The 121,896-nt window shown below is 45.6% G+C and overlaps 1 protein-coding gene across 2 annotated transcripts; it reads right to left on the bottom strand.

Annotated features, from left to right (window-relative positions):
- Window positions 1-373: 373 nt before the first annotated feature.
- MEDAG (mesenteric estrogen dependent adipogenesis) lies at window positions 374-60,272 on the bottom strand. 2 transcript variants are annotated; one of them, XM_074021816.1, is made up of 6 exons: window positions 60,174-60,272; window positions 48,779-48,871; window positions 8,412-8,521; window positions 4,784-4,896; window positions 4,064-4,349; window positions 374-1,617 (listed from the first exon to the last, which is right to left on the bottom strand). In XM_074021816.1, exons 3-6 carry the CDS (start codon window positions 8,455-8,457, stop codon window positions 1,493-1,495), a joined length of 570 nt encoding a protein of 189 aa, XP_073877917.1. In that variant the 5' UTR covers window positions 8,458-8,521; window positions 48,779-48,871; window positions 60,174-60,272; the 3' UTR covers window positions 374-1,492. The 2 variants fall into 2 exon arrangements, with proteins under 2 accessions (XP_073877917.1, XP_005585646.3); XM_005585589.5 differs by lacking the exons at window positions 48,779-48,871; window positions 60,174-60,272 and adding an exon at window positions 19,104-19,624.
- Between the last annotated feature and the right edge of the window lie 61,624 nt (window positions 60,273-121,896).

Raw genomic sequence — 121,896 nt, 5'->3', positions numbered from 1 at the left:
TTTTGTGAATAGAGTTTCTGTTTCCTTTGGGAAGCATTTCATATTTGATATTCACGTAAGGTTTGTTTGCACTGGTTAACTTAGTTTATTGTTAATACTCTTCATTTTTTTACTGAGTGTAATAATAAATGTTTAACCTCTTCTGTTACTAAGTAGCATTCCCCTTCTCTTTTCTGAAAGATCAGTATCGAATTTTATTTCCTTTCTTCAAATACTTCATAGCCCTGTTCTTCAAAAGGTTCTTCCTGAGAAAGTGGCTATGAAAACCCACAATTCTTATTGTAACTCACTAAGTTACAAGGCAAATACACCACCCACAAACCACAATGGAAAGCTCACATGAAGCCTCAGTCATAAATTTAATCAATTCTAGTTTGAATGCTAAGAAAAGTTTTAATTGTGAAAATGCAGTACATAATATTTAAAATATAAATGGAAGGATCATCAGTAGTGTTATCAAAATGCATAACACAGAAACTTTTTAAGAAAAGATAAAAAAATTACACTCAGGACCCATAACTCTTCCTCATTATAAGCATATGTAGTGATTCATTCATGCAGGTTTTTATATGTAGATAGGATTTTTTTCCTTTTCAAGAATTCCATTGTAGCCATGAGATGAAAAATGTATTATGGTGATGGTATAGCTTTCTTCCATTTTGCTTTTAGTGTTAGGATTGCTAAAAGCTTATTTAAAATTCCCAACTGACATAATGTGTTTTCAATAAGGAGGACACTGCCGTGTCCAATACCCTTCCCCTCTCATTGTTCCGTACTGTATCTCCTGGCTTCATTCCACATGGGTCACCTAGTTAAGAGGGAGGCCAAGGGAGTTCCAGTTTCAGGCAGTGTGTGGCAGGGTTACTGTCCTAGCAACCTGGCTACTCCTCCAGTGAATCTCACCGTGAACGTTTCTCATAGGTGTCATATGGCAGGATGAAAAACACATTTGCCTTCCGGTGAAAGATGGCACAGGCTTTTGCCCAGCCAGGGTGGCAAGAGAACAGAACTCTTATCCCCTTGCGCAATAGGTCTGAGTTCAAGGGGTTGGATGCCCCAAGCAGAGGGCCAAATCCTGATTTATGAAGCATGCTGGGTCAACAGCCAGGCAGACCACTCCCACACAGGCTGCCAGGAAAACTCCCAGGGAACTGAGAAAAATGCTCAAGGTGGCAGAACTCTGTGGCCCTTCTGCCTCTTTGGAGAAGAGTTCAAAGTAGAGAATATCCCCCAGCCCCACCCAATGCCATAGGACCAAGGCCTTTCCATCCTGGTAATCATAATCTTTAGGGGAACCAGCTGCCCTGGGAATCGCCTGCCAGGGCATCACATCCACAGAGGCAGAAGAGAGCAGCCCTCCGTAGAAGCCACGGAGGAGCCGGAGATTGACACGCAGGTGGAAGTTCCTGCCTCCCACCTTCTACCCTCCCCCAAGCCCGTAGTCTAGCACAAGCCTGGAGTGTAGGAGCAACTGCTAGAATGTTCAGTCCAATCAGATAAATTGGTCGGGTGTCTCTTCAGATTCCAGAACACTTGGAAATGGTAATTCTGCCAAAAGAGGCTCTGTCAGAGACGATCTGGGTGACAGATTGCAGTTAAAAACGTCATCTATTGAACCTAAAAAACAGTAAACAAGGCTTGCATTATTACTATCACTGAAAGAAAAAAAACCAAAAGCCAACAGTGCCTTTCAAATTCATGCAACATAACTATTTCAATAATTAATAGAGAATCCTGGCTTCCTCAGAAAAATTCAAAAGGCTAAACAGAAATGTGTTGCTTTTTCTTTATTAGTAGGACAAGATTGTCACTTGCTTTCTTGTGGGCTGGAGTAAACTTTCAATGAGCTTAATATACTCGTTCACACTTGAGGGCCAAAGGCTTACATTTTGGGAACAGTTACTGAGGACAGAGGCCAGTTTTTGCAGGGGATGGAGCCAGGTTAGCGCCCTGGTGGCCCTGTGCTCTGCCTGTTGTGATGCCAGGTTTGGACTGCGTGACAAGCAGGAGGTGTGACTTGGCTGTGCTGTCTGCAGTGCATGATGACAGCTTCCAGGAAGGTCCCTGCCACACTCCTCTCAAGTTGAAGTGGCCCCGGGGCCGGCTTAGAGTAAACTTTTAAGGAAGCTCTGCCTAACTTCAAACGTTCCTCAGTGTCCCAGAGATGGGGTGGACACTCCAGGCAGCCCACAGGACAGAGGGTGAGCCATGTTGAAACCGGAAAATTCTGGGGCTGATAGGTGAACTGAGGGGTGTCAGAGAAAGGCCCAGGCACATATGGCACTGCAGCAAAAGGGCCAGTTAATCATCCCCTCCAAAAGGATCAGAGTATAATCCTCCACATGATTGCAATGGAGCAGAACACAAAGGCATCGTTGTGAGGAACTCCCAGGCAGAGAAAGCTGAAACAACATGGGAAGAATAGAAAGACAGAGAGACAGAGAAAGAGAGGGGAAAGAGAGAGAAACAGAGACAGAAATGGAGATGGAAGAGATGGAGACTGAAATGAAGACAGAGATGGAGAAAGAGCAGGAGAGAAAAACACACAGAGAGAAAGAGAAAGAGATGGAGAGAGAGAGCAGGAAGGAGGGAAGGAGAGAGGAAGAGAGAAAGAGAGAGACCACGTCTAGGATAAGAAATGGCTAGTAGCAAGCATTTTTGTTGTAAACATTTGAAGAAAGAAACACAAGCTGTGGCCAGGCATGGTGGCTCACACCTGTAATTCCAGCACTTTGGGAGGCTGAGGCAGTTGGATCACTTGAGGTCAGGAGTTCGAGACCAGCCTGGCCAACAAGGTGAAAAACCATCTCTACTAAAAACACAAAATTATCTGGGTATGGTAGCACACACCTGTAGTCCCAGCTACTTGGGAGCCTGAGACACGAGAATTGCTTATGCCCAGGAGAAGGAGGTTGCAGTGAGCCGAGATGGCGCCACTGCGCTCCAACCTGGGTGACAGAGTGAGACTCCATCTCAAAAAATGAAACACACACACACACAAAAGCAAAAAACACAGGCTGTAAATACAATGAATGAGGACTCTATATTTTGCAGGTGAACTCTGAGAACACCACAGCTTCACAGAGACTGCTGGTTTTCTGCAATTAGCAGCAAGAGTCCTGGCTCAGGGAAGTTGCTCTACAGTCCAGGCTAGCAAAAGACAGACAGAACGGGCTCTGCAGAAGACACATCCAGACAAGCCGTGATTCATGCCACCTGCAGCCACAAAGGTGTCAATACCAAGAACTTGCCATATGTCAACAAGAGTGTGTTAAATGAAACCTCAAGAGTTATTCTTTTGTGCTCTGTCCAAATCTGGAGAACCCTTCCAAATACAGTGAAAGACTGATATCTTGGCCGGGCACGGTGGCTCACGTCTGTAATCCCAGCACTTTGGGAGGCTGAGGCGGGCAGATCACAAGGTCAGGAGTTCCAGACCAGCCTGGCCAACATGGTGAAACCCCATCTCTACTAAAAATACAAAAATTAGCCAGGCGTGGTGGCAGGTGCCTGGAATCCCAGCTACTCGGGAGGCTGAGGTAGGAGAAGCTGAGGCTTAAACCCAGAAGGCGGAGGTTGCAGAGAGCCAAGATCTTGCCACTGAATTCCAGCCTGGGCAACAAGAGTGAAACTCTGTTTCAAAAAAAAAGATTGATATCTTGACCACGTAGACCCCTCCCAACTCACCATTTTTGTTCACATTCTGTTGTACAGAATGTGAACAATTGGAAGGCAGTGTTCTTTCTTAATATTTAAATAATTGCCAATAATATTTAAATGATCATTAATACTCATTTAAATTAATAATAATCTTTAAAGTTATTTTGGATTATACCACATAATATAATCCTGATGTCAGAAAACTTAAAGGGGCCCAAAAGGAAAAGTCACTACATTTGTTTTTGGTAATAAACATGTCCCACTTCTTACTTTCTGAATTTTGTGATCTGTTTCCCTTTTATTAATAGGTCTTGCCTTTTGAATCAATTGACTCTCTTCCATTATTTTATTCTACCCTTTTATTTAACTACTTTCCACATGTCCTTGGGAATTTTTAACATACCTCTGGAAGTTACACTGAACTTTCGGTCAGAGAAACTGCTCCTTCGGATTAAAGGCTCACTCATTTTTTCCAGAAATAACTTAATCGTCTCCTTCTTTTCTGGACTTGTACTTGACAAATTCAGAACTTTTCCATTTACTTTTACAACGGAATTACTGAGCCCAAACCAATAGAAGAAATCAAATAATGCGTCAGCTTTGAATTCATATGCAAAGCTTAAGTTTTCTCCATGAACCACTTCATTTCCTGGGGGGAAGAAATTCTTCACTGCCTCTTGAAAATCAAACTGAAAGAGAGAGGAACATTGCATTGACTTCCTGGACATAAGTATCCTGTTGACATTGTAGAACTAACAACCGCCCAAATATCCAAACATCATACCTCTTATTTCCCTTTCACTCTCACAGATATTTTTAAACTGTTGTCTTTATTTTTTCTAACAAAACTTTGCATTTGCATCGTATTCCATCTAAAAATTCTGAACTGCTTGGCCAAAATTACATGTATTTTTACCCCATTTCTAATAGGTCGCTAAGAACTAAACTCACTTCATTGGTAGCAATAATGCTACCTTCGAGAACAAAGTGTCCGGATGCACTTTGTTTTCTAAGGGCCATTCTCTTGGCCTAAGTCAGGGCAATAGGGCTTCAGTTCCTGCATGAAATGCATGAGCTCCTTCCAAGTAGTTGACATTCCTGGATTCAGACAGGCTAGGCTTACCTGAAGCCGGTAACTTTCTCCAATCACTGAGGAGATGACCATGTCCATCCCTTGCTCTATCTGTCTTCTTATCTTGGGGTGCCTTGTGTTCACAAGAAACGCGTATGTCCTTTCTAGAAATTAGCAAGCAGAATTCAGAAACAAGTATGTCCATGTGACATAAGCATGCTTCTTAGAATTTGCTATAGCAGTGGTTCCCGCCTCCTTTGGAGATTTTATTCATTTATAACCTTCCTCTCTGCTCCCTCACATCCTTACTACAAAGCCTCGCCAGATTTCTAGAAGTGTTTCTGAGAATTTTGCAAATTTGAAGGAGGTTCTGGGCCGCTATAAAGGCAGGCTAGACAATCAGCTCCCACAAGGCTGCAGTTTGTCACTGGAGTCTCAGAAATCAAAAATTCCACTCTGTAATTATCACAGATGAGAAGTGTGCCTCCACGGCATGTATCCAGTGTGGGGAAGGAAAGTGAAAGATCGAGATAGCCAGTTTTCATGTTCCTGCCGTGCTGGATTTTTTCTTCTTCTTTTTCTTTTTTTTTTTTTTTAGATAGAGTCTCTGTCACCCAGGCTGGAGTACAGTGATGCAATCACGGCTCACTGCAGCCTCAACCTCCTGGGCTCAAGTGATCCTCCTGCCTCAGCCTTCCGAGTTGCTGGGACCGCAGGCATTCACACCACGCCTGGCTAATTTTTGTATTTTTTTGCAGAGACAGGGTTTCATCATGTTGCCCAGGCTGGTTTTGAACTCCTGAACTCATGCAATCTGCCAGCCATGGCCTCCCAAAGTGCTGGGATTATAGGCATGAGTCACCATGACTTGCTAGGTATTCAAATCACAACTTGGCTCTTACAGAAACTTTCTTCTTTGAAAAAGAAAATTTGCAAAGATCAGGAAATGGGGCTGCTCCATGCTTTCCACCTCCACCCCAACCCCCACCCCATGCCCTGCTCTCCCCATTCTCTCCAGGGACCAGACATGCTTCTGACAAATGGCTAGTCTAGGGTTCTATGGACCAAGACAACTGGAGGTTGATTCTTCTCCCTGCCGCTACCTCTAACACAATCCCAAGTGGGAAAACATCTCCCTCTCATTGTTTAAATAATACCATGTGTCTGTCCTGGCAGACAGATTTTTTTTGTTGTTGATTGATTAGTTTGGTTTTGTAACCCCTCTTGTCCAATTCTACATGATTTAAGCCAAAAGAAGGTTGTTTACTCATTAGGAAATATAAAATATTAAATATTAGTAACCAGCAACCTCTTAACTTTTCCACTCCCCAGCATCAAGCTCCGTGGCCTTAATTACTCAGTCCTTGGTCTAAGGAGACACATAGATATCTGTGTTCTCCTCCATTTAACAGCCAGGGACCAGCCACTGTGTGAGTTTTAGAACTCAATGTTTTATACTGGCTTTGAGATATCTCAGAGACAAACCTTTGGTCCACCAACAGCAAGTGTTTACGTCCTCGAGGAAGGCATTTTAAACTAACCTTATTTATCTTGTTTTTCTTACCCATGTTTTACTTTCTCCCAAATTATTTTTTGGGCGCTTTAGATATAAGCTGCCTTATATCCTCTTTAACACAATAGACAGACATAGTAAGCAAACTGCTTGATACCTTGAATTAAATCTCACGTAAACCAAACCAGCACCTCTGGGCTCGTTATACACTCATGGCCACCACACTTCATGGTTGTGCTGATGGGGGAGGTTGTACACTGCCTAACTCTAGAGGCTGTCATTCACATTTAAAGACATTATTTGTATATTATGACAAACTTGTGGGAAGCATTAGTAATCATCTTGAGGAAATGGTAGCCTTTTCTGATTTGCACAAAAGTGCAGTTTAAAATAACAGCAAGACTGGACATATTGCCTTAACCACAATTTTGCAATTCAAAATTGATCATCTTAAGCTTTGTGTCATGGAGCCTCTTCATTTTACAGCTTTTATCACAATTAACTAGTACTGGGTTTCTGAATTCCTGCTGTGGCGATTCATTACATTATAGCATGCCTCAGACACCTGCCTCCTTCCATAATAGTTGTTCGACAACTTCATACATTTTGTAGGCTACCTACAAATTCCTCCTTGTACCACTACCTATACTTTCATTAAAATGTTAAAATGAAGAGGGCTCTTACTCCTTTTTTAGATTCCTCCTGAGTGATGGATGCAGGAGGTGTACTTGATACAGCTGTGAATTACATTCCTAAAGAACTATCTGACTTTCTGGTTATAATCAAGTCAAGGAACACGTGGGCTTCAGATGTTCTAATGAGCATTTCTTGCTACTGGGCGTTCTGTTCTTGGCCTCTTCTGCAGAAAGAGCATCGTGACTTTTTATCGTCAAATGAGCAGAGAGAACTCCACAAATCTGAATGAGAGTGAATGTTTGGGAAAATCTATTTGAAATTTGTAGATCATTTCTTAGTCCCTTGGACTCATTTTAAGAATGTTAGTTAGAAGCAAGTTTAAGAAATTCTACTTCTATTACAGAACGTTATGCCCATGACTTCCCCCACATATCATTCTGAGCAGGAGGAGGAAGGCAAAATGGAGACATTTTCATACTGAAATTTGGTTTAATATAGTTGTTACCAGCTAATCTGATTTCTTGGAAGAAACAATAAAGAGATGTGTCTAAACACGACATTCCAACATCATAGCATGAAACAGAAAAGCATCCACAACTGCTATTTATTTTCTTAGTTTCCTCATCTATAAAACGGGAATAGTGTAAGTACCTCCTAGGTGGGATAATTATGCATCCTAGTTTGCCCGGGTCAATTTATATCTTCATCCCAGAATAATTATTGATAGTAATGATGTTCATGTTCATAACGTCCTCAGTTGATAAGCCCTACAAAGTTGTTGTGCTGATCCATTACATTAGAGCACTTCTTAGACATAGTGTTTGATATGTGGTAGAGCATGTTATATATCATCCTCATCACTCTAGTCATTTCTGCAACTCCAAAGTCTCAGAATGTCAGATCACTTCCCGCCTAGGCAGGAAGTAGAAAAGAAACCACCCAGACAGGTAGCTTCTGCCCTAGGATCACTGAGGGGTTTGTTCTGCAGGCCTGTGCTGTGCTTCACGTGGCCTCACACACCAGGCTCCTTGCTGTCCACCTCGTCACAAGCTGATTTCTGCCCTGCTCATCAGCATGCCTCAGTCCACACCCCAGCCCAGTTTGGTCCCAGCAAGGACCAAACCAAAACTATTTAGATACTGATATGGTTTGGATTTGTGTCCCTGCCCAAATCTCACATCGAATTGTAATTCCCAGTGTTGGAGGAGGGGCCTAGTGAGAGGTGACTGGATCATGGGGGCAAATTTTCCCCTTGCTGTTCTCATGATAGTGGGTGAGTTTTTGCTAGATCTGGTTATTTAAGAGTGTGCAACACCTGCCCTTCTGCTCTCTTCCTCTTGCTCCATGTAAGACGTGCCTGCTTTCCCTTCACCTTCCAACATGATTATAAGTTTCCTGAGGCCTCCCCAGAAGCAGAAGCCTGTACAGCCTGCAGAACCGTGAGCCAATTAAACCTCTTTTCTTTATAAATTACCCAGTTTTAGGTATTTCTTTACAGTAGTGTAAGAATGGACTAAAATAGATACTTACCTTTTGAGGTGTCTTTTTTGGTCTGTACATTAATAAAGAACAACATTGGTTTGCTCAGTATAGTTTCCCTGTAGTCTTTATAATCACAGTAGTTGGTCAGTTCCACATACCTATGAAAAAGCAGAGATCATTGCAAATGTAACATACCGTTTCATCTAAGTTAGGAAGGGGATGTACTGGGCAGGTGTCTGCCACAGCCACAGACCTTGGAGGGAAGTTCCCTGAAATGCGTCCTTACAGAGGTCACTATATAAGTGAATCTTTCTGGTTGTGGCTGAATGGCTGAAGGATCAGAGTGCAGCCCACAGGCAGCCATGATCCTGGGGGTGTCCTGGCATCGATGTTTGGCTCTCAGACTGTACCAGATCATCATCAGTATCATCTGTCATTTGGGCTAAAAGGGTTCATTTGAAGCAATAAGAGCTCTAAGTCCCTCTGAATTGAGAATGAATTCAACTTAAGTAGAATTAGCTGAATTTTCTCCAGGGGAGTCATCCTGTCTAACTTGTGGGCCTAGAATTTTCCTTTCCTTCTCCCCACTTCCCCTACTAATCCCAGGATAAACCAGCCCCCTCCATAGATTATAGAATCAACCAATATTCATATGAACTATTACTAATTCACATCTCCCCTATGCTGAGCTTGTGTAATTAAAAAACGAAAACAACTGATGTTGGACTTTTCACTACATCCTTATTAAATTTAGCCTTTTTGGTTTTCATTCATTATTCTCATTTAGGAAGATCTTTCTGAATCCCGACTCTGTCATCCAGCATGTTAGCTTTCTCCCCTGCCCTTCACATCTTCCAAGCAGCCTAGCTATGTCCCTATCTGCATTGTTGATAAAAAAGGTCCAAGTGCAGATTAGCTTCCTTCAAGAAGCTGGCTGATTTTCTAACTAAACCCAAACTCAGATGCCATGTGGATGTAGGCAAGCTGAATGGCCCCCAGCGGGCTGAAGGATGCGTCTGCCGCAGTCTCTCTGAAACCCGGAGCTGGTTCCCCATCGACACAGCTGCGAGCATCTGCACGGAGCGAATGGCTGGCTGAGCTGAGCACGCGGGCTGCCTTTTGCTACACCACAGCATGTTTGTTTCTTATATCTAGTCATCAGCAGAGACAGCTCCAAGCAATTCTTTCTGGCTGGTTGTCTTTCCAGTGCCTGACATGAAAATCACAGCCTTGGCGAGAAAACAGCCGCTGCAGGGAGTGGTGGCCACAGTACTCTCAGCATCCCTCCCCTGCGTCCCTTCCCAACGCCCCTTGGAGGGGCCAGCACACAAGACAGTGACCAGGGCATGTGTCAAGAGCACGCGAGAGAATATCTACCCTGAGGCAGGAAAACACAGCTTCCACTCGGCTGTCTCCCAGCTTGGTTTCTTAGAAATCTGTGTCATTATCTTTCTGCTGGGATTGTCAGACCTGATTTTGAGAGTATTTAAAACCTGACCCCTGATGGAGCCTCTAAAATGCTTCCTGCCTTCTATTTCAGCAAGATTTTAAAGCAGTCTCCACCTCCCGCCACATCTGTAGTGGTGGCTGCTTGGGGGCTGTTCCTGGGGTGGGGAGGGAACATGGGGCTGCAGTGCTCCAGAGAAGAAAAAGACCGGTGTGGAAGTTGACGCTCACAGAGCGGGTGAGGATGGCAGGAGTAGAGGAGAGGATGATGGGAATGGAGGAGGGGCGCTGGGAGGAGGAGCTGGGGTGTTTCAAGGGAATGGACGGCCAGGTAAGAGAATGCAGACCCACACAGGGCATTGGTAATGGTTCTTCCTTCACCGCTCCCCTGCCCTCATCCTCACCGGAGCAGACCAGGAGAAAGGGGCTGAGATGGGGGAACCTCAGCAGACTGAGGGGAGTGGTGCTGATGTTGCACATCAGCTGGGAGAGAATTTTCCTGCCCTTTTTATCCCAGTTGACCAACTGCCAAAAGTTACTAGAGAAAGAAAGCAAAGGAGAAGGCGGGAAAAAGAAAACCACCATTTGCTGGGCTCATTCATTCATTCACTCAGCAGCTTCATTGAATCCCGCTGATGAGCCGGACACCAGGTGAGCATTTACATGTGTCTCATTGCCTTATCATGCTGGAGGGGCTCAGAGCCCAGGAAGGGGGCAGTGGAAGGAGGCAGTGCAGGGTGCCCCTGTGCTCACCCATCCCTCTTGCCATCCATCTATTCAGCTGCCAAACGCCCGGCACAAATATAGATATTTCAGAATTACTAATGCAAATATTGCTTCTACATATTGAATATTTATCATAGTTGCTGAAGTTATCATTAGGCAGGCAGGCAAGAGTGGCTTGGGAAGCCGGTGAAGAGAAGGTGAAGTCTGTGGTTACACGGTGGGGTGAGGATATAGGTGGAGAAAAGAGAAAGAAAGCCCCTGTAGCAAAAGAGGAAGAAAAGGGCAAGTCTGGTTTACATAAACATAAAAAGATAGCTGGGTGATGCAGGGGCAGGGGCAGGCTCCACCTGTGACCCACTCGAGGCAGGTTCCCCTTTCTCCTACCACCCTGTTTACATGGAGTTCAGTCATGGTCATTTCAGCTCCTTTAGTATATTCCTCAGGGTGATTCCTCTATTCTCTCAATATCTGGAGTCCAATTGTCATTCTTAATGGAAAGCGCATGGCATTTGTGTACAATGCATCCAGAAAATCTGCAGTTTTGATGCCTTTTCTGATGACACAAACGCCAGTACAATATTTCCCTCTGCGTACAAAATTGATTGATAGCTGATGGGTCAGTGGTTCCACAGATAAAAATCTCAATTTACAAATGATCTCTGGTTCAGAGAATAATCAGTTTTCCCTGGAATTTGGTGGAAGGTTTTTTCGAATGCTACTGGGCTCAAAGAGCAGGTATTTGGCATGGTCATAGAAGGAAACTTGCTGGATAGCCACGTGTTGAGTGTAATCTGTGACCTACACATGAGCTATCCATTTTTGAGCCTGAATTTCATAAAACACCTTGGATAATAAAACTACATGCAACATAATTTAATCTGCCTTTGATGATTCAGGGGTACTTGAATTTCAGCTCCTTAACAGGCTGTAAACCTCATCACAGCGCATGCCAGTTATCACTATACCACAGATGTGTGAAAACACTGCTTATAGAAGATCTCTGATGCCAGAACCGACAGACAAGAGATTGTAGCAAGATCCCTACTTAATAAGCTCCTTATCTCTAACCAGACCACAGATAAGGAATACCTCATTAATTCATCCATCCCCAGCCTCCCGGTTATGGTCCAATTTTTAAACACCTTGAAATTCCATTGAAATAAATAAATGTGAGCATTCACTAAAATACAATAAGATCAGAGAATTTAGTTGTTAAGGGGCACAGATATTTAAGTTTCTGACATGTAATCACTGGTTTTAGTTTAAGACTATCCTTACTAGATTATATTAGGGACTAGATATTCGATATTCTTTGTTTGTTTGTGTGTTGTTTGTTTTTTGAGATGGAATCTCACTCTGTCGTCCAGGCTGGAGTGCACTGGCACAATCTTGGCTCACTGAAACCTCTGTCTCCCAGGTTCAAGCAATTCTCCTGCCTCAGCCTCCCAAGTAGCTGGGATTACAGGTGAACACCACCATGCCCAGCTAATTTTTGTATTTTTAATAGAGACAGGGTTTCACCACATCGGCCAGGCTGCTCTCGAACTCCTGACCTCAAATGATCTGCCTGCCTCAGCCTCCCAAAGTGCTGGGATTACAGGCATGAGCCATCACACTGTGCCTTTAATCATAGATATTTCAGAATTACTAATGCAAATATTGCTTCTACATATTGAATATATGTGATGGTTGCTGAAATTATCATTAGGAATGAAAAGCAAACACTTTAAGATAGGCTCTTAAACTCTCATTTCTTCATTGCTTTATCCTGGCCCCAAAATGCTTCTGGGGTGAAAGTTTCTAAGCTTGGCTTCAATCCAAAGATTAAAAGGCAGGACAAGTCCGGGCGTGGTGGCTCACATCTGTAATCCCAGCACTTTGGGAGGTCAAGACAGAGGACTGCTTGAGGCAAGGAGTTATAGACCAGCCTGGGCAACAGTTCCAGACCAGCCTAGGAAAACCTTGCCTCTACAACAAATTTTTAAAATTAGCCAGGTGTGGTGGTGCATGCCTATACTCCTAGCAACTCAGGAGGCTGAGGCGGGAGGATTGCTGGAGTCCAGGAATTCCAGGCTGCAGTGAGCTATGACTGCACCACTGCACTCCAGCCTGGGCGACAGAGCAAGACCCTATCTCAACAAACAAACAAACAACCCAAAGCAAGCAACCAACAAAAAACAAACAAAAAAAACCCCAGCAGGACAATGTAATGGGAAGCACAGTATTTCAAAATAAGATTGAATTCATGTCCTAATTTGCCGGCTATGTGAATTCAATTCCAGAGCCACAACTCACTGTGACCTTCAGGGGCTTCTTAACCTTCTGCACCTGTTCACTCATCTGTGGAAAGGGCATAACAGTATTTTTTTCCCTCATGAGGAGTAAATGCAGTACATGCAATGTAGACATATGAATTTGAACCCATAGTAGATGCTTAATAAACATCATGAGTGTCTCTAATCCTGGCCAACTTGGCAAACCCATAGGATGAAGTTCTATAAACTTCTGACTCCCAACCAGGGCTGTGTTCATTTAAGTTCCCAGGAAATTAGGAAAATTTCAGCATCTGATAAATGAGCAAGAGTTGCTCTTTCCTTGTTCCGATTTCTTTCCTCATTTTTTCAGTTTAGGAGGCTAAAGGGAACAACTTAATGACAGCAACATCTAAAAAGGAGGACTGAAAAAGAGCATTGTGTTTTGCTTCTAGCAAATCAGGAGTCACTGAAAGATGGCCCACCTCTAAGACACCCACCTTTCAAAGCTGCCCCAAATTTCCCTTGGCTCTAACAATTTCTGCTCAATGACAAATAGGAATTCAAATCCTCCATGAACTCCATCGAAGGGTGGAGTGTGTGTGTGTGTGTGTGTGTTCATTAAAAAAATATATGGACAGCTGAGCAGAGACAAAGAGGAACACACACTGCAATAGTCTGTGTAGGAGGCCCAGGAACTGCTTGTCACCTTCATAATTCTTTGCTGTGACACTAAGCAAAAACTTGCAGAGCCATTTTACTCTTGGGGGAAGCAGGATGCCCCTGCCATGACTTTCCAGTGTTAGCTTGATCTCCTTACACAGAGTCTCGCCCTAATCTCTTTTCCCTTCTTCCCTCTGCCTTCTGCCTTAGTTCTAGTGAAACAAAGCAAAATTTTTAGACTTCTCACTCTAATGTCTGTGGCTCACACAGACATGATTCAAGGGTACACATGTTCATGCATTCATTCCTTAAGGAATTGTTGACACTTAGTGTGTGTGAAACTCTGACCGGGGCAGAGGATGATTCATTCATTTATGCATGCAAGGAATGATTACTGAGTACCTACTGTGTGCTGGGCACTGGGGACACAGAGATGAGAAAGGGAATAGCCTTGCTTCTAAGAAGCATACAATCTCCTAGGGAGACAGATGAGAAAACACACGATTTTGGTATGAAATTATGAACGTATAACCTTCTAGCTCAAAGTGTGATCCTTGGACTAATAGCACTGGAATCACCTGGCATAATGAAGAATCTGGGGCCCCCCCGAGAATCAATCAGAATCTGTATTTTAACAAGGTTTCCAGGAGACTTGCATGCTTATTTAAAGTTTGAGAAGCACTGGTCTAAGACATGGTCCCTTCTATTCATAGGCTTGCAAACTGGTAAATCATTCAAACATACTAACGCCAAAGAAATGCATAGTTCTCTGTATTCACGTGTCCAGGCTCCACTGGGTTCTCTCCCTGTCTGTTAAGCCAAAGGGAGCAAGTCAGGAGGGGCAGGGGTTAGAGCCATGTATTGGGGTGAGATGGGTAGTAGGAGAGATTGTCCTGTCAAGCCAAACAACCCACAAGGGTTGGACAAGAGCAGGGGCAGGGGGCACCCCAGGAAGAGTCACAGTCTAGCTCATCCATGGGGACTACAGGATGGCTGCACGCAGGTAGGCAGGCAGGTAGGTGGCAAGGACCAGGGGAGCTGAGAGTAGAAAGGAGACCCAAGTGTGGCTGCAAGTCCAGAGCCTGGCTCTGAAGAAGGCAGGAAGGAGAGAAGACCAGGAGGCACATCGCTGTGGAGTCATCAGATCTGAGTGTGATTTTTGTCTCTGTGACCTCAGCTAGTGTTTTAACCTTGGAGACATTCATTTTCCTCACCTATAGAATCTGGCTAACAAAAGGTACCCCATGAATGGCTAAGAGATTAAATAATGTGTGTAAAGCTCTTGGCTTCTGGTGCTGCTTCAGTGTTACTACTATTACCACTTTATAGTTGAGGAAATGGAGTCCCATGGACAGGAAGTAAATTTCCCAAGGTCATTCAGCTAGTGAAGAGCAGAGCCCTTCCTCTAGACTGACTCTCCTAAAAATCTCACAGCTCAATGCATGCATGGTTACTATTCCACCAACATCACTATGTGTCCTGCTAAGGGGCTGCTGTCCTAAGCAGGTTGCTACATCTAAGACCACATTTTCCAACCTCCCAGCCTCAAGTTGAACTCTCTTCTGAGAACTGGGCCTGAGCTGGCAGACAGAGCCCAGCACTTCCCACTGCGGGATGGAGGTGAGGCTTCCCCCAGTAAACTTCCCAGTGTGTTCCACCCTGCCTGTCCTCATTTTAACCCCATGAGTGCCGCTCCACCTCACCTGCATTCTCTGCCCTGAGTAGGTGTGATTGTCACCCACCCAGAGCAGGTCACAGCTCTGCTTTTAGTGGCTCCTTTAAAATCACTGCACTTACTTCCTTTTGTAGGCTGATTGTACAAGATATGCACTAGCTGACATAATTCCAGTTATTTATTTGTAGATTCAGGAAATGAGTAATAAAGCAAGATTATTTCAGGTTCGAAGTAATTTGCTGAAAGCATAGGTTCTCCTGGTTCTGCTGGTCCTCCCACTTAGCAGCATCTTACCTAGGTAAATGACTTAAGCTCTGAGTCCTAATGCTTACATCTGTAAAAAGGAGCAATAGTGCGAACTTTGTAAACTGTTATGAGATAATAGCTGAGAAATACTTTGCACCATTCAAGTAAATGTTAGTAGCCACCATTACTATTGTATTTATTTTTATTCCCCAAGCAGCTTCTTTCATGCTAGGGGAGCACCAAAAAGAAGGGACTCCAGGTCTTCCTTGCCAAACGTTTGCCATTATACTTCACCAAGAGGCTGCTTTATAGAAAGAAAAGGTGTGTGTGTATGTGTGTGCACGCGTGTGTGTCACAGTTAATGGTAATTTTGACTTTTAAGTATTGAATGAATAGCTCCCTTAATGACCATTACCCACATCTTGTGTCCTGAGCACATTGTGTTTACAACACGGGTGAAAACCCTGATCTTGAAAGAAAAAAAATAAAGATCTTGCCGTAAATCCTACAAAGTAGGACAAATATTTTCAAGTAGGTTCTGGAAGGAGCTTTAGGGCTGGTGGCCATCACTAAACCTTCCCACTATGCTAGATTTCCTTAGTTTACTTAGTAGGTATGTACTTATAAAAATGTTCAAGTATTAGAAAATGAACCTAAGTGGTGCTGCTAAAATCATCCTCTTGCTCTCTTAGCAAGTGAATCATCTGAAAGTCAAGGTTGGTGGCTCTTAGCCTTTCGGGGTTGCTTGGAAAAGGGCCTCATGAAAGCCACAGCACACACATAGGAGGTCCCAGAAAGAAATTCTAATTACACCAGGGGCTTATCCCGTATGCTGAAAATATTTGTTGAGTTAAAAAGAACCAAATAATTAATAGAGCAAGGACTCTTAACCTGGGTCCAAGTATTTCATGAACATCCTGGATGGTCACCAAAAATTGGGTATATATCTACATTTCTGGGGAATGTACATACAATTCTCGAAAGTTCTATGGTCCAAAATGATCAGGAATCATTCTGCCTTTTGGGATCCCTGGCCATCTTGGTGGCTGCCTTTGCTTAGAGGCCATCCCACACCCAAGGCCAGAATATGTTGGCCACAAAGAAGATGAAAAGTCACTGGAGTCCATCCACTCTAGGCTCCAACCCATTAAGAAGGGTGGAAAATACAAGCTGGGGCAAGCCAGCTCTGAAGATGACAGACAAGGCAAAGTGAAACTGGTCATCCCCACCAACTGCCTGGTCTTGAGGAAATCTGAAATACAGCACTAAGCCACATGCTCTCAAAGCTGCCATCTACCACTCCAGCCGTCATAATATTAAATTGGGCACAACAGGTGGAAAATACCATAAGAAGGGCACCCTGGTGTCACTGATCCAGGGGATTCTGAGATTTTTTTTTTTTTTTTTTTTGAGACAGGGTCTCACTCTGTTGCCTAGGCTGGAGTGCAGTGGTACCATCTTGGCTCATTGCAACCTCCACCTCCAAGATTCAAGTCATCCTCCTCCCACCTCAGCCTCCTAAGCAGCTGGGACCACAGGTGCATGTCACCACACCCAGCTAATTTTTGTAGAGAGGAGGTCTCACTATGTTGCCCAAGCTGGCCTCGAAGTCCTGGACTCAAGCAATTCGCCTGCCTCAGCCTCCCAAAGTGCTGGGATTACAGGCATAAGGCACTGCACCTAGCCCTGAGATCTTTAGAAGCACGCCAGAACAGACTGGTGAAAGAAAATCATGTAAATCTTTAATAAAACTGGCCAGAACTTATTTTTCAAAAAAAGGGAGGGAAGGAAGGAAGGGAGGGAGGGAGGGAGGGAGGGAGGGAGGGAGGGATGAAGGTTGTATGCTATCCCTAAAGCCAAGACAACTGGGCAAATTTGGCAGCTCACAGGAGTGAAACTTTAGATATCTCAGTTCTGGCTTCAGCATGCCGCCCACCTCCTGATTCACAAGGGCAGAACCTCTCACTGCTGCCCACAACCCAGTCCTCTCCCTCTGCCTAGAAGGCTGTCTCCATTTAGACCAGATTCCCTCCTGGCCATCCTTCAGGACGGCACACTCAGTTATAAAAGCCTCTTTCCCTGCCTGAGGACAATAGATAGCTCCTTCCATCACCCAAATTATTTTTGGAGGCTCCTTGCTATTTCCCAGGTACAAAAGCCCTCACAGTATTGCTTATACAACGATAGCCTATTATTTGTTGGTTTGTATTTGCACCCTGGTCTGTGTTACCTGGTCATTGTGACCCAGTTGTTTATTCTAGATTCAAAGCTGTCACGGAATCACCGCTGTTTAATTTTCTTTTGTGTAGGAGGTGTTCAAAGCAAAAGTTAGATGACAGACTTCAAAATCATTTCAGATTCTGCAGCACTGTTTGCTACAATTAGGAGAACTGGTTCTGTCAAAAGACTAACCTATGGCTTCAGTTAATTCTGGACATTTTTATTTTTCATACCCTGTTCTCAAATACAATGAGTATCTTCTTTGTAAATCTGCGCACATCTGATTTCTGACTCAGTTCCTCCCACAGTCCTCCGCTTATGGTTTGGGATTGGAATTTTCATTTCACTAAGAGAGGGAGAAATTCTTGCTGGGAAATGGTTCTTCAGGCATTCAGAGCCCTCACTATCTTTGTCTGGAAAAGCAAGCTTTTTTCCCCAGAAGTTTTGGAGACTGCACGTTCAATATCTCATTTGGTTTGCTTGCCTCTCTTGGCTCCCTGCTACCCACAGGGTGCCACAGCACGCTGTCTTTCCCTGTAGCAAAGGCACTGTGTCTCAATACTGGCTATCCTATTCATTTCTGAGTCAAACTCTAGACCATGCTTGCCTCTTCAGGCACTCGGCGCTCTCGGCACAAATATAACAGGGTTTTGCACTCCAGGCCCTTGCCAAGGGTGACCTCTGGAGGCCTGAGGCCATGTGGAATCAGGCCTGAAGTGCCCTCCTTTACCCCGTGGCACCAAAGCCTGCTTCAGATGGCTGGACCACATCCTGCCAGCTTCATGTCTGCCGGGAAGAGCTTGGGGGCACTTTGGCCACAACAGTCAAGCATCCTGGGGGCCTCCTTCCAATGAAGGCCCGTAGGTTTCACACTTACTTCCCCAGAACTTATCTGTGCCTTCCACAGCCCACATGGCCCCAGTCTGGACTTTCAGGGCCTTTGTTCCCTTCTCAGTTCGGTTTCTTTGTTTATGTTTGAAACACGAAGGGAGACCAGAGGTGGGAAACTTTGAGCTTTTGCATGCTTCTCCACTCGGTCTCCTCACTGGAGAGGGCTGGCCGTGCTCAGAATGGTGCATGCTCCCTGTCCCCACCGCCACCCATGCTCCAAAGCCAGGATGTGAGTCTCGCAGCGCTGCAGACAGCCCCTAAAGGGTGTGCCCCCAATTTGAGCTCATCTGACCCAGTTAAGGAGCCAGAATGGGAGAAGCATCCGCCAGTCATGAGCTCTGACTTGGGGCCCCTGCCCTCCCCCTCGCGCCCGGGGCCTGATGCCCTTCTGAGCGGCTTCAAGCAGCAGCTGCAAAATATCAGTGCAAGAAGCAGAAGAACCAGGGCGAACATGCAGGCTCCCGGTGATGGAAGCAGAAGGAAAGTCTAGAAGCACAGGGAGTAGTGGGCCACGCGGGGACGCAGGCGGCGAGGAGAGCCCAGGCTCCCGGAGACCGCAGCCGGATGGAGGCTTCTGCGGGTACCAGGTGACGGGCTGGGGCGCGCGGCGAGGCCACCCACCTCTTGATGTAGCTGCTGAGGCGGTAGAGCTGCCCGTCGAGGCGCACGAGGCCGTCGCCGAAGACGTTGAAGCCCCCCCGCGCCGCCGCCGGCTCCCCGGGCCCGGCCACCACTAGCTGGTCGCCGCGCAGCTGGAAGGCACCCGGCTGCAGGCGCAACAGCTGTGCCAGTGGCAGCAGGGCCAGCTCGCAGTCGCAGGTCCACAGGCTGCGCAGCTCCCCAGACGAGATGGAGGTCAGGCTCGGCCTGGCCACCGGCTCGCAGGCCGCCCCAGCCATGCCTGCGTCGTCGGTCCTCCCACCGCCTGCTTCCGGCCCGTCCCTGCTTCCCCCAGCCAGCACCTGATGGTCCCCAGGAGGGGCAGGGCGCCCTGCCTGCGCCAGCCGCGCGCGGGGTGCGGAGGGGGTCGGTCTGCCCGCCTGGCCGGGACGCGGTGGCCGCTCAGGTGCCAATCCGACCGCCCGGACGGCCCCTGCCAAGCTGCCACTCGCTGGGAGCCCTGCAGGCACCGCGCTGAGAAAGCCGCCCCGGCGCAGCGCGGCTCCTTTTATCCGCCCTCCGGACGCCCGCCTCGCCCCTGCCGGCCCACGGCCACGACCCCAGAGGCTCCGGGCGAGTTATCATCGTCTCATAACTTGGCATGCTCTTGTCTGTTCGCAGCCAAGGCTTAGTCATCCCCCTGGGGTCCGCTACTCAACACCAGGGCTGGCCCCCGCCCTGCCTGGCGGACACTGCCGGAGGCTGGAGGTGGGGAGAGTCCTCCCCGGGTTCCCAGGCCCTGCCTGTGGTGGGCGGCAGGGCGCACAGCACCCACCCTTGCCTAAGACACCACACCCCTGGTGTTGATTGGAGAAGAATGCGAGGGCTCTCGCCCCACCCACTCCACCTGGGACCCAGAGGCTGTCAAAAGGCCAGTGCTAGAACTCCGGTCCCCACCTCAGTACCAGACCTCTTCTCACTCAGCCTCAGTTTTCTGCCATTTTAACTCCATCCAGATCGTACCCTGCATTTCCCTCCTTTCGGCCTTTCCTTCAGTTGGTTCCTGGCCCTGGATCCCTTCCCCCTAGAAATCTCACTGATCACATCACTTCTCCACAAAGCCCTCACGAATCCCACGTGGGTTTCATCGCTGTGCTTCTCCTTTCTACTGCAAGGTGAACCCCAGACTGCAGTGCGCGGTGTAGTGGGGATAGCAGGGTCCTAGCATCCTCCCACCTCCTCCCCAGTAGGTCGTGATCTCCTCGAGCCCCAAAATACGTTCATTTGTTCAGTCTATAAATATGTGAGTGCTAGCTATGGGCTCATTGATCTCCTGAGGTGTGAAAGGAGGACTATATTATTCCATTTAATTGAACACCTATTTCTGCTGCAGAGAAGCCTGGATGGGATGGGAAGTGAACCTAGCCCAGGTTCCAGGCTTTCCATAGTACTGTGATTGAGGATTCTAAGGTACATCCTAAAAGTTGAGTAGAACTTAACAGAATATCTTTAGTTTGTCTTTGTGTGCCCCCACATGAACTCTTGTGTAGGTTTAATCAGATGGAATGAAGAGTCCTCTGGCCATATCTCATTTAAATCTCAGAATGTAAATGAGCCCCACTCTCTTCTCTTCTTCTAGGTGCATACCTATCATTTCTTCAGACATGGATCTTTTACCCATGGGATCATTACCCCCTCTCTGGGCCTCTCTGAACAAATCTAATTCACTGAGCATGAATTGATCACTGTTGACTCAATCTTTTGTGGCACAGGAAGGATGCTCTACCTGTGAAAAAAAAAAAAAAAGCATCCAGAAGATCTTCTTGCAAAGGGAAGTTTGAGGATCCCTGCATACAGAATGGGTCTGGGGGTGGGCTGAGACCATAGACAGGACTCAGAAGCTGGGGCTGTTTTCACAGGGGAGGGATTTGGTGCCAGCAGTTAAATCCGTCATGCCCTATTTAGGACTTCACTCTTGTCCCAAACATTGACAGTGTCATCACTATGCACCAGGGACCATCTTAAGCTCTGAGATCACACACACACACACGCACACACGGACCCAATAAGTGCTACCATAGATGTATGGACTAAGCACTATGAGAAATAAGTGGCTCTGCCCCAAGAAGGGTACTCAAAGGAGGTGACACATGGCTAGACTTCGAATAGAGAGTGGAAGCTCCAAGGGGAAGGAGCAGCAGCAATAAGGAGATGGGAGAGAAGATTCTGTGCCCTTCTATGCAAAGAGAGATGCTAGGTTCCATCTGGGGGAGGGGGGATTTTTTAAAACAGCTAGAGCAGACCATCCTATTTGGGATGAGAGGGGTGAGTTCTATATGAGATGAGACCAGAAAGGGTTGTTGGAGCCAGATTGTGACAGGCCCTCTGAGTTGTCTGGGAATTTGGGTTCTTAAGGCAATGAGGAGCCTTGGCATGTTTTAAAGAAAGGAAGTGGCATAATTATGCCTGAGTTCAGATAGACACCTTTGGTTATGACCATGTAGAAGATGTTTTGAAACAGGAAGATCAGAGGCAGAGAAACTGGTTAGGAGATTGAGGTAATAATCCAGATAAATATGGTGAGAGTCTGGACAAAAGCAGCTGTAGGAATGGAGATAAGGTTTCAACATTTTTGAGTTAGAGTCGGCAGGAAGGATCTCATGAGTAAATAAATGAAAGAGAGCAGGAAGAGAACTTAGTCTCTTGCTTGGGTACCCAGACAGATGGTGACACTGTTAACAAAGCAAGGGTTCACAGGAGGAAGGGTAGGGGTTTGGGGGAGATAGTGATGAGTTCAAGGGGGACATACTGATTTTGAGCTACTTATGGAACATCAAGGTAGAAAAGTCCAGGAGGCAAGGAGTTAGCTGGGTCTGGCGTTTTGGAAAGACAAGGTCAATGATTGAGATTTGAAAGTCTCTAGATCAAAGATGGGTTTGAAGCCAAAGAAGTGGATGGGAGCATCTACCTAATACTTGATAGGGTAGGAATTCGAATCCAAGGCTTTAGTTTACTTCAACATATGTTAATTGAGCACCTGCTATGTTCAGTGCTTTGCTGGAGATACAGAGTTGAATAGAGGATGGCCCCTGTCCTCAAATAACAGGGAGAAATGCAGGAATCAGCATGAACTAGTCTTCCGGCACCATATCCAAACATGTGGCTGAAATCTAGTTATATTTTGCCTATGTCTCCAACCTGCTGGTGGAATACACCCTCAACAACAGTAACAGCTGCAAAAGTTCCTTTCAATTAGTTAGTCAATGAGGGCAGGTCCACTACATAGCCCTCACCAGCCCCTACCCTCCCCATTCCACATAGATCGAACTCAACTACTCACCCTGTGAGCTTCGCATAGATCAAGGTCAACAACTCTTGATTGCCCTTAAACCAACACCACACTGTCTATGAATGATTTGGCTTTCTTGAAGAGTAAAATGTTACATTAGGGTTTTATATCAGAATTATATGCATTTGTTTAAGATAAACATACCAGTCCCTCCCATCAAAATCCATTTCCTGGCCGGACAAGGTGGCTCATGCCTGTAATCCCAGTATTTTGGGAGGCCGAGGTGGGTGGATCGCCTGAGGTCAGGAGTTCCAGACCAGCCTGGACAACATAGTGAAACCCTGTCTCTACTAAAAATACAAAAATTAGCTGGGCATGGTGGTGAATGCCTGTAATCCCAGCTACTTGGGAGGCTGAGGAAGGAGAATCGCTTGAACCTGAGAGGCAGAGGTTGCAGTGAGCCAAGATCACACCATTGCACTCCAGCCTGGGTGACAAGAGCGAAACTCCATCTCAAAAAAAAAAAAAAAAAAAAAAAATTCCATTTCCTTCTCAATAAGGTATCAACACTTAGATCTGAGTAGAAGAATTAAATGAAATTTTTCTTTACCTCTCCACAGTTCTGTGATTTTACAATTTCCTGTATTTTCCAAATAATTGTGTGTTGTTTTATACAGAAAAATGATGTTGAGCATAATAAAAATATTTTAAAGATGCTTTCTTGGTATGTTGTCTAGAGGTTTCATTTGATGCATTTTCAGCAAAATACCTGCATTTCTTTATGGGTAATTTATGCATTACCAAAATGCCAGAGAAAGATATGAAAAAGTGAACAGAAAAAAACAGTAATCAATGTAATGTAAGCCATTGCTAATCAGCGGAGAGCTAGAGAGATCTTTTCTTTTCTTTTCTTTTCTTTTTTTTGAGACGGAGTCTTGCTCTGTCCCCCAGGCTGGAGTGCAGTGGCCGGATCTCAGCTCACTGCAAGCTCCGCCTCCCGGGTTCACGCCATTCTCCTGCCTCAGCCTCCGGAGTAGCTGAGACTACAGGCGCCCGCCACCTCGCCTGGCTAATTTTTTGTATTTTTTAGTAGAGACAGGGTTTCACCCTGTTAGGGCGGATCACGAGGTCAGGAGATCGAGATCTTTTCATGTTTAGTATCTTTTTCATTACCTGAGTACCAACCAGGCAAACAATCACTCCTGGTGAAGACCTTTTCAGTCTTTTTTTTGGGGTTGCTTACATAGTTGTGTTCCTATTGTAAAATTTTTATTCTGCTTTGCATATTTAACATTATATGTATATTATGTTGTGAAAATTGCATTTTCTTTGTGAGTAGTATTTTAAATCGCTATGCTGTTTTCCATTAAGTGTATATTCTACTGTGTGTCTAGACATGTCTTCACTCCTGAACACTCAGATTGTTTCTGGTTTTTCCTTACAAACAATGCTGTAATAAACATCTTCAGACTTTGATTTTGTTTTTCTGTATCCAAGCTCTCAGAGATGGAATTACTGGGACAAATGATATAAGAATGTGTATTGCTCTGGAAACGTGTGCCATTATTTCCCTAAGGGCTTGCACCAATTTGTCTTCTCACCAGCAGTGATTTCTCATGGTTTTAAATCTTTGCAGTTGGGGTAGGGTACCTCATAGCTATTTACACTACAAGTGAGATTAACAGTTTAGCTGTAATGTTACCACTCAAATTTAGAGACTTTATAGCAAGGCAATCACCCACTGGTGAGTCTGTGGCTATGCTCATAGGTATAAGACAAGATAAAGATTTTGCCATCCTCATGTGTCCCCATTAAGGTAACTGTGCTTTGGTGACATCACCAGTTTGCAGGCTCAGTTTCTCAGCTTTGGAGGTCCAAAGTTCATATTTAGAAACTTTGATTCAACCTTACCAAATTCACAAGAGATTAAAAATCAATTAGGCACCACCACTACCACCATTTTTGGATTTTCTGTCAACATACAAACATCTACAGGTTTCTTTTGTCTTAAAAAAAAATAACTTTTTAAACATTTTAACACCTCACTTTCCCTTTTAGTACATTTCCATGTCTCTTCTTCTCTCTATGATCAAATTCCCTGAAAAATATTCTCTAAATTCCTTGCCTGACATTTACTCCTCAAGACTTTATACCTTGACTTCCGCCCATCACACCTCCTGAAACTGACCAAGTCTCCAATGACCCCCTTGTTACTAAACTTCATAAACACTTTCTGTTTTGATCTCACTAGACTACACTTGTCCCTGCAGTTCTCTCTCCCCTTAGCTGGTGAAGAACTTGCACAATGTAGTGAAAGCTGCAAAAGGTTTAGAGTTGAAAATCTAACTCTAACATTTGCTAGCCATGTCATCTTGAGCAAGTTTTCTAAACTCTCTTGTCCTTCACTTTCTCATCTCTACAATTAGGGTAATAGAGGGAGAGGCAGGATAGCAACATGGTTAAGAGCTCAGACTTTGGTGACTTGTCACCTGGGTTGGAGTCTTGAGTCTAGCTCTGCAGTCTTGAACACATTTACTCCTATGTGCTTCAGTTTCCTCATATGTGAAGAGTGACGTTTGTGAGGATTTGATGAGCTATGGCAAAGAATTGTCTGGCACATAGTAAGTGCAATGTAAGTGTTTGCTTGATGCCTACATCAGGGGACTTCTGTAAGAGCACAATGAGGTGATCGCCCACGCACAGCATCTAGCTCAGTGCCTGGTTCTCAAGTAATAGTGCCAGCTCCCTGTCTTCTCCCAGTCTTTGTCCCTCATTTCAGGCCACTCATTTTCCTAAGCTGTAGAGTTCTGTCCTTGTCTACCTTCCCTTTCCCTGGATGACTTTGTCCAAATATTTGGCTCTGATGACCACTTATAAGCTGATGATGTCTGAATCTCTAGCTCCAGGCCAGATTCCTTGTCAGGCTCTCCGACCAATCTACACAACTTCCTGCTAACCTCTCCACGTGATTTCCCCCTGGCACCTGCAACTCATTGTCTTCCTCCTGCCCGATGTGCTGTTTCTCCTGGGTTTCTCTTCCCAGGGAGGCATCACCACCCCTCAGTCCAGCACTGTGAGGGCATCCTAGACTGCACCTTCTCACTTCCTCCCTCCACCCCTACCCTCTTCTGCTGTTCCTCCACCCCAGTCCTCCTAGCCAACTGGCTGCCTCCACCCACTGACTCTGCCTTCTACAAATCTCAGGAATCTCTTGGTTCATTCCCAACCCACTGCCATTGATTTCACTTAGCCTTCTGCCACTTTTTCTTGGGACTATCTCAGTAGCCTTCATACCAGTCTCCTCTCTCCCAATCCCTCCTCCCACGTCCCCCCAGCAATTAATATACTGAAGTCCTAACACCCAGCACCGTGGGATATGACTGTATCAAGATAGTTTAGAGAAGTCATTCAGGTCAAATGAGGTCATAAGGGTGGGACTCTAATCCCATAGGACTGGTGTCCATATAAGAAGAGAAAGGCTCTAGAGTTTGTGGGCACACAGAGGAAAGACCACATGAGGATACGGCCATCGGCAGCCGTCTACAAACCAGGGAGAGAGCCCTCATCAGAAACTGAACTTGCATTTTGCTCTGGTTTGAATGTGTCAAACCAAACCCAAGCAAAGTCCATGGATAGGAGACTTAATCCCCAAGGCAACAGTGTTGGGAGGTGAGGTCTAATAAGAGGTGATTAGGTCCTGAGGGTGCTGCCTCATGCATGGATTCATGTCGTAATCTCAGGAGCCGGTTTGTTATGGAGAGTGGGTTTGTTACAAAAGCGAGTCTGGTTCTCTCTGAGCCTTTCACCTTTTGCCATGGGAGGACATGGGAGGACACATCAAGAAGCCTCTTCCAGAGACTGGCACCTTGATCTTGGACTTCCCAGCCTCTGGATCTGTGAGGCAAATACATTTCTGTTCTTTATAAGTTACCCAGTTGGTGGTATTCTGTCATCACAGCATAAACAGACTAAGACACAAAGCTGGTGGCACTTTGTGATGGCCGCCCAAGCTGTCTAAGCCCCTTCCTCATGCTCAGATACACAGCCGTTGCTTAAGGATGTGGAAGACGGCTTGCGGCTCCCTGAGGGTGCAGCTGGCTTTCCCTTGATGCTGTGGACAGGCTGTTCCTGCCACACATTCCTCCTGTCTTCACAACCCTTCACTCATCTTTCAAGACCCAGTTTCAACATCACCGACTCAAGGCTAATTTTGGTGTCCTTCCTCTTGTCCCATAGGACAAATGATACATGTTGTGTGTCCCCTTATCACATCATGTCCTATAAGTGCCGTGTTATTGATTTACTTGTCTGTCTCACCCACGAAGCCCATGAGAAAAGAAAACGGCATCTTATGCCTTTTTATTCCTGGTACAATGTGGTTTCACAGAAGATATCAGATTTATTTTTATTGAATGAATGAATAAATGAATGAAAAGCAGCATTGAGTCATGGTTATATATAAAGTTCTGAGAACAGTGCCTGGCATAAATAAGCACTATTGAGTGTTTGTTAAATAAATGAACAAAATATATCTGAACATGTCTCAGATCATTTCTTCTGCAATTGTAACTGTAAAAAGTCTTGTGAAAGCTAAAGTAGGAACATATGGGAAAATAAAAGCCCAGATTTGCAAAGAGATCCACTCATGCAAATACGTTCAAATTCGAAGTTATTGCACTGATTCCTGACAACTTTAGTCATGGCTAAACTAGAATGGAAAATTTTACTTCCTTCCCTCTGCTTACCTCATTGGGCTCTGCCTGTGTTATTCTCTGAGTTCACTGCTTCCTGTCTGCCCAAACAAACACTCGCTTTTGGTGGCAGGGTTCACACAGAAGCCTTCCCAGGCCAGTCAGTTGATCCTGGTTACGTGTGTGCTTTGGCACTTTGGTTAAACCTCTTTAATTGCTGGTGGGGCGCTCAGTGCTGTGGGGCACTGGGGCAAATGTAGGTTAGGACATTGCAGCAGCTGGGAGCATCTGGTACATGGAGAGTCTGGAGGAGGCACAAGTGACTTTGGAGAAGAGTGAGTCTGTTGATATGAACCACGTGTGGGAACCAGGGGACCACTCAATTCTATAAACACTGATGGAATGCTGGCATGGGCTAGGAGTGTGGGACTCCAAGATGCCTAAGACCTGTTCCCTGTCTCCAGGGGCCTCAAGTCAAGCCAGCTACAAGTGGTCAATAAGTGTTGGAGGACGAGATGGAGGACCTAGGAAGGGGACAGGAGCACAGCCAGTTATGTAGGAGAAAGTCAGGATGGAGGATCTCTAAGCCTAAGAACAGAAATGTTGGTTAGGTACAGGACACAACTGAGGGTTCATCTAGAACTTTTAATGGGGTTGGATGCAGTTGAAATCACATTTGAGAGGGTATGTTGCAAAGACTTTAAAATTTTCTGTATATTGTGATGCTCTGGCATCTTAAAAAACCTTTCTGGTTGGGGAGAGACAGCCCCTCCTGGATCCAGCCAATCCTCAGACAAAGGACTCAGACTGAAGCATGCCTTTGATGTGCAAACTAACCAGGGCGGTGCCAGACCTCCTGTATCTGGCCAGTGCATCCCAGGAGGCTGTATTCCTCTGCCTACGTCATCCCAGGACCAGGTGCCAACAACAGAGACCACTCTTTGTAGCCCAGCGCCTGCCAGAATTATTCAGTCTAGCCCATCCAAAACAGTTCACCCTGCCCTGCCTTGCCTTTCCCTGGAAACCCCAACAAGGGTTATGGCTTAAACCTCCCTCTCATCCTGTCTTCTGCACACTCCACCCTGGTGTTTTTCTCATATGGACCAACACGGCTTATGTACCCCCTGTCCCTAGGGGTATAATAGAATCAGCTTTGTTTTTTCGTGAGCCTCTCCTGTATCTCATCTTGTGGTTGCACCTGACTATCTTATAAGAGAATAAAAAATAGAGGGATGGCTCTTAGTAATGGTATCTACAGATAAGATTGGCTTTAGAAAGGGGGTTGCACTAGAAGATGCTTCCAACTCTAAAGATTTATTTTCCTAAAATGGGCAGATTGGGAAAGTCAAGGGATGAACCCAGGGAATCCCATAATACTGTCAAAATCATTGCTGCTCCTGGAACAAAGGACCAAACTCTTCCTGGGATTTCATATCTTTCTCTACCCCATTGACAAACAGCATCAACCACAACAACCATAATGAGAATGGTTGATATTTAGTGAAGATTTCTCCATGTCAGACACTGTTCCAAGTGCCTTCAATGGATGATTTTATTTACTCCTCCAAACTATGAACTAGTTACATTCCCATTTTATAGAAGAGGAAATAGAGGCACACAGAGTGCCAGTAACTTGTAATTTGCCCAGCCATACAGCTGGTGCAGTGAAGAAGCACTTTTTATAAACCTCTTCCTACCCAAGCCAGCTGAGCTGACAATATGGAAAAGATGAAAAGCTTCACTCTTCATATCTGTCTGAACTATAGAACAGGGGTGGGAAAAGTATGGTCCACCATCCAAGTCCAGCCTGCTGCCTATTTTTGTATGACCATGATTAAGAATGTTTTTTACATTTGTATAGAGATTACACTGAATCTGTAGCTCATTTTGGGTATTATTGTTGAATAGCTGGGAAAAAAACAAAAGAATAATACTTCTGTGACATGCAAAAATAATACAAAGTAAGCTCACATTTCAAAGCCTTTAAATAAAGTTTTATTGAAACAGAGCCACATCCATTTGTTTACACATGGCTGCTTCCATGCTACAAAAGCAGAGATGAATAGTTGCAACAGAGACTTTCTGGTCCTTAAAGCCTAAAATATTTACTGCCTAGCCTTTTCCAAAGAAAGTTTGCCATGCCCTGCTCCAGAGACCAAACTGGAGTTTAGAGTAAGTTATTCTGTCTTCTCTAGGCAACCCTCAGCACCCTTCTCTCTCTCCAGAACTATTCCCCCTTCACATTTAAAAGAATCTAGACCAAAAGAGAATAAAGCCACCCAAAACGCAGACTGCTTATCCCTCAATTCCTTGTCTTAAAGTTTTAAAAGGAACTTTACACAATGGCCTTTTTTCTATTGTTCACACCCTTTGGCATGTTGATGGGGGCTGTGTTCATGCATTCATTTACCCACTCATTCATTCATTCCATAAACGCTGATTGAGCCTCTTGGCCCCGGTGCTTTCCAGGGTGGATGAGGGAATGGGAAGTGGGCACTCACTCTCCACAAAGTCAGTAGTTACCTCTGGTCTTAGACCCAAACTGCATAGTCAGGAACACACTTCGAACTCGGACAGACCTGAGTTAAGATCCCAGCACTTCCACATCAGAGCTCTGTGACTCCATGGCAGCCAGGAAACCACTGGGCCCTGCAAAAAGTGGGGATACCCTTAACTCCTGCCCATGCATGCTAGGAGCAGTCAATAAAAACAATGCGCAGAAAGCACTTCGCACAAGGGAGAGCACACGGCCAGCCCCCAGAAAATTGTGACCGTCATTATGACTGTCACCACCATCATGGTCCTGAAGAGTCTAAACAGGTCCACCCCAGAGTTGATCAAGCTGACACAGATTTCAGAAATCTGTGTTCTCTTTTAAAAACTTCCATTTATTTAATACCAGGAAACACTGTACTATTTCTAGTCCCCTTGGTATTTGTCACAATCATAAAAGTCAAAACTTTTTGAGTCACCAAACAAAAAGAGAGAGAATTTTCCTCACGTTAAGATCCTCTGCAATTTTGAAAAAAACACTGGGCAGAAATAACAAGAAACCTGGCAATGCCTGGCTGACAACAGCCAGAGTGGGAGGCCCCTCACATGAGAGGCCTGAACTCCCGGCCTGCATGTCAGGTCTTTGGAATGCTGGGCCTAACGCAATAGTTCCTTTACTAGAAAAAACTGACAGGCACAGAATGTTCAGAAAGAAATAAAATGAAAACAAAAAAGCAAACCCCCACACACACATTTTGTGTCCTTGTGAGGCTTCACAATCAAGGGCTTAGCAGAGAGATGGAGTGGGGAAAGCTGGGCCAGCCCTCCCTTAATCCGATTTTGGCCTATAAGTTACCAAAGCAGTGGAACAAGGGCAGAAATCCACGTTTTCTAAACTTTGTAGTTAAAAAATAGAACAAAACAAAAACACTTGTTTTGCTTCACCACTAAGTGATTTGTAAGTGCAGAAAAATCAGAAAGTATTGATTTAATTTTTTCAAATAATAAACAGAAGTCCCCTCTATCATCCCACCACCCAGACGTAAGCACTGAATGCCAGTTACTGTGCATCCTCTGAGCCTTTGTCTATCTGTTTAGAGCAGAGGGCATAGAGCTCCCTATGTCACCCAGGAGAGCCAGATTGGTGCTTAGGACGGGAGACTTAGGAGCCTCAACATCTGGATTTGAATCCTGGCTTTGCCATTCATTAGCTGTGTGACTGTAGGCAAGTGCTTCCCTCTTTCTGCCTCAGTTTCCTCATTTGTGAAATGGAGTTGATTATAGCACTCACTTCTTGGGGTTGTAGGGAGGATTAAATGAATTGTTATATGTAAAGTACTGAGAACCAAGACTGGCACTGTCTCTCTCTCTCCATATATATACACACATACACACACACACACAGAAATATATATAATTTATATGTACACTATGATATATATTTATATGTGTGTGTATTTATTAATATGTGTGCATTTTTTTAAATAAAATTACATCAAACTATTCATGGCACTGTATTTCGTAGCCTTTCTTTTTATGGCTTAATTATGACATCTATGACCCCATATTACCAATATTTTAAGTTGTTTCTCATTTTTCATGATTAAAATAAAAATTTTTGCACTTGAATCTTTGGCAACTTGTCCAATTACTGGCTGATAATTCATCCTTAACCTGGATCAGACGTTATGCTCTTTTTCAAGGATTTTGATATGGAATGTCAAACCGCTCTCCAAACTGCAATTCCTAAAACCATAGCAGGAAGTTACCTATATCCCAAAGTCCTTGACAAAATTGTGTATTATTATTCTATTTTATTTTTTCCCCACCAGGTTGGAGAATTTTATTGTTTTAATTTTTTTAATTTGTTACCAGGAAGGTTAAAACTTTTTATATTTATTGGCCATTTTTATTTTTTCTACTGTGAATGTGCAATTTAGATCCATTGTTAACATATGGAGACATCTTTTCCTTATTGGTTTGCAAGAACTCTTTATATATTAAACATGTTACCTTTTAAAATTTTTATCATTTGCCTTTTTGCTTGATAAATTCCAAAATATATCAGAATATATTTTTTATCATTCAGAAATTTTGAATGTGTGTGTATGTGTATGTGTGTTTTAAGCCCTTAAGTTTAGCAATATTTTTCACTATGACTTTTGTCCTGGGATCCCCAGTTATAAAGATTTTCTCTACCTTCCCCCAAATCATAACAATATTTTAAAAAATTTTCTTCCAATGCATTTATAATTTGATTTTTTAAAATTGAACTTATCTCAAACTTAACTTGCAACTTAAAGCTGATGTGTGTTTCTTCTCTAGACTCAGTGATTCTGTAAATTGATTAATATCCAAGGCTGTAATAGATAAACAAAAATTTGTCAATTTCTTTGAATACCAATGTTCTCCTCTAAAAAGCAAAAACAGTGAAATATCCTCTGCTTGTAATATTGTAAATAAACATGTTTTGAAAAGGGTCAAATGCTATAGCAGTATAACAATTATGACTAAATTCAACTTCAGGATGAGAAAGAAGTGAGACACAGGAGTACAACATTTACATTCTCCGAAGAAGGCAGAATATTCAGCTATAAGTTTCCTTGATTTGAATGACTGATGAACTCACTAAGGTTCCTAAGTCACGTACTTGGGAGCCATTGGGGGTGGTGTAGGATAAAGGTATTTTCCGAGTATGTCAGTGATACTTTATACATATCACAGATTTGACTTAATACTGTCAAAAAAAAAAAAAAAAAAAAAAGACCCACCAAGATTCAAGTTTAATAAATTAAAAAGTAAGAATAGGTTAATTATCAGGTATTTTATATGAAAAAAATTTCATTCCTTAAGTTGTTTTGAGTCTCCATAAATCTCACGCCAAATTTTTTAGATTTATGTAAAACTACCACCTCTATTGCACAGTATTTGCAAGCCTTCTCCCATTTTTTTGTCTCTAATCAGAGTAGTGAAGACGAGATAGGTTCAGAAGCAGCAAGCCAGGCCACCCCATTCTTGTTCCAACATTCTGGGCTGTGCTCAGAGCCGCCGCCACCCACACCAGAGCCTTGCACCGGAATTATGTGTGCTGCCACTTGGCGGTCTTTGCCGGAGTGGCCAGAGGGGGCGCTGGCGAGAGCTAACAGCCTCCCACTCTTGCGCTTCTTCCATTGGCCCTGGATGTGAATAAATCATGCCATTGACATCTGATGGGACTCAACTTTAAAGATGAGAGAAATTATCCAAGGGGAAACAGCACCAAGTTTATGAGTGAAGAGTTAAGGAGCTGTTCTTAAAGTTTCTGAAAGGATACCAAGAATCTGCTGAATAATCCACAGTCATTCATCTCTTTTAGAGTTAGTTTGCTCAGGGTCCTGAAGGACATTATCAGAAACATGAGACATTTGGAACAGTATTCAAGTATTCAAACTAAAGTGTCCCTCATTCTCTCAGATGAAAGCTAGTAAATGTAGCAATGAGAGATACAAGAGAGCGATGTTCCACCCTCATTAGCTCATTATGGGGCTATGACTGAATTTGAGGAAAAAATCTTGATTCTACAAAATGTGCCCTTCATTTTCTTTTTTCTTTCTGTGCTATTGAACACTTTGAAGATATAGCCTTTTTTTCTTCTAAGAAAAGCAAAAAATAAGTGTGACATCACTTTTTTCATGACTCTAAGTTTGTTCTACTTATATAAAAAGTACAGAATAACAGCTATCATATCCTATATGCCTGGCCCTATTAAGGTAAATACTATCCATTTTCTAGATAAGGAAAATGACTCTCAGAGAGAGCAGGCTACTTGCCTCAATTGTTGGAGTTAGGATTTGAACCCTGCTCTGTCTCACTCAAAAGCTTTTGCTCTTTCCGATACTCAGGGCTGAAAAGAGGAAATGGAACCTTGCTGAGTTTTTAAATCCTGAAACAATTTTCATCTATCGATTCTTGGAATCTAATTCATTGAGGTTTCTATTAGATCTAAAGAGCTAAATTTCTTGGTTGTGGCTTCTTTCATTCCATCCCTGGAGAACTACAATTCAAGCTATTTCCCTGACTGGTTAGCTGGTGCCTCATTCCCACAGGGTGATCTTCCCTCTACTTTCTTGTTACTTTGCAATCTGGTGGAATCTCAAATCTATGTATTGCCTCACTCATGAAGTATGGATTTTTGATCTACTATAATACATGCTGAAACAGTAAAATTCAACTCTTAATGGTCCCCAAGAGATTTGAATGAAAGGACATTCTAACATACTGCCAGAGAGAGACTTAGACATCGAGAAGAATATAATTCAATATTTGCGAGGTAATCAGATGGTACTGAGTACTTACAACATGAAACAATTGGCATGACTTTCTACCTCAGAGATCCCCATTCTCAAGGCGAACACAGCAGAAACTGTGGATATATGCCGTAGAAAAGGGATTTGAAACAGCCAGGTGCAGTGGCTCATGCCTGTAATCCCAGCACTTGGGGAGGCAGAGGCAGGTAGATTACTTGAGGTCAGGAGATCAAGACCAGCCTGGCCAACATGGTGAAACCCCGTCTTTACTAAAAATACAAAAATTAGCCGGGCGTGGTGGCAGGCGCCTATAATCCCAGCTACTTGGGAGGCTGAGGCAGGAGAATCGCTTGAACCCAGGAGGCAGAGGTTACAGTGAGCCAAGATTGCTCCACTGCTCTCCAGCCTGGATGACAAGAGTCAAACTCCATCTCAAAAATAAAATAAAATAAAATAAAATAAAATAAAATAAAATAAAATAAAATAAAGAGAGAGAGAGATTTGAAACACAAGGACCCTCCCTAGCAAGTCATGGCAGGACTTGATACGTAAATACTATAATCGTTTAACTCTCTGAAACTTTAAAAAGAGCATGAGAACATTAGAAATATAAATTTTCTTCATCTTTTTCACTATACATACTGGCACAACCGAGTCTCTTACCTCTACATAGGCATTAGGTAAATATTTGTTGGAAAAAATGAATGATCAATTACAGCTAAGTCCATTATTCTTTTTACTATTATAGCTCTATTATTTGATTTATTTGTTCAACAAATTTTTATTACATTGAATTGACTAGCACCTTAAAAGATGTTGAAAATACAACTTTAAAATAAACACATTCTTCCAGTCCTCATATAACTTTCCTCTTCTACTTAACCATCTGTTTAACCTAGGGCAATGCTTTCACGGTCCCTTTCTTCATATAAAACAAGAAGAGTAACAGCTTTTCTAAATACCTCTATGGAGATGTTGTGACAATGAAGTAAGATAATACAATTTCTAAACTGTGAAGTTGTATACTAATATGTCATCTATAAAGTATACAAGTTAGAATGCAACCAACAGACAGCTCCATTCAAAATAGCTTAAACAATTAAGGGAATTCGTTGGCTCAGGCAACTGAAAATGCCAGACGTAATACTGGCTCCAGATAAGGCTTGATCCAGGAGCTCAACAGTGTCACCAAGAACCTTATTTCTTTCTAGCTCTTCATGTTGCCCTTTTTGGGGCCAAATTCTAAGGCTGACTCCCTTTGAGGTCCCCTATGGCTTCCAGCAGCTCTCAGGGCTGTTACTTCCTCATTCTAATCCAGAAGGGAAGCAGGGAAGCAGGAGAGCATTCCTGCCTAATGTTTCCAAGGAAAATCTGAAAATTCATTCTGATTGGACCCCCTTAAGACACATGCCCCCTCTGCAGCCAATAGCTGTGTTCCAAGAAATGGAAGGCACTGATTGGCTTAGCTTTGACCTCATGCCCCACTCCCATTGATAAAGTCAGCTTCCCTGGAATCTCAAGGATCCTCCAGTGGAAGGTGGTGGGCTGCTTAGGAAAAAGCACAGATAAGAGAATAGAAGATGAATATGTGACAAATCAACAAACTGCTTGATTTGCTGGAGTTGAAGCAAAAATCAACCAAATAATACTGCCTAAAATCCATTTTATGATCACAGGTAACTAAGAACAACTCAATATTTGGAAACAAATGGAGGCTTGAGTAGACTTTCTATGGTGTGTATGGAAATGATGTATGTAAATAGGACTCTGAAATGTAAGATAGTTAACAAAATAATTGACATAACTCACTATTCTACTCCAGATAATGGAAATATAGTTTAAATAAATTTTTGACACATTAAAATTTTGCCTGTCCAAAAAGATACTTTCAAGAATTAAAAAAAAAAAAAATTATGTTTAAATCTCTTACTCAAATCACTAGTTGGGTATGATGATTTCTTATTTCTCTAAATCAATAAAATGTCTTCTACCTCTGAATAAGTTATCTGAATAAGGTTGGGTCATGCATAGGCCAGCCTTAGACAGGAATACAACCAAGAGAGAAGAAAGTCTAAATCGTTAAAAGTTTTGAGGTGATATAAATCACTGAAGTTATCTCAGTGGCCCTGAGGAAGGCCTTACATGGAGGAACACACAGCAAAACATCAACAATCTCTGCACTCAACCATTCCCCGCTGTGTGCATGAGACAAATGGGTTTCTTACCTCATATCCACAGCTGGAGAGTTCTATATAAAGTAATTTAAAAACACCTCTTACATAGGTGGAACTCCTAGCCAGTATATTCACTACATATTGAAAGATTATGGTTTGGGGTGGTATGAAGATCCGCCTTACTAAGTCATCAGAGAGCACTTGGGGAAGTAGTTGGGCTTGATAAACAGAGACAGAAATGGCATGATAATTTGTTGAGCTCAGAGAAAGTCAGTTCTGTTAAAAGAAAAACTTTATAGAAAGTAAATTCAACAGAACTGACTTGAACAAAAAAGGATTCACGAATCAGGCAGCACTCAGAACCACAAGAGGTTCATAGAGCTCCAAGTTAGCAGCACGAGCTGTGGCTTTTATAGGCTGAATGCAGAGGTAAAGTGCAGACATAACTCGATTGTTTATGGCTAGGCATTTGCCTTATTAGGACATGGTCTGATCAGCTGACTACCTGTGAATGGCTGAAGCTTGGCTGCTTGTGATTGGCTGAGACCAGCTGTTCCAAAAAAATACACTAAGTTAAGTTCTCATTTGTTTATATACCAAGTTAGGTTGCAGTTCATTGTGTAGGAACCCAAAGTACCTGCACAGCCTCGAGCCAATGACCTCCTATTTATTATAGTTCTTTGCAAATGAACTCTCAGATCAAAAAATTGAAATTTCAGAGAAAGTCCTAAAAGGGTCCCAAGTTTCTAAATTTAAAAAAGTAGTCTGTCACTATTGGAGGAATCAGGCTATCAGGAGCCTGGTGCCAACTATCAAATCTATTGTGATGCTAACATGAAGCCACAATAATAACATGGGTGGGTGGTTTACATGCCAGGCTCCACAGAGCCTTGGGTGTTCCTTGCAGCCTCCTCACAGGCCATTGTGAGAGAGAAGGGAAGCAGACCTCTGGGGCCTCCACCTCTGCTTCAACTAAAGTGCTGCACTGTATCTGTTACATCCTGAACTTCTAAGATGTTATCTGAAGCTTTCCTTTTTCAAAATGGTGGTCCAAACACATACTACTGCCTTCCCTTCAGCAATGGGTTCTCAGACACAATAGAAAAAATATGTAATAGGCCGGGCGTGGTGGCTCACGCCTGTAATCCTAGCACTTTGGGTGACCCAGATGGGGGGATCATTTGAGGTTAGGAGTTCGAGACCAGCCTGGCTGACATGGTGAAACCCCATCTCTACTGAAAATACAAAAGTTAGCCAGGCATGGTGGCACTCACCTGTAATCCCAGCTACTGGAGAGGCTGAGACAGGAGAATCCCTGACCCCAGGAGACAGACGTTGCAGCGAGCCGATATTGTGCCACTGCACTCCAGCCTGGGCAACAGAGTGAGTCCAAAAATAAAAATAAAAAAAAAAAGTAACAATACTCGGAAAACTAGAAGGGAGATTTTTTTAGGGAAGGGATTTTTCAGAAACTGAAAATCCCCAAAAGAGCCACCAAAAGGATCAGAGGAAGAAAAAAAAAAAAAAGCCTGAGGTGTGTACAAGAGAGTCTTGCTGCAGAAGGGACGGGTGCCACCAAACATTTGTCCCACCTGGTGGTTGGAATCGAGGAGCTGGGTAGCTCAGATACAAGAGTCAGGGTGCCTATTTGGGAAAGGAAGAACAGAGCCACATTGGTGGACGCATTCCCCCATGGTGTCACTGTGAAGAGCGTGGAGCACAGAACGAGGTGGCTGCATCCACCTCTCCTATCAGCAGTCAGTGTCGATTGAATTAGTCTATGTCACTGTTAATAAGGAAACCTGGCTGAGCGCGCTGGCTCACGCCTGTAATCCCAGCACTTTAGGAGGCTGAGGCAGGCAGATCACCTGAGATCAGGGGTTCAAGACCAGCCTGGCCAACATGGTGAAACCCTGTCTCTACCAAAAATACAAAAATATTAGCTGAGTGTGGTGGTGGGTGCCTGTAATCCTAGCTATTTGGGAGGCTGAGGCAGGAGAATCCCTTGAATTTGGGAGGTGGAGGTTGCAGTGAGCTGAGATTGCACCACTGCACTCCAGCCTGGGTGACAAGAGCAAGACTCTGTCTCAAATAAAGAAAGAAATAAATAATAAAGACACCTAAGCAGGATGGCCAAATATCCAAATGAGTCCAAATGCATGAGGGAATCTCCCAGAAAGCAGGATGCAGGGATAAAGAAATGGAGTGGAAGAAGAAAAAGTAAGAAATATGGACTCTAGACACAGGAGGTTAAAAAGCTCTCTTTTAAGGGTTCCAGAAGGAAAAAAAAAATTGAGGAGAGGGAGCAGAACTAACAAAGAAATTACAGAGAAGAATTTCCTAAAACTGAGGTCCTCAAATTGAAAGTTCCCTGGAGGACAAAGCAAGATACATTTTTAAAAAATGGAACAAATAACCCCCTGTAGATTAGAGTAAGATGTCAGAATATCAAGGATAAAGAAAAACTAAAATCTTTGAGAGAGAAAAAGCAGGTCACCCACCATGGCATGTGAATCAGTCTAACATCACACTTCACTAGCAGCACCCAGCAGACGACGACAGTGGAGTAGTCACTTTCTGAAATGCTGAGGAAAAGCGGCCTTGTTATAGAATTCTCTTCCCAATCAAATTATCATTGAAGTGTGAGGGGTAAAATTAGATGTTCTTGGACATATAAGACCTGAGAAAATGTCCCAACCATCAATTATCCTGAAAGAATTGCTGGAAAGTGTAGTCCAGCAAGAAGCAAAGACATTAGCAAAATTTATAGTTGGCCTTAATAACTATTGAGTATAAAACGTGTGTGTGTGTGTGTGTGTGTGTGTGTGCCGATTTGGAACCACTTGTTTTGGCTTTAAAAAAAGCTTAAAAACCAATGGAAAAAGGGATGAGGTCAAACTTCTGTCATATAGTACCCTCTGTATTAATTCTGTATACACAGGGTGTTTCTTCTCTTACCCTCTGGAGGAGCCAAGTGAATCAGGAGAGTTTCCTTTATGGTCCCTGATGGGCACAGCCTGTCCTCTCTGCCATCTGGATGGGACAGGAGAGATGAACTCTCAGATAGATGACCCTGGAGGAGGAGGTGGACACCTCATCCTTCATCCTTCCTAGGCCATGTACCCACTGGGAAAGGGCCTTTGAGGGATCTTCACACACTGCAGAGGTGAGGAGGGGCATGGGTTCCTCTTCTAAGTGCTGGCCGTTGTGCCAATAGGAAAGGGGCTACCTTGGAAATAGGCATGTTCAAAATGGCAGCTTCATCTTCCCTTTTCCTCACCAACCACATGTACAGTAGGGGGCAGACAACATGGAGCTAGTCAGGCAAATAGCCCATTTGTATAATAAGATTAAAGTGGGGCAGCCAGCTTCCCTCAAGCTATGTACACATCACACCTGGTCCAACCAGTCTTTGGGCCCTATGTAAATCAGACACCGCCTCCTCAAGCCTTTCTGTAAAACCTTGTGCACTCCGTGACTGGCCGGAACTCCCACTCAGGTGTCCCTCTCTCTCGCAGAAGAGAGAGCTGTTTTCCTTTCTCTTTCTTTTGCCTATTAAAACTCTGCCCCTAGACCCACTTCCTGTGTGTCTGCATACTCAATTTCCCTGGCATGAGATGGCGAACCTCAGATATTTACCCCAGAGAGCAACGTTGCTTCAGAATTGCTGAAACATATGGTAATTCTATGTTTAATTTGTTGAGGCACCACCATATTGTTTTCCATAGTGGTTGCACCATTTTACATTCTTGTCCATTCCCAATGCATCTGGCTTCCAGTTTCTCAATATCCAACACTTGTTATTTTCTTTTCTTTTTTTTTTTTTTTTTCTTTTTTTGAGGCAGAGTCTCGCTCTGTTGCCCAGGCCGGAGTGCAGTGGCACGATCTGGGCTCACAGCAAGCTCCACCTCCTGAGTTCACACCATTCTCCTGCCTCAGCCTCCTGAGTAGCCGGGACTACAGGTGCCCGCCACCATGCCCAGCTAATTTTTTGTATTTTTAGTAGAGACAGGGTTTCACTGTATTAGCCAGGATGGTCTCGATCTCCTGACCTCATGATCCACCTGCCTTGCCTCCCAAAGTGCTGGGATTACAGGCATGAGCCACCACACCCTGCCGTTATTTTCTAATACTTTTTTTCATTAGTAGCCTTCCTAATGAGTGTGAAGTAGTATCTCATTGTGGTTTTGATTTGCATTTTCCTAATGATTGATTAGTGATGCTGAGCATCTTTTCATATGCTTATTGACCATTTGTATACATATCATCTTTGGATAAATGCCTATTTAAGTCCTTTGCCCATTTTTTATTTGGACTGATTTTGTTGTTGAGTTACAGGAGTTCTTATTTCTAAATGTTTAGTTTTTTTTTCTTTTTTTAAAGAGAGGGCGTCTCACTGTATCAGCTCAGCTGGAGTGCAGTGGTGAGATCCGAGCTCGCCACAGCCTCCCAACTCCTGTTCTCAAGCGATCCTCCTGCCTCAGCCTCCCAAGTAACTGGGACTACAGGTGTGTACTACCACATCCAGCTAATTTTTTTTTTTCTTTTTGTAGAGATGGAGTCCTACTTTGTTTCCCAGGCTGGTCTTGAACTCCTTGCCTCAAGCAATCCTCCCATCTCTGCCTCCCAGAGTGTTGGAATTACAAGCATGAGCCACTGTGCTTGGCCAGGAGTTCTTTATATATTCTGGATACCAATCCCTTATCAGATACATGATTTGCAAATATTTTCTTTGATTCTCCTAGGGCTGCCTCTTCACTGTGTTGATTGTGTCCTTTGATGCATTTGAAACCCTCCTGAGCCCTTCCCTCCAGTATCCTGCCCCTACTGTCAGGCTGCTCTGCACTTCGCATGGGGTTTTGGGGTATTGGTAGTACTCCTCGACCTTGTATCCTGCTGCCTCCCTGGGTGGGCTACACCCACTGAGGGATGGGGGAGTGGCAGGTGCTTCATCCCTCTGTGATTTCTGCCCCAGGTTCTCTTCTAACAAACGCAAATCCTATTATGAGAATTTGCTAACACGTTTTAAAAATATGCAAATGGATTGGGAGCTTATTTCAGAGACAATTTTTTTAAAGAACAAGTAACCTATATATTTTTAAAATCTAGAGAATGTACAACTCCTCTGCCACAACATGAGGGAGAGGAGTCTGCAGACGGCTGATTGGTGACGACTGAACACAATGGAAAGGCAAGTCGCTATGCCGGAAGCCTTTGAAGGGAGCCAGCAGGGTCTGTGGGAGGTTCAGGACACATACCTACAGCCCTGCTTCCGGCCCCACCCTTGGGGAAGCCTTTTGCGGGTCATCCTGGGACTCCGCTGGGAAGGCCCCAGGAGGTGAAGCATCCTCTGCAGAGGAGATGGCACATCTGGAGGTAGAAGACAGACCTCCATCTGGGCTCCGTTTAACTGCTGTGATTTGGGATTGTAACTTACCCCATGAAGCCTCAGTTTCCCACATGGAAAATCAAATCAATCATTGTTATAACATTTTACTTTTTTGTTATGTGATGTAATTTACACAGTGCTTTCGTAGACATTATCCAATTCAGGGAAATAATACAGAGCAATGCACTTTGAAAAGAATAAAATGCTTAACATGTGTGAGGAATTCTTTTCTTTCTTTGAAAACTACTCCGGATGGCTTGGCTATTGTTTAGTTAAGAGAATTACACAACTTTTGAGACATGGTTCCTTATCTTGTGTAGGCTGAAAGGCAATTAAACAATTATTCATGTCAGAATCTGAGGTAAATAAAAGGCTGCTTCAAAGAGTCCACTTACGGATTGAAAAGCAGTTGAGTAGAAACAGAGAGTGGTCTGTAATTTCCTTCTGGAAGGAATATCCACTCCATATGGCCTGAAGCAAGAATTTCAAACTCCTCTGTGAGGAGAAAGAGACAGAAATAAAAACTTTAAGTTTTTTTACTCCGATTTGTCCCAGCCATTTTCTGAACAGCCTATGGAAGCCATCCGCTCCTCTAAACAAAAATAAGCTAAGAGACAGAAAGAACGATTAGATTTCTGTGTGTAGGGATTGTTCAGTCATAAATCAGTGTCTTTTTCCAAGAGGAAGGTGCCAGCAACAAAAGTTGGTCATAAAAAGGACATTAAACTTTAGTAGTCTCTTCACTGTTCCCTCCCACATCCAGCTGCCAACAGCAGAGACAACTGTGAGACACAGTGATGTGAAGTGACTGCTCCACTGCCAGGCAACAGGCGACCTGGACGCCAGGCTCCCTGGCGGAAGAAATAGAAAGTCAATAGCAAACACGGATGCCTTCCTCCCTACCACATCACCTCCACTTTTCACCATTGCCTGTGCGATACACCCGCCCCACAATGCCTTCCTCAGCCTTTTACTTCTGTTTCCAGTGAGTCAAGAAAAACTTCTCCAACTTGCCCTGTGGAGATGAGTGAGCCCATAATCCACTTACACGTGTGACCTTTACACAGCCTGGACCCCCACAGAGCAGCCAAACATGCAGTCCTGCAAACAAAAGGAATTTCAAGATAACTCTCATCTTTCACTAATTATCCCAAAACCCAAAGGGGATCCATACACACATCCGAAGCCTGCTTTAAGGAGGCTTCCTCCCCTGTGTATTCCCAGCATCCTGTAGTTTCCCACTCTGCAACTCCAAACTCAGCTTGTCCCATCACCAGCCCCCAGCCTCTTTTCTTTCCCTCTCCCCATGCCCCACTGCCTCTATTTTTTAATTATTGCAGATTGACCAAGTGTCTATGAAGCTGCAGCGAGGTTTCTTCTTTTTTGGAGCAGGGAATGGGGAGTGATTGGGCTTGGCTGTGACAAAATGAGTTTTGGCAGGCTCAGTGGGCAGAAGCCATGAACACCATCCCAGTAAGTACAAGGGACTCTAGAAGCGTAGAATTCCCTTAGTTCCTGGCTGGAAACCCAGCTCCCCACCTCCTCCCATCCATCAAGCTGGCAGCCGTGACAATGTCAGAGCCTGAGCTCCTGCCCAGACTTCTGGGTGAAGTGGTCCCATGGAGCAAAGCTTGGTTTGGAAGATTTGGAGAACGTGAGAGAACGTTCTCTTACCACAACCTCTTCCCCACCGCGGCCCCTTCCTAAGTTGCCATTGAAATCTATTTTTGCCAGGGCAAAAAATAGGGGCAGTGGACAGCTTCTGCCAACAGTGAGTTTGTTCCAAGCCCACCCCACAGTCATGGGTCCCTCGGAGTGTCACTGAGTCACAGGACTCATGGAAGTCTGCCCATGTCATGAAGATAAACTACTGTGATCACTTTAAAAATCTTTCTCATCACGTCCTTGGGAAGATAAAGGGGCGGAATTGAGCAGAAAGGGGCAGAGGTGGGACTTTTTTTCACTAACCTTAACCTTCATGCCAAGAACAGAGATCTCTGTCTGAAAGCATGTCTCAGATGACCATTTATTTGCTCTGCCTGGTAAACGCTGGTGTGATGCGTGGCTCTGAGCATTAGTCATTCCCTGCTGGGAAGGAGGTTAGAACGCCAGAAGCAAGGCTATTGCAGAACTGGACTGTGTGGGTCACTAAACCACAGGGGAAAGGGTGGAGAAGCAGCTGGTGTTCCGCTGAAAGGTCACAAAGCATTATTTCTACTTTAATATCCAGAGTTCAAGTGGAAATAAACTGAGAAGGTTAAGATCTAAGTGAAAATTAACTGAAGGCAATTGTGCCATTTGGACTCTGAGATGTGCTTGCTTGGGAGAGGGCAAACCACGCTGGCTATCTTTCCATGAGCACAGCTGAACAGGAATAGGCATTAATAAGGACAAACATAAAGAAAAAATTGCTAATTATTGGCAGAGAGTGCCAAGAAAAGTTGGTGGAATTCTCTTCTTTGGGGACCCTGGGAAAAGAACAGTAACAGTTAGGTACAGAGGCACCTGGAAGCAAATAACTTCTCTCCCTGGGACAGTGGCTCTGTGCTCTGTGTAACCGAGTTCTTTAGGCCACTGTAGTCTGGGTGAGTCACTCCAGGGTTATAGGATGCAATAGCCATGCTAATGAAAACTCACTGGTTCTGAGCCCCCTTCCAGAAGAACTGTGGATACTTTCAGCCTCTTTTCTCCCTGCAGGGTCTCAAAGAGCTCATGTTCTGTCCTTGGTGATTAATACAGATTTCTTGGCTCTTCCCAGCCTGCCAGTCAGTGGCCTTAATTTGCCACTTCTGTTGCTAATTCTCACTCTTGCCTCAGCATCAACCCGATCATTCTTGCAGCTGTAGATGTTGGCCTTCCTGCACCGGATGCTCGCAGAGAGGGGAAGGTGCTCTTCTCATCACCATTTCTAACAAAAAAATGAGAAGCTTGCATTCTCACTTTCTTGCTGAGCTTCTCCTGGTGGAGCTGCCCATGAGGTTCCTGATGGCTGGAGGAAATATGAGGATACCTTTCCCTGAACACCCACCACACCTCTCTCAACAATCAGCTCATGTTCCAGGACAGATGCTGTGAACAATAGCAAATGTAGAGCAGGTACTTGAAACTATGCTCACTGCTTTACACAGATGATCTCATTTCATCTTTACTGTAACCCCATGAGATAGGTATTATTATGGTCCCTATTCTGCAGATGTGCAGAGAACCAGCACCTCGACTGTCTGATTTCAGAGAGATCAGAGATCAGAGGTTGGCCTGGTTGGTTCTTCAAGTCAAGAGGACTTTTTCTTCTGTCCCAACAAGTGTCCTTTGGGTCACCAAGGCATTAGTTCTCAGTGGATATTGCTCGTGTGCCTGACATAGGTGGCCATTAGGCCACCGTCCATTACACATGCCAATAGCTCTTGGTTTTCTTTTATTTGCAATACAATTCAAAAATGTGAATAAAACCTCAAAAAATAGGGAAATGAAGTCTGAACAAAAAAAATAGCTGAGATATTGAGTATTTAATATTGCCAGGCACCGTTTGCCAAGAACTGTTCTGTGAAGACAGTGCCTGGCAACATTAAATACTCAGTATCTTAGGAGGTCGGTACTATTATTATCCCCATTTTACAGGCCGCCAAGAGGTTAAGTAACTTGCACAAGATTGCACAGCTCTTAATTGGAGCAGCTGGCATTCAAATCCAGCAGTAGCATCGGCCTGTTCCTTGCCAAATACAACAAGGCTTTCTACCTTCTTGGATGTTTATTTCCTACCACACTTTTAAAAACAATTCACCAAACACAAAAGAAGTAGCTAAAACAAGGGGCTCACATTCAATGAGTAATGTAGAGGCACAGCTTTGTGGTTGGTTCCTTCTCTCAGTTCAGTAATGAAAATAATACAACACATAAAAATATAACAAAACAGAAAGAGGTGAGTGCCCTAAGGAAGATACAAGTAGAGCCCTGTGGAAGCTACGGTGATGGAAGTGACCCTGCTGAGTTAGGTCCCAAAGAATCACTGGGATCTCCACAAACAGATGGGAAACACAGACGTAGCACTGTAAGCAGAAAAAGAACTTCGTGGTGGAAAAGTGTCCTGGGGTCCAGAAATAGTGAGATACTGATATCTGATGGATCAAGTAGGAAGTCATGGATGATTCCAGGATGAGAAAAAATGCATAGATTCATCACAACAATTAGCAGGTGAAATTTAGTGATATTTTCAACATACACGTGGCCTTCAGAAACACTTGGTAGTGGCACATGGGGCAGAAGAGTCCCACATATATGGATGTCCAGGTTTACACCAGATGTCCTGGCAACCCATTTGGTTAGCAACCCTAACCATTCTCAAAAAGATTGTTGCATAGACAATAAATTATATGGCCACCCTGTATCTGGCAAATTGAAAGACAGGGCTCATCACGTAGGTGTAATAAAGGTGCTTAAGAAGTCATATTATGGCCGGGCATGGTGTCTGACGCCTGTAATCCCAACACTTTGGAAGGCCAAGGCAGGAGGAGCACTTGAGCCCAGGAATTCCAGAACAGTCTGGACAACATGGCAAAACCACATCTCTACAAAAACAAACAAACAAACAAAAAAACAAAATTAGCTGGGTGTGGTGGCACACAACTGTAGTCTTAGCTACCCAGGAGGCTGAAGTGGTAGAATTACTTGAGCCCAAGAGGTCGAGGCTAGAGTGAGCCGTGATAGTGCCACTGTACTCCAGCCCAGGCAACATAGTGAGAACCTGTCTCAAAACCAACAAACAAAAAACCAAAACAACCCCACAAAGAAATCATATTTTAAAAGCCTACAGCTCAATGCCTAGCTAAGCTTTATAAAGAATGCGGGCTCTTTGACACTTGTATACAATTGCAACCATAGTTGGTTTTGGAAGTGTCAGTTCTTTCCCCCAACCCTATTTGGTGTGAGCCATTTTGCACAAGGTAACCCAACCAGTGTCTGCCACAGAGATACGCAGGAAAAGCCAGCCTTAATGTATAGTAAGGAAAAAGCTTGCTTAAACACATACTGACATAAACTGATAAAGCTAATTTTTATCCAAGCCCACTTTTGGATCTCAAACAACTGAAGTCAAAGAAGTTAATTAAAAACACATAGAATTGTCAATGAGTTTAAAAATAAAACACAAATTTCTTTGAAACAATGAGACTTAACTAACTCTGTGGTAGATTAGTTGGCTAGTCTTTTGCAGAAGAGCCAACTTATTTGTATCTGAGATAAAACATATTCAGGAAAGAAGGAAAACTGCAAAGTGGTCCCAGAACAGAGAAAGCAACAAGGAGGAGGCAGTTTTAACTGTCCTTTCAACTTTGAGGTGCAATCTGTCTACAGGGCTCCCTTGGGGGAAGCACAAGCTCTTTCTTTTAGTGAAGTCTGATTTTGTTGATTGATGCTGTGTTGTTGCTGGATTGTATTACTATGTGAAGTTGAAAGGCTTAACGTTAATGTGTCTTAAACTTCAAGACTTGGAATGCATGCTCCCATTTAAACTTGACTGTTCTGGGCAATGTGTTTTCATTGGCTGGATGTCTAGCTTGTGCATTTCTGTCATTTCCTGATGTGTGTGGTATGCTTTGAGCACTGCAGACAGGAAACTCACTTTTTCTCTGGCTTTCTTCTGATTTTTCTGTTTCTTGATTATTGGAAAAATGAATACACATTGATAAAAATAATAATAAAGTGTCACCCCAAAAGTCTTATCTTTAAAATAATGTGGAATGGCAACGCTAAAAATAAAGCAACTTGGACTAATTTCCACTATGAATAGGGAACAAAGAATCTGCACCTTCCCTGATTTTGGATTCCAGATTCCAAATATTTCATAAATAAAATATGACCAGCTGCATGAATTGTAAGGTACATGCCATGTGAGTTACATACACAGGGAGAGGTTGTTTTTAAAATTTCCTGCTGGCAAAGTCAGACTTATTCTCCTTGCCACTTTGAACCCTGTCAGATAAAACCATTCCAGGATGAAGTCGGAGATACGTCATAGTACATTTTAACCCATTTATGCCTGAGGTTGCAATTTTTTGAGTGCGAAAAATCAGACCCTAGTGATAACTTTGAGCAGTAGGATATAAATAACTCCCACATGCTGAGTGTTCCAATAATGGAACACTAGGCATAAATAGGTTTTAATATAAAAGCTTAAAATTTGTACTCCAAAGCAGGGAAAACTTGATTATATTCATTTACCCTCTATTGGGGCATCACATCAGCTATATTTTTAAAGGAATAAAAAGCATGTCACTTCCTTTGTATGCATATCATCTAAATGGACACTTGGAAGTCAGTAACAGGTGGCACTGAAATGCCACATGATGGAAATAAAATCATCTACATATATAGTTGTACTCCTATAAATACTTACCTTTGTATCCTCATAAATATTATGAAATACATACATGAAAGTTTATCTCATAAATAAAATCTAATTTATAATCAGACACTGAGGGTCTGAAAAGACCCCATTCTGGTGAGAAAAAAGACCTTAAAACATATTTGCCTTATACTTATGTGATTCCTGCATACTTAGCATGTGATAAGTTGAAACCATAGCATGAAATACTCTAACAGAAATCCCTAAGGAAAGCAAGAAACTATTTATCCTAATTGGCCTAGTGGCTTATTTCATAGTCAAGGAGTGTCAAAGACATTGATTGTATTCCAAACACATACCATCCTTTATTGAGATCTGGGAATGGAGCAGATAGAGTGCCTGGGTCCAAGTTTAAATCTAAACCATCAAAAACAAATACATTAGTGACTGTTAAACTCGGCATGCCAGGCCCTGTTAGATGCAGAGATATAAATGAGCAATACCACGGTGGGTTAAACGGTGGCCCCTGAAAAAATAGACCCGCACCCTCATCCCTGGAACCTGTGAATGTAACCTTCTTTGGAAAAAAGTCTTTGTGGATATAAGTAAGGATTTTTAGATGAAATCATCCTAGATTAGCCGGGTGAACCCTAAATCCAGTGACAAACATTCTACAAGACAAATGGAAGAGTCACACAGGAGGAGGAGAAGGCTGTGAGAAGATGGAGGCAGAGGCTGGGTGATGCAGCCGCAGCCACCAAATAACTGGAGCCACCAGAATTTGGACCAGGCCAGGAAAGGTCCCTGCTAGAACCTTCAGAGGAACCCAGCCCAGCAGACACATTTATTTCAAACATCTGGCCTCCAGAACTGTGGGAGAATAAATTTTGGCTGTTTTAAGTCACCAAGTTTGAGGTAATTTGTTACAGCACTCCTGAGAAACTTATACAAATAGCATCCCAATATCTAGGAGCTCAAGGACAATATGCAGAGCGGGACAAGTCGGAGGTAAGTTACTTATCTGAAACTCATACCTGTAATCCCAGCACCTTGGGAGGCCAAGGCAGGGCGATTGCTTGAATCCAGGAGTTCAAGACCGGCCTGGGTAACATAGCAACACCTTCTCTCTACAAAAAATAAAAACAAAAAAATTAGCCTGGTGCGGTGGCATGAGCCCATAGTCTCAGATACTCAGGAGGCTGAGGTGGGAGGATCACTCGAGCCCAGGAGTTCAAGTCTGCAGTGACCTGTGATGGCACTGCTGCACTCCAGCCTAGGCAACGGAGCAAAAGCTACTTCACTACCAGCAAAACAATAGGCAGAAAAATTTAATTGTGTGAATTTTTGAAAATCCACATTAGATTAGGACTCCCACACATATCTTTTCCAAGGCCACTCCGTTCTGGATCCTCCAGCTCCAGATACTGGCCTCCTGGGCTCGCTGGGAATTGAAATCAGGCCTTGATACTACGTGTTTCCAAGCAGAGTTTTTGAGAGGTCTTGAAGAACAGGCTTGAGTAGAAAGTCATATTTTTTACACACTTATTTGTTGACACCAGATGTGGAATATGGGCTTTGAAAACCACTGTGTGTGTTGTGACAGCCTCAGCGTGGCCTGGGACACACCCACGGTGAGGCTTCTGCCGTGAATGAGAATGAGCGTATCAGGCTCGGTAGTGAGCCGGGCTGGACTGACATCCACAGCGGGGGTTCAGAAAGTTCTCAAGAGAAAATTCCCGTGAGGAAGGATTCTCTCCCGAAGACCCAGAAACTCCTGAGTTTGTCTGTGAAATGTTACCTATATGTTCACTTTTCTGAGAGAATGGCTGGGGCTTTTATCATCTTTTGAAAAGGTTTCACGGCTATAAGAACCCAGAGTGAGATTTGGTGAGCTTGACCTGTCAGAAAAGCCTCAGTTGTCAGAGCAAAGTAGGATTCCAAATACAAAGATGGGGCTTTTACCTGGCATGCTCCTGGAGCCGTCCCCTGGGGGCAAGGCTGGGGCTGAGGGAGGACAGAGCAGACTGGAAGCAAAAACTGGATGGCTGGTCAATGAAGGCCCAAGCAGCCTTGCTGTGGAGCCCCACACAGGGACTAACACAGCAGAGAAAGCCGTTCCCCACCTCCCCCCAGCCCCGGGCGAGGCTTTGGCACTCTAAGCCACTGGCAGAGATCGGCTGCGCTCTCCAGAGTGGAGCACATGCGAGATGCCCCCGAGGCCCCCAGAAATCTGGGAGCAGAACTGCAGGAAGCTACACCTCCTGCTTCAGCCCGAGGGGATAATGAAGTCAGCAGAATTCAAGTTTTCAATGTTACTGAAAACTCATTTTCACCCTCAGGCGTGGGAACTTTGGGGCCACACACCATTATGAAATTTGACAGAGGATTTATACCCCCAAAGATTATTGATGTTCATTAATTCACATTAAATTCATTTCAAATTTTAATATTTAGTACCATGTGGAAAATCCCATAGATTCCTGTAGATTTAGCTACATTTTTCTGTAGCTAAAATGGCAACGTTAATGCTGGTTCCCAAATAAACCCCAGATACTATGCTTTCCCGGAGCGTTACAGAATGGAGAGGTCTGTATATATGAAGAACGTTGGGGATTATAAGAATGTGCACAATTCTGCCAACCATGACTGGGCATCATTTTCAGACTCCTGGTAGACCTCCACGGGGGCAGCAGTAGGCTAGACAGGCCTGCCTTCCTCTGGGCTTGATACTGCAGGCATCTCTGCTTCAGACTACAATCATCTACCCAAAGCCTTTTCATCTTTTCACTGAGGAAAACAAGAAAACCAGATCCCTTCTGAAAACACTTGCAGAAAAAGAAAAAAAGAAAGAAAGCAAATGCACAGTTTTTATTGTGCTTTGTTGTTTCATACGGTCTCAATAGAGGCAAGTAACAATAGATGATATATTTACCTAGAATGGGTTTCCAATAAAATGGGGAGAAAAGGCTTAGGGAGTTCTTATTTTGTGATTTGTTTAAAAAAACAAAAAAGCTCAAGCCTCAGCCCCAGTCTCTATTGAAAAAAAAAGGAAAAAAAAAATCAGAAAAGAGGAACTTGTTGGGAAGTGGAGTGAATGCTGGCTTCCCCCAGGCCCACTCAACCCCATCACCATGGAGACTCCTGAAGGTTCCAGGAATGACTCACGGGATTCGCTGGCGAAGCCTTTGAAATGGAAGCAGCACCGGAGCACAAAGACGAACTTAGTCTGCAGCCCTTGAAGACCGTGCCTTTGCCTCCTGACTGACAGCCTCGGATGTGGATGGCAGGCTACAGAGAAGGTGCCCTTCCCTTCTTCCAGGTCCTCATGACTTGGGGGCATTTTGCTCATGAGAGCAAAGGTCAAAAAATGGTTTTGCCTTGGATTGGCTCTTGCCCCACTATTGGAGAAATATTGATGTAAACCCTTGCACCCCACCCCCCGAGTGTGAATACTTCAAAGGGGAGGCCAGGGGCCCTTGGGATTAGAGAGAGGGTGGTTTTCAGAAGCACTGGGCTGGAAAAAGGTGTGGGGGAGCTATGGGCCAAGTTTTTTCTTGGGCAGCTGAAATGTATTCCCCTGGCTGTCCCTCTGGCTACATAAAACTGGCTCACATTAGGTTCCTTCAAAACTCAAGAATGCAGGCTGTTATAAACTGGCTTTGGGTTTCATCTCTGCTGTAGCAAGGCTCTACATTCAGAGAGCCACCAGAAGACTCCTTCAGAGTTTTATCTGCTGAATGTCTGTAAATCATAGCTGGCAATTTGTGGAACAGGGAGAGCACCCTGCCCGCGGCTGCACGGAGCTCCTGCCCCTGAGAATTCACACGGGTGGAGCACAGGCATGGCCGGTGCCCTCCCAGAGAAGCCCCCTTGCTGAATATCTGAGGTGCCTCTTTCCCAAGGGCCTCGACGATGCAGCAGGGCTTCTGACAGGGAGTCCACACAAGTGTCAAAGTTTCTGGGCACAGCAGGCACCCTGGGAGGCATGCCAGCACCCCCAAGTGCCAGCTGCCATTGCTAACCCAGAGCACCCGGTGTCCTCCCGTCAGGAAGCTCGGCCCAGGCTCAGATGCGGGGTCAGGTGGGGCTGCCGACCCACTCACCCGGCACTGCCACGCTCAGCAGCCACTGTGGAAAACCTAAGGAGGAAGAGAAACTTCCCTGGTCCGGCCCAGTCCTTGTCTCAGACTCAACAGCGCTGAGTCCAAAACTCGAGGGAGTTTGCCAGGGTTGCCTCCATAACACTTTTCTAAAACAGAAGCTCACCAGAATTCCCTCCTCCAAAATGCATAGAAAATACCCTTCTTTCCCTCCAAAGGGAGAACCACCGTGAAGATGCGTATTCTCTCCTTCCCTGCCCTAAATATACATCCTGGTGACTGCAGACCTGCTTCACCACGAAAACAAATAAGAAATAAAGGTCTGAGCAAAGCTGCAGTCGCCTCCTCTCAACTATTTATTCTGATTTCTCGACAAGTGAGTTAATTGGATGGGCCCTGTGACAGACATTCCATACTAAAATTCATAGCTTTCTGCCAAAACAACATATTGTGCGCTGCTATATTTTCCTTGTTGGAACTTGGCGCTGACGTGGGTCCCGAGCAGTTTCATGCGGGAGTGGGGAGACTGAAGGCACTGAAACAAAGGCGGCACCCGCTGAGGCTCCCAGCCGGCCTGTCCTCCGTTCTCTGCAGCAGCACCTGTTCCTTGGCTTTTTTATTGTTACTTGGGCTTTGCAAGGTTCAAGTTCAAAGGGAGCCTCAGGAGTGAAGAAACAGATGCCGGGTTTGAGGCCACACCAGCTGGGGCCTCCCTGCAGCCTGGGAAGGGTTTGGGCTGTCTGGCAGCCTTGGTGGGCCCAGCTGCCCCGCGCAGGCCGGTCTTCTCTGCGGAGCCCTGTCCCGTGCCCCAGTCCCCATGCGCAGGTCCCTGCGGGGAGGTCCCGTTGCCCCAAGGGAAGGACCGGGCCGGTGCAGGCTTAGGGCCGCGGAGCACACACTCGCCTGCCCTGAGCGGCCCAGCTGCTGCCACCATCGCTGTCCTGCACGTTCCTTTCCCTTTCAGCAAACGTCAGCAGCTTCCTCCTCTGATGCAGGGATATTCCCCCTCTGAAATAGCGCTGTCTTCATTTTCCAGGAATTTCTACCCGTCTCGGTTCCCTCCATCCACCCGCCAGGGCCCAGCATCCACCATCCCTCTGCGTCCTAGGCCTTTTCTCCTGAGATTCAAGGAGCACCATGCCGACATGCCCAGGCCCCTGCTGTCCTCTCAGGACAGGGGGTCAGCCTTCACACCTTCTCCACTCTGTAGCCATGTCGTGGGCCTTAAACAGGTAGAGAGAGAGGTGGGCCTTTGCTCCCCACGTCAGTCCCCAGAATGCTCATCAGTCAGCAAGCAGGCACCAGCCCCCAGTGCAGCTTCACTACCCCACAACCATCGCCCTGCCAGAGCCACGGACTCCCTCCAGAGAGCCTCCAATAAGAAGCTCGGTGCCCCTGATTCCACCTCACAGAGCCCTGACTCCACCCAACAGAACCCCGGACTCCACCCACAAAGCTCTGACTCCACCCACAGAGCCATGACTTCACCCCAGAGAGCCTTGACTGCACCCCACCGAGCCCTGACTTCACTTAACATAACCCTGACTCCACCCAACAGAACCCCTGACTCCACCCACAAAGCCCTGACTCCACCACCAGAGCTCTGTCTCCACCCACAGAATGCCTGACTCCACCCAACAGAGCCCTGACTCCACCTCACAGAGCCCTGACTCCACCCAACAGAACCCCTGACTCCACCCACAAAGCTCTGACTCCACCCCACCAGAGCTCCTGACTCCACCCCACAGAGCTCCTGACTCCACCCAACAGATTTTTGACTCCACCCACAGCCCTGACTCCTCCCCAAAGAGCTCCTGACTCCACCCACAGAGCCCCTGACCACCCCACAGAATCCCCGACTTCAACCCCACAGTGGCCCCTGAAGCTCAATCCCTTGTAGGACAAGGAGTTATGTGAGCTCCTCACCCCTGTGCTGTCACTGTTTCCCTAATGGCTTCCCTTAGATGACCTCACATAGCATGCGTCACAAACTGAAGGAGCAGAGTAGCATCCTCTCCATTCCAGAGGCAACCGCAGTGGAATGTCATGATTTGCTTACAGTATCACAGCTTGTAACTGGCAGCAGCTCCAACCCAGGGACCTGGGCTCAGATTCCATGCTCTTTCCAACCTTTCAGGCTCCTAGAGAAATTAAAATCAACCTGGAAAGTGTCTGCCTCTGACTGGGGACATTCGAGTGTGCATATCACCCACAGGGAAGAGGTAGGAGGAAACGAGCTTCTAGAGTGACAGAAGGAGCTGAGGAACAGAGCCCAATAATAAAGGAAAAATTTAAAAAGAAAATTGACACAAGAGAAGAAAGTCCCTATTTAGAAGAAAATACTTGCTCCATCAGAGCCAAATGCCTCGACGTTTCTGCCTGAAACCATCTATATTTCTGAACAGGGCTTGCTCCACCCTACAGAATCCTGACTCCACCCTGCAGAACCTTGGTCTCCAGCCCAGCTGTGACCTGGATGCCCTTTCCCTGCCTCTGGCCAGCCCAGATGCATTCCTTTCTGCAAACCCAGCTCCAGCACGTCTTCTCCACAGCCCGTGGTGCACCTTGCTGCCTCCCGTGTCTCCTTCTTGCTGAAGTCCCCCGGCATGTCCACACTATTTGAGGCTGCTTTAATTGGTCCTCGTTGGTATTTTGTCTTGAGAAAGTCCTTCGGTTGTTGTGTGTGTTTCTGTTTTGGCCCCTTCATTGTAAAGCCATCGAAGATGGAAACCTTATCTTCTATTTCTCTGTTGGTTTCCAGGAAGCTGCTTTCTGCAGGTCTTCCCTTGACCTCTCAGGATGCACAATCTCAGTCTTCCCTGGCTTGCGTCAGCATTTAACATCCCGTTTGGAGTTTTGGTCCTCTTAGCATTTCTTCTCCTCTCAAGCTACACCCTCTCCAGGCATCCTCACGCACGCACAGTTGCCACAGCTGCTTACAGCTGAGACTGTTTCCTGCCAAGTATTCAAAGCCATTTCTCAACTTCCAACTGGGCCTTTCCTCCTGAAAAGTTCTGAGGCGTCTTCAACTCAGTATGTCCTGAATTGAAGAAACTACCTATCTCCCAGCCCAGTTCTTTCTCTGGTATCGTCTGTCTTTATTAATGCTCCCTCATCCACCCAGTCACCCAGAAACCTGGGATCACCCTAGACTCCTCCCTCCTCATCATCGCCACTGTGCCCAGTCCTTCCAGTCCCTCTGAGGGCCGGGGCCTGAGCCAAGCTTTTGACTTAGAGCTTTCCATTTACTGCTCTCTACAATGCTACAGAGAAAGCCCTATTTTACCTCTGTCTTAAAAATGAAGACACCCAGGCTGGGCACAGTGGCTCACACCTGTAAGCCCAGCAATTTGGGAGGCTGAGGCAGGCAGATCATTTGAGGTCAGGAGTTCGAGACCCAGCCTGGCCAACATGGTGAAACCCCATCTCTACCAAAAATACAAAAATTAGCCAGGCGTGATGGTGCATATCTACAATCCCCGCTACTCCGGAGGCTGAGGCAGGACAATTGCCTGAACCAGGAGGCAGAGGCTGCAGTAAGCAGAGATTGCACCACTGCAGTAAGCAGAGATTGTGCCACTGCACTCCTGCCTGGGCAACAGAGTGACACCTTTCCCCCCACCCTCACCAAACACACACAAATGCACTCAGGCTGGGCACAGTGACTCACACCCGTAATCCCAGCACTTTGGGAGGCCAAGATAAGAGGATCACTTGAGCCCAGGAGTTCAAGACCAACCAGCCTGGGCTACATGTCCTAAAACATTCAAAAATTAACCAGGTGTTGTGGCATGTGCCTGTGGTCCCAACTACTTGAGAGGCTGAGGTGGGAGGATCACTTGAGCCGAAGAGATTAAGACTGCAGTGAGCTGTGGTCACATCACTGCACTCCAGCCTGGGTGACAGAGAGAGACTCTGTCTTAGAAAAAAAGAAAGAAAGAAAGAAAGAAAGAAAGAAAGAAAGAAAGAAAGAAAGAAAGAAAGAAAGAAAGAAAGAAAGAAAGAAAGAAAGGGGGACACCTGGTTTAGAAAAGGTAAGAAATTTGCCCAAAGTCACACACGGAGTAAGTGGTGGTGTTGAGATTCCCAGCCAGATGAGCTGACCTCAGAGGAGACAAACATCTTCCTGCAGTCAGCCAGTACCCACTCTTCACAGTACAGAGCCCATGAAGTGGAGAAAACCCATTTTTTAAAGGAGAAAACTGAGGTTCAAAGCAGGTGGTGACCTGACCCATGCTCACCAGAGTTACAACTGTTCTCACTCCTCTATAGCACAAGCTACCTTTGAGAGAACGGAGCTCCAGAGCATTTAAGAGGTTTCCTTCTGTTCAGTGCCAACTGAGTTTAAAATTCCCATGCGAGTTATGATTATCATTTCCGTTGATTCATTTCCATTGATTGAGAATAAAAAGAAGTGGTTTATGTTGCAGCACGAAAGATCTAAATTAGAATTTTTTAAAAAAAAAAAAAACCTAGATCTGGAGAGCTGATAGATTTTTCATTTCCTTGCTAAGGGAGTCTGTGCAAGCTCTCTCTGGAAATCCTTTGAAATGGCTTAGAGACCTGGTGTAGCTAGAATGAGTGTGGAGGAATCCAATATGAAGGTAGCCCAATACAAGGTTGCAAACAGGCTTTTGGGTTTGTAGACATGTTTGATTTGGCACACCTAGTGTTTTACATGAAAATCCCAATTTCTGGCTTCTTTTGAAAAACCAGTTGATATGACAACCCAAGCCTTTCTGCCCCAGTTGGCAGCAGTCCATGCTGGAGCAGGGTCAGCCTGCCTCCTTGGACAGCGCTGGCACAGTCCACTTGGCCTCAGCCCCTGCAGCCAGCTTAGCTACTGATGTTACCTTCCTGGGTTCTTTAGGCATATGAATTAGTGACCTCACATGACACTGGTAGGGTCAACCTTTCAAATGTGCATCTTTCCACTTTCCACTTAGCCAAAATCTGAGCTATGCCAGACATTTTGTCAGATAGCATCTGAGCCCGGACTAGAAGCTGAATTGCTCTTGCAGTGAAAGGACTGATTCCCGCACTCCTATTTTATCCCTACATGAAAACATGGCAAAATCGTTTCCTTCTTGCTTACCTTCTAGGAAAATCAGAAGTATTCACCAGGTGTTGAAATAGAAACGTATTTCTTATAATTGCCAACTTGGCTGCACTGAGTCACATGTTGATTTCTACCTAATGAAAAATCCAGAGCAGACTGGAGTCTGACAGATAGAGCCCGATTCACTATTTACTCTGGTGCTAATCACAATCATGTTTACAGGAAAATGCCCTCATCTGCTTCCAGCAGCTCCAGCCACTCAGCCATGTGAGCGCTGTCTTCAAAGTCAATTGCCTGTCATTTTGCTGATTTATGTTGAGCAACTGCAAGGACCCCTCGAGGTATTTGTAGCTAGCTTGATGATTCCCAGCTTATAAAGTGGCAGTGGGCAGAGTATTTCAGTTCAAATTCCCATCAAGACAGAATTTAAATCCCCAGCCCTGCTGCTCATATTTGCAATGTGAGCACTTTAGATAAGCAGAAACTATCAAACCCTAAATGCTGGGGGAAATACAACCTGGATTTCTTCAAATGGAGCCTGAGCCCAAATCTTCTTTCAGACCTTGGATAGGAAAGTGATTCTAACAGTTTTTAAAAGAGTGATCACATATGCTTTTTCCCAAGAAATAGTAACGACTGAAGCAAGACAGGCACTATCAGATTAGATTGGAGAAGCCAGAAAACAAATTTCCCTCACCGCTTGCTGGATTCTTACATTTCAACCAGCAGAATCGAATTTCTTTGGAATTACTTGCCCTCTAACAGAAGTTTTCTTTTTAAAATGAAAATATTGCCGAAAAGGGAGGCCTATTAAATTACTAACCCATTAGCTTCTGGTTTAGCTTCAATCTTAGAGAAGCCCAATTCCTTCTAAACCTCTCTCCCCCTACACTGAAAGTGCTGGAGGTGCCAGATCTTGGTGCACTGGCCTTGGCTGCCGAGATCCAGGGAAGTTAGATGGCAGGTAGAGTCACCCACGCCCTGTGGGATGGGGGTCCCTTCCATGCACTCTCCTGGCAAGTGCTGAACCACCAAAGGTGTAAGCGGATGTATTTTTCAGGTTCTCCCTCACAGCATTTTGAAATCAAACACAAGATTTAAGGATTGCTCGCAGCCTGCATTTTCTGTATTTCTTGTTCACTCAACGTCTCAGGTATTTAATAACATACTCACTGTTAGGGCTCAGAGAAGCTGTTTAGAGGTTCAGCTCAGCCCCTTCGGGTCACAAAACTGAAGTACAATGACTTCCCCAAAGTCAGCAAAGCTCAAGGATCCATAAGAACCCAGACATGTGAGATACTGAGTAATCCGAACTGAGGCCGACTCCAAAAAAGGGCTCCATTGACTCATCTTTCGGTCATCTTGCTCCAGCTCTCAGAGAAAGTGCGTATTTCTTCCATTTAGAAAAGAGACTGCTCACGCTTTCCATGTCATTACATTTCTTTACTCCTCTCTATATTCCAGCTGCCTTTCTTCGTGTTTTTGTCACTTGCCCTACTTAGCCATCTCCAAACTAGCTACCTGCCTCCGTGCCATGGAGCATGCTTTTCTGCAGCTTGGCCTCACGATTCTAGGCCAGCTTTTGCACCCCCTACCCCCTCCATGCTTATAAAACTGGGTTCCCTGCTTCCTTTCTGTGTGCTGTTATGCTTCAGAAGTGCCACTGGGTGGCAGTGTCTCAGAGCAGTCCTGAGCCCTGCAACGTGGCTTTGGGCTGGGCTGCTGGTTGCTTGTCTGTTACAGCACAAACAGGCCTGTGTGGACAGGCAGAGCAAAGAGAGAGTCGCGGTGGTGCTCTGGAAAGGATGAGTATTAGATATTAAGGAAATGAGGGACAGAGGTCTGCGTACTGTGTCCTTTCGGAGCTTGCACTAGCCACAAAGCTGACATCTGCCGTCATTCTAACAAAGGAATCTCAAATCCTAAGGCTGTTTGGGAGGTGTCCTTGAAAAGAATGACTATAAGCCTTTGCCCTCCCTGTTTTGATTTTTCAACCCACCATTGCGCCCTGATTCATCCATAAAAACAACAACCAAAAAAAAAGCAATCCCCGTGAGCATTGTGTGTTTGCTGGACAGGATAGTAATGGCCTAATCCTTCTAATGGCTTTGGTCACTGCAGGATATTAGCTATTAGAAGGGTCTGTTTAAAAGGGGGTGGTGGGGGAAGGTAGGGCCATCTGCTGATTATAGCATGCATGAGGAATGAAGGGAACATTTAAAGAGACACCGTCCATTGATTTAGACACAAATAATTAGTTTGTAGTTGAAAAGGCGTATTTAGGGCTTGAATTTTAGTATCTGAATTATTTGCTTAAAGTGCAAATGTGATGTCTCAGACTGGAGACGATCCCAGGAACTATTTGATTCCACCTCTCATGCTTTTTGTAAAGAACTTCTCCGGAGACTTAAAGGAATGTGGCCTGAAATGCATCAACATTGACATCATGGGTTGGAGTCTGTGGAAGTCAAACCAAATGTTTTTATTATAAACAGGTCAGCCCGGGACCAAACTGTGAAGTACACGTTTGATTTCCATGTGTCCCACCCCCAGCCCCAGCCTTGGCCTCTGCACAGAAAATAGTTCCCAACATCCCACCAGGTGGCCCAGCCCCCTCCTCGCTGACTCCCCACTTCACCTTCCCTTCCAGGCCTGACAGCAAACTAAAGCAAACAAAATCTTCCCAAGAATCCTGACATATTAGGAAATGAACGCACGCTCTCCATTCAGTAAAGCTGGGGGCAGGCCGACCTCACCTCCCAAACGGGAAAAGCCTAGACTAGAGGTGAGCAGAGACCTGGCTTCCCCTGTAGGCCAGGCCCTGGGTCCATAGGCAACAACTCTTCTGGGAACTGGGAACTGTATACAGCAATTCAATGAGAAGGAAGATGTGGAGGATGTATTTGGTATCAAATGCATCCCGTCATCCCACAAAATCAAAACTTTGGTCCCTGAACCAAGAGAACATAAAGCCTTAGGGAAAGACAGTTCCTGAATATTGAGAAGTGAATACTGACTAATGTAAGGTGGCGCAGGCTGCCTGTACGTGTCCCGGGAGTAGGTGATGCAGGTGTGGAGAGACAGTCACAGAGAAGCCACCCGGGGAAGCAGAGTCATGGAAGCCACCACGGGAGAGATGAAACACAAGTCAGGTCTTGAAGGGAGAATAGATTCACCTGGCCACGGAAAGGAGGGAGGGCATTCCTTGAAGACCTTATATTAGCAAGATAACGGAGAACGGGAACACACAAGAATGAAAACATGGCTTACATGGTTGAAGCGGAGAGTCTGGGAAGCGTAGTAGAAGAAAAGGTGTCAGTAGATACGGGTAAGATGGGGAATTCCTGAAGTTGGCTTTTTTTAGACTGCAAGGAGCAGAGACACTCGAAGCACCTTAAGTGAAGGGGGTTGACTCTGAGATGCAGGAATGAGGCAGGAAGAACACACAGCCCTGCCTCTAAAAATGCAGGGGCAGTCACATTGCCAAACTCCGGAGAGACAGGAATGTAGTGTGGGAGCTGAGTGTTTTAAAACCTCATGAATTAATTAAAAATTTGAGGTATGGTAAGGCAAACAGATAGGAGACAACTGCCAGCAAAAAGATAGCTTGTTACGGTTTCCAAGAGGAGGGGGCATGCTATGCCACGTGGGGAGGGGGCACACAGGGGAGCCCCAGAGCGAGTCGGGAGGTCGCCGGAGAGGCTGGACCTGTGGACAGGGGCCCTTATTGTGGTGCATGCTGGAAGGTGTGGGCAAGGCAGAGCAGGTAGGCTCAGGGTGGGCTGGTTTCAGTGGGCTCTGGGGTATATGGGCTCTCCTTAGGGACTTGGCCCTGCGGGAGGAGTGATTAGGGCAGGTGGGGAGGTGGTTGGGGCAGGGCTGTGGAGGGGTTGGTTTGCATCTGAAAAGCACGTTGCGGGGGGTGGGGTAGGGGGGGAAGTAGTTTTCTATCTTTGGAATAACTGGTAACCCTGGGAGGGGCAGTCCCTCCAGGGCTAGCAAGACCCAGATGTCAAAGCATCAGAATATAGAAAATAAAAGACACAATTACTGCACCAAGAGAACATTCGGAACACGATGTAGCTCTGGCGGTGCCCTCGCCTGTGGCTGCCACCAGCGCTCTGGATTGGGTGACCAGCCCTCGGCCCCACGCTGACTCTCCTCTGCCGCTCCTGTCTGGAGTTAGACCCTGGGAGAGGATCAGCTTGTCTCCGTGGCTTCCAGCCAGGCCCGGCTGCTCCTGTTGGGTGGCTCTTTATGTCAGGCCGCGCGTGCCGGCTGCCCATGAATCAAGCACCCACTCATTGTCTAATCAATTTATTAGTGGGTCTCTCGGCTTGGCAAGCTGTCCTCAGAGCCCCCCATTGGGGGAGGCCTGCGTGGGGAGAGACATTCGGAGGATTCCGAGAAGGAGAAACTATGACCAGCACCTCACTTGGCTTTTCCTGTAGAAAGCTTTTGGAAGCCTGGAAATGAGTCTGGGTTACAACTGCAGAAGTGCCCAAGGATTTAAACAGGGCGGTGACATGGGGAAGCATCATTGTTATGAGGAAGATTAATCTGACAATAACAAGTGGGACGCCCTGGAGAGGGAAGAGGATGCTACAGATGCCAGCACCTGGAGTGGGAGGGGACCACAGGACAGAGAGAAAGGGGCAGTTCCCAAAGAGTGGCTGAGGAAAGCATTGACAGAACTTAGTGAGCAACTGGCAGAGGAAGGAGAAGAGGAGGAACCTAAAGGCACACTGAGACTGCAAGGCTGGTAGGTAGAGAGGAAAATGCTTCACTGACACTGACAGTAGCAAAGTGTGCAAAAGGAGCCGATATGAGGGGGATTCTTTTTAGATACACAAACTTGTATTGGGAGATGGACACCAACAGCCGTCAACTGTTGCTGAGTGGGAACCAGTGTGTCTGTAGCAATGAGACACTTTGCTGAGTAGACAATTTATTAACTCTTACTTTTTTTAACTCATGAGTCCGGTAGATCCATGAACATAATGACCACATTTAGGTTTTTCCAAGTTTTCTCAGAGCCCAAGGTCTAGGTCTTGAATTGAACTCATGGAGATAGAGAGTAAAAGGATGGTTACAAGAGGTTGGGAAGGGGAGTGGGGTTGGGGGTGGCGAGTGAGATGGTTAATGGGCACAAAAAGTAGTTAGAAAGAATGAAAAAGGTGGGATGTGGTGGCTCATGTCTGTAAGCCCAGCACATTGGGAGGCCGAGGCAGGTGTATCTCTTGAGCTCAGGAGTTCAAGACCAGCCTGGGCAACATGGCAAAACTCCATCTCTACCAAAAACACACACACACACAAATTAGCCGGGCATGGTGGCATGTGCCTGTGGTCCCAGCTACTTGTGAGCTTGAGGCGGGAGGATTGCTTGAGCCTAGGAGGCAGAGATTGTAGTGAGCCAAGATCATGCCACTGCACTCCAACCTGGGTGACAGAGTGAGACTGCATCTCAAAAAAAAAAGAATAAAACCAAGTATTTTATAGCACAACAAGATGACTATAGTCAATAATAATTTAATTGTACATTTAAAAGTAACAAGAAGAGTATAGGTGGATTGTTTATGACACAAAGGATAAATGCTTGAGGTGATGGATGCCGCATTTACCCTGAGGTGGTTATAATGCATTGCATGTCTGTATCAAAATACCTCAGGTACTCTATAGATACACCTACTATGTACCCACAAAAACTGAAAATTGGAAAAAAAAAATAAGTCCAGGTGTTGGGTCCGGAGTAAATAGGTGCTCACCACACTTATTTAATGTCTTCTGCCCACCTCTGTCCAAGTATGAGTTTTATATAACTAGAAGCATGACTCTCATACAAATATATACTGAACACCTGATAAAGACTGATTTCACTCACGAATGAGGGAACCGACAGGGAGGTAAAACTGCCCAAAGAGTATTTGTGGAACAGACACTTACATGCTTTCTCAGGAAAGGAATATTGAAATAGCTTTGCAAAGTTAAATACAAAGCAAGTGAATACCCTACAGGGCAATATAACTACGACCTTTTAGTTTATCTTTTCCACTGGACAGAAATGTTTGCATCTCCAACCAGACAAAACAAAAATCATTTGCAACTTAACAATCTCCTACAAGTTAAACTCTAACTCCACACAGTTTGGGCCCTAATCAATAGTTACTAGTACATCAAACCAGGTGTACTCCCCTAGAGAACTGGGTGATCCTTGCATAAGCCTCTCAGACAATGTTTCAATACGACACTGAAAGTCCTGGGGTCATCTTTTTGCTTTATTTCTAAGTTTGGGATAATTTCTAACTTACATCCTGCCTTAAGATGTTAGATTTCAACTCAAGTGTCGTTTCCTTAAGCCAGCCTTCCTTGGCCTCCCTGACGAGGTCACATCCTCCTATTCACTTTTGCTTCCACAGTGTCAGGTATTTCGCTTTCTTGGCAGTTACATTAAAAATTATCCTGACATTGTGAAAACAGTAAAAAAAGACTTTATTCAGGACGATTCCAATAGGTGTCAAGATTCTTGCAGCGGGAGGGAGAGATGGAGCTCAACTCCTAACATGATAAGAACAAGCGGGGATTTATAGCCAAGAAACAGAGTGAGGGGTAGATGGATAGAAAATTACTAAGAGAAGACATCACAGGGAGGGGATTCTTGCTAAACTGACTTAGGATTCTTGCTGAAGGCAGGCAGGGTGATAAAAATTGAGGGTGAGGAATGAGGAATTTGATCAAACAGGGAGAGTGATCAGATATCAAGGATAAGAGCATTCTTGCTAAACTGACTTACTCTTGCTAAACTGATTTTTGCAAAGACTGGGTGACATAAACACCATAAGTACAGAACAAGAGCCAAGCTCAGAGCTTGGGCCTAGTTGAGAAGAGTGTTGAGAGGAACCTGATCAGCTTGGTCAAGGAAAGAGTCTTTGTTAGTTACCACTAGTCTATTTTTTTTTTTTTTTTTTTTTTGAGATGGAGTTTCACTCTTGTTGCCCAGGCTGGAGTGCAATGGCGCCATCTCGGCTCACTATAACCTCTGCCTCCTGGGTTCAAGCGATTCTCCTGCCTCAGCCTCCCGAGTAGCTAGGATTACAGGCATGTGCTACCATGCCCAGCTAATTTTGTGTTTTTAGCAGAGACAGGATTTCTCTATGTTGGTCAGGCTGGTCTCGAACTCCCAACCTCAGGTGATCTGCCCGCCTCGTCCTCCCAGAGTGCTGGGATTACAGTTGTGAGCCACTGCGCCCAGCCCGCTAATCTAATTTTTATGTATCCATGTGACCATGGATTCACAGCTGTCTCCCTTTCTAGACTGTAAGTTCCTTGAGGACAAGGCCATCGTTGGCTTCTGCCTACCATGCTCTTTCAGCACCTGCGCTGGACTTGAGACACAAAGATGCTTAGTGAATGAATTTACTGAATGAATGAATGAGTGAACACCTAGTATACTAAGCCCAGGGAATGTCTTGGAAGACAGAAAACAGACCACACACACTGCCGCTAATTCACTAGCTTGCCAGTTGTTATTTCTCTTCTTTGTTTCTATTTGCTTAATTGTACCTTTTCTCAATTGACTGCCTGGCCTGCAATTCAGCTCTGGGGGAACTCAGAGAAAAGTCAGGCTGTTTGCTGCACAGTGTGCTGGTGCTGACTCAGCCAGCCGGCTCTGCCTGCTGGGGCCTAAACACACGGATCAAAGTCCTGGGGAAATGATTTGCCAGAGCCACTAACCTTTCTCTCTCCTGCAGATGCTTCCTGGTTTGTACTGCCTGACCTCCCTCAAGGTTCTTCTCCATTTCCCAGGAGTTCAGGACTCCCCCGCCAGCCTTAAGTTAAGAGGAGACCCAGGAGGACAGGATGGCCACCTGATAGGTTCGGTGTTTAATGTGCCAGGGTGGAGGAGGGAAGAGGACAGGTGTGCTGAGCTCTGAAGATTGGGAAAGGGCTCCTCTTCTCAGTAGGCAACCTCTTTAAGAACTGTGGTCCCATTGCCCAATCCCTTCACTTCCATTTCCATTTCTGAGTGGTCATTTCTAATTAGCCTCAGCCTATACCAGCTGTCAGACCTCCCTGGCCCTCCTGCTCTCACTCCATTGCTTGTTCCTTCCAGGATTCCTATTCCTAAAGGCTGGAGGATCCAGGGCTCAGGCCAAGGACCTCTTTTCTTTAGACATTCACTCCTGTTATTGCATCTCTAGGTGACCTGACAGCTTGCCAATGTCTGTTTGGAGCCCAGCCACCTCCCCAGAATGTCAGGCTTGTGTGCTGTGCTAGGTGGCCCCTGAGATGACTCCCATCTTCCCCACTGCCTGGTGTTCACACCGCTTCCTGAGGGTGGGCTAGATTGCTTCTGAGATTAGGCCTCTGCCTTGCTGGCCCTCTCTTGCTCTCCTGCTTACTCACTCTGATGAAGGTCGGCTACTGCGCTGTGAGCCACTCTGGGGAGAGGCTCATGTGCCCAGGAACCGGGGACAGCCTCCAGCCAACAGCTAGTGAGGGCCTGAGGCCCTCAGTCCAACAGCCTGGGAGGAACCCAATCCTGCCAATAGCCACATGCATGAGTTCAGAAACAGATCCGTCCCAGAAGAACCTTCAGATAAGATCACAGCTCCTCAAGTTCAGTCTGTGAGACACCCTGAGCCAAACAGGTTGCAGCTTCCTCCTAAGCAGATAAGTGGAGCCATCAGTGCTGGCTCAGTCTGGGGAATACACCTAAAGGTAAGACCCAGCTAAGCCACACTCAGATGCCTTCTGCCACAGAAACTGTAAGATATTATTTGTTGTTTTAAGCCGCTGAGTTTAGGAATAATTCGTTATACAGCAGTAAATCAGTAATACTATATTTAACTGCCTACTTAGCTTGGATGCCTAAAGAACATCTCATACTTAACACTGATAAACCAGATCTTGATTTCCTATCCTAAGAATTGAGGGAACAGAACACACCAAAGATAAAGAAATGTAGACTAGGTAGAACCCCTGTGCTCACAGACAGTCTGAGGGAAATGCAAGGGCTCAGGAGGCTGACCTAGCTGAGAAATCTGAGAAGGAATCAGCGTGTATGGGGGAGTCAGGAACAACAATGGACCCATGGACGCCAGGGTGATACCCCAACTCAGGGAGAAGCTCAGTCCACCCTCCTGCTGCTTGTCTGGCTACATTACATGGGTTGGCTGAAGTGGTAAACTGCGAGGCTACCTGCACGACACTGTTCCCCGGACACACAGCCTTGGCTCAGTAAGGAAGAACATTGCCATCGTGACAAAAAGCTGCAGAAACTCAACATCAGGTGCATGTCATCTCAACCTTAGAAAACCACCTAAAACTCAGTCATGCTGCTTAAATGCTTTTTAGATGAGAATCTGACCGAGCACTGACTATGTGAAGGAATGCTTTCAGCTTCCTGCTTATGTGAGCAAGTTTGGAATTTTATTCTGACTCTCCCTCAATAAAAGGGGCAAAATTAGAGCTCATCCCCAACATAGCTTTGTTCCAGGCAGACATCGGGGGAGAATCTCAAATCCGAAAACTTAGAGATAGGCTCCTTTTGTATGTTTTGTGTTTTTGTAACACCCTGTATGGAGACTGCGTGCAAAATGAATGATGTTCTTTCACGCATGTGCACTCATTTGTGCTTCATACAAACTGTGAAATAAATAGAAAACATGCCCTTATATCCCTTTTAAGTGGAAACTGAGGCTCAGCAAAGTGAGTGACTTGCCTAAGGTCACCGGCTGGTGTGTTCTGGAGCGCACATGAATCCGGCTTCCTGATGCCTAAGCCTACAGAACTCACTTGTTCCTTCACAGTGGAGATCCCTGCTCAACCTTTAGCTACATCCACTCCCGATTCATCCACTTGTCTGGAGAACAGGACCATAACCATAGCTGCATTCACCAAGCCACTGAGGAACACCTTGAGAGAAAAAACCCTGCAGGAGAAGAGGAAGCCAGACGGGTCCTGCGTGGCTCTGTGGTCAGAGGCAGGCGAGCTCCTCCACATGGCCTGGCAGTGGACACCAGGTTTGTCCTCAGGCCAGCATCTCAGCAGACTGATTATTTAGCCAAACCCTCTGAGAGATGTGAGCACACAGAGAGGGGATCCTGGTGCCCCATGCAGGGTGTAAGACAAGAGAGTGGTGAGGAACTTCTCCGGTTTCAGGCACATCAGGAGTTCAAGGGTCTCAGGTGTGGTGCTGGAGATTGGCGGAGGTGGGGGTGGCATCAGTGTGAGGCTGTGGGACTCAAAGACACCACAGCAGTGCCTGGAGGCCAGCCGTGGGCCCCATATACTCACCACCCAGACACGATGAAGCCCTTTGCCATCCTGGGATACTCATCTTGTGGTTTGCAGATCTTCGCAAGAGTGGGTGGATTCCATGAGAGGAAACAAGCAAAGGTGCTGAGTTTTGGGTCTAGTTCGGTGCCCAGTGAAAGGGAGGCAGCACCCATAAGAAGGGAGAGAAGGAGGGAGCCGAGAGTGAAGCTTCCAGGGCTTTGCACAAATGCAGCAAGGACTTTGGACCTTGAAGCTGTAGAAGCACAAGTTCGAGGCAATCCTATCTTAAAAATTCAGGGATGTTCCTGATGAGCGATTACCCTGATAATGAAATGAAGGCCTGGAAGGTTTCAGGGCTTGTCTCAATCGTCTAATCTCAAGCCAGGATTCTTTTTATTTCTATCATGATTTTACATGTTACACCAGACCACTCAGCTCAGTGAGAATTCCCCAGCTGTTTCAGGGTGACAGCCTGACATTCACGTGATAAACATCCAGCTCTCCCCACCCCTTTCTAGCCCAGCTCACTTTATCCTAAATGCCAGTTTCTGCCTGTCCTGCGGATGTTTACTGAGTCTAAAGGAATGCTCATTTTCTAAAGGTTTGCTCCTGTTACACGTGAAATGACAGGTCTTTGCAAATTCATCTCTAGCTTATTGATTCTGACAGCGTGCTCTAAGGCGCATGGCGTGAGCATGGACTTCCTGTGGGGAGACCACCCAGGAATGACGGTGATGTTCTCAAGCTGTGTCTTCCTGGCCAGCGCAGGAAGGCGCTGGGCACTTCGCTGATAACAGGCGGCAGGCTGTCCATTCATTCATTGGCAGCTAATCCTGCTGCTGAGATCCGAGCTCTAGATTTGTAATGACTTCAGGTCATGGGGCTATTGGCCTCTTTTAAGCACCTTTGAAAAAATGTAGGATGGAGACAAAGTTCAAATCAACCTGCAAAGTGGAAATGTCACAGCAGCCATTCATGACTTCCTTCTGCACAGGCTGATGAATAGACTATGTGGCTAGCTCTGAGCTGCATGCTTGGAATTTGCTGGCGAGCAAGATTACACATAGTCTGTCCTATAGACTGAAATGCAGGAGGCAGACCAGGCAACTGTTACACTGAAGCATCCAGCAGCCATGCAGCACGGTGGCCCAGGCACTCACAGAGAGGCAGGCGGCCCAGGCACTCACGGAGAGGCAGGCGGCCCAGGCAGCCCGAATGCACATACCATTAGCTTGGGTGAGAAAAGTCGAGGGTGCCAGCATAGCAGCAGGCCAGCAATGGGTTGTTAGTGATGTCAAGGTTGTGAAGAAGCTGGTTCTCTGAGAATTGTACTTCAAGAATTTTACTTGTACTTCAACCCAGACTCCTGAGAACTTTTCTGCAGATGACTGCAGAGGTGACCTGCATTCGAGCACTCATTTCTCCAGAACTCCCTGGCTGGGCTTCTTGAATTTCAGCTATCCTGGTGAGTCCATTTATTGTGGCAGTAAAATTCCAGATCTTAGAAACTGGCATAGCCCTACCTTTTACTAGCAGTGCGACTGTGAACAAGTCTCCTAATATCTCTGAGGCTCAAATTCCTCAATTAAAACATGAGGATAATCATAGGATTGTTAGAAGATGTATCAGTCAGGTTTCTCCAGAAAAAAAGCCAATAGGAGGAGTGTGAGTGTGTGTGTGTGTGTGTGTGTGTGTGTGTCTTTTACGTATATTAAGAAACTGGTTTTAAGGAATTGGCTCACAAGATTATGGGGCCTAAGGCCGGGCGCAGTGGCTCACGCCTGTAATCCCAGCACTTTGGGAGGCCAAGGCAGGCAGATCACCTGAGGTCAGGAGTTCAAGACCAGCCTGACCACCATGGTGAAACCTGGTCTCTACCAAAAATACAAAATCAGCTGGGTGTGGTGGCACACGCCTGTAATCCCAGCTATTTGGGAGACTGAGGAAGTAATATCGCTTGAACCTGGGAGGCGGAGGTTGCAGTGAGCCTGGGCAACAAGAGCAAAACTCCATCTCAAAAAAAAAAGAGAGAGAAAAGATCATGGGGCCTAGCAAGTCTGCAGTCTGTAGGGCAGGCCTGCACGCTGGAAATTCAGGCAGAGCTGATACTGCAGCCTGGAGGGGGCATTTCTTCTCCTATGGGAACGTTGGGTTTTGCTCATAAGGCCTTTCAACTGATGGCTGAAGCCCACCCTTTTAATCCCCTTTACTTAAAATCAACTGATGGTAGATGTTAACCACATCTATAAACCACATTTTCACAGCAACACCTAGATTAATATTTGACTCCACAACTGGGTAGTAACAGCCTCGTCAAGTGAACACGTCCAACTGACCATTGCGGAAGGATGGTCGGCGCATCTCCCTTTTGGGAGAGGCATTTCGATGAGCAAAACACTCAGCTCAGTCCTTGGCATGGAGAGTGCTCAATACATTGAAGCGATTTTTATTTTTAATGTATTCAAAACTATTTGAGAGCCAGATGAGGTGATGCCTGTAATCCCAGCTCCTCCGGAGATTGAGGTTAAAGGATGGTTTGAAGCCAGGAGTTTGAGGCCAGCCTGGGCAACATAGCAAGACCCTCTCTCTGAAAATGTGAAAAAAACTGAGCATCTGCTATGATCAGCTAAAGTACATCTAATTGCTCATGACCATGAGTGAGATTGATAACACACTCCCATCCTACCTAGCTTACATCTCTAGTCTCAATGCCCAGTCCCCTCTAAGCCAGCCCATGACCATTTGTGTCTCCAAACGCCTTCTCTCTGGGCTGGCTGGAGAGTATCTCTTCATCACAAACTTTGCTGCCACAGATAAGTGTCAATAAAGAATTCCGTGTCTCCTGCCAGGAAAATGCCCATCTTTATTCAGACACTTCAGTGAGTTCAGGCCCACCCTCTATCTATTAGAACCAAGATAAATGTTTTTATTTTTAACCAAGACTTTTACTAGCATTCTCATGGGACCTAATTCCTCAATTCCCTTAAATGACAGCTGATGCCTTTCTCGTCCTGTCTAGTGAAATTCTTTTTTCCCTGGTATTTTCTATGCTACAGAAACTTCTGGCTGATGGAGGAGAGGGGTAGGGACCAGAGAAGCTGAGGTAGGTCAAACCACAGGTATAACCGAAGCTATTTTACTTCTGGATTTGCCTTTAATAGGACTTTGAGGACCATTTTAAAAGAAATGCATCTGAAACAACAGGCGTAATCATGGTGCCACAAGTTTGTTCATGGAGTTTCTCTCCTTCTCTATGTTTTCATCTAGAACCCAAAGACATTCTTGGGGAACAAATGATGCCTGCCCTTATTCTATATTGTTTCCGCGTGGTTAAGATCAGATACAAGTTACACCTGTGAGAATCTGTCCTAAAGGAAAGATGCGGAGAGGCTGCCCACAGGAGGGACACCATGCTGCTTTTGGGAGAGGGTCTACATCACTGTGGTTAAGGATGTAGGCCTTGGCATCAGATTGCAAATTCAAATCCTGCCTCTGCTGCTTACTGGCCAAGTGACTTGGGCAAGTTACTTAACCTCTCTTTTCGTGCTTCCATTTCTTTATCTGTAAAGTGGATTACTCTGGAATTGAAAGTTATCTAAATATGAAATACTTGGCACATATTAAGCACTTAGTTTAATTAAATTATTGGTGTTATTATTATTGTAAGTGGTAGAACCCAACTCAAGCAAACTTAAAGAAAATGGAAACTTATTAGAAAAACAATGTGTCATTTTACAGAGGCAAGGAATTAGCCTTTCTCATTGTAGCTTTGATTTGCATTTCTCTGATGTTTAGTGGTGTTGATTATTTTTTCATATGACTTTTGGCCATTTGTATGTCTTCTTTGGAGAAATGTCTATTCAAGTCCTTTGCATGATTCCCTTTATATGAGATATCTAAAATAGTCAAACTCATGGCAACAGAAAGTAGAAGAGTAGTTCTCAAGGGCTGGGGGGAGTGGGAATGGAGAGTTGACTTTCAATGGATATAAAGTGTCAGCTATGCGAGATGAAGAAGTTCTAGAAATCTGCTGTACACAGCACTGTGTCTACAGTTAACAATACTGTATTGTGCACTTAAAATCGTTAAGAGGATAGATCTCATGGCAGGTGCTCTTGCCACAGATAAATAAATACATAGAAAAAGACAGCCCTTTTCATTGGACATTATGGCTAAATTGCTGTGGGAGATGACTCACAACAAAAGTAAAAACAGGGAAAACCCTGTGCATATTCTACAGAAAAGTTGATCCCAAAATACTACCTCAATATGTATATATCTGTTTCAGATAGGACATGGAGAAAGACACAAGGAAGCTGATTCACTAAGGAAGCAAAATAAAAAATGAACATGATCTGATTGCAGCCAGGGAAGCCTTGTCATCATTAATTAGAGAATTTTAGAACAGTTAGGAATGCTTGAAAACAAGTCACCACCAAGGGGATAGAAAGAATCCAGGAAAGGTATTAAGTTGGGGGTATGCCTTGTGAGTGGGAGACCGAGAATGTTCTCTCTCGGGAAGCCAAAGGGCTGCCTGACAAGAGTCTGGTCCTAACTCAGTACTAAGATCTGGAGAAACCGGATGGGTCTAAGGTGGTCCTAACTCAGGACCAAGATCTGGAGCAACCAGATGGGTGTAAGTCTCCCCACAACCCGCACAGCCCCACTGAGCAATAAGGAACTCAGGCTTGGTCTGGAGAATAGACCCAAGAGTAGCACAAAGTAATGAAACTGGAGACAACGTTAAAACATGCTCTGTATGCAAGACTGAGGCAGCTGAGCCTGGCCATCCAGCTGCACTTTGTAATTTGTCTTCCCACACAGTCTCTGCTCAGGATTTTACATTCTGCCTCAACTCTCAGCAACTGACCCAGCACACACCATAGAAATATATTAGAGAGAAGCAAGCTTTTGCTTTTAAATTAAAGTACAGAAACTCAATTTACAGAGAAATCACTGAATACCTGTAGTGTGGCAGAGGACCTACCAATTGTTTTTTTTTTGGGGGGGGGGGGAAAGGGAGGGCCTGCTATGCTCTGAAAAACATCTGAATGTTTTCCCCCCAATTTCATGTTGAAACTTAATCCCCAAGTATTAAGAGGTGAGTATTAAGTATTAAGAGGTGAGGTCTTTTGCAGGTGATTAGATCGAGGGCTCCATCGTCATGCATGGGATGAATGCCTTTATTCATAGCTTGAGAGAACCTATTTGCCCCTTTTCTCCCATCCTGTGAGTACACATAGGAGGCACCGACTATGAGGAACCCTCCTCATTATACATGAATCTTCTGGTACCTTGATCTTGGACTTCCCAGCCTCCAGAACTGTGGACAACAAATTCTGCTGTTTGTAAGTTACCCAACCCAAGATATTTTGTTCTAGTCTGAATGTAACAAGACAGGGTTTTTTGTTGTTGTTTTATTTTTTATTTTTCATTTGTGTTTTGTTTTTAGGGGGCTTGTTTCAGTGCTATCTGGATAGCAGGAATAAAATAATAATAATTTGATTGACATGTATTTATTGAGTGTCTTTGATATACCAGGCACTCTTCTTGTAGCTGAGGATATATAGCACTGAACAAACAGACAAGGTTGTGTGACCTCAACAAGCTTGCTTCTGAGAGCCTCTGCACAGCAAAAAAAAAAAAAAAAAAACTATCAACAGAGTAAACAGATAAACTGCAGAATGGGAGAAAATATTTCTAAACTATGCATCCAACAAAGGATTAGTATCCAGAAACTATAAGAAACTTAAACAAATCAATAAGCTAATTTGGTTATAAAGTGGGCAAAGTACATGAAAAGACAATTCTCAAAAGAAGACATACATGCGACCAACAAACATACGAAAAACCGCTCAACATCACAAATCATCAGAGGATGATTAGACACAAAACCACAATGAGATACCACCTCACAGCAGTCAGAATGGCTATTGTTAAAAAGTCAAAAATTAACTGTTTTATTTTTTGAGGCTGTTAAGGGAATAACTTAAACACTATTGGTGGGAATGTAACTTATTTCAGCCCCTGTGGAAAGTGGTTTGGAGATTCCTCAAAGAATTAAAAATAGAATTATCATTGAACCCAGCAATCTCATGACTAAGTATATACTTCCCCCCCAAAAAAATCCTTCTAACCAAAAAGACATTTGCACTCATATGTTCATCGCACTACTGTTCACAATAGCAAAAACATGGGATCAACTCAGGTGCCCATCACTGGTGGACTGGATAAAGAAAATGTGGTACATATACACCATGGAATACTACACAGTCATAAAAAAGGATGAAATCATGTCCTTTGCAGCAACATGGATGCAGCTGGAGACCATTATCCTAAGCAAATTAGTGCAGAAACAGGAAACCAAATACCACATGTTTTCACTTATAAGTGAGAGTTAAACATTGAGTACACAGGGACACAAAGATGGGAACAATAAACGTGGGGGATCCCAAAAAGGGGGGAAAGAGTGGGTCAAGGGTTGAAAAGCTGCCTATCGGGTACTATGTTCACTACTTGGGTGACAGGATCATTAGAAGCCCAAACCTCAGCATCATGCAATACACCCATGTAACAAACCTGCACAGGTGCCCCCCGACTCTAACATTTAAAAAATCAAAACCAAATAAATAAAAATAAATTCACCTTTTGAAAAAAGGCTTACTTTCTAGCTGGGAAAGATCGACAAAAACCAAAATAAGTATGATATGTATGATTTTAGAAAGTTGTAGTCTATGAACAAAAGAAAAGAGAATGAAAACCAATAGTGTTACTGGGGATGGGTTATGCAATTTTAAGAACAGATGTCAGGCAACCCTTTGCCAAGAGGGTGACATTGCAGTCAATACCTAAAGGAAGTGAGGGAGTGAGTTAATCACGTGTCTGGAGATAGAATTTCCCAGACAGAGAGAAACAGGAGGTGCAAAGGCCCTCAGGTAGAACTTACTTGGTGCATTGAGGCACAACAAGGAGGCTAATGAAGGTGGGCAGGTTTAGCAAGGGGATAACAGAGGAGATAAGGTGGAGGTGGAGTACAGATAATGTAGCATCTGGCTATTCAATACCAGGGTCTTGGACCAGCAGCAGCAGCAGAGTGCTTGATAGAAATGCAGAATCTTGGGTTCTATCCCAGACCACTGAGTCAGAGCTGCACTTTCACAACATCCTCAGTAGCTCACATGCACATTACAGTTTATAAAGTGCTGCTGTCGGGCTTGAGCATCCCACTGTTGGGCCTCAGCTATTAACTTTGTGCAATAACATCGGATATCTTCAGAGGCTTCCAAACATTGGAAGAGTGTAATCTGACTTACGTTTTAACAGGATCGCCCTGGCTGATGGGGGCAAGAGTGGAAACCCAGAGCCAGTTGGAAGTTTCAATCACCTGGTAAGAGACAAGGACTGAGGTTAACAGGTGGTGGTGAGAAGTGACTGGGTTTAGATATACGGAAGGCGGTGGTGCGAAGTGACTGGGTTTAGATATACGGAAGGTGGTGGTGCGAAGTGCCTGGGTTTAGATATATGGAAGGTGGTGGTGCGAAGTGACTGGGTTTAGATATACGGAAGGTGGTGGTGCGAAGTGACTGGGTTTAGATATACGGAAGGTAGAACTGACAGGACTTGCTGATGGATTGGATGTGGGATGTGAGAAAAAGGGAAGATTCCAGGGTGACTCCTAGGTTTCAGACCTAGTTACATTAATGAAGCATTTACTATGCGCCAGACACAGTACCTTTTCCTCCACCACCTCATTTAATCCTTACAATGACCCTCTGAGAACCACTATTATTAATCCCAGAAAGGCTAACTCACAGAGCTAGTCCATGAAGAAGCCAAGTTATGAACCCAAGTGTGCTGCTTCCAGAGTCCAAGCTACCCCACTGCTCAAGGCTTACTTCCCTTCCAGCCCCCTTAGCTAGACACACTCTGAAATGAAGAGTGTGAGCAGTAGAGCTGGCTATGGCTCCACAGTATACCACCTGTGTGACCCCCAGTAAGCTACTCAACTTCTGTGAGCCTCAGTTCCTCATCTGTAAAATGGGTCTATTAATGCTCCATAGGCTTTTTGCAGGATGAAGCAAGATACTGAATCCAGAGCAGTAGGCTGAGCCTGTTGTTCGTTTCCAAGCTGCCCTAAGGCTTTTTGCCCACTGCATTATATTAATTTTTTTTATATCTCACACACATACATGTGTGCACAAAGAACTCAAACCAGATCATGGTCTATCAAAAGAGAAACGACAAAACGACAGAAGTGAAGCCACAGAAATGGGAAAAGGGACTAAGAAGCAGAGACGGCAACCCTGAGCAAAAGAGCCAGGAGGAGACGAAGGATGGGGAGGCAGCCAGCGGGAAGGTGAGGAGAGGGACCACAGAACCCAAGGGGCAGACGGCATCGAGGGCAGACACCTACTAGTGAAACGTTAGCATTTCCAGCCTTAACAAGGCCTTTCTCGTTGTGTATGGCTTTTTCTTCCTGTTCTAAAAGTCCTTGTAGAACAGGAATACTTCTTCTCTATGCATTTTGCAACTCTGACCCCCTAGCAATTATATAAAGAAGGGCTATAGTGCCGTTCGACAGGGTTTTTTTTTTTTTTCTCCCAACAAAGATTTAAAATGACGACATCTGCCCAAATACTCAGTCTCCTACTTGTCTCCATCAAGACCCATTTGCTGGCAGCTTTGAGACTGAAACTCTCAAGGGAGAGGGTGAATCATCCCTTCACACGGGTGCTTGTCTTCCTCTCACAATCATGAATTCCCACAGAGATGCCGGGAACTTGTGGCTAAGGGCAGACGCTGAGGCTAAAATTGAACATGGGTGCAATGGAGCTGTGTTTAAAAGAGACATAAGAAAACGAGGAGTCGTCCTTGTCCTGCTCTGTGGTTAATGAGTTGACAACACTCTGCTGATGGAGGGACGGTGACTTCAGGCAGGAAGGGTGAGGGAAGGACTGGGCTCTGGGCTGTGCCACTGTCCACCCATCGGCATTGCTGCCTGGATGACTGGGGGACAGATCCCCTGGGGTGGAGGCTGGCTGCTGGGAATTATCCACTTTGGCTTACAAATGAATTCACTAGGAAGATAGCCATTAGTGCAAAGTATGCCTTTCTCTCAGGAAAATCACCCTACAGATCATCATGATTTTAAGGTTTTCCTTTCCAGTGACCCCTTCTAGGAGTTTTCATTCTTCAAACAAATCATCAATTTATAATCATACTAAACACTATAATCATACTAAACATTATAATCATACTAAACACTAAAAGGTTGTGTTTTTTTTTTTTTTTTTTGGTTCTTTCCTTCAAACCAGCAATCATCTTATGTGAATGCCCTACTGCCTAAGATCCAAATGAAGTAGAAGCACCTGCCTCCTTTTAAAACGGCCATTGTGTTCATTGCCAGGTGTCTCTCTTGCCTAAGCACAAGGTCTCCCTGTTCCACGGACTGACAGCTGCTTTGTAATATATACTACTTACGTTTGAATGCAATAGCTGGATTCTTATGTCAAGACCTATGGAAGCTTTAAGGTTTTACCCCAGCTGTGAGCTAACAGGTTTCATGGATTCTGACAGAAGACATGACACTCCTGGATCAGAGACAAAATATATTATTCACAGCACTCTCACTTACTTCAGAGAGCGCTAGCATCTTTGCAGCCGGCGTCCTGCCCCGAGTCCCATGGCACAACAGGCCCAGATGAGGGCTACACACTCAGTGGGATGCACTGCAGCAGAGGAATCCAGGGTCAAGGGCCCAGCACTTTTTGAGTGAGCAGCAAACATTGCGGCAAGCAGCAGACGAGCTCTTCCCCCTCCTCCTGCGGAGTTAGCAGCTACTTAGTAGTCACGCTGTGAGCACCTGACCGACTTAGGTATCTGTGGGACTAGCTAGGAAACTGCCCAGTGTCAGGAGATAGGTAAGCCCTGCAATCAGGCAGCAAGAGTGCACAGCTGAGACCAACAGCTTCATCCATCCAGGTGGTCCTTTCCCTAATCATTCAACTGCATGAGAACTCTTTTTGGTAATGTCCATGTTACTTTGCAGACAACTGAAAATCCGGCCTGATAACCATATCTCCCAGGCAACCCATGCCTCTAACGAAAATACAGTGTTTCTCAGAAGGGGAAATTAGAATTAAATATACACCTTCATCTATTCTTCCTTCCCTCATGTTTGATCTAAACTGAGTTCATTTAGAGTCACTGAGGCCAAGAAAGGTATTTGTTTGGTAGTGGTGTCAGGAGGTGGGAAAGAAGGATAGATACATCCTATTGTTATATGTATCTCTAAGAGCAAATGACTAACAAATGTGTTACGTGGTAAGTGTGTTGGAATAACTCTCAACAACATCATTTACAAATGCTTTTAAAAATGTCATTAAGGCCAGGCATAGTAGCTCATGCCTATAATCCCGGCAGTTTGGGAGGCTGAGGCAGGAGGGTCACTTGAGGAGTTTGAGACTAGCTGAGGCAACAAAATGAGACCCCACCTTTACAAAAATTAAAATTTGCTGGGTTTAGTGGTGCATACCTGTATTCCCAGCTACTCAGGAGGCTGAGGGAGGGGAATCACTGGAGCCCAGAAGTTTGAGGTTGCAGTGAGCTATGATCACACCACTGCACTCCAGCCTGGGCAACAGAGCCAGACCCTGTTTCCAAAACAAGCAAACAAACAAAGTCATTAAACCTCTCAACATTGTTGGGGGCTTAGGCGCAGTGTGGGCCTCTGTTACACAGTGTGCCAGTACATTATGTCCCTTATTTTCTTATGCTTTGACCTCTATAGTCTTGCTGATCAAATTCAGTTCAGCCAACTCCTAAAGATATTAAACAACTCACCCAGGAGGATGCTTTTAAAACGTAAACGAACCAATCCAGAGTTCATACCCAAACCACTTCCTCTATACACTATCCACCTCCCCTAATAACCCCAGGGCCAGGGAGCAGACAACTAGGGACAGTCCCTACGCCCCAGAGCCCACTGAAAGTGTTCAAACTAGTCAATCCCAGCCCTGTCCACCCTGCCTCCCTCTCCCTCTACTGCTGTTCCCCAACCCAATGCTTCCCCACGTGGCGCCCCATGCAGGTGTGCCCTCTTCTCTTAGGAACTGTGAGTAACAAACTATCTTTTCTTCTCGGGTTTTTTTTTTTTTTTTTTTAATTTGTTTAGAGACAGGATCTTGCTCTGTTGCCTAGGCTGGAATGCAGTGCCACAACCATAGCTCACTGCATTCCTGAACTCCTGGGTAACAGTGATCCTCCCGCCTCAGCCTGCTGAGTAGCTGGAACTACAGGCACGCACCATTGTGCCAGGCTTTTTTTTTTAATTTAAATTTTTTGTACAAACAGTGTCTCCCTGTATTGCCCAGGCTGGTCTCAAACTCCTGTCCCGCCTCGGCCTCCCAAAGTGCTGGAATTATAGGCATAAGCCACCGCGTGCAGACACAACTATCTTTTCAGTGGCAATCATCTTCTGATCTGTTGGCTTTATTGTGGCTCCAATTTCCTATTAATACCCTATATTTTAAAATAAGCAGTACCATTTGTACTTGGAGAAAGGACTGCGGGTGAGTGGGGAGACAGCCCAAGGTGTCGCATGAGAGTCTCCTTCTCTGTAAGTGCAACAGTGGAGCATTTGTTCATCTAACGTTAATACCCTTGAGAGTCACGCATCACACTCAGCTGCCCTCTGATATTCCCACCAGGGTGCTTCACAGGGGTCTCTCACTGCACTGTACAAAACCGAACCCTAGAGCTCTCCCCCTCAACACACACATACACACACACACACACCACATACACACACACACCACACACACACACACCACATACACACACACCACATACACACCACATACACACACACACCACACACACACACACCACATACACACACACCACATACACACCACACACACACACACCACATACACACCATATACACACACACTACATACACACCAAATACACACACACCACATACACACACACCACATACACACACACACCACATACACACACACCACATACACACACACACCACATACACACACACACCACATACACACACACCACATACACACACACACCACATACACACACACACCACATACACACACACCACATACACACACACACCACATACACACACACACCACATACACACACACACCACATAAACACCACATACACACACCACATACACACACACACCACACACACACACACCACATACACACACACCACATACACACACACACCACATACACACACACACCACATACACACCACATACACACACACACCACATACACACCACATACACACACACACCACACACACACACACCACACACACACCATATACACACACACTACATACACACCAAATACACACACACCACATACACACACACACCACATACACACACACACCACATACACACACACCACATACACACACACCACACACACACACCACATACACACCATATACACACACACTACATACACACCAAATACACACACACCACATACACACACACCACAGACACACTACATACACACACACACCACATACACACACACACCACATACACACACACCACATATACACACACCACAGACACACACACCACATACACACACCACATACACACACACCACATACACACACACCACAGACACACACACCACATACACACACATCACATACACACACACCACAGACACACACACACCATATACACACACACCACAGACACACCACATACACACACCACATACACACACACCACATACACACACACCACATACACACCACATACACACACACACCACACACACACACACACCACATACACACACACCACATACACACCATATACACACACTACATACACACCAAATACACACACACCACATACACACACACCACAGACACACTACATACACACACACACCACATACACACACACACCACATACACACACACCACATACACACACCACATACACACACACACCACATACACACACACCACATACACACACACCACATACACACCACATACACACACACACCACATACACACACACACCACATACACATACACCACATACACACACACACCACATACACACACACAACATACACACACACCACATACACACACCACATACACACACACCACATACACACACACCACAGACACACACACCACATACACACACATCACATACACACACACCACAGACACACACACACCATATACACACACACCACAGACACACCACATACACACACCACATACACACACACCACATACACACACACCACAGACACACCACATACACACACCACATACACACACACCACATACATACCACATACATGCACTTACCACATACACACATACCACATACACACCACATACACATACACACCACATACACACACACACCACATACACACCACATACACACACACACCACATACACACCACATACACACCTGATACACACACACCACATACACACACACCACATACACACACACCACAGACACACCATATACACACACACACCACATACACACCACATACACACACACACCACATACACACCACATACACACATACACCACATACACACCACATACACATACACACCACATACACGTACACACCACATACACACACAACACATACACATACACACCACATACACACCACAGACACACACACACCACACACACACCACTTTCACACATGCACACCACATACGCACACACACCACAGACACACACAACACATACATACACAGCATATACACACACCACATACACACCACATACACACCACATACATACACACGACATACACACACCACATACACACACAATCTCTCTCTCTATTCCTCCCCTCGTCTCCCTGCCTCCAAACACAGCATCACCATCCATTAAGATGCCTGATCCAGAAAATTATCTGTCATTCTTGACCCTTCTTATTTCTCCATTCCAATCCATCACTCAACCCTATCAACTCTACCACCAATATATGTCTCAATTATATTTTCTCTCCATCACTACTGCTCTAGGCTCAAGCCAGTATGACTTCTAGCCTCGACGGCTTCCATAGTCTCCTCCTCCATTTCTCCATACAACAACTCAAACCACCTTTTTAAACTACAAATCATGCACCCTGACTCCCTTGTGCTAAAACCTTAGGCTGTAGTTAGAATAGAATTCATAATCCTTCCTGTGGAGGATCTGACGCGTGATCACCTCTTCAATCAACTCTGGCTGGGTGCAGTGGCTCAGGGAGGCTGAGACGGGCGAATCACCTGAGGTCAGGAGTTCGTGACCAGCCTGGCCAACATGGTGAAACTCCATCTCTGCTAAAAATACAAAATTAGCTGGGTGTGGTGACACATGCCTGTAGTCCCAGCTACTCGGGAGGCTGAGACAGGAGAATCGCTTAAACCTGGCTGCAGTAAGCCGAGATCGTACCACTGCACTCCAGCATGGGCGAGACACAGCGAGACTCTGTGTAAAAAAAAAAAAAAAAAAAAAAAAAAAAAATCTACTCTGACTGCATTACCTTTGCTCACTCTACTTCAGCCACCCACGCCCCCCTCCCCCATTTCCTGGACTCCTTTACTGCCTGGAATGCCCTTCTCCCCAGGCTTGGCCCATGTGGTAGGCATTACTAGCACTCCCCAAGATTTCTGGCTCTCTCGCCTTTTAAGCTCATGTCCCCTTGAAATTAGGCATGGCATGGGGTATGCTGTGGCCAGTGAGATGTCGGTGGATGGGACATGTGTCAGCAACAGAGGAATTTCGGCATCAGAGTGCATTTCTCCACGCTCCGTTCCCTGCTGTGATGCTGTTGGAAGACAAGTTAACATGGAGATGCTGGAAGATCAAAGCCTCCTGGAACACTGGGCCACATCTGGAAGGCAGCTGCCCTGAAGAGCTGCCCAGATTCTCCACTGACTATTGTGAGTGAAAAGTAAAATTGTATCATGGCAAGCCACTGAGACTTGGGGGTTGGTTGTTACACCTATTCCAACGAGCACAGCCTGCCTTTTCATCCTTGAGATTTTCATCCTCCCATAAAGAAACCTTCCCTGACCCTGCCTTACAGAATCACACACACACACAACCACACACACAACCACACACACAACCACACACACAACGACACACACAACCACACAACCACACACACAACCACACACACAACCACACACACAACCACACACACAACCACACACACAACTGCAGATGTACACAGCCACAGACACGTTCCTAAATCCAGTCCCCTTGTTATTCTCTCACAGCCTTCTTCATTCTTCCTCCACAATCCTTATCACACTTTGTAATTACACATTTATTCTGTTTTTATTTGTTCGTTATTTGCCTCACCTACCAGATTGTAAATTCCACCTGGGTAGGAACCGCGTCTGATTTGTTTACGAGGGAGTTTTCACTAAGCCTGTGCACAGGGCCTGCACCTAACAGACACTTACGCTCCTCTTGAATGAATGAGCGAGTGAGTGAATAAGTGAATGAATGTACACTCTGAAGAAAAGGTTGTTCCCTGTGGCAACTGACATGGTTTTTCCCCTCCCAATCTCGCACTGAAATGTAATCCCCAATGCAGGAGGTGGGGCCTGGTGGGAGGTGTCTGTGTCATGGGACCAATGACAGAAGATCCCTCCTGAATGGCTTGGGGTCCTCCTTGTAGTAATGAGTGAGTTCTCACTCTGAGTTCACCGGAGTTCTGGTTGTTCAAACGAGTGTGTCACCTGCCCTCTGCCCCTGCTCCCAGCCTCAGGGATTTCTTTGTAGGGGCAGGAAAATGGACTAAAACAATAACCACAGCCATTGGTCTCTTATCTCATCATTCTCACATCCCTCCTCTACTAGCTTCCTCTCCCATTTCACTTGCTATTCCTGGCCTCTTCTTCTACCTTGACTCACCTGATCCCCTTTCTTTTCTCTTCCCTTCCTTTCCTTCTTTCCACTCTTGTCCCTGCCTAAGATGGTGATGCTCACAACTAAGGAGTTTGCTCACCCTGGCCATGAGACCAAGGGTTGGGATTGGCTAGTCACTGTTTTTAACTAAACAGGGGTAGACTGTTGGCCATGGGTCCTAGAATTCTGTCTGTCATTTGCCTTGGGCTCCGTGTGCTCTGCATCGCGTGTGGACACTGACCAGGGCCTGCTTCCCTCCCACCACTCCATCTCCGAGAACAGCATGACAGTCACACACAGTCACACACAAGCTAGAAATGCCACAGTATCTCAGTCTCTCCTCTCCCTTCCATGTCATATCTACACAGCCAGGGAGTCCTGTCTATCCCAATGCACGCCTCCTGTCCCCGCTTCCTCTCCACCACACTGCCCCTGCTCATGCCCACTCTTCTGACTGAATTCATTACATTCCCTCCTACCTCATTTCCCAGGCTCTAAACTCACCTTCTGGGAACCTCTGATCCAATCTAATGGTGCATGCTTCTGCTTAGACCCATGGCTCCTTCTGTCTCTAAGATGAAATGCACGTGCCTTGGCCTGGCCTGCAGGGTCCTCCAGAGCAGGCCCACTTAACCTTGCCATCTTCATCTGGCCCTGCCCCTCACACTCTACGTTCTGGCCATACTGGACCCTAGCAGTTCTCAAAACTGTGTCGTGTCCATCCTACTATGAAATTTTATCTTATCTTATGCCAAGACATTCCTCTTAATGGGAGGACTGCCCATGTTTAGCAAAATACCTAGATAAACTGCTTTGAAATAGAAGATAAGCCTCCAAGGACATAGAAGGAAATAAACAAGAGATAGCTGAGCCACACCACATGAGAAATGAACAGAAAGTCTTCCCTTCTTTTTTTAAATGTAAGATACATTGCGCATATAGAAGAGTAAGTCATATATGTTCAGTTTTAAAAATAATTGTAAAGCAAATGCACATGGAACCATCACCAAGGTCAAGATGCAGAGCGTGGCCAGGATCTAGAAGCTCGTCCCGGTCACAGCTTCAGGTGAACAGGTTCATGGGTGGGAGAAACTGGGAAAGAAGACAGAGAAGCAGGGAAAGCTCCGGATGTGGTGAATTTGCCTTTTTGCTTCAATTTCCAGTAGACACTCCTACCATGTCTGATAACGGGGAGTGGGCGGGGAAGGTGTTGCAGGAAGCCAAGGGGGTCTATCCCATGCTTGGGTTGACTGTGGACAGAGATGCACAGTCAATTGGACACAGTCAAGATGGACAGAGATTCTGCAGATGCAGAAAGGAAAATAAGAACTCAAAAGAAACGGAACGGGAGTCAGGGTGAGATCTGGATTGCTAAACTGGGTCATGGCTGTCCTTGATGCCTTTCCCGGACTCACATCCTACTTTCAACTTCCAGAATCACTCCTGTTCCCTGCCAGGGAAAGGTGAGCCTTCCGTTCACTTTGCAGGTCTGTGTGTTCCTGTGCGTACCTTGTGTGTCCGTGATGCATCGATGTTGCTGCTAGGGCATTTTCACGTGGACCTAAGTGTCGAGAACACTGGGAGCCGATAGATCCATTGGAACCCATTTTGGGGACTAAATGCAGGTTTCATACTCAAGCGTCTACTAGAAGATAAGAAACCCCCACAAAGAAACACTGAGCGCACACCCATTAAGTCCAGTTCTGGTGATCGTGGCTCTCTCTGTTTATCCTGAGATGCAGGCGGTTATGGAGCTGGAAGAGAAGCTGAACTGGGATGAATCTGGGGGAAAACTCTGCAATGCAGAGAAGTTCACCAGCTGCATAAATGCTTGTAAAAGTTTCCTCGTTTGAGTTGAGTTAGAGGCACGTTGTCTACCACTGGCAGTAGTAGTCGTCTAAAGTTTCCTAAGATTCTGAAAAATGGGGCTGTTTCTGCCTTCCCCAATAATCCAGGACCTCAGGGAGAACACGGCTACCTAGCGCATCACAGGGAGGGAAATCCAGTGCTGGCTTCTGCGATTAGAGGATGAATAGAAACTTCCTTACTCTGAGCCCAGACTAAGGGAAAGTGAGATAAGCATTAAGTAGTTTCTTGGCAGTGAGGAGTGAGGAACATCTGCTCTCGGGATGTTGACATTTCTCTAAGGGCTCAATAGCAGGAACTGGCCAATGTCCAACATGCAGGAACCTCGATGCTCCCAACGCTGATTTCTGAGGTCGAAAGCATGGCGTGTGCCACACCCAAGGCGCTCAACACAGGAGCGGCCATTGCGGTCCCCTACAGCTTTGTTCCAGGGTTCTGTAGCAGAGTTGATACTGTGGAGGTGCCGCAGGAGTTCATCCGCCTATGTGCTGCAGCCCAGGAAGCCCCAGTGCCTTGACTCTCGGTGGCATGTTCCCTTTCCAGGATGGTGCCTCCCAGTGCCCCCATACCCACCAGGATGCAAGAGTTTGCAGAGCAGCTTCTCAGAGAGGTGCAGGGACCCTGGAAGCACTAGCTCGGTTTCCAGCATAGGGTCTGCTGGGAAACGATGATAACAACCTAGAAAAGAAGTTAGGGTCTCCTTCCAACTGCTAAGACCATGGTCATCGCAAAATACAAAATGCTAGACTCTGATGTTATTTGGAAGGAAGCAGGAAAATGGAGAAAAATACAAATGTCTGATACTTTGTGCTTTCCTTTTTTTCTCTCTCTCTCTCTCTTTGAGCACCTCTAAAAGCTTTCTGCCACATCAGAACCAACTTTTTCATTGAGTTAATGCCTGTACTAAGAGGGGCCTGGGTTAGGTGCTGTGCCAGATACCTGAGTTTTATGGGTGTACCCTCAAGAAGCCCAGAGTCCAACGGGACAGATAAAATGGGAACATTATTATTACAATCCTGGGCAGAAAGTCATAAATAGAGTTAAAAATGTTATACTGGTTTCGAGGAAAGAAAGGTTTATAGATAGGATTTCCTGATAAAATACAAGACACCCAGTTGAATTTGAATTTCAGATAAACAATGCATAATTTTTAGTATAAGTATGTCACAAACATTGCTCATACTAAAAAATTATACATTGTGTAGCATTGTTTATCTGAAATTCAAATTCAGCTGTGTGTCCTGGGTTTTTATGTGGTAAGACTGTCCACCCTATTTATAGAAGGTTTCATGGTGTAAATAATATTTCATCCACCTTTTTAAAGACGGGCAAGGCGTGAGCAGATGGAGAGTCATGGGTGCCACGCTCTTAGGGTGCTCCTCTGACCTGCTGCAGAGTCTCCCAGCTCACCAAGAAGACTCTGCAGGTTTATAAGGGGTCAAGAAATTGTATTTTTCCTGCCTGTCCCCGTGGCCTGCGCCGAGCTGGGAGGGCCGGTCAGTGCAGCAGGCAGGATGGGCCAGGTTATGCTGAGGGACAACCAGGGTCAGCGGCTCATCGTCCTCACTCCAGGCCCCAGGTTGATGAGGGTGGGGGGAACGAGGGGAGGCCACTATCTAGGACATTGCCAGTTACCATGGCAAAGGGAAAGAATGTTGCAAAGCAAAGCACAGGCTTTTCAAACACTCACTCAAAAGCAGCACAGTCATTTCCACCCAAAAAATGCCTGCGTTCAAGAAGACAAGAAAATGCAATCCTGTCACGCGCCTAGGGGGAGAAAAACACGCAGATCTTTGGAGCCAGCCCTGAAGATCACCACCGTCAGCTCTGCGTTTCAGTTGTACCAACAGCCTGGCTTCTAACTGCCAGGGATTCCCCAGTGCCAGGAGCTCCTCAGTGCCTGGGGCTCCTCAATGCCAGGAGCCCCCACTGACAGGGACACCCCCTCAGCACCAGGCCCCCGCAAGGCAGACACTCCAGTGCCGGAGCCTCCCCAAAGCCAGCTCTCCCACTCCACGTTGTGCTCCAGCATTTCTGGAGAAGGAAGCCACTGGGTGCGGGGCTGCTTCGTCCTGACACGCTGGGCACGTAGCTTCACTCCTTAGCAGTCATGATCCCCACCTCCTTCTGGATGTCTCCAAGAGAGGATTAAGAAAACCCAAAATCCCAGCATTTTAGGAGGCCGAGGCGGGTAGATCACTTGAGATTAGGAGTTCAAGACCAACCAACATGGTGAAACTCCATCTCTACTAAAGATACAAAATTAGCCCGGCATGGTGGTACACGCCTGTAATCCCAGCTGCTCAGGAAGCTGAGGCGGGAGAATTGCTTGAACCCAGGAGGCAAAGGTTGCAGTGAGCAGAGATGGCGCCACTGCACTCCAGCCTGGGCAACAACAGCAAAACTTTGTCTCAAAAAAAAAAAAAAAAAAAGAAAAGAAAAGGAAAAAGAAAACCGCTAGTAGGGAGTGGCCTGTACCTCGGGGGTTGCCAGTGCCAGGTGATGGGCAACAGGGTGCTCTGGGAAGGAAGGAAAACAGGAGCTGCCACAGGGTTTTCTCCTACGGCCCAGGCGAAACCCACAGATTGGCCTTTGTGTCTGGAGCCCTCGACCCCAGAACTCACAAGGCTCCTGTTCAGCTCTGCAGGAGCCAAGGTGGTGACGGTCCCCTCCAGCCAGAGCACCAGGGAGCAGTCCCAAGGCTGGCCCAGAGGGTCTCCATTTGGCACCAAAAAGCAGCCGCATTTAAAAATCAACAGGGAAAGGAAATGAAAAACACCCGCCCACGACCGCCCAGGGCCGCCCAGACCCTTGCAGGTTTACGAGGCCTTTCTGGAAGAGGCATGACTAATGTTGTTATTGCCGAAAGTGCCTGGCTGCCCGCCAGCAGTGCTGTCACCGCCTCGCTGAGCCGCAGTCAGGTGTGGGCCAGAGACAAAGGGGCCTCTGTGCGCTGCGGGGACAGGGACACCGCGGGGGCTGGACAATGGTGTCGGGGAGCCTGAAGAGGCAGCCAGGGCAGGAGGAGGCAGGGGGCCAGTGGATGAAAGGGAGAAGCTGGAGCTGCCAAGGCTCACTCACACCTGAAAAGAGGAGGCGCAGAACCATCTGCTGCTGAGCCAGGGAGGTGGGAGCGCAGGAGGGTGGGGGTGGGGGTGGGGCTGTGGGGAGTGGGGGGGGTAAGAAGCATGCCCCACTCAGACTCAGTGCCATGCACCGCCACCCAGGAGCCTTGATGAAACCCACTCTGGTGGCCCACTTTATGCAGGTCCTGCCACAGCACTGCAGGTACTTCCGATGCGTGAATTTCACCCTGGCAGCCCTACCACCTAGCCTAGGGATTTCTGTTATCCCCAGGATAACAGTGAATGAAACTGAGACTCAGAGAGGTGAGTGACCAGCCCAAGGTCATGCCACTGAGGCTGAGGTTCAAATCCAAGTCTGTCCCATTGCAAAAGAAGCCTGTTCCCATCATCATAAGCTGCAGCCAACAGCACTGCAATAAATGCCATGTCCCTTGCCCCATAGTAGGGCCGGGACCAGGTGAGCTGAGTCTCACCAGCTCTGGCAAAAAACATGGAAAGGAGCACCATAGAACTCAGTGATCACCATAAATGATATTTTAACGCAAATCAAAATTAATGCAAAATATCCCTGATGAATAAAATATCAAAATTGTAAATAAGACAGGACCCAGCCCAGTACTTGGGCTCCCTTAGGGTAAATCCTCCCTCACCTCACCCCAGATGGGCCCTGCGCTCAAGGGCAGCTCACTCCTAAGCAGTCCACGTGTGCCCACTATGCACCCCCTCCAAATCATCTTCGTTCCAACAGATAGGGATCCCCTCACCCTGCCACCCATGCCAGTTGGATTATAGCAAGCTCTGCTGCAGGTTCACGAATGTCCCCCACCCCAGCGTGGCCCACACTGAACAAAACTGTAAAGGTCTTTGGTGTCCCTGTTTCCCCTCTCAGTGCTAATGTTTGCCTCCAACCCTGGCGCCAGTTTTGCTCATAACTGACTCTCAGTGAAGGTTTCAGGTAGTGGTTCCCTGGCGCTCAGGCCTGGCTGTAGGTGAGAATCTAAACATGTAGCAGGCTGGACCCCACTGTCCAGTTAAACAGGCTTTCTGGGCGTGGGTCCAGATATCTGTGTTTTGTTTTTGGTTTTGTTTGTTTGTTTAGAGACAGGATCTTGCTCTGTCACCCAGGTTGAAGTGCAGTGGCGCAATCATAGCTCACTACTGCAGCCTTGAACTCCTGGGCTCGAGGGATCCTCCCACCTCAGCCTCCCAAGTAGCTGGGACTACAGGCATGCACCACCACGCCCAGCTAATTTCTTTATTTTTTATAGAAACAGAGTCTTACTATGTTGCCCAGGCTTGTCTTGAACTCCTCGTCTCAAGAGATCCTCTTGCCTCAGCCTCCCAAACTGCTGGGATGACAGGTGTGAGCCACCCCGCCCAGCCTGCATCTGCATTCTTGAAGGCTCTCCTGGCGATTCCCAAGAGCAGGCAACATTGAGAGCCGGGGACAGAAGGACTTAACCCTCCTGGGGTGAGAGCTGGAGGCTGCAGTATCATACAGAACTCTCAAAAATGAAAAAACCCTTTATGTCCCAATTCTGAACCCAAATGATGGGATTCAGGCTTCAGTGGGTGAGTAGACCCCTCCCAGCCTCTCTCAGTCGTTGATACAGGCAGATTCTTACTCAGAATAGTAACTGTAGCTTATATCTCAATTCTCTGTCAGCAATAGGAGACCATGACATTAAGAAAAATAGAACTGCCACAGCTTCCAAACCTTATGTCACTCAGTGTCCTTAAGGCCTCAGGATGCCCAGCAGGGAACAAAGTTAATACTTGTTCATCTTTGTATTTCTGGGACCTAACACTGTGCTGCCTGGAAAATATATTTGCTAAGTAGATGAATGAAGGATGAATTGTTGCTCGTCTCCTTTATTCAACCATTTGTGTGACCTTGGACTGCACCTCACTTCTATGCTTAGAGGGTGTGCTCTTGTTCCCCCACCCCGGTCCACTCAGCACCTGCTGTCCGCCCTGCGAAGCTCACCTGTCTGGACCACGTCAGGAACTCCCTTCCCCTCTGGTCTCTGGTTGGGCGTGGCCAGTGCGGGGAGGAAATGGAGTGAGGGCAGGCTCCTCGTCCTCAGGCTCACTCCTGGAGTGGCTGCTTCAGACTCTGTGTCCTGTATCCAGAGGTCACTGTTCTTCTCAAGATGGTCTCCTCTGTGTGACTCTGTCCTCCTGCCCCATCCAGGACCTAGGGATGGTGAGAACTTAGCTGTCACTGACCCAGAGCACTGCACTACCCATTGTGGCCTTCCTGCGTCCTGCCCACACCTTTGTAAATAAGCACTCCCCAAATGACCCTAATCTGAGCGTGCCATTTGATTGGGGGAGGGACTAAAAATTCTCTCATGTAACTTCCAGCTGTAAAAAAACTCAGATGAGGCCGGGCGCGGTGGCTCAAGCCTGTAATCCCAGCACTTTGGGAGGCCGAGATGGGCGGATCACGAGGTCAGGAGATCGAGACCATCCTGGCTAACACAGTGAAACCCCGTCTCTACTAAGAAACACAAAAAATAGCCGGGCGAGGTGGCAGCGCCTGTAGTCCCAGCTACTCGGGAGGCTGAGGCCGGACAATGGCGTGAACCCGGGAGGCAGAGCTTGCAGTGAGCTGAGATCCGGCCACTGCACTCCAGCCTGGGCTACAGAGCGAGACTCCGTCTCAAAAAAAAAAAAAAAAAAAAACAAAAAAAAAAACAAAAAACTCAGATAGATTCCTAGTACCTTTTCATGAAGTTACTTTATTAGGAAGCAAGTCATCTCTGCATGGGAGTGGATCCTAAGCATAGCTGAGCTTTAGATGAGAGGCTGAGAAGGAATGGCACTGAGCCTGATAGGCTGCTACTGTGCCACAGGGGACCACTGATGGCTCAATAGGCAGGACTGGGACAGTGGCTGGGAAAGGACACGGCTGTGCAAATGTCTTCTTGGGCTATTGGACTGTGGACCAAAACTCTCTGGGTATGTGGCGGCCATAGAAATGCATCATTTGGCTCCCTCTTCAAGAGAGCCTGCTGCAGGGAATGTGAATGACTGTCAGCCTCCAGCTGCTGTACCTTCAGACCCCCCATGGGCTTCATGCCAAGCCACACTTCCCCTGGGCTGCTCCCAGCACAAGATGAGCACAGCCGGGGTCCCAGAGCCAGGCCGTTGCTGCCCAGCATGAGGCTCTTCCAATAAATGCACTTTGCTTGGGTCACCCAACTGGCCTGGCCAAGACTTTCTCAGAACATGTTGCAGCCTGAGGCTCCTCCGGTCTAATCTTTCCTTCCCGCTCTCCCTTCTCAGGTGCCAGAGCTGCCTCTCAGTCTGAAGTCTCTCCCAACCTGATCCTGCTCTCCCTTGTTATTGTTCACAGGTATTTGTCCCAGTAAATCTCCTGCTTCCCTCATGTCACCTGGCATTGACTTCTCAGAGAACTTATAGTGGGTACCAGGAGTGGTGTGAGGAAAGTGACGATAAGATGATATTGGAGACTGGCTCACTTGCTGCCCAGCTGGCAAGTCAGACTTCTTCTGGAATGGAAAGTGGGGATTGGATAGTCCCAGACTCAGAGTGACAGCCCAAGTGCTGAAGATTTCATAGGCTGCAACCTGTGAAAATGTCTGGGCCAAGGGGGACACCCCTGCCAGTACTGGACATTGGCGTGTACAAGGGGATAATGCCTGCAAGGACAGGAGAGTTGGCTGCTGGTTACTAATTTGTTCTGACACCCTACAGACAGGTGATGAGACACAGAAGACAGCCAATGACTAAGGCTAAGCCCCTTTCATGCTCCACACACATTTCTCCTGTGTGCCTCATCCTGCCCTGGTATCTGCCTCCCAGGAGACCTGAACTGACTGGGGTGAAAGCAGACCTACCTTTAAAAGGAACCGTCTTACCCACAGTGAGTCATGCCAGGAAGCAGCCAGCCCTGGGACAGGGAAGGGGTCCCGTGGTGAAGGGAGCACCCTCCTAGAAGCCAGAAGTCCACTGTGACCCTGATTCCAAGACACAGAAATTTGGGGAGCATTTATAATGGCCATGTGGAGGCAGGTTTAGAAGAAAGCAGGAGACGGCCGGGTGCGGTGGTTCACGCTGGAATCCCAGGACTTTAGGAAGCCGAGGTGGGTGGATCATGAGGTCAGGAGTTTGAGACCAGCCTGGCCAACATGGTGAAACCCCATCTCTACTAAAAATACAAAAATTAGCTGGTCGCGTGGTGGCAGGCACCTGTAATCCCAGCTACTCGGCAAGCTGAGGCAAGAGAATCACTTGAACCCAGGAGGCAGAGGTTGCAGTGAGCTGAGATTGCACCATTGCACTCCAGCCTGGGCAATGAGGGCAAAAACTCCATCAAAAAAGGAGAAGGAGAAGGGGAAGGGGAAGGGGAAGGAGAAGGAGAAGGAGAAGGGGAAGGGCAAGGGAAAGGGGAAGGGGAAGGGGAAGGGGAAGGGGAAGGGGGAAGCCTGCCCAGTACCAGATGCCAGGTGGGTCTAGAGCCGAAAAGCAAGGATCGCATTTTGGAGTCACACTTCCTTTCACTGTTCCCTGTACCTTCCCTAGAGCCTTGTTTGAAATCTCAGCCTGGTCCCTGCTCTGTTGAAGGGTGGTGAGGCCCTGTTCTGCACCTGAGGAGAGCAGTGGCCTCCCAACTCTGTGGCCCAAGGGGACAGCTGCCATGCAACAGGGGTCCCACGGGGACCTCCGCTGGGATGGAGCTGGGGTCAGGATGAGAAGATGATTCAGCAGCCTTGGGGCATCTCCCCAGCACATGGAGGAAGCACTAGGAAGCTCTCAGGAAGAGTGGAGGGAAAGTCAGAGGTGCTAGTGTGCAGCCGGAGAGCTGAAGGAGCATCAGTATCCTAACTGGGTTAAATGGGAACAGCTGGTCAAAGGGCCTATATGTCCTCCAGCTGGATAATCACAAGCTGACTACATTAATTTAGCCAGCTAACACTTCCCAGATTTTTCTCTTTCTTGGTCTCCTGTAGTTAGAGCAACTCCCTGACTTTCCTAAGCCTTCCAAGCCCAGAACTCCCACCCTTCCAGACCCTGGACCCCTTGGCCTTTTTTTGCCAGTGTCTTCTCAACCTTTGATAGACAGTAACGTCCCCAGGGGCATTTATTCAAGTGGAACTCCTGGGGGAATCTCAGCCATTCCGACCTAGTAGGTCTGAGGTTGGCCTAAGAGTGTGAGTTGTAACAGATGCCCCATGTGTTTGCAGGAGACCCAAAGACCGGCCAAAGCCAAAGCCAGTGGTTCTCAGATGCCAGCAGCATCAGAGTCGCCTGAAGCACAGAGGGCTGCCCCCTGTCCCCAGAGTTTTTTCAGGTCCTCTAGATGGGCCCAAGAATCTGCATTTCCAACAAGTTCTCAGGTGGCGACCATGCTGCTGGTTCAGAGACCTCACTTTGAGAATCTTTGCTCTCCTCCCCCTTCAATTCATCACCTACCAGGAAAGAGTGGTCTCATCATGTCTGCTTCTCTAGACCTCTCCAATGAGACAAGAGGCTCCCACAGACCCTTCACAGCTGTCAGGGACCTGGACCTTTGCAGACCTATCCTTGCTGGGTGGACTGGGATCACGTCACAGCTTTTTGTCAGAACCTTCAAGCCAAAGTGTCAAGTAACTGAGTCCCAGCATGTGTGACCCACAATTTACTTATAGGAGGGGACTTAAAAGTGAAACCCTGGTTGGAATGAAGGTCTTGAAGGCCTGTCCTGAAGTGTTGACTTCTCAGCAGGTGCACTATTGTTATTTAGATGGTATTTTCTTTAGAGAGGTATGGCGGGGGTGGGGGAATAAAGTAGATGGAGATTATCAGGGAGAGGATTAAAGTCCCCCAAGCTACTCCCTGGGAGCTGTCCTTGGAATGGGGCAGGGGTATCCAGCCAGGGCCAAAAACTAAGAGGTAAGTCTAAAGAGAACAAGTGGTAAGATTCCAAATCCGGGAGACCCTGGGAGACAGAGGCACACAGCGGGAGGCAGGGAGGGCTGAGGCTCCACTCACCATTCAGGCCAGAGAAGCAGGCCTGTCGTGGACTGGGCCGGAATCTTAGAGCGGCCTGGCTCCAGCACTGACCGAGACCCAGCCTAGCCGCTAGTGTGCCCAGGAGGCCGTTAGCACTTTCTGCGCCTGTTCTCAGTCTCCACAACACTACACCTGGGGGTGCGGGAAGCCCCAAACCTGGCATGAGGAGTTGAGAAATACAATTGATCAAGTGAGGCCAGGGACAGTCCCCCTCGCAGAAGATGGTTCTCATGATCTATCTGAGGATTCGGTCAGAGTGTATGGAGAATCCCAGGTGTTGCCCCTACTTTTCTTTTCTTTCTTTCTTTTTTTTTTTTTTTTTTTTTGAGATAGAGTCTCACTCTGTCTCCCAGGCTGGAGTGCAGTGGCACGATCTCGGCTCACTGCAACCTCTGCCTCCCCAGTTCAAGCGATTCTCCTGCCTCAGCCTCCTGAATAGCTGGGATTACAGGCACATGCCACCATGCCTGGCTGATTTTTGTGTTTTCATTAGAGACGAAGTTTCACCAGGTTGGCCAGGCTGGCCTCAAACTCCTGACCTCAGGTGATCCACCCACCTCGGCCTCCCAAAGTGCTGGGATTATAGACATGAGCTACTGCGCCCGACCAGGTGCCTTAATTTGGGGGGTCTTTTTGTAGAAAGAGGTATTAAAGGGGGATAGTAAATCTGGAGAAAAGGAGCTCCCACCTAACAATTAATTGGTGTGTTAAGGATCACAGGCTCCTGCTGGACCCTGCCATGGGAGGTGGGGATATTAGCATAATTCCCCAGAACCTGGGGAGACAGCTTGCTGTGAGGAATCAAATGCTACGGAAATAGGCAAATAAATAGACGGATGACAGATTAGCTATGGATAGATGATAAGTGAGATGGGATTTGGCAAAAATGGAAAGTGTGGCAGAAAGTCTCATTCGATAGACAGAGAGAGAGGTAGCCCTAGATATAGACAGATAGATCTCATTTTTTGAGCTGTGGTACTTGTTGGCACCTTGCACCAAATATTTTCATTTCTCCTCCTAGGCACATGGCAGAATTGCATTTCTTAGCTGCCTGAGATTAGGTGTGACTGTGTGGCTCGGTCTTGACAGTGGGAATGTGAACAGAGATGGTGTCACTTCTGTGAGAGAATATCAGGAGCGAGAGGGATTCGCTGTAGTATTTTGACCTCTGTGCTGTCAATCAATAACATCTCAGATGGAAGTTTCCCCAACGCTGGGGTCCTAAAAGGAAAACGACACGGAGCAGAGAATCAGCCAGTCTGTGATAAACGTTTACAGTAAGCGATCTAATAAACAACGTTTTTAAGTGCTTTTTTCCTTTTTTTTTTTTTTTTTTTTTTTTATTGAGACAGAGTTTCACCCTTGTCGCCCACGCTGGAGTGCAGAGGCGTGATCTCGGCTCACTGCAACCTCCGCCTCCCGGGTTCAAGTGATTCTCCTGCCTCAGCCTCCTGAGTAGCTGGGATCATAGGTACCTGCCTCCACGCCTGGCTAATTTTTTGTATTTTTAATAGAGACAGGGTTTTGCCATGATGGCCAGGCTGGTCTCAAACTCCTAACCTCAGGTGATCCACCAGCCTTGGCCTCCTGAAGTGTTGGGATTACAGGCATGAGCCACCGTGCCCAGCAGTTTTTTTCGTTTAGCTGCTAGGATTCAGGTAGCTATTTGTTAACCACAGCATAACCTAGCCCATCCTAACAAATACGGGAGTGGATCATTTGTTGTCTTGCCTGGCCCCTGTCACTTTTTCTCTGGGACTAAGAAGGATTAGGAAAGAGACATAAAAATTCATATGTACCCCGTAGGGACTGCTCAGAGATGGGTGAAGAAAGAGGAGATCTTAGAACCAGACATGATGACTGTCAGAGTGAAGTCCCATGCCCTCACCCCTGCCCCTTTCGTTCCATTTGTATCTTCATTTTTTTCACATAATAAACACTAAATAAATGCTACACACCCTACACCCGAGTGTTGTATTCATTGTTAAAAACAAGGATGAATCAGACACGGCCTCCATCCTGGGGAGCCCATGGTCTAGTGGGTGACAGTCATGTCCACAAATGGTTTCAAGGTTGGTTCAATTGTTCAATTGGGGAAGCAAGTACAAAGTGCCCACAGGGCCCTTCTTTAGGAAAGGTGAGGGGGCATCTGGGCTTGGGAGACCAGTAGGCAGCGCCAGGGTGAAGCCAGAATATAAATCTGTTGGCACATGCAGTGCCCAGCCCCACCTCTGACTTCTTGTGATCCCAGGGTCTCATCTCATACGGAGCCACCCCCTGGCCCCTGGAGGAGAATTGCTGGCTGCCACTGGCACTGCGAGGGAGCACAGCCCGTCAGCAGGAACTTGGCAAGTAGAATTGTTTTCAAGCTGGGGAACTAACAGGTTGTTCCCAAGACAAGTTAGATTGACCAGATCAAACAGAGGCAATTCTAGCACAACCCCCACTGAGGTGTTGATTGGCTGGGCCTCGGCTTTCAGAGTTTTCGGAAGGTCTAAAACACCAAGGAGCATGGCCGCTGCCCCAAGGAACAATGTCAGGGATTACAAACCATGGCCGGACTCTGCCACGAGATGTGAGGACGTTAAGCAGAATTCCCCAGAACCCGGGAAGACAGCTTGCTGTGAGGAATCAAATGCTACGGAAACAGGCAAATAAATAGTTGACGATAGACAGATTAGATATAGATAGATGATAGATGATGATGATGATGCTAGATGATGATAGATCGACAAAAGAAAGAGAAAAAGAAAGAGAGAGTCAATTTGGGGGTACCTAGTCTAAGATTTCTGAGGTCTCTGAGAATGACCCAGTTTCTAAGACAAAAATCTCAGACTATCATCATTTTATTTTTCTGATTTGTTTCATCTTCAGGTCTTAAAAAGGTATAATAATGGGCTGGGCGTGGTGACTCACACCTGTAATCCCAGCATTTTGGAGGCCAAGGCAGGCAGATCACGAGGTCAGGAGATTGAGAGCATCCTGGCTGACATGGTGAAACCCCGTCTCTACTAAAAAGACAAAAAATTAGCTGGGCGTGGTGGCGGGCGCCTGTGGTCCCAGCTACTTGGGAGGCTGAGACGGGAGAATGGTGTGAACCCAGGAGGTGGAGGTTGCAGTGAGCTGAGATCACGCCACTGCACTCCAGCCTGGGCGACAGAGCAAGACTCCCACATCAAAAAAAAAAAAAAAAAAAAAAAAGTATAATAATGAAATCTTGTGTGTTTTGTCATATAATAATTGTTCTTAATGGAAATATTAATGACATCAAATGAGAAAATCTCAGGGGTACAGGTGGTCAGAAATCCATGCTGAACTTTACAGAGACACTTCTGACCTTTGCCTTGGTGCATTGCAGTGGTGCCTCTATTCAAAGTAACCAGAAAAGCAATCTATGCAAATATATCTTGAGCACGATAACAGGAAACAAATCATTTTCCTGCATCTCGTAGTCCCATCTCACCCCTACATCAAAGGACCATTTGTTGACACCAAATGCATTTTAACAATGCTTCAAAATAATTACCACAACTTCAACAAGACGCCTTTTCTAGGAAGAATGACTTGGACCCCCATAGAAGATGACTTAGATGAAGCACCAGAGGGCTCCATTATATGGTGTTGCATGCCAGGGACTCTGGGGACCACATTACAGTAAAGGGCTCCCAATCCAGGAAAGCCAGTGTGAAACAAATTGGGGGTGTCATTTGGTTAGCAGTTTGCCTAGCAAAACTTCCCTTCCTGTGTGACAGGCACCCCTTGACTCAGGGACAGACACAGGGACAAAAAACTAACTAATCCTCTAAATGAATACACTGGCCATCTCCTCGGATAAACAGAAAACTACCTAAACCTAAGGCTCTCTGTGTTTCTTTCTACCTTTCCCTCATATTCCTTTTTGGGTTAATTTCTCTCCATCTGTTTCTCATTTGCGTTTCACCTCTTTTCTTTCTTTTACTGAGGTTCGTTCCTCCTTAAAAAGACACAGGACTTCAGCTCAGGTGCCTACCACAATGTTTGTAAAATCCTGTTCCCCAAAGTGACACTAATGGTCTGTGGAACTTCTCCGGCCCTAATTACTTGGCAGTAGAAATCTCAGTGGGCCACTTCTCCCTGCAATCAATTCCTTAGGTAATTACCACGAGCCAGAGCCGAAGCCATGTGCTGAGGAAAGGGCAGCGTTGGGTTAGGCTGAAATGCCTACTCTTGACGTTAGCATGTGCACAGAAAGACAATGCTGGCAGGTAAAATAGGGAGCAGGAAGGACAGACGGATCCATCACATTATTAAAAACCAAAATCACTGTGAATAGAAAAGAAGTCTTTTCTGCAAAGCTAATACTATTATTTCTTTAGACCAAATCGCCAAGTCTTGGGTGGTTTCAAATCAGCTGGCTTAGTGTGAGGTCTTCACATCTTGACGCTAGAATTCTGTCATGAAATGGGAAAACATCAAAGGACACCAAGGGCCAATGGGCAAGGCTTGCCTGTCCGGTTCATGCTGCCAAAGAGCTAAACTTTCAACATAAAATACATTCAAAATTAAAACAAGCCACAATGCCCAGTTTGTAGAGGCCTCTGTCAGTCTGAATATGTGGTGAGGAAGGCTCTGGGAGGGAAGAAAAATAGTTCTCACTGTGGTTCTGTCTTGTACATTGGGCTACTTTGAACTGCAATCTTGCAACACCCAATTACTGGTACTGGACTATCGTCCTATGTTTTCTGAGCTATGGTTGTTATTGAAATGATCTCTGAACTGTTTTTCATGGTTTCCAGGACTTGGAAGAGCAATTTCATTTTCTCTCTCTCTTTTTTTTTTTTTTTTTTTGAGATGGAGTTTCGCTCTTGTTGCCCAGGCTGGAGTGCAATGGCGTGATCTCAGCTCACCGTAACCTCCACTTCCCAGGTTCAAACGATTCTCCTGCCTCAGCCTCCTGAGTAGCTGGGATTACAGGCATGTGCCACCACGCCCGGCTGATTTTGTATTTTTTAGTAGAGACGGGGTTTCTCCATGTTGGTCAGGCTGGTCTCGAACTCCTGACCTCAAGTGATCCACCCACCTCGGCCTCCCAAAGTGCTGGGATTACAGGCGTAAGCCACTACACCCAGCGAAGCAATTCCATTTTCAAAAGCTTTTAATTTACCCTCCCTTATAGGTTCATACTTAGTGCATCAATCGAGGACATTTTTGCTCTGTCCCCAGCACCTAGGACAGACAGTGCCCGGCCCAGAGGAGGCCCCCCATACCTATGGATTCAATGTTGGTCGAATGGAATAGAATGGAGCACGTTACGAGGTGATTTGTCTTCAGGCCATGATTTTCTGACTAAATGTTCCAACACTCATGCCATCAACAAATTCATTAATTCAACAAATATTCATGGAGAGCCAATTTCATGCCAGCCTGGGCCTCTGGGGCCACAGCGGTGAGCCAGGCAGGCAACCAGCCTTGTTAAAGACACCGAGGGAGAACCATGGTCTCCACCCTTGAGCTGCTTATAATAGGGTGAGGGAACAGAACAGATCGGAAGCAATTAGAAAACAATTAAGTGTTAAATTATACGCCTCTGACTAGCCCAGGGGATTCTCAGAGGGAGAAAAAGCTCCTGTAGTCATCGCTGTTTTCATGGAAGAGGTGATCTCTGGCTGAGCCTTGAAGGATTCCCTAGATTTGGGATGCGGAGCAGAGTGGGTAGAGTAGAATGTTCCTACAGGGAAGCAGTCACCTGGAACCACTCAAGGAAAACTGAAGCCTTAAAGGCCCAGTTACACCCTCGACCTGAATTGCTCCCAAAGAAAGAACTTGAAATCCTCTGGTGACTTAAAAGAGTTTGAATTAGACTTGGAGATATTTAGTTTCTTCCCAAGTCTAACTTTCCTTCCTCTAACATGCTAGAACATGAACTTGCAATGATTTCCTTCTGGCCACTATCTTGGGAGAGAAGTTGGAGTCTAGTTCTAATTGTTGGCCCAGAGGAACGGCATCAGAATCTCCTGAGGACCTTTTCTCCTTGGCCCCACCACCAGAGTCTCTGATTCAGTAGATAGGAGATGACATCCAGGAATCTGTATATTTTTTAAGTTCCCCAAGTGATTTTATTAATCATCTTGGTTGGGGAGCTACAATCTTAGATTTATTTCAAAGACATTCCCTCTCTGAAATCAGAATAAAAGTTATAGGCTTATAATAACTAAAAAGGTAGATATGACTTATGTCCATAAATCCCTTTAACAGACAACCTGGAGAATTTATAGGGGAAATAAATCAACCTGACACACTCTACTTCCTTGACCTTCTAAATGAGTCAAAATGATCAGAGTTTGGCCAAAATGAATTAAAATTTACTATTGTGGAATGGGCACAGCCAGATGAATGAAAATGAAGGGAGAGATTTGCTCTTATTTAAAATATTAAAAAGCTGAAGCTGTTAGTGAGTTGGAGTTAACAAATGTACTCCCTTTCCTTATTTAGCTCAATTTTTGTCTCTGATTCAAGGCAAAAAAAAAAAAAAAAAAAAAAAAAAAGTCCATTTGTATATAAGATGTTCCAAGCATAAAAACCAGGAACAGGCTGGGTCTGATGTCTCACACCTAGAATTCCAGCACTTTGGGAGGCCAAGGCAAGAGGATTGCCTGACGTCGGGAGTTCAAGGTCAGCCTAGGCAACATAGTGAGACCCCATCTCTACAAAAATATTTTAAAAATTAGCCAGGTGTGGTGGTGGGTGGACCCAACTACTCTGGAGGCTGAAGCAGGACTACTTCAGCCCAGGAACAAGGCTGTAGTGAGCCATGATCTCACCACTGCACTCCAGCCTGGTGGACAGAGCAAGACTCCACCTCAAAAACAAAAATAAATAAACAAACAAAACCAATCAAGAACAGCATATTTATTTCTTTGGTCACATGAACTGCTTACAGAATAATGCTCCATCCGTCAGCATTAAGAGGGTTGAGAGGATGATTATGGATCCGTGTGTGCCATGTTCTCTCTCTCAGTCCCCTCCAGACTTTAATAGGCAGTGCTTCTTAATGTTTTAAGATATCTTCCTCCTCTTAGACTCACCTCACAAATCCCTAGTTCCATTTTTCTTTTACATATCTAATTTATACTCTGTGCTGGGGACTGGTTTGAATTTTCTCTCTTTGGCTACGTATTCAATTCCTATTACTGTCAATGGAAGTTATGTGCTCAAACTGAAGGCTTAAAATCTACCTGCAAATTCTTCCTTGATCAACACACACACACGCACAGGTTTCTTCTCTTCTCACTGTGATCTTGACTCTTGTTTAATCTAGGACACCAGGGTTCAATGTCTTTGTGATAGTTCTAAAATCCAACTGAGCTTCCCCTGAGGTGATCTCAGTATGTGGAAATTAACTAGTTTCTCCTATTCTGAAGTAGTACTGGTTTCAGAGGTCTGAATGGCTCAGAGAACGCACTTATTCTCTGTAGGCATAACTGAAAACCTCGTTTATTAGCTGTTCAGTATTAGTTCTGAATCGCTGGGAGCAAATCTTCACGTATTTATTCATCATCCTCTGCTAAGGGCAGATTATCATTCGATGGCACCTAATTTTCTCCTAAAATTTTTGTCTAAATCATTTTAACAAATAACCAGCCCAATAATTATCGTGGTGTTCTAGTAACACTAAACAGAAGATGTATTACAAGTACCTTCAACATAAAAGCTTGGTCATAAATACTCCACATCATTATTGCTATGATATCACTGCACTTGCAGCATCCACTTTGATGAGAGCTGTAGGAGTCAAGATTTACTTCCATGAAAACTGATAAGTGTAAAATGTAAGGCCAAAGCACCAGGGCTAATTACATCTACAGTCTTGTTACATTTGTCATAATCCTACAGGAAAAGAAACACCAAACTAATCATTAACTTGACAAGCTTTTCACTCCAGACCTGCCTTCCTATTACATGTGCCTTAGAAGATTCGGAGCATTCTTTTCTGTTAGAATTCTTTGTGGCATCAAATAAATACTCCTTTTTCCTTCAAAGCTGACTATTTTAGATTACTCTGATGAATTGGGAGAGACATCAAAGGTCCTTTCTGTAGGTGAGTCCATTGGTTCATTCACTTACTGAGAACGTATTATGCAAGCATGTCATGCCAGGCACCATGGATGTGACTGGGAGTACAACAGTGGCAAAACCAGACACAGCTCCTGGTCACATGAAAGCCTGGTCTAGTCGGGGAGATGCAAGAAGACTGAGTAATGACACCCACAAATAAATAATCCCAAGCGGAGCTGAGGTTTAGCATGGAAGAAGTGTCTTTTCAAGAGCAGGTGGCCAGACACCCAGCCTAGGCTGAGGGTCAGGGCAGCTGTGACCAAAAGAGGAAGATGCCTGAGACAGGAAGGAGGAGTGAGGCAGGGATGGCACAGGGGGCAGCAGGTGCCAGAAGCTGGTGGGTAGAGACATAGTACTTGGACGTGCTATGCAAAGGGGACAAGGCACCTGAGCACGAGGAGCCAGGATAGGTACAGACAGGGACCTGATGTGGTGGAGCCTTGGGCGCATCCTTAGGAACTGGGACCCATAGGCTTTAACAAAGTGAGAGGCAATCAGATTTACATATAGAAAAGTGTTTAGGCGAATAGATTGAATAGAGGAGGACCAGGTAGGAAGCTGGCTTAGGCATGCAAGGCTGGGGTATGAGGCCAGGAAACAGAGTGCAGGAACAGCTGGAAATAAGGAGTGGAAGCAAGAATTACAGAGGAGGTGAAAGAAACAGGCACTTGAGAGAGATTTCTGACGATGAGGGGGCGGATGCGTCAATGAGGACTCCAACACGTCCGACTTGCATAACTTAATGAGTGCCGTGCCATTCACCAGGAGTGGGCCAGGCTGAAGGAGTGGATGTGGTGAAATATCCAAGTGGTGAGGCTGAGCAGACCTTTGGAGATATGCAGAGGAGGAACGTGGGCTGGAGACATGAACTTGGAATTCATCACCATCTAGATGGTCGTCAATGTCCTGGGCATGAAGGATGAGCCAAGGGAGAGAACAGAATGATTCTCAGGTTCCTGGAAAATGGTTCTGGAATGTGGAGCTGATATGAGTCATGAAACTTCAAATCAAGCTCCTGCATTTCAGGTCCAAACCCATTCACTGCTGTGCAACCACTCTATAACCGTAACAGCTAAAAACAAAATGGCTTTGCTTTTCTCTACGTGAGAAACCTTAGGAAAAGGGCTTCAGTAGGACAGCCCATCAAATAACACAGGATTCCGGTGTTTAGAAAGTCATTTATCACAGGCTGGGTGCAGTGGCTCACGCCTGTAATCCCAGAACTTTGAGAGCCTGAGGCAGGTGGATCACGAGGTCAGGAGATCGAGACCAGCCTGGACAAGATGGCAAAACCCTGCCTCTAGTAAAAATACAAAAATTAGCCGGGCGTGGTGGCGGGCGGCTGTAGTCCCAGCTACTCGGGAGGCTGAGGCAGGAGAATGGCGTGAACCCGGGAGGCAGAGGTTGCAGTGAACCGAGATCATGCCACTGCGCTCCAGCCTGGGTGACAGAGACTCCATCTCAAAAAAAAAAAGGTCGCTTATCACAAAATTTGAGTCAAGTCTGTTTGCATGTACCTAACTACGCACACTCCTCCGTGGACCAATTGGCGTGGTTGGGCTGAGACAGCCCCAGGGGGACAGGCTCAGATCCTAATGAGATTGAGACGGAATGGGTCCCAGAAGTTTTCTTTTCATGGTTCACTTATACAAAATCAAAGATGCTCACTCAGGTCTCTCTGCTCATATATCTTGCTCACTAATTTGATTAACCCCTATCAGCCAGGCCCAGGATATGTGGGATCTTGGGACAAAGATCATTGTTTTTTTGTTGTTGGTGCCCACGGAGAACATGTTGATCAAGGTGCTGTGCAATTATCAGTCCATGAACTCATCAGCCCACTTTTTGTTGTGGTAAACAAATGCAAATTCGGATTCTTGAGCACATTTCTTTCTTCGTCTCTCTTTTCAGATACAGGCCCTAAGTTTAGTTTCTAATAATCAAATCGAATCTGTGTATTTTTACGTTGCCTTTAACTGGTAGGCAAGCATTCAGAATTTCCTAGTGCACCAGTCACTTGTAAGCGTCGGTGGTCTACAGCATGTTGCACCAGGCTGGGAGATGACAAGATGTGAAGAAAAGGCCATTTCTGCCATATGTCAGAGATATTCTGGCATATAACCCCATGCACAGAAAGTGGCAGGACCTAGGATATTCACCATCATGTCACAGGTTTTGATTTCCAAAAGCTGGTTCCCCAGAGATTGGTGTTGTACTTCTAAGGAAGCCATCTGCAATTCGGTTTGCTGCAATCACACAGACTAAAATCGAGAGCCCTTCAGAAATTCCTTCAGTTTCTTCAATGCCCCATGCCCTCTCTTTTGACTCCTGATTTTTGAGCCTGTTTCTGTCTAGGTTCTTCTTTTCCCCTGTCCTCCCTCTTGGTGTGTCTAAATCTTACTCACCCTCCGGACTCAGGACCCAGCTTAGCTGTCACTTCCTCCGGGAAACCTCTTCTGACCTCTCTTCCTCTTTCAAGCTCCCCCGACGGTTGTTTTCCCAGCACCTCCACTCTCCCACCCTGACACTAGGCCCCACTGCAAACGTCTAAGTACTGAAACTCCCTCTAGACCAACACTCCAGATCAGCTCAGCCGGGACTGCGCAAACATCATCCTCACTGCCATATGCCTCTCGCCTAGTGCCATGTGTTAAACAAGTAAAGAATCAAATAGCCAAGGGACTCCCCCATCTCAGACTCTGTGGGAGAGGCAAATCCAGCTGGAAAAACGAAAACAAAACTGGAAAGCCCAGAGCCACGCTACAGGAAGACATAGGACTCTGTGTCTTGCCTAAGGATCCTCTGTGGCTAAGCAAGGAATCAGGGCTACAATCAGCCTGTTTCCTATTCTGTGCAGGACACTTCAGCTCTTTTGAGCCTCAATTTCCCCATCTATAAAGTCAGGGTGAGAATATTACCTAATTCCTAGGACTATTGCCAGGAAAAGTGAGATATGCTTTAAGAAAATTCTTAATGAGCCCCTAACACACTCTACAAACATAAGGGAGAAACCTTCAGAATGGGACATCAGGCACTGCTGGTAAAAGGTGAAATGGTACAACTGCGGCAGGGGGAAATTTGGCAGTATCCGGCAAGATTACATATACATTTGCCCTTTGAAGCAGCAATCCCACTTCTAGAAATTCGTTCCAAAGATAAACTGGCAAAAATATGAAAAGTGTGTAACAAATGTGTGTAACTATTTTTAAAGCCTACATTAAAAAAAAAAAAAAAAAGCAGTTCCTAAAATCAAAACCAATTGAAACAAATAAAATTAGCTCCATATCTTCTAGATGTTATAACCACACAGACAGAACTATACCAGGTCAATTTAAAACACAATTATTCCATTGTTCCATTGTATGCTTCCTGAGGAATATACTCTAAGGACAGGGACTAGACAAAAAATTTTGAAAATCGAAACGGTTTTCAGTAAAGATATTGTGGGTAATAACATTGGTTTGTATGTGTATTGTGAGATAAAGCAATTTCAGCATGGAAGAAAGAAAAAAGCTTACAAAACCAATGAGATTCCCCATACTTCTAAAGTGACTTATCATTGTAAACTCATGATATAATTTATCTTAAACAAAATGGATTTTAATTCTTACCTCTGACCACTGAAAAGACAAAAATGTATACCTCAGTGGCTTCTAAACAACATTTCCTACTAAAGGGAATGTAGGCTCCTTGAGAAATGGCTGGTATCAGGTCTGGGGAAGAGAACATGTATAAGACAAGCATGAACTTAAGGAAATAAAGAAACTATCAAAGTCATGTCAGATGTCAATGGAAAAGGCTCCCACCATCAAAGGGTCGGTTTGAGCACCAACAAAAATCCTAAATGCAAGAGATTGAAATGTATCTAATTTTTTTATAATGATACTAAAAAATAAACAAACTTATTGGTCAACTTTGGAGATGTTAAAGAACCAATTCAACACTTTCAAAAAACTGATAAATCCAGGTGAAAAAATCAAGCATTTTTCCTTTCTTTCTTAAATGATCTCCATCTCTGGATAATTGAAGACTTGATAACAGGAATTTTTAATAGAATATATCAGCTAATAAATGGAGAAGGAAGAAGAGAATTAGAATATCACCATTACGCAAGTCCTAAAAAATGAATGGATCTAAACCAGCAATGAACAATTGGAATTTAAAATTAAAAAATATAATTCCATTTTCATTAACACCAAAACATGAAATACTTTGGTATTATAAATCAAACAAAACATGTATAGAATCTATATGTGGAAAACTATAAAATTCTGATGAAAACAATCAAAGATCTAAATAAATGGAGAAATATCCCATGTTTACTAATAAGGAAACTCAATATTATTAAGATGTCAATATTCCCCAACTTCATCTATAGAGTCGATGCAATCCCTATTAAAATTCCACAAGTTTTTTGGTGGCTATCAAAATGCTGAATTTTACAGTTTTTATGGAAAGGTGAAAGACCCAAAAAAGCCAACAAAATCCTGAAAAAGAACATAGCCAGAGGACTGACATTACCTGACTTCAATACTTACCATAAAGCTACAGTAATCAGGACAGCGTGATATTGATGAGAGAATAGACAAATAGATCAGTGGAGCAGAACAGAAATAGATCCACACAAATGCAGTCAATGAATTGACCTTTGACAAGGAAACAAAGGCAATTCAATGGAGAAAGGATAAGCTCTTCAACAAATAATTGCGGGAATGACTGGGCATCTACATGCAAAAGAACAATTCTAGATACAGACATTATACCTTCCACAAAAGCTAACTCAAAATGGATTATAGGCCCAACTGTAAAAGGCAAAATTATAAAACTCTTAGAAGATAATATAAGAGAAAATATGGGTCACTTTGCATTGGATGGTAATGTTTTAAATGCAAAATCAAATGCATGATCCATGAGAGGAAAATTTGGGAAGTTGGACTTTATTAAAATTAAAAATTTCTGCTCTGTAAAATGCACTATTAAAAGAATGAACAGACAAAGCCATGGACTGGGAGAAAATACTGTCAAGTGCATATTTAACAAAGGACTTATATCTAAAATATACAAAGAAGTTTTAGGACTCAACAATGAAAAAACTCAATTTCATCTGAACAGAAAGCTCACCAAAGAAAACACAAAGATAGCAAATAAGCATATAAAAAAGACATTCCATTTGATATCTTACGTCGTGAAGTAAATACAAATTAAAACAACAATGGCACATCATTATACATCTATTAGAATGGCCCAAATCCAAAAAAACTGATAATACCAAATGTTGTCAAGGATGTGGGATAGCGGGAATTCTTATTCATTGCTGGTAGGAATGCAAAATGGTACAGCCACTTTGAAAAATAGTTTGGTAGTTTCTAAAAAGCTGAACATATTCTAACCAAATAATCCAACAATGATGCTCCTTGGTAGTTACCTATTTAAGTTGAAAAGTTATGTCCACATAGAAATCTGCACATAAATGTTTATAGAGGTTTTATTCAGAGTTGCCGAAAACTGAAACTAACTGAGATGTTCTTTACTCAGTGAACTGATAAACAACGTGTGTCGCATCCATACAATGAAATATTTTTCAGCGCTAAAAAGAACCGTGGGCTGTCAAGCTACAAAAGGACATGGAGGAATCGTAAATGCACATTGCTAAGTGAAAGAAATAAATCTGAAAAGGCTACTTACAGTATGATTCCAACCATATGATGTTCTGCAAAATGCAAAACTATAGATATAGTAAAAAGCCCCATGGTTGCCAGGGGTTTAGGTGTAAGGATGGATGAACAGGTGGAGCACAGGAGATTCTTAGGGCACTGAAACTATTCCTGTGTGATACTTTCGTGGTAGAAACACGTCACTATGCATATGTCAAAACCTATAGAACTGTATAAAACAGTGAACCCTAACGTAAACTATGGACTTTAGTTAATAGGAATGTATCAATATTAGTTCATCAACTGCAATAAATATACCCCACTTAGGCAAAATGTGAATTATAGATGAAACTGTGTATGAAAAGGAGTATATTGGAACTCTGTACTATCTGCTCACTTTTTTATAAATCTAAAATGGATTTTAAAATAAAGTCCATTAATTTTTTTAAGTAATGAATCTAGGCAATAATTATCAATGGCTGCTAGCACCAGAAAAAGAGAAGCAACCACACATGTGCTTTCTGATGGGAGAACACAATTCCACCTGTAAAGTAATCTTACCAAAATACAAGACAACAATAAGACCTGAATGTCATCAAACATTTAGCTCTAATTTCCAACTGGCAGAAAATACTGTAGTATTGTAGAAAATACAGAGGACAAACAACAGATCCAATAACAGCACAGAGATGCAACCAGCAAAACCCAGACTCCAGGAAATCCTACAGAACAAACTACACAATTTCTTCAACGAATAATGTGTACAAAAGAGGTGGGGGTGGAAAAGGAAACTCACAGTTTAAAAGAGACTTAGGAAGTTGGGTATGGTGGCTTATGCCTGTAATCCCAGTGGTTTGGGAGACTGAGGCAGTCCAATCACTTGAGCCTAAAAGTTCAAGACCAGCCTGAGCAACATGGTGAAATCCGATCTCTACAAAAAAATACAAACCAAGCGTGGTGGTGGATGCCTGTAATCCAGGCTACATGGGAGGCTGGGGTGGGAGGATCACCTGAGCCCAAGGAGGTCAGGCCACAGTGAGCCATGATCTGGCCCCTGCACTCCAGCCTTGGGGACAGAGTGAGACCTTGTCTCGACGACAGCAAAAAAGACTTAGAAGATCTATCGAGCAATTGCAATGTATTTGCAACATATTGATCTTGTTTAGATCTTGATTCAAACAAATAAACTAAATGGGGGAAAAATCTAAAATATATAATGATTAACCTTTATAAGACAATTGGAAAAACTGAATACTGATTGGATATTTGATGATATTATGGAATTGTTAATATTTTTAGATGTGATCATGATCTTGTAGTTTTATGTTTAAAATTTGAATCCTCTTTTAGAGATAAGTACTGAAACATGAATACGGATGAAATAAATTTGTTGATGAGGGTTTGCCTCAAAAAATCCAAGGAGAGGGAAAAAGGATAGGAGAATAGATGAAACAAGATTGGCCATGAGCTGACTTTTGTTGAAACAGGGTGTTGGGGATAGGGGGTCCTTCTCCGTGTTTCGAGGCTGGGCAGACTGTGACCTGCAGGCCAAATCTAGCCCACCAGCTTTTTTTTGCAAGGGTTGGAAACTAAGAAAGATTTGTATATGTTTAAATGGTACAAGAATCAGGAAAAAAGAAGACTATTAATAACACGTAAAAAGTATATGAAATTCAAATGTCAGCGTCCACAAATAAAGTTTTATTAGAAGACACGACCATTCATTCACTGACACACGATTGGTAGCTGCTTTTGTGTGACAACAGAGCTGTACAGTTGAGGCAGAGAACATACGGCCTGGGAAACCGAAAATATTTACTATCTGGCCCTGTACAGAAAAAGTTTTCCACTTCCTACACTATTCTCTCTAATATAGCATATGTTTGATTTTCCATCATAAAAAGTTAAAGAAAAATCTGCCTATGTTGTTATCTCTCAAATGTGCCCAAATATTAACTAACATTTGAGGGGGCAATGCAGCCGCTTTTGCCATGAGGGCTCTACACACCCAGGCCTCATCCATCCTCCTGAATTCCTCAGCTCTCCAACTCAGAAGGTGTCTGTTACATCGTGAAATAATATTTGTCACTAAATTAATCTTGACCTTAAGTCCAAGGTTGAAATTGCAACATTAGCACATATACGGTTTGGCAGCCCCGGCTGAATTCTCATATTAAATTCTCCACCCTGAGCCATTCTTTGATTATCTGCACCCAAGCTGATATTCAAGCAAATGAAACTGTATATTAAAGCTACAAACATTTTACGTGGCCCTGGGCGGCTGTATACTTGAAGATTGGTGGGACTTTCTTGAAAGCCTGCCAATTTAGACCCATGACTTGTGATTGTGAATTCTTCAACTGCAGGTGCTTGCACAGCTCTGGACCCTGCGCTGTGGATTTCTGCTGAGGTCAGGCAAGCCATGCAAATGACCCACTAGGAGCCTGGGCGGCGCGGCAGCCAGCTCTACAAATCCTCTTCTTGTTGGTTCTAGTGATGAACCCAGTCCTTCGGGACGGGTCTCTGGAAAGTTAATTGGGCAGGGAAGAAAAATGGCGTGCTTTCAAAAAAGCGCTGCAGGACAGTGACCTCTGCATCTGCCCGTGTTACCCGGCCGCGGCGGCCTGTCAGAAACAGCGTGTCTGGCGTGACAGCTAAAGTGTTGGACTGCTGCGAGTGCTGCTAAGGACAGAGTGTGGCTGCCGCCAGCTGGTGTCTCGGGGCAGGCCCCAGACATGCCATGGTACCGCCTCTGTCACCCCCTGGCAGGGCCTGTTACCTGGCACCACGCCTGAAGTGTGCCCAGGGAATTACTCCATCATTTTTCTCAGTACGTTGCTCTCCGCGGATGCTGGTTTCATTCTGGGGCTCAGGGAGGCTGGTGCCGGTACGTGTATGTTTCAGAACCTCAGATCCCAAAAGCACAAGGTGTGAAGGTTCCTGGCAGCAACTCGCTGACTTGGCTTGCTGTGGAACGAGGATGAAAAACTCCAGCAGCAACGAGGAGGCCCACTCACCCACAAACCAGGCTCCTGCCTGCAGGGTCAGGAAGCTGTGTCTGGTGTCTGGGGCCAGCCTCCCTCCGCTGGGAGTTGGGGAAGGTGAAGGGAATGAAACTCCCATCTGGGCTTTGTTCAGCCTCAGGCAAATGACTAGAAAGAGACCTAGGGCCAGGCTAGAAAGATACTGTCTGTAAAACGTCCAGAGCTTTTGGGAGAAGGTGAAGATGGGTCCTTTTAAATAGAAAGGCCAGGAAGCAGGGATACTGAAATGAGAATAAAAGCCAGCATTCTCACTGTGCCCTAGGCCCTGTGTGATCCGCCTCTGTCTTTTTCTTCACCTAATTTTATGCCACTCTCCCTCACCTCCTCCTTCTGTCCTGCTGGTCTTTAATCAGCCGCTCAAACGTGTACAGCCTTAGAGCCTCAGGGCCTTTGCACATGCTGTCCTGCTGCCCAGAATGCCTCGTGCTCCCTTCTCCACCTCCCACTCCCTCTCCCAGTCCTGATCTCCACCCTGCCTCTGCCTGTAGCCTGCACTTTCTCTTCCCTCAGTCCCCTGCTCCCCATTAAAGTCAGTCTCCCTTGGTTGTGCTATCTCAAGCCTTAGTCTGACTCCTTCATAGCCCCTGATCCAACTTACAGTTGTTTCACTTACTGTTTTATTCATTCATTTTCGTCTCTATCTCCACAACTAGATTATAATTTCTTTCAGAACAGCTACCATGTAAAATTTATTTTCCACAGTATATCCAGCATCCAGCACAGTGCCTGGCACACAGTAGGTGTTCACTACATGCTTATTGAATGAATGAGGCTGGGCGCAGTGGCTCACGCCTATAATCCCAGCACTTTGGAAGGCTGAAGCGGGTGGATCACCCAAGGTCAGGAGTTTGAGACCAGACTGGCCAACATGGTGAAATCTCTTCTCTACTAAAAATACAAAAATTAGCCAGGCGTGGTGGCGCATGCCTATAATCCCACCTACTAGGGAGGCTGAGGCAAGAGAATCACTTGAATCCGGGAGGCAGAGGTTGCAGTGAGCTGACATCATGCCACTGCACTCCAGCCTGGGTGACATAGCAAGACTCTGACTCAAAAGAATGAATGAATAACTGATTCAGGATTCACTATGTTAAATTTTATTTTCTTATTCTCAGCTCCCTCTATAGATTGGCTAAGTGGTGTTCTCAGGGCTTGACTGGTCAGTAAACACATTTTTCAAGGCCCTTCATTTCTCCCCCCCACTTTTGTTCCCAGTCTTCTGGTCATTTTGATATTCATTAACAACCCTTATCATACAGTGGGCAGAAGGAGTAATTTGCTTCTCATTAACTGGCTAAACTATCATTTGGGCATTACTTATCATTTCAATTATCCATGAGATTTCTGTCCACTTGGAGCAGGCAGTTGTATCAGTCAGAATAGGCCAATTGCTGGAACCTATAACCCCCACACCTCCGAAGCTTAAATTAAGCCACTGAAAGTTTATTTCTCACTTATGCAAAGTTCAATATGAATGTTTTAGGTCGTGCAGTTCTCCTTGGAGGGATGACTCAAGGGCCCTCCCATCATGTGACATTTCCATCTTCGACACCCAAGATGTCAAAGCATCAAAAAATGAAAAACATGATTAATACCTTTTCTCCAGCTAATCAAGCTAGTTAATGTGGTTCAGTAGAGGACAGTCCCATCTAGTGGCAAAAGGCACGTTTGGAGATAATAACTTGCCTTCGGTCACTTGTGTCAATCTGCTCTCCCACCCCCGGCTCCATCACCCCAACACACAGTCCATCAGCAAGTCCCACTGGCTTCATCTCCAAACCATCCCACATCTACTTCATGGACTCTGCTACCCCTGGACCAAGCTCCTGCCATGTGTTGCCTGAACTATTGCAAAATCCCTCTAGCTGAATGTCCTCCTCCCACCCATCCTTCCATGATCTGTTCTCCACAGAGCAGCCAAAGAGGGTGTTCGGCTATTATTTTATTTTGTTGTGTGCAGCTTACAGGTTTCTGTTTCCCTTTGTTTCCTTTGCAATATAAAGAGTTCTTTTGAAGCCAGTCATGGTGGATCACGCCTATAATCTCAGCACTTTGGGAGGCTGTGGAAGGAGAATCGCTTGAGGTCAGGAGTTCAAAACCAACCTGGCCTACATGGTGAAATCCCGTCTCTACTAAAAATACAGAAAAAAAAAAAAAAAGTAGCCAGGTGTGGTGGTGCATGCCTGTAATCCCAGCTCCCAGCTACTTGGGAGGCTGAGGCAGGTGTATTCCTTGAACCTGGGAGGTAGAGATTGCAGTGAGCTGAGATCGCATCACTGCACTCCAGCCTGGGCAACAGAGTGAGAATCAATCTCAAAAAAAAAAAAAAAGAGAGAGAGAGAGTTCTTTTGAAACTTTTATTATAAGAATTTTCAAGTATACACAAAACATACCCAGCTGCAATACTTATCAATTCATGGCCAGTCTGGTTTCAGCTACACCCCTCCTCACTTTTTCATTTTCCCCATACTATTTTGCAGCAAATCCTTGACAGCAAAGGAGCTCTATTAACCACAAATCAGAGCAAGTTACTTCCTAGCTTAACAACCTTTAAAAGCTCTGCAAGGCATTTACAATGAAACCCTTCGGCTCACCCTGGTACCCAGAGCCCCACCTGACTTGGCCTGCTAATCTCTTTAATGGTATGTCCTCACTCTGCCCCAGTCACAGCCGCCCTCTATTCCTTGGGCTCACTCAGCTTATCCCTACCCCAGCACCTTTGCACTTGCTGCACTGCTGCCTAAACTACTTACTACCCTACATTTATGTGGCTGGCCCTGCCTGGGCATTCATGGCTCAACTCTGATTTGCTCTGAAAGGCCTCCCCACTGAGTCTGTCTCTGGAAACACCCCCAGCCCCACTCCTCTAACCAGCCACTTTCCACCTTAACACTCTGAAACTAGTTTCCTCCTTTAAAAGATGTGTTTGTTCTAGCCAGGTGCAGTGGTGTGCACCTGTGGTCACAGCTACTCGGGAGGCTGAGGCAGGAGGATCACTTCAGCCCAGGAGTCCAAGTCCAGCCTGGACAACATACTGAGACCTCAGCTCTCAGGAAAAGAAAAAAAAAAGTGCTTGTTCTAAAATCAAAGGTCCAGAAAAGCAAATAGACTAGTGCCTGGCATATGATAAGCACTTAATATTTATTGAGTATAAACAAAAAAGAATATGATTTTAAAGTATTAGCTTTAGGGCAGTTTTTGAAAATAATTTTCCCTGGTGCATTTATAATAGCATTTGTTAGAAAAAATGTATTTATACAAATTTATTTTTTGAGAGAAAAAATACCACTTGTAGTGCAAAGGCATGTTCTTCCGTGAAAGATCATACATGACTCAGTCTCTGACTCTGCCAAGAGGAAAAGGAAGTCAGGACAACGTGACTATTTTTAGTCCTTAGAAGTAGCCATGCCTCTAGCTAAGATGTGAATGGAGGAATCTGTGGCTTATAGAGTTGATTTGGATGATGAGACCATACTCTGAAGACAAACTCTTAATACCGTGCCATGACAGAAAAACATTAAGGAGACAAGATTCATGAATTCTGAAATGAGAAGTGGAAGCTTCTTGAGATCGAATCTCACTCTGCGGCCCAGGCTGAATTGCAGTGGTGCCATCTGGCTCACTGCAACCTCCACCTCCCGGATTCAAGCTATTCTTCTGCCTCAGCCTCCCGAGTAGTTAGAATTACAGGCACGAGCCACCACACCCAGCTAGTTTTTGTATTTTTGGAAGAGACAGGGTTTCACCATGTTGGCCAGGCTGGTCTTGAACTCCTGGCCTCAGGTGATCTGCCCGCCTCAGTCTCCCAAAGTGCTGGGATTACAGGCGTGAGCCACCGTGCCTGGCAAAAGTTAAAAATTTGAGATCGTTAAAGAAAAGCCTCCATTTAAGGTCTTTGAGTATTTGGGGATCCTATTTGATGGAGGGCAAATTGTAAGTGAAATTACATTGTGCTTCCAGTTTGCCACTATCCAATTTTAAAACAATGTACGCCTGTGCCCTCATCCTCTCCCACCCACATGGGCTCTCCCTCACCCAGTGTGCTTCTTCAACCCTTCCCTGTGTTTAGAACTGGACTGTCTCTTCTTTCTGTCTGTAGGAATATTTTTCGAGACCTGATCTTTAGAATTTCTGAATGTGAGTGCATATGGCTTTACACAAAGCATACGTAGTAAAAAGCTTCGTGTTGATTACATTTGTATTAATCCGGGGCTTTGAAACCCACTAGGAGGGTATTCTCTTATAATGCTCCTCGCGTTGATGCTGTGGTATGAGTCCCTGGATCTGGCTGATTTGAAGCAAGAGGTACCTATGCAGGACTGGGTGCTCCCCAGCCTTTCATGCTCCCTCCAGCTTTCCAGACAGCTTGGCGGGATGACAGTGTGCCCTCAACCTTCTCCCACACATCCAACGCCTCCAAGGAGAACAAGGGCGTCATTGATTTCAGGCGCTGGTAGGAATGTGCAGGGGCGGGCAGGCTTCCAGCACTCAAGCTTCCCTTGAAGATAGAAAGTGCAAGGCTACCAGGAGCACTGAGAGGCCACAGGCTGGGCCCAGCCAGGAATCCACGGGGAAATGCTCTTGCCTGGCTTCCTGAGCCTCAGGGCTGGAGTGGACACAGGGCTCCTGTCTCGGTGCCTTCAGTGGCTGGGCTGGCCTGGGCTGGCCTGGGCTGGCCTGGGCTAGCCTAGGAGTCTGGGGCAGAAGTTTATTTAAAGAAGCTACTCTGAGTTCTGTGGGTGGCACAGATCCAAAAATTTCATATATATTCAATGTCAGACTGAGCATTTTTCTGTGTGCCAGGAAAAATCCTTTACATAATTAGCTCATTTAAGCCTCACACATCTTTATGAGGCAGGATCAGCACCATTTTATACTCAGTTGAGGAAACTGAGTCAAAGAGAAGAATGAAACAGACCTGAAATTACACAGCCAGTAAGAAGGGGGGCTGGGAATGAGCCCAGAGCCCTCCCACCCCAAGGTCCAAGTTCATGGTTGCTAGCAAGCATAGAGCCAGCACAGAAGGAGACGAAGAGCACAGACCTTGTCCCTTACTTCCTGGCTCAAATCCCAGCTCTGCCACTTTTCAGCTACGTGACTTTAGCAGGTTGCTAAACCTCTCTGTGCATCAGTTTCTTTGAGAGTAAAATGAGATAATAATAGGAGCTAGCGCATGAGGCTATATGTGGATTAAATCAGTTAATATACGTGAGTGCTGAAAATAGCCCCTGGTGTGTGTGTGTGTATATGTGTGTGTGTGTGCATGCGCGTGCTGTGTGTCTACTATCGTATGTCCTAAATACAACTTCTCATTCCTGCTCAATCTTGTTTTGTTAGCTCCTTCTCCACCTCTCAGGGAAGAACATCTAACTCCTGAAACCCTTGCTAATTATTTTGGAAAGAGACTTTCTGGAGGAGGTCAGCAAATGCCACATTCCAGCTGCTGTGTCTTCTTTCCATGCAGCTGGACATTGCTAGGTGATATCTGCTGCCTGCAAAGGTGCTGGGAAGCCCTGCTTCCAGGGCTTGGTGGGTACCATGTTATCCAGAGGAGACGGTTCCAAGCCAGCCTCTGCCAGATGGGTGACTGGGCGCCACCCCTACGGCTGATGCCACTGGCACTCCCCAAGCAGAGGCGGCTGTGTTCTCTGAAGCCCTCATTGTGCCAGAGTCATATGGCGCCACGGCCAGCCACCCGCCTGCAGGGCCTGACACAGCACTTAAGGGAACTGGCTTCTGGTTTTTCCCACAGAATCCATGAACTCATGGGAGGCTGTGCCGCAGGTCAGAAATGAGAATGAACCCTTCTCTCCAGTGCCGGAAGCCCTGTTATGATCCCGCAGCCCCATCTTCCTCATTCCCCAACTCTGCCTCCTCTCCACCTCCTTCAGTCAGAGATCCTCAACCTGACTCCCTGCGAAGGCCCGTGGGATGGCCTTGGGCCTGCACTCTAACATTGGGCATGTGCAAATCCTGGGAAGACGCTCAGTTATCAGCATCCTCTCAAAAGAGGTTCATGACCTGAAAAAGTCAAGGACGCTGGCTTCCATAGGATGAGCCAACCAGTTAGGTTGGGTCCTCCGGGAAAGGCTCCCAGCTAGAGTTATGTGTGCAGAAGGGCTATAGCTGAGCAACTCCCGGGAGGGGCCGGGGGAGAAGTGAGCCAGCCCCACAGAGAGCTCTGGGGCACAGACCACCCAGGAGAGGAATCCCATGGTGGACAGAAATGCCAGGCCTTTGGACAACTGCCTTGCTCTGATGTGGGCCTGGGCCAGCCCAAGGAGGGCACAATCCTGTTTGAAAGCTGAGGCTTAGTCTGACGAGCTGCGAGTGGGCAGCTGTCAGTAGCCACGCTCCTTGTAGCTGGGCCTGGAATCCCTCGTGGAAGGGGAGCGCCCTGCCTGCTGCATGGCCCTGGGCAGCTGCTGCGCACGGCTGCTGGCGGACCGTCACCAAGGTCCATCAGACCTGCCAAGGCAAATCTGAATCCTGTATGCGGCTCCATCTAAAGCAAGCTGAGACTCTTCCACTCTTAACTTAGAAAACGCCCTCTCCCAGCTGCTAGGTCCTGAACTTGACCTGGGGAAGAGAACGACAAGGCCATGCTTGGGCAGGAGAAGCTAGGTGTAGGCAAGGGAATCTTTACATTATGAATGGGTTGTATACATGTTGCTTGTTGTTTAGAGAGTGGAATACATTTTGTCCTGGAAATCCTACTATAAATGGGGGGATGGGCACCCGGGTTTTCTTGCAAAAGCCTGTTAACTTTCTAATGATGTTGAAATGGTAGGAAGGGTCATCCAGGGAGGACCTCCACGCCCGCGCATCTCCTCTGGGTTGCCCAGGCAATCCCGCAGTAGCCGAGGCTGGACGCAGCTGACCCCAACAGACAGGAGAAACACGCCAGCACCACAGGAAGGAATCAGGCTGAAAGGGTGTCCCAGGACTTCCGTGGCCTAGAATTAGAGAGACATCGCATGGGGCAAGGTTCCAAGTAGGGTTCGTGGCAGGGAGGGCCCCTGCCGCAAAGGGACTCAGTCTTGTGCGAGGGAGGTCAAGTTGCCTCTTGATTTGCAGCCGTATTTCTCGCCTACACTTGACACCGTCACCAGCCCAGGTGCCTCTCCAGTCACCCTCACGGGAAGGCTCATCCACGCCGGAAGGAGGGAACCTCTTCGTTAACCTCTAGCATGCCGGTGCCTGCCACCCCCCGGCGCGGGAGCCCGCAGGAGCAGGCGCGTGGACGTCCTGAGAGCTGCCACTAGATGGCGCGTCCGCCCTGCCTACTCAGGAGCCCCGCGCAGGGCACTGGGTGCGGGAGCCCCGCTAATTGTCCTCTAACGAGAAGGTGGCTCCCAAAGTGCCCTCCTCGCAGGGAAAGCGCCAGGCTCCTATCAAGGGGAATGGCTTATTTATCCTCTAACGTGAGGAAGCTTCCACACAGCATCAATTAAACACATTAAATGTGACCAGAGTGAGAAAACATCTAAAGGATAGAATATTGAGTTGTTGCCATTGACAGATATCAAATCACCCATTCTGGTCTCGGTGGCATGTACAGTTGACCTTGAACAACACAGGTTTGAACTGTGCGTGTCCACTTAGAGGTGGACCTTCTTCTGCTTCTGCCACCCCTGAGACAGCGGGACCAACCCCTCCTCTTCCTCCTCCTCCTCAGCCTGCTCAAAAGACCACAAGGCTGAGGGCCTTTATGGCAATCCACTTCCACTTAATTAGCAGTCAATTTATTTCCTCTTCCTTATGATTTTCTTAACAACATTTTCTGTTCTCTAGCTTCCTTCATTGTAAGAATACAGTATATAATACATTAACATACAAAATACGTGTGAATCGACTGTTTATGTTATCAATAAGGCCTCCAGTCAACAGTAGGCTATTAGTAGTTCAGTTTGGGGGAGTCAAAAGTTGTACATAGATTTTAAACTGTGTGGGGACTGGCACTCCTAAAGCCTGCATTTGTCAAGAGTCACCTGTAGACGGGTCCTGGGAAGGTTCTCAAATTTTCTTTTTTGCTTTTTTTTTTTTTTGAGACAGAGTCTGATGCTGTCACGAAGGTTGGAGTGCAGTGGTGTGATTTCAGCTCACTGCAACATCCACTTCCAGGATTCAAGCGATTCTCCTGCCTCAGCCTCCCGAGTAGCTGCGACTACAGGCGCGTGCCACCACACCCAGATAATTTTCATATTTTTAGTAGAGATGGGATTTCACCATGTTGGCCAGGCGGGTCTCAAACTCCTGACCTCAAGTGATCCACCAGCCTTGGCCTCCCAAAATGCTGGGATTAAAGGTGCGAGCCACTGTGCCTGGCCGGTTCTCAAATTTTCTGAGATCAGATGGAGTCTGCCCCTCCACCTGGCAGGCCGAAGGCTGGGGCTTGCAGAGCTGTGGCGTCTGTTACCCCAGACACTGCAGGTGACCTTGCCTCTTACTAACTTTTCTTATCAGTACCACTTGGACACGCACCCTTGTGAGGACGTGGGTGATAATGTGGAGGTTAAATAATATGGTCTCTGATGATATTTTCTATGCCGTCTGTTTGCAGGGCAGTCTTAAAGATCTGGACTACAGCAGACCTGAATCAAATAAGAATATGCCCAGATATGGGGTATTTGGGAGCAGACTATGAAACAAGGAAACTGAAGTCCTAAGCAGATCCACAGTTCCAAACTCTGATCTGTTTGAGGCCACATCAGATCCAGGATGCTATTATGCTATTAAGGTTGTGGCTTGGTACATTATGCAGATGATGGGGAAAGGCCTGCAGGAGAAAGGCCTACCTTTCCTGGATTCCAAAAATAGTGGTCTCCTAAGCAGTTGATCTGCTTTTATGTTAAATATTCATGTTTCCCTTTCCCAGTTAACTCCTAGAGCCAAACTCATGGCCCACAGGGAGAAACCGTATCAACCTGCACGGTGTGCTTTTAATTTTCCTCACCTTGTTCCAGCCTCCATTTTATGTTGCTACTCTTTTCTTTCCTTTCTTTTTTGCTCAGGCTTTTAGCACATATTTAACTTTTATTTTATGTGTCCTCCTCTTCAAACTACCTTAAGTCCTTTTTGGAACAGAGCGGAACACAAATAAAATAAAATAGGTGTCAGATACATTCTCTCTGTGACCTTGCATTGGGTCAAAGGGCTCATGAATGTGGGTTACCTGTAATCTTTTATAGGAAAACAGGATTTTAAAATTCTCTGCCAGGCTTCCCAAGTGGTGACATTTTCCTGTACTACTTCTTTATTATTTCCTTTAATTTTGATTAGCCTTTGACTCGGACACCTCTGACTAGTATCTTCTAGACTTTTCTCTTTTGCATGTAATACACAAAGCTTTCTTTCTTTTTCTTTTTTTTTCTAATTTCAGAAAGTGTATTTTAACTTATCAGAGAACTTAGGTGGCTGACTGAAAAAAAAAAGGAGGGAGGTACAAATTTAAACTTTTTTCCATCAGGAGTATTGTAAACCAGCAATACCATTCCACTAGTCTGGCTGGCACTTTCAAAACCTATCAAGGAACAAGGAGAAAGTCATGGCAGGGTCACTCAAAAATTCATCTATCGCCAGGCGCGGTGGCTCATGCCTGTAATCCCAGCACTTTGGGGAGCCAAGGTGGGCTGATCACTTGAGGTCAGGAGTTTGAGACCAGCCTGGCCAATGTGGTGAAACCCCATCTCTACCAAAAATACAAACATTAGCTGGGCGTGGTGGTGTGCACCTGTAGTTCCAGCTACCCTGGAGGTTGAGGCAGGAGAATTGCTTGAACCCAGGAGGTGGAGGTCACAGTGAGCCAAAATCATGCCACTGCACTCCAGCCCGGAAGACAGAGCAAGACCCTGTCTCAAAAAAAAGAAAGAGAGAAAGAGAAAAAGGAAAGAAAGGAAGGAAAGGAAGGAAGGAAGGAAGGAAGGAAGGAAGGAAGGAAGGAAGGAAGGCAGGCCGGCCGGCCTCATCTATCCCCTAAGTAATATATGTGGCTGCTGTTGCTATTACAAGTATTGAGAGACTCTTGAAGTCCTCAATTCCTGAAACTCAAAGATTGCCCCCAAAATCCAGACACAGTAGGTGCTCAGTGCTATCTGTTGAATGAATTAATGAAGCCAAACCAAGAGGCTGGGGAAGAATTAATGAATTCATTGGGTCTGTTCATGGCAGTTCTATTACCTGAGGCCCCAGATGGGACTGATGTACTTTCAAAGACACCGGTCTCTGAAGATTTGCTAAATTGTTGCTGTGGTATTCTCAAGGAGAGAGGGGCTGAGCAGACACAACTGGTCTCTGAAGAAGGGCAGTTTTGAAGCAGAAAGCATCAGTGGACCAGGAAAACTTATTTGCAGAAGCCCCTGGAAATGCCATTATTCTATAAAATGAGCCCTTCCCTTTCCTCTTCCACTCACCTCCCCTCCTTCAAGTAGGAATAACTTGCCTCATTCACTCCAGCAAGGAACCCAAGACCGCGATCCTACAGCCTGTCCTTCCCTATGCTGCCTTCTGAATGCGTGTCCTCAGAGTTCGCTGTTTTTCCCCCTGAAAGATTTTATGTCATTGGCCAGGCCTAAAAAGCTTAAAAGAACAAAGAAAATAATTCGTCTGTGGGTTTGGCCTGTCTCAACAACAGATTTCTCTAATCCAGGACAAAAGCTGGACTTGCCAAGGACACACATTTGTAATTAAAATATGCATTTATATTTGAAAATTTCACCAGTTGGTATTTTTTTTTCAAGTCAGCGGACGCCTCTCTTTCTCCCGGGCTCCCAGCTCTCGTGCCTTCGCCTTGGCTTCTTTTTCAGGATCTTGGAGCACCCGAGCCCTGTGGGGCCTGGCCTTCTAAGCAGCAGCAGAGAACGCTTGGGTGAGGAGGCCTCTCAGCAGGCTGGAAGCGTTTGCTTGCCTACCCAGCCTCCCTCCCTGCCAGGGAATCGTCAAGCCTGAGGGAAGTGCTCCCCCTCCTATGT

Source organism: Macaca fascicularis, chromosome 17 (assembly GCF_037993035.2).
Source record: "Macaca fascicularis isolate 582-1 chromosome 17, T2T-MFA8v1.1".
Lineage (NCBI taxonomy): Eukaryota > Metazoa > Chordata > Mammalia > Primates > Cercopithecidae > Macaca > Macaca fascicularis.
Note: the sequence above shows the minus strand (reverse complement) of the source record. Positions and strands in the feature narration are given on the sequence as shown.

What these genes read in the sequence shown, in the direction of transcription:
- MEDAG (XM_005585589.5), bottom strand. Translation starts at nt 19,381, where the DNA reads ATGGCTGGGGCGGCCTGCGAGCCGGTGGCCAGGCCGAGCCTGACCTCC. An exon ending in GAGAAAGTTACCGGCTTCAG is followed by an intron (nt 4,350 to 4,783) that starts GTAAGCCTAGCC and finishes TCTCTCTTTCAG; the next exon opens with TTTGATTTTCAAGAGGCAGT. An exon ending in GTTCAGTGTAACTTCCAGAG is followed by an intron (nt 1,618 to 4,063) that starts GTATGTTAAAAA and finishes ACTGTTTTTTAG; the next exon opens with GTTCAATAGATGACGTTTTT.